At 40.2% G+C, this 144,179-nt stretch overlaps 3 protein-coding genes across 3 annotated transcripts in view; 2 read left to right on the top strand and 1 right to left on the bottom strand.

Moving 5' to 3' along the window:
- Positions 1 to 17,770: 17,770 nt before the first annotated feature.
- LOC133540248 (B-cell receptor CD22-like) lies at positions 17,771 to 60,758 on the bottom strand. The gene is made up of 11 exons (XM_061882840.1): positions 60,689 to 60,758; positions 49,074 to 49,128; positions 48,600 to 48,983; positions 41,374 to 41,646; positions 36,096 to 36,344; positions 32,294 to 32,548; positions 27,186 to 27,461; positions 22,330 to 22,590; positions 21,931 to 22,218; positions 18,083 to 18,355; positions 17,771 to 17,887 (listed from the first exon to the last, which is right to left on the bottom strand). Exons 2-11 carry the CDS (start codon positions 49,120 to 49,122, stop codon positions 17,802 to 17,804), a joined length of 2,394 nt encoding a protein of 797 aa, XP_061738824.1. The 5' UTR covers positions 49,123 to 49,128; positions 60,689 to 60,758; the 3' UTR covers positions 17,771 to 17,801.
- A 14,605-nt stretch (positions 60,759 to 75,363) lies between these two features.
- LOC133539749 (interferon-inducible GTPase 5-like) lies at positions 75,364 to 79,085 on the top strand. The gene is made up of 2 exons (XM_061881897.1): positions 75,364 to 75,398; positions 77,233 to 79,085. Exon 2 carries the CDS (start codon positions 77,233 to 77,235, stop codon positions 78,364 to 78,366), a length of 1,134 nt encoding a protein of 377 aa, XP_061737881.1. The 5' UTR covers positions 75,364 to 75,398; the 3' UTR covers positions 78,367 to 79,085.
- Positions 79,086 to 99,062: 19,977 nt separating this feature from the next.
- LOC133540249 (B-cell receptor CD22-like) overlaps positions 99,063 to 144,179 on the top strand; it is a 64,183-nt gene continuing 19,066 nt past the window's right edge. Inside the window, exons 1-10 of the mRNA XM_061882841.1 lie at positions 99,063 to 99,108; positions 105,341 to 105,613; positions 110,184 to 110,432; positions 113,446 to 113,700; positions 118,520 to 118,795; positions 123,385 to 123,645; positions 123,757 to 124,026; positions 132,536 to 132,808; positions 133,004 to 133,085; positions 137,531 to 137,665. Of these exons, the coding sequence (XP_061738825.1) occupies positions 99,063 to 99,108; positions 105,341 to 105,613; positions 110,184 to 110,432; positions 113,446 to 113,700; positions 118,520 to 118,795; positions 123,385 to 123,645; positions 123,757 to 124,026; positions 132,536 to 132,808; positions 133,004 to 133,085; positions 137,531 to 137,665 (2,120 nt within the window). The remainder of the gene's footprint in view (positions 99,109 to 105,340; positions 105,614 to 110,183; positions 110,433 to 113,445; positions 113,701 to 118,519; positions 118,796 to 123,384; positions 123,646 to 123,756; positions 124,027 to 132,535; positions 132,809 to 133,003; positions 133,086 to 137,530; positions 137,666 to 144,179) is intronic.

Raw genomic sequence — 144,179 nt, forward strand, 5'->3', positions numbered from 1 at the left:
CCCTATATGACTCGAAACATGACGATGGAACTGTCATTATGGTGTGTGATATAATACATATTGTAGATATATTGTAGACAGATACATGCATACTCTGTGTAGGCTGCAATTTGTGTCCAAAATATCTCGTTAGCATTTGTTTAAAAGGAATAATCAGTTCACAATGTTTACATGCGAGTGGAGGTGAAAATAAAGCATACAAAGAAGGTCACCTGTGAGTCTCCACCTGATCTGCTGCGGTCAGCAAAAAACGCTCTGGAAGAGGAAAAAGTTTGGCAGGTTCTGAGGAGAGGATTAAACCAGCACACAATGAAATTAATTTTGTGAAATGACCGAAAAAACCCACCTACTTGGGCCTCTTTGGTTTGAGTACCTCTGCATAGACCGCATCTTTTTCTCGTCTATTCAGAAATGGATAAAAATATAAGTTGACAAATGATTTATACGGCGATTTTCCAGACACACAAAGCACCTTACAGTAAGAACTGAGAAGCCATCATTCATTCAGTCCCCATCCACACGTTGATGGTGGTAAGATACATATAGAAAACCCACAACCTATGGACTTGTATATATCAATATGCATAATTAATAAATGCACAAATACAATGTGATATCCAAATGAATACATAATTTCTATAAATAAACTCATATTTATAACTATATTTTCGATATTTTAAAATATATACAAATAAAAGATATGAACATGTGACTTAGAAAAAAAATTGTATATTTGAGATTTGATTATAAATATGCTTGATTTTGTATTTGTATTGAATTTGCATATGTGGATCGCTTTTTCGCTTTTGTGTAGAGACATTCCTCCCACAAACCAGATGCACAAATAAATGTCACCTGAACAACCAGCAGAGGGCACCGCAGACAGAGTGGTCTGGGTCACGGAGCATTATATGTATTATATGCAAAATGCCCGGAGTTCTCTGCACAAAAACAAATACATGTCTTTACAGAGAGAACGCACAACGGGCCTGAGCTAGCTAACTTTAGTGTTGATGTTAACTATCCAGTTAATCTAAAAGGCCGTGCTAGCTGCTTATTGTATGTATCTACTATACTAAATGATATGGCTCCTGTGAGAACTGTCAGGATCAAAGCCCGCTCTGAACCATGGATCGGACAGAAAATACAATACAAAAGTGCAAACCCGAAGTAAATAAACAACCCAATAATAATAACCTCAAATCACTCCTTTCAACGCTCAAAAAGCAATGCAATAAATTAAGAAATAAGACCAACAACCTGACTAAATCCTTAAAAAAAAATTATATCAACGACAAAATAGAGGAAAACACAAATAAGCCACATGAGCTCTGGAAAATTCTCAACAACCAGTTTCCTGGATGCAGCCAGAAACTTAAAACCAGACTCACCAACATGGATTAACACCTGTTTCACCAGCATAGCCACAACTCTCGTTAACAAGCTGTCCCATCACTCCGGTCGCTTTGGTGTAGAACACATTAAAGGGGAACATTATCACAATTTCAAAAGGGTTAAAAACAATAAAAATCAGTTCTCAGTGGCTTGTTGTATTTTTTGAAGTTTTTTTCTAAATTTTACCGGTCCCGGAATATCCCTAAATAAAGCTTTAAAATGCCTTATTTTCGCTATCTTCGAAACCACTATCCATTTCCCTGTGATGTCATACAGGGCTGCCAATACAAACAACATGGCGGTTACCACGGCAAGATATAGCGACATTAGCTCGGATTCAGACTCGGATTTCAGCGGCTTAAGCGATTCAACAGATTACGCATGTATTGAAACAGATGGTCGGAGTATGGAGGCAGATAGCGAAAACGAAATTGAAGAAACTGAAGCTATTGAGCGAATAGCTATTGACGCTATTCGGCCATAGCATGGGTGTACCTAATGAAGTGGCCCATAGCATGGCTGCCTTATTAGCATCGCCGGTAAAATGTGCGGACCAAACGATCAGGACTTTCGCATCTTGTGACATTGGAGCAACTTAAATCCGTCGATTGGTAAGTGTTTGTTTCGCATTATATGTGGGTATCTAGTTTCAAATGTACATACAGCAAGCGTAAATAGCATGTTAGCATCGATTAGCGTAGCATGTTAGCATCGATTAGCTGGCAGTCATGCCGTGACCGAATATGTCTGATTGGCACATAAGTCAACAACATCAACAAAACTCACCTTTGTGATTTCGTTGACTTAATTGTTGCAAATGCATCTGCGGGTTATCCATACATCTCTGTGCCATGTCTGTCTTAGCATCGCAGGCAGACACTATGGCAAATTCATTGGGGGTCTGGCGGCAGATTTCTTGCCAGTGGTGCAACTTGAATCCCTCCCTGTTAGTGTTGTTACACCCTCCGACAACACACCGACGAGGCACGATGTCTCCAAGGTTCCAAAAAATAGTCGAAAAAACGGAAAATAACAGATCCGAGACCCGGTGTTTGTAATGTGAAAATTAAAATGGCGGGTGTGTTACCTCGGTGACGTCACGTTCTGACATCATCGCTAAAAAATCTATAAACAGAAAGGCGTTTAATTTGCCAAAATTCACCCATTTAGAGTTCGGAAATTGGTTAAAAAAAATACATGGTCTTTTTTCTGCAACATCAAGGTATTTATTGACGCTTGCATAGGTTTGGTGATAATGTTCCCCTTTAATAAACTGAGCGCGCTCCACCCAAACAATATCTCCTCCAGATTCCTCATGGACTTTGCGACCACTATTGCCCCAATAATCACACACATAATAAACCTCTCAATCAAACAAGGCCAGGTATCCAAGAATTTCAAGATAGCAAGAGTAACCCACCTTTATAAAAAAAAGGAAGCAAATTAGATCCTAGTAACTACCGACCTGTTTCTATTCTCAGTTCCATTTTGAAAGTAATGGAAAAAATAGTTTATGAATAGGTTGATAGATACCTTGCTACTAATAAACTAATGTACAAATTCCAATCCGGCTTCAGAACTAACCACTCCACTGACACATGCCTTCTCTATCTGACCGACCACATTGAACATGAGGTGGACGCCGGCAAATACTGCGGCATGGTCATGCTGGACCTTCAGAAGGCCTTTGACACCGTAAACCACGCTATACTGTTGGATAAGCTTAAAGCTATAGAGCGTTTTCCGTTCGGGCTCCAGTACTCTGGAATGCCCTCCCGGTAACAGTTTGAGATGCTACCTCAGTAGAAGCATTTAAGTCTCACCTTAAAACTCATCTGGATACTCTAGCCTTTAAATAGACCTCCTTTTTAGACCAGTTGATCTGCCGCTTCTTTTCTCTCTCCTATGTCCCCCCCTCCCTTGTGGAGGGGGTCCGGTCCGATGACCATGGTTGAAGTACTGGCTGTCCAGAGTCGAGACCCAGGATGGACCGCTCGTCGGGACCCAGGATGGACCGCTCGCCTGTATCGGTTGGGGACATCTCTACGCTGCTGATCCGCTTGAGATGGTTTCCTGTGGACGGGACTCTCGCTGCTGTCTTGGATCCGCTTGAACTGAACTCTCGCGGCTGTGTTGGAGCCACTATGGATTGAACTTTCACAGTATCATGTTAGACCCGCTCGACATCCATTGCTTTCGGTCCCCTAGAGGGGGGGGGGGGTTGCCCACATCTGAGGTCCTCTCCAAGGTTTCTCATAGTCAGCATTGTCACTGGCGTCCCACTGGATGTGAATTCTCCCTGCCCACTGGGTGTGAGTTTTCCTTGCCCTTTTGTGGGTTATTCCAAGGATGTTGTAGTCGTAATGATGTGTGCAGTCCTTTGAGACATTTGTGATTTGGGGCTATATAAATAAACATTGATTGATTGATTGAAAGCAATCGGATTCGATAAAAACCTCATCGAGCTGGATGCAATCTTACTTGGAGGGTAGGAAACAGGTGTCCCCTCCCCTCTCAGTAAGCTGTGGAGTCCCCCAAGGCAGTATACTAGGACCTTTACTGTTCCTAATATACGTAAACGACATGTCATCAGCATGCAACTATGAATTGTTCCTGTTTGCGGATGACTCGGCCCTGCTGGTATCCGGCAAGGGCGAGTCACAGGTGGAACAAATCCTCAGTGCTGAACTTCTTAATATTTGCACCTGGCTCGCTGACAACAAGCTATCCATACACTAAGGTAAAATGGAATCCATCCTATTTGGGTCCCATATCAACCTTAAGAAAGTCAGTGACTTCACTATAAAAGTGGGTGACATTGTTATCACCAGGAAGGATGAGACCACCTACCTTGGTTCCATTCTAGAGGCCAATCTTTCCTGTGACAGAATGGCAACCAAGGTAATTGAAAAGGTCAACCAAAGAACGAAATTCCTCGACAGTAGGGGTGCCAAACTCAAATACAGAGTGGGCCAATATTTAAAACGGAACAAAGCTGCGGGCCAAGGTTGAAGAAATTAACCTTTTAATAGGGATCCAAACAAGTTTTGCATTGAATATTGAACAAGTAAGGCTTATATAACTTTATAGTGACATGCAAAGTCGAGTTTCAAACTCTCCATCCATCCATTTTCTACCGCTTGTCACTTCTGGGGTCGCTGGAGCTTATCTCAGCTGCATTCAGGCGGAAGGCACTGTACACCATGGACAAGTCACCACCTCATCACAGGGCCAACACAGATAGGCAGACAACATTCACACTCACATTCTCACACTAGGGTCAATTGAGTGTTGCCAATCAACCTTCCATCCATCCATTTTCTACCGCTTATTCCCTTTCGGGGTCGCAGGGGGCGCTGGCGCCTATCTCAGCTACAATCAAGCGGAAGGCGGGGTACACCCTGGACAAGTCGCCATCTCATTGCAGGGCCAGCACAGATAGACAGACAACATTCACACTCAAATTCACACACTAGGGCCAATTTAGTGTTGCCAATCAACCTATCCCCAGGTGCATGTCTTTGGAAGTGGGAGGAAGCCGGAGTACCCGGAGGGAACCCACGCATTCACGGGGAGAACATGCAAACTCCACACAGAAAGATCCCGAGCCTGGTATTGAACCCAAGACTGCAGGACCTTCGTATTGTGAGGCAGACACACTAACCCCTCTGCCACCGTGAAGCCCGCCAATCAACCTATCAATAATAATTTAAAAATATCAATGGCATATCAAATAAAATGAAAATAAAAATTGGGGGGCGGGCCTGGTTTGGTGGTAGCATGGGTGTATATTGTAGCGTCCGGAAGAGTTAGAGCTGCGAGGGCTTCTGGGTATTACGTGTGTTACGGTGCAGATGTTCTCCCGAAACGTGTTTGTCATTCTTGTTTGGTGTGGCTTCAGAGTGTGGCGCATATTTGTAACAGTGTTAAAGTCGTTTATACGGCCACCCTCAGTGTGACCTGTATGGCTGTTGACCAAGTAAGCCTTGCATTCATTCGTCAGTCTTAAAGCCGCAGATATTATGTGACTGGGCCGGCGAGTTGTTTCTATGGCGGAAAAGCGGACGTGACAACAGGTTGTAGAGGACGCTAAAGGCAGTTCCTTCGAGGCACGCCCCCAATATTGTTGTCCGAGTGGAAATCGGGAGAAATTCGGAAGAATTGTTGCCCCGGGAGGCAAATGCGTTGATACAGCGGCACCGCCCCTGTATAATACCGGCGGGCCAGCTCTAATCTTAATTTGATATTACCTCAAGGGCCAAATGAAATTACACGGCGGGCCAAATTTGGCCCACGGGCCAGAGTTTGACACCCATGCTCTACAGAATCTCCTCTCTGGTCAACAAAAGCACCTTGAAGATTCTAGCGGGAACTCTCATTCAACCCTTTTTCGATTACGATTACACCTCCTGGTAACCCAGCATCTCCAAAACCCTCAAATCTAGACTTCAAACATCCCAGAACAAGCTAGTTCTGTTACTTTTAGACCTCCACCCCAGATCACACCTCACTCCAACCCACTTCTCCAAAGTGGGCTGGCTCAGGGTGGAGGACAGAGTAAAACAACTTGCACTGAGCCTAGTCTATAAAATCCCTTACACCCCCCTGATACCGAAGTACATGTCAAACTACTTCCTTAACGTAAATGACCGCCATAACCACAACACCAGGGGGAGCTCCATGCCACATCAATGTGGAATGTACTCCCAACAGGTATAAAAGTAAGTGCATCTCTATATTCCTTCAAAATTAGCTCTAAAACAAAACCTGGCAACTTCAACCCTTTACTAATACCCTCCTCCATTCACATCCCATCTCCCCGGATTGTAAATAACCTAATGTAAATGAACAAATGTATTTCTAATGTATATACTGTACTTGTTCTTATGCTATCTGAACTCACTATGTTCTCTGCTGGCTGTACATATCCTACTAAATAAGACCTACACTATTTCAATGTCCATTTCTCTGTTGATGACTGAAGTACTGATATCAACCAAAGCTCCTCATCCCACCCCCTGGATTGTAAATAATGTAAATAATTCAATGTATGTACTATGATGATTAACTTGTGTGATGACTGTATTATGCTGATAGTATATATTTGTACCATGAATTGATTAACGTGGACCCCGACTTAAACAAGTTGAAAAATTCGGGTGTTACTGTCAGAGTTATTAGTTGATGTCGAACCCCAAGATGCAGAGAAGGAGGCAGGCATTGAATGGGAAAAATAATTTAATTTAAATAATAGAACAAGAACAAACAAAAAGCGCACACATGGGCGGAATAACAAACTAAGAGTCTTTAGCATAGACGCTAGCAAGAAACAAAAAAAGGACCTAGCGTGGAAGCTAGCGGGTAGCAAACAGGAAAAACTGGAAATGGCTAATGCTAACAGAAACAGCTTACCGCTACGACGACCAGGACAAAATGTAGCACGACAGGTAGTAGCTGTAACAAAACGACACGACGGGTTGCACGATAAGAGTGACATGTGGCAACAACAATACAATGATCCAGCAACTGACACAAGACAAAGCAGGTACAAATAGGAGCGGGCTGATTGGCAACAGGTGTGGCCAGATGCCAATCAGCCGCAGCTGAGGAGGAACACAGCACTCGGGGAACAAGACATGAAGCTGACAAAATAAGAGCACTATACAGGAACTAAAGACAGGAGATAGTAAACAGAGGAAACCGACAAAACTAAAACATAGACAAACTGTCAGGGGACAGCCTGACAGTTACCATTTAGTGGTCAATTATACGGAGTATGTACTAAACTGTGCAATCCATTAATAAAAGTTTCAATCAATCAACCAAATCAATCAATGTTGTTTAATGACCTTAGGTGCCCTCTGCTGGTTGTTCAGGGGAGTGTGTAGGTCACATCTATTTGTGCATTTGATTGATTGATTGAAACTTTTATTAGTAGATTGCACAGTTCAGTACATATTCCGTACAATTGACCACTAAATGGTAACATTCGTTTTTCTACTTGTTTAAGTCGGGGTCCACGTTAATCAATTCATGGTTCATCTGATTTGTGGGAGGAATGTCTAATCGACACAAAAGCAAAAAAAACGATCCACTTATGCAAATCAAATACAAATACAAAATCAAGCATATTTATATTCAAATCTCATAAATACATTTACAAATACATGTTTATTTATACAAATTCTTAATTTATTTTCATGTCACATTTTTATATTTATACATTTTATTTGTATATATTTTCTCCAAAATATAGTTACAACGTGGACCCCGACTTAAAACAAGTTGAACAACGTATTGGGGTGTTGCCATTTAGTGGTCAATTGTACGGAATATGTACTGAACTGTGCAATCTACTAATAAAAGTTTAAATCAATCAAAATTTCAAAAAATATGCTTTTATTTATACAAATTATTTATATATCACATTTGTATTTGTATATTTATTAATATATGCATATGTATTACTATGATATTGATATATATAGGTTGATGTGAGGCAATTCTACTTCCATAAAAACCAGTGAAGTTGTCATGTTGTGTAATTCGTAAACAAAAACAGAATACAATGATTTACAAATCCTTTTTAACTTATATTCAATTTAATAGACCGTGAAGACAAAATATTTAATATTTAATGAGTATTTTTTATTTTTTTTTGTAAATAATAATTAACTTAGAATTTAATGGCAGCAACAAATTGCAAAAATACAAAAAAAAAATGGCACAAGGGCATTTTTGCCACTGTGTTACATGGCCTTTCCTTTCAACAACACTCAGTAAACGTTTGGGAACCGAGGATACCAATTTTTGAAGCTTTCCAGGTGGAATTCTTTCCCATTCTTGCTTGATGTACAGCTTAAGTTGTTCAACAGTCCGGGGTCTCTGTTGTGGTATTTTAGGCTTCATAATGCGCCACACATTTTCAATGGGAGACAGTTCTGGACTACAGGCAGCCCAGTCTAGTACCCGCGCTCTTTTAATATGAAGCCACGCTGTTGTAACACGTGCCTTGGTATTGTCTTGCTGAAATAAGCAGGGGCGTCCAAGATAACATTGCTTGGGTGGCAACATATGTTGCTCCAAAACCTGTATGTACCTTTCAGCATTAATGGTGCCCTCACAGATGTGTAAGTTACCCATGCCTTGGGCACTAATACACCCCCATACCATCACAAATGCTGGCTTTTCAACTTTGTGCCTAGAACAATCCGGATGGTTATTTCTGGTGGACACCACGTCCACAGTTTCCAAAAACAATTGGAAATGCGGACTCGTCAGACCACAGAACAATTTTACACTTTGCATCAGTCCATCTTAGATGAGCTCGGACCCAGTGAATCCGGCGGCGTTTCCGGGTGTTGTTGAAAAATGGCTTTCGCTTTGCATACTAAGAGTTTTAACTTGCACTTACAGATGTAGCGACAAACTGTATTAAGTGACAGTGGTTTTCTGAAGTGTTCCTGAGCCCATGTGGTGATATCCTTTTCACACTGATGTCGTTTTTTGATGCAGTACCGCCTGAGGGATCGGAGGTCCGTTATATCATCGCTTACGTGCAGTGATTTCTCCAGATTATCTGAACCTATTGATGATATTTATGGACCGCAGATGGTAAAATTCCTAAATTCCTTGCAATATCTCGTTGAGAAATGTTGTTCTCAAACTGTTGGACGATTTGTTCACACATCTGTTCACAAAGCGGTGATTCTCGCCCCATCCTTGTTTGTGAATGACTGAGCATTTCACGGAAGCGGCTTTTATACCCAATCACGGCACCCACCTGTCCCCAATTAGCCTGTTCACCTGTGGGATGTTCCAAATAAGTGTTTGATGAGCATTCCTCAACTTTCTCAGTCTTTTTTGCCACTCGTGCCAGCTTTTTGGAAACACGTTGCAGGCATCAAATTCCAAAAGAGCTAATATTTAAAGTGTTCCAATTCGAACGTTAATCTTCTTGTCTTTGCAGTCTATTCAATTGAATATAAGTTGGAAAGGATTTGCAAATCATTGTCTTGTGGTTTTTTTTTTTTTTACGATTTACACAACGTGCCAACTTCACTGGTTTTGGGTATTGTAATGATAACAGATAGTAATTGCGATGGGCGGACTGTCAGAAAAGTGGCTGCCAATTTCTGCCGACAACCTCTCCGGCCACAACCCATTCATTCATACATGTATTCATACGTTCCCATTCATTCGAAAATCATTCACTCATTCATTCAGTCATTCACATTCACACATATACACCAAGGACACAATGGCAACCGATGGCAGAAGCTCGATTTGTACCAGGAACCCCCAGGTTTCTGGATGACCGCTCTACCGCCTGAGCCATGCTGCCCCAATTATCATTATTACAAAAAATATACAATATATTCTTACTCGTGCCTAAACTGTAGATACGCATAGTGGAGAGAATCGTCCTGGCCGTCTCCACTCTGGAGGCTGCTGGCAGCTGGGGGAAGACCCTGAAGTGGCAAAAGGGGGACACGTGAGTGGCTAACTTCTTTTTGCACTTCAAGAGATTTGACATATTTCATGAACTGCCCTGGCGGGTTTTAAGACGGTGACAGTTTGACCCTGGAACAGATCAATTTACTTCCCTTTATTTCCCGCCGGAGAACTTTTGAAGTCAGACAGCATGACCGATTGTTTACTTGAAACTTGACTTTTTAGGAAGACAAAGCTTCAAGACTTAAGGGTGATGATAACCATAGAACAGTAAAACCTGACTCACCTGTCCAGCGGAGGGCAAGTTGAGCATTGAGTAGATTGTGTCTGTATCCCTGAGGGAGAGAGACAACAAGTCAAAAGACACAAGCACCAGATGCATTGTGGGATGTGTGTTTTGTGTTCCAAGTAGGGATGGGTACCCACGGTACTTTTGACACAGATCAAATCAGATTAATCCCACCGGGCTCTCATTCACATAAAATCCAATAGCGCCATGTTACAGTCCCTGGGTTGCACTTTGGCGATCACTCCAGCAGCACTGAGAGCGGACTCAGCCAAGCTACCTCTAGGTCAGGGGTCACCAACGCGGTGCCCGCGGGCACCAGGTAGCCCGTAAGGACCAGATGAGTCGCCCGCTGGCCTGTTCTAAAAAATAGCTCAAAAAGCACAACTTACCAGTAAGCTGCCTCTATTTTTTATTTTTATTTTTTATTTACTAGCAAGCCGGTCTCGCTTTGCTCGACATTTTTCATTTTAAGAGAGACGAAACTCAAATAGAATTTGAAAATCCAGGAAAATATTTTAAAGACTTGGTCTTCACTTGCTTAAATAAATTCATTTATTTTTTATTTTGCTTCTTATAATTTTCAGAAAGACCATTTTAGAGAAAAACTACAACCTTAAAAATGATTTTAGGATTTTTAAACACATATACCTTTTTACCTTTTAAATTCCTGCCTCTTCTTTCCTGACAATTTAAATCAATGTTCAAGTAAATTTATCTTTCTCATTGTAAAGAATAACAAATAATTTAAATCTTCATTTTAGCTTCTGTTTTTCGACGGAGAATATTTGTGAAATATTTCTTCAAACTTATTATGATTAAAATTCCCCAAAAATATTCTGGCAGATCTAGAAAGTCTTTACAATCAAATTTAAATCTATTTCAAAGTCTTTTGAATTTCTTTAAAAAAAAAAAAAATTCTGGAAAATCTAGAAGAAAAAATGATTTGTATTTGTTAGAAATATAGCTTGGTCCAATTTGTTATATAATCAGACAAAATACAGATTGGATTTTAACCTATTTAAAACATTCCATTAGTTTCTGTTTTTACGCTCCCTTGTTTGGTCACCTTGTCAACTTATTAGTTTCACCTGTCTCACGCACCTGTTTGTTATCACAGAGACTATTTAAGCCTGTCGTTTTCAGGTTGGTCGTCCTGGCGTCATCACTTTGTGTCATGATTACTTCACCTTGCTTGTTCCATGCAATTTCATAGTCCATGCTGCCCTGCTCACGTCACCGAAAGTAAGTTTTGTTTCTTAGTGCCACAGTTAGTGTCTTTTGTTGCGTGCCCATAGTTTACGTCAAAGTGCTAGTTTTGTTTCCAGCTTTAAGTTTTGTGCCTCCGCTGCGAGCTACTTTTGTTTGAACACTTTTTTATAGTAAAAAATTAAAAACCATGAACCGTATTTTTCGGACTATAAGTCACAGTTTTTTTCATAGTGCGACTTATACTCAGGAGCGACTTATGTATGAAATTATTAACACATTATCCTAAAATATCAAATAACATAATTTAGCTCATTCACGTAAGAGACTAGACGTATAAGATTTCATCGGATTTCATCGATTAGGAGTGACAGATTGTTTGGTAAAGGTATCAATCAATCAATCAATGTTTACTTATATAGCCCTAAATCACTAGTGTCTCAAAGGGCTGCACAAACCACTACGACATCCTCGGTAGGCCCACATAAGGGCAAGGAAAACTCTCACCCTGTGGGACGTCGGTGACAATGATGACTATGAGAACCTTGGAGAGGAGGAAAGCAATGGATGTCGAGCGGGTCTAACATGATACTGTGAAAGTTCAATCCATAATGGATCCAACACAGTCGCGAGAGTCCATTCCAAAGCGGATCCAAAACAGCAGCGAGAGTCCCGTTCACAGCGGAGCCAGCAGGAAACCATCCCAAGCGGAGGCGGATCAGCAGCGCAGAGATGTCCCCAGTATTGCATGTTCTATATGTTATAGTTATTTGAATGACTCTTGCCATAATATGTTACGTTAACATACCAGGCATGTTCTCAGTTGGTTATTTATGCCTCATATAACGTACACTTATTCAGCCTGTTGTTCACTATTCTTTATTTATTTTAAATTGCCTTTCAAATGTCTATTCTTGGTGTTGGGTTTTATAAAATAAATTTCCCCCCAAAAATGCGACTTATACTCCAGTGTGACTTTTATATGTTTTTTTTTCCTTCTTTATTATGCATTTTCGGCAGGTGCGACTTATACTCCGGAGCGGGTTATACTTCGAAAAATGCGGTATTTACCTTCACGCTATGTCCGGTCCAGTTCATTTGCATGACTTCCTAAAATAATATAGAACTTTCACCTGTTTTCTGCTCATTTTTCAATTATCAATTTTGCAATAGCTTTTTGCAGATGATCTGGTCCTGATGGCTTCATCTGACCGGGATCTTCAGCTCTCGCTGGATCGGTTCGCAGCCGAGTGTGAAGCGACCGGAATGAGAATCAGCACCTCCAAGTCCGAGTCCATGGTTCTCGCCCGGAAAAGGGTGGAATGCCATCTCCGGGTTGGGGAGGAGACCCTGCCCCAAGTGGAGGAGTTCAAGTACCTAGGAGTCTTGTTCACGAGTGAGGGAAGAGTGGATCGTGAGATCGACAGGCGGATCGGTGCGGCGTCTTCAGTAATGCGGACGTTGTACCGATCCGTTGTGGTGAAGAAGGAGCTGAGCCGGAAGGCAAAGCTCTCAATTTACCGGTCGATCTACGTTCCCATCCTCACCTATGGTCATGAGCTTTGGGTCATGACCGAAAGGATAAGATCACGGGTACAAGCGGCCGAAATGAGTTTCCTCCGCCGTGTGGCGGGGCTCTCCCTTAGAGATAGGGTGAGAAGCTCTGCCATCCCGGAGGGACTCAAAGTAAAGCCGCTGCTCCTCCACATCGAGAGGAGCCAGATGAGGTGGTTCGGGCATCTGGTCAGGATGCCACCCGAACGCCTCCCTAGGGAGGTGTTTAGGGCCCGTCCAACCGGTAGGAGGCCAAGGGGAAGACCCAGGACACGTTGGGAAGACTATGTCTCCCGGCTGGCCTGGGAACGCCTCGGGATCCCCCGGGAAGAGCTAGACGAAGTGGCTGGGGAGAGGGAAGTCTGGGTTTCCCTGCTTAGGCTGTTGCCCCCGCGACCCGACCTCGGATAAGCGGAAGATGATGGATGGATGGATGGATGGCAATAGCTATTTAATCATATTGGTCGGACAAACACGACCTGATCGTTCAGACTGCAGTTGCTTACATCCACACACAAAAGAGGCCTGGGTGGATTTGAATTAATGTGGAATTGTATTACTGAAAAACTCAGGTCACTAATCTGTCAAAACATCAGAATTGACCTGCAGTGAGAACAAGCCCCAAGATGTGTGTTCAGTCCATGCATGAATACTTTTCGGAGGAGGTTACGAGAGTGAACAACTCATTTAGCTCACCTGGAATTTGTCCTCAACGGACTGGACTGGACCTCAACATGACTCCCTGCAAACACTGGACTGTCAGTCCTCCTGTTGGCAAGGACACTCATCTGGAGCGGAGTGTTCGGTTCTGTGGCTTTCTGCCTCCTGTGTCTGAAGTGAAGTGAATTATATTTATATAGCGCTTTTCTCAAGTGACTCAAAGCGCTTTACATAGTGACACCCAATATCTAAGTTACATTTAAACCAGTGTGGGTGGGACTGGGAGCAGGTGGGTAAAGTGTCTTGCCCAAGGACACAACGGCAGTAACTAGGATGGCACAAGCGGGAATCGAACCTGCAACCCTCAAGTTGCTGGCACGGCCAATCTACCAACCGAGCTATGCCGCCCTGAAAAATCAAGTGTGTACTTATATCAGGAGTCGGCAACCTTCACCACTCAAAGACCCATTTTGACCCGTTTCACAAAAAAAAAGAAAACAATGGGGGCCACAAAACTCTTTTGAAATTTATAATGAAATAACACTGCATACATAGTTGTTTTTTTTTGCTTTGTGCTATGTATAAACCAGGGGTCTCAGACACGCGGCCCGCAATTTAATATGAAAATTTCATGTCAGTGCGGCCCGCGATTTTTGTATGAATGCACCTTGACAGCATCACACTTGCCAACCCTCCCAATCTTTCCGGGAGACTACCGAATTTCAGAGTGACTATTCTTTCAAACATCAGCTTATTTTCACCCAGACAATAATAATAAGGGAGTACTATAGTGGCACATATTAAGATACAGGTGATGGAATTCCTGCTGGGCATTGCTGCCTGACGCACCTCCTCCAGTGCCTTTTGACAGGTGTGCTGTGACACCCCACTGAATACCTCTGTGGGCATAAACGGGTCGAGTACCTAGGAGTCTTGTTCACGAGTGAGGGAAGAGTGGATCGTGAGTGGGTGCGGCGTCTTCAGTAATGCGGATGTTGTATCGATCCGTTGTGGTGAAGAAGGAGCTGAGCCGGAAGGCAAAGCTCTCAATTTACCGGTCGATCTACGTTACCATCCTCACCTATGGTCATGAGCTTTGGGTCATGACCGAAAGGATAAGATCACGGGTACAAGCGGCCGAAATGAGTTTCCTCCACAGTGTGGCGGGGCTCTCCCTTAGAGATAGGGTGAGAAGCTCTGCCATCCGGGGGGAACTCAAAGTAAAGCCGCTGCTTCTTCACATCGAGAGGAGCCAGATAAAGTGGTTCGGGCATCTGGTCAGGATGCCACCCGAACGCCTCCCTAGAGAGGTGTTTAGGGCACGTCCAACTGGTAGGAGGCCACGGGGAAGACCCAGGACACGTTGGGAAGACTATGTCTCCCGGCTGGCCTGGGAACGCCTCGGGATCCCCCGGGAAGAGCTAGACGAAGTGGCTGGGGAGAGGGAAGTCTGGGTTTCCCTGCTTAGGCTGTTGCCCCCGCGACCCGACCTCGGATAAGCGGAAGAAGCTGGATGGATGGATGGATGGATATAGTGGCACATATTAAGATAGAGGTGATGGAATTCCTGCTGGGCATTGCTGCCTGACGCACCTCCTCCAATTTCTTTTGACAGGTGTGCTGTGACACCCCGCTGAACACCTCTGTGGGCATAAACGGGTCATCAGCTGGGGACCACCATTCATCAACGTTTCGCTCCTTTAACCCCAGAACGTCTGATGGTGGCGGAGCGATGGCAGGGATGTCTCTCTGCCACCTCCTGCTGATGCCCCAAGTGTTTGCACCCCAACTCTTATTGTTCCTCCTTAGCCACAGCCAGAAGCTGCCTTTGTCCGCCTCCACCGCCAGCTCTTTCATGGCTTTCCGATGCCCCGCTCCTGTGCATCCAATGTCTCGGAGAAGGCGGGCAGTTAAGGAACCAACAAAGCCCCTACACCCCACTTCCACAGGGCAGATGATGGCTTTCCAGCCAGCCTCCCTGCACTCTGCTGCCAGGTCAGAGTACTTGGCTCGCTTCCGCTCATACGCAGCCTCCAATCCTCCCTCCCAAGGGACAGTGAGCTCGACCAGAAGAACCGTCTTGCAAGCCTCTGACCAGTAGACCAGGTCTGACCGTAGCGATGTTTCGACAATCTCCCTGGGGAACTGGAGCTGCTTCCCCAGATCGACCCTCATGCTCCACTAATTTCCTGGTGAGAGGAGTCTCGCTGTAGATCTCTCGTGGGGGGGTTTGGCACCCTCTCCAGCCCTTGCGAACTGGATCCGATGTTTGGCTGGAATGGAAGGTCTGGTACTCGCCTCCTTTCTGCATGTCTCTGACACCTCTGCCAGCTTCCTCAAGACTTGGTCGTGTCACTACCAATAGCGCCGTCTAAAACCTGTACAATTAGCTTGCCAGCCCAGTCACATGTTGTATGTGGCTTCTGCAAACACACGTACGAGACAGCAAGGCATATTTGTTCAACAGCCATACAGGTCACACTGAGGGTAGCCGTATAAACAAATTTAACACTCTTACTAATATGCGCAACATTGTGAACCCACACCAAACAAGAATGACAAACACACACATTTCGGGAGACCATCCTAACCGTAACACAACATAAACACAACAGAACAAATACCCAGAATCCCATGCATCCCGAACTATTCTGGGCTACATTATGAAGCAACTGGGATGGGAATCAGCACCTCCAAGTCCGAGTCTATGGTTCTCGCCCGGAAAAGGGTGGAGTGCCATTTCCGGGTTGGGGAGGAGATCTTGCCCCAAGTGGAGGAGTCTTGTTCACGAGTGAGGTAAGAGTGGATCGTGAGGTCGACAGGCGGATCGGTGCGGCGTCTTCAGTAATGCGGACGCTGTATCGATCCGTTGTGGTGAAGAAGGAGCTGAGCCGGAAGATAAAGCTCTCAATTTACCGGTCGATCTACGTTCTAATCCTCACCTATGGTCATGAGCTTTGGGTCATGACTGAAAGGACAAGATCACGGGTACAAGCAGCCGAAATGAGTTTCCTCCGCTGGGTGGCGGGGCTCTCCCTTAGAAATAGGGTGAGAAGCTCTGTCATCCGGGAGGAACTCAAAGTAAAGCCGCTGCTCCTCCACATTGAGAAGTCAGATGAGGTGGTTTTGGCATCTGGTCAGGATGCCACCCAAACACCTCCCTCGAGAGGTGTTTAGGCCACGGGGAAGACCCAGGACACGTTGGGAAGACTAAGTCTCTCGGCTGGACGAAATGGCTGGGGAGAGGGAATTCTGGGCTTCAATGTTTAGGCTGCTGCCCCCGCGACCCGACTTCGGATAAGCGGCAGAAGAGGGATGGATGGAAGTCTATTCAGCAACATCGTTTTATAATTTTTTAGCTGCTAGCGAACTGAAGGGGCTGATTAATACAAATTCAATTGATGCGTTTTGGTGTTTTTTAGTATTTTTTTTAATGACGTTTTTTTTTTTTAAATGGAATATATATTATTAAAATATTTCTAATGTGAAAAAAAAACATCTCTAGGGATGCATTTTTTGCGTCTTGAGAGGACTGAGTGCAGCTTTCTCTCCAATGAGCGCAACTTTAGCTGTGAAAAATAAAGTGCTTTCATTGTGGATGCACTGCACGACTGCTTTTAAAATGCCCATAAAAAGTGGTACATGTCGCTTGCTCACTACCTACTCAGTGGCCTAGTGGTTAGAGTGTCCGCCCAGGGATCGGTAGAGTGTGACCTCGGCCGAGTCATACCAAAGACTATAAAGACCTCCCTGCTTTACACTCAGCATCAAGGGGTTGGAATTGGGGTTTAAATCACCAAAAATTATTCCCGGGCACGGCACCGCTGCTGCCCACTGCTCCCCTCACTTCCCAGGGGTGACTAAGGGGATGGGTCAAAATGCAGAGGACATATTTCACCACACCTAGTGTGTGTGTGTGACAATCATTGGTACTTTAACTTTAAAAACATAGCAAAACACCACAGGTTGGAGCATAACGTGAATGTGCAGTAAATGAGTGTCTCCATGGTGATGCCCCATATATAGTGCACGCAAAATCCTCATTTAAAATTTACCGGCCCTGCATCACTTTGCAATTGCACACGCAGTCTTAGTAAATCACAGGCGACAAGCTCACTAATAGTACATGCTATTCTATTGATTGCACACACTGTTTCGGTATTTGGATCCTTGTAAGTCAGGCCCTAAATGTTGAGACAGAAACAAAAATTTGTATTTTTCAGAGTTAAAAGAGATGACTTTCTTACCTGAAGATAAAGAAGATGAAAACCAGAATCAAGACGATACAAAGAAGAGGGATAAGGAACATCAGGGCCCTCATCAAGCTCCCTGTGGTGAGAAGAAATATGTAGTTTATTTTATTTACTATATATTTTATTATCTTCAAACATTTTTTTATTATTTCAAGTTGTCCAGGAAACTTAAACATTCAGCTTGGCAAAGCATTTTGCTTCCAACTTAGTGGAACCATTTGAAAATGGAAGAGTTTGGTGTGGAGTAGCAGTAGCTTGTGACGTCACTCACTGTCAAGAAACACCCTCACATCTTCCGACTTCCTTTCATCAATGTCGTTTTGGGCCACGCAGTAGTAGATGCCCGGCTGGTCCGACAACACCGTGAAGTTCTGAGAGTCGGACACTTCTTTGTCGGCTCCGTCGCTGTCCTCCGTCTTCTTGTACCAGAAATATTGTCTGATTGGTGGGAAACTGTGACTGCTGCAGCTCAGTGTCACAGAACTCATCCCGTCTGAGAGCTGCTGTTCCGCCGCTTGGGTTATCCGTGTGTCCTTTGGAGCGTCTGGGGAACAAGGAGTGACAAATGATTGGCATTTTTGTTGCACCTTGACACCCCCTAGTCCAGGGGGTCACCAACGCGGTGCCCGCGGGCACCAGGTAGCCCGTACGGACCAGATGAGTCGCCCGCCGGCCTGTTCTAAAAATAGCTCAACTAGCAGCACTTACCAGTGAGCTGCCCCTATTCTTTAAATTGTATTTATTTACTAGCAAGGCGGTCTCGCTTTGCTTGACATTTTTAATTCTAAGAGAGACAAAACTCAAATAGAATTTGAAAATCCAAGAAAATATTTTAAATACTTGGTCTTCCATCCATCCATCCATTTTCTACCGCTTATTCCCTTTCGGGGTCGCGGGGGGCGCTGGCGCCTATCTCAGCTACAATCGGGCGGAAGGCAGGGTACACCCTGGACAAGTCGCCACCTCATCGCAGGGCCAACACAGATAAGACAGACAACATTCACACTAACATTCACACACTAGGGCCAATTTAGTGGTCTTCACTTGTTTAAATAAATTCATTTATTTTTTTACTTTGCTTCTAATAACTTTCAGAAAGACAATTTTAGAGAAAAAAATACAACCCTTAAAAATTATTTTAGGATTTTTGAACAACCTTTCAGATTCTTTCCTCTTCTTTCCTGACAATTTAAATCAACGCTCAAGTATTTGTTTTATTTTTTTATTATTGTAAATAATAATAAATACATTTTAATTTAATTCTTCATTTTAGCTTCTGTCTTTTCGACAAAGAATATTTCTGAAATATGTATTCACACTTATTATAATTAAAATTCAAAAAAATTATTCTGGCAAATCTAGAAAATCTGTAGAATCAAATTTAAATCTTATTTCAAAGTCTTTTGAATTTCTTTTAAACATTTTATTCTGGACAATATAGAAGAAATAATGATTTGTCTTTGTTGGAAATATATCTTGGTCCAATTTGTTATATATTATAACAAAGTGCAGATTGGATTTTAACCTATTTAAAACATCAAAATTCTAAAAATAATCTTAATCAGGAAAAATTACTAATGATGTTCCATAAATTCTTTTTTTTTCTATTTTTTCAAAAAGATTCAAATTAACTAGTTTTTCTCTTCATTTTTTTCGGTTGAATTTTGAATTTTAAAGAGTCCAAAATTAAGATAAACTATGTTTCAAAATTTAATTTTCATTTTCCCTTGTGTTTTATCCTCTTTTAAACCGTTCAATTAAGTGTTTTTTTCATCATTTATTCTCTACAAAAAACCTTCCGTAAAAGGGAAAAAAATGTACGACGGAATGACAGACAGAAATACACATTTTTTAATATATGTAGAATTATTTATTTAAAGGTAAATTGAGCAAATTGGCTATTTCTGGCAATTTATTTAAGTGTGTATCAAACTGGTAGCCCTCCGCATTAATCAGTACCCAAGAAGTAGCTCTTGGTTTCAAAAAGGTTGGTGAAAGCAACGCTCATAGGCTTCAATACTACAAACACACGTTGTTCAGACAAGTCATTGAAATGTCTGCTGGCTTGGAAAACAACAATCCTTATCTATGATTCGACTCCCTCAAATGGCCTTGACGCTGCTTACAACAGACGAAGGCTGTTTTGAAAACCTCCCCTGAAGGACTACACAGTGATAGCCGCTCCTACATCCCTCCTTCCTTCAACAACACCTCGGAGTTGAACTTTGCTCGTAATCCCTGCAGCGAGAGAGAGAGAGACCCCTGGAAAATGGGCATACCGTATTTCTTTGAATTGCCGCCAGGGCACTAATTAATTTAAAACCTCTTCTCACTCCGGCGTTTACCAATGGCATGCGGTAAATTTAGGCCTGCGCTTAAAAATTTGAGTGTGATGCAAGGATACCATCATGAAAAGCACATTTAATAAAAAAACAACGTTATTATGGTCTTACCTTTCAATCAATCAATCAATGTTTATAGCCCCAAATCACAAATGTCTCAAAGGACTGCACAAATCATTACAACTACAACATCCTCGGAAGAACCCTCAAAAGGGCAAGGAAAACTCACACCCAGTGGGCAGGGAGAATTCACATCCAGTGGGACGCCAGTGACAATGCTGACTATGAGAAACCTTGGAGAGTACCTCAGATGTGGGCAACCCCCCCCCCCTAGAGGACCGAAAGCAATGGATGTCGAGCGGGTCTAACATGATACTGCGAAAGTTCAATCCATAGTGGCTCCAACACAGCCGCGAGAGTCCCGTCCACAGGAGACCATCTCAAGCGGAGGCGGATCAGCAGTGTAGAGATGAATTTTACTTATAAATAAAGTCCATGCGCAGCTCCTTCTGATCAAAAGCATCGATAACTTGTTTATAGAAGTTTTCCTTATCTTTCTTCAGTTTTAAAAGTCTCTCTGTCTCGATGGAGATCTGCCTTTATTACCTCCTGCAGTCCAGTTTAGAAAACTGTTTTGTTTTAGATATTTAATCCCCCATGTTAAAAGTTCAAACTCACTCTTGCTGCTTGTTGTCACTTCTTCTGCAGCCGAGTAGTCGCAAGAAAGATCATTAGCGTCCTCTACCACCAGGAGGCGGGAGTCATTTAATGACTCATATTTGACACACGCAGCTACGGTATGTTAATTTAATAAAAGTATATATCATGGTATATACTTTTGGAGCGTCTGGGGAACAAGGAGTGACAAATATATATATTACAAAAGTATATATTATATATATAAAATTTAATAAAAGCATATATTATGGGGACGGCGTGGCGCAGTGGAAAAGTGGCCATGCGCAACCCGAGGTCAAAGGTCAAACCAAGGTCAGAACCCAACATTGATTAAAAGTCGTTGAAGAGCATGTTGTTTCAACGCTATGCTTGAGTTGCTCAACATCAGGACCTAATTCAATAATTTCTCAACGTTCTTTCAATGTCTTGTACCTGCTGGGTCACTACCTTCCAAATACATTTTTCAACATAATCCGAGCCCTGTAGACTTGAAATAACACCCTCTAGTCACCTTCGAATACAGTCATGCTGCCTGAGGCTGAGCCAAACAGTGGTTGCGATACAGAACAACACGCTCTGATTGGTTTGGTTTAATACTACTGTATTGTTGATAATAGTTTTTGGTTAATTAGCCATTTTCATGCTTAATTTAGGCCCCAAAATCCATCCATTTCCTACCGCGTGTCCCTTTCGGGATCGCGTGGGGTGCTGGAGCCTATCTGAGCTCCTTTAGGGTGGAAGGCGGGGTACATCCTGGACAAGTCGCCACCTCATCGCAGGGCCACCACAGATAGACAGACAACATTCACTCTCACATTCACACACTAGGATCAATTTAGTGTTGCCTATCAACCTATCCCCAGGTGCATGTCTTTGGAGGTGGGAGGAAACTCCACACAGAAAGATCCCGAGCCCAGGATCAAACCCAGGACCTTCAAATTGTAAGGCACACGCACTAACCCCTGTGCCACTCCGTGGAATATGCTTAAAAAATACCCCAGAAATTGGGATGTGGTGAGGCCGCAAAATGCGGTTTGGCCCACCTGTGTTTATATTAATACAAATATCAAGGACCTTGAAACGTCAACATTAGACTTACACTTGACCCTGACTTGAACTTGAGGCGAACTTCCCGTCCCAATGTCATTGGTGGCCGAGCAGTAGTACAGTCCGCTGTCAGAGGGCGTGACGGACTTTATGGTGACTGTCTCCGTCTTCGCCAAGGCTTCAACCTTCCCATCAATCACCCTCCACCAGGTCACAGAGGTGACGGCCGGGTGGGACGTGGTTCTGCACTGTAGATTCAATCTCAGGTTTTCATTGACCGTACGGTCCGGTAGAGGACCGTATGGTCCTGTCACATGGACTGTCACATCTTTGGGAGCATCTGTGGTTGGGCAAAGAAAGGACAAGACAGGAGTATCTCTGCTCATTCAATAAACTACATCGAAGTAATGGATGAAACAAGATGTGATTGTGTCGGATGGGAATGACTAACATGCAACTTCCAAAGCTCGCTGTGTGATCGAGGTTCCTTCGGAGTTTTTGGCCTCACAAGTGTAGTCACCGGCGTGGGATGACGTCACGTTGAATTGGACGAACAGCTTGTTGTCTCGAGTGCTGTGTACAGGCGACCAACGAGGCGTTCCGTACAGTTTTAAGTCGGATGACGGGAAGCTTTCCACGGAGCAATTGATTGAGAGCAGCTGTCCTTCACGGACTACAGCAACCATGGACAGCGTGGGTTTGCTTGGAGGGTCTGGATAAAATGAAGCCAGGTAATGAGAACAATCTTTGGAAACATCATTAGCTACACTTGACATCCAATAATACTAGAAAATACAATTCCGGTAGGAATTGTGTGTGAATGCCCAATGCTGGAGATGAGATGGGGCGGCATAGCTCGGTTGGTAGAGTGGCCGTGCCAGCAACTTGAAGGTTGCAGGTTCGATTCCCGCTTCCGCCATCCTAGTCACTGCCGTCGTGTCCTTGGGCAAGACACTTTACCCACCTGCTCCCGGTGCCACCCACACTGGTTTGTATGTAACTTAGATATTGGGTTTCACTATGTAAAGCGCTATAAAAAATATAATTCACTTCACTAATTCATGAACTGAAATGCAGAAAGAATGTCGTATTGTAAAAAATGTGTTTGAATGCACAGTAGGAATGGTTTGAATATTGAAGAATGCTTGTTTAAATGCGAGTGGAATGTACAAGGAAAGGTGGAAACCGTTTTGATTTGAAATGGTTTGAATGTACAAAACACAAAACCAGTGAAGTTGGCATGTTGTGTAAATTATAAATAAAAAACAAATACAATGTTTGCAAATCCTTTTCAACCTATGGACAAGACATTCAACGTTCAAACTGGAAAGCATTGTTATTTGTTTTGCAAATATTAGCTCGTTTGGAATTTGATGCCTGCAACATGTTTCAAAAAAGCATGCATGAGTGGGAAAAGAAGACTGAGAAAGTTGAGGATTGCTCATCAAACACAGGTGGGTGCCATAATTGGGTATAAAAGCAGCTTCCATGAAATGCTCAGTCATTCACAAACAAGGATGGGGCGAGGGTCACCAGTTTGTGAACAAATGCGTGAGCAAATTGTCGAACAGTTTAAGAACAACATTTCTCAACGAGCTATTGCAAGGATTTTAAGGATTTGACCATCTAAGGCAGGGGTGCCCACACTTTTTCTGCAGGCGAGCTACTTTTCAATTGACCAACTCGAGGGGATCTACCTCATTTATATATATCATTTATATTTATTTATTTATGAAAGAGACATTTTTGTAAACAAGTTAAATGTGTTTAATGATAATACAAGCATGTCTAACACATATAGATGTCTTTCTTTCACGAAGACAAGAATATAAGTTGGTGTTTTACCTGATTCTGATGACTAGCATTGATTGGAATCAGACAGTAATGATGATAACCACCACATTTTCAAATGGAGGAGAAAAAAAGTTGTCCTTTCTGTACAATACCACATGAAAGTGGTTGGTTTTTGGCATCTAATTCATCCAGCTTCCATACACTTTACAAGAAAAACATTGGCGGCAAATCCCGTAGCTTGCTTGATTGACATTCACGGCACCCGAGGGTCTTGTGAGATGACGCTGGCTGCTGCCAGTTCATTATTATGAAAAAATGACAGAGAGGAAGGCGAGAAACACTTTTTATTTCAACAGACTTTCGCGCCGTCCCTTCCGTCAAAACTCTAAAGGCCGACTGCACATTTCCTATCTTCACAATAAAAGCCCTGCTTCATGCTGCCTGCGCTAACAAAATAAGAGTCTCGGAAAACTGTCGTGCACAAGTGATGTGCACGCCAGCTTTCTGAGGGATCGCTTGTGCACGCCAGTTTTCCGAGACTCTGTATTTAGTTAGCGCAGGCAGCATGAAGCAGGGCTTTTATTGTGAAGATAGGAAATGTGCAGTCGGCCTTTAGAGTTTTGACGGAAGGTACGGCGCGAGAGTCTGTTGAAATAAAAAGTGTTTATCGTCTTCCTCTCGGTCATATTTTCATAATATTGATCTTGCAGCAGCCAGCGTCATCTCACAAGACCCTCCGGTACCGTGAATGTCATTTAAGTGACGTTTTGGTGAAGATTGATGATCACTAATTTTTAGGTCTATTTTTTTTAAAAGCCTTGCTGGAGATCGACTGACACACCCCCCGCGGTCGACTGGTAGCTCGCGATCGACGTAATGGGCACCCCTGATCTAAGGTCTTTAATCCCATCAACAGTTTCAGGGAATCTGGAGAAATCACTGCACGTAACATTGAATGCCCATGCATGACCTTGGATCCCTCAGGCGGTACTGCATCAAAAACCGACATCAGTGTGGATAGGAAAACACCACTTGGGCTCAGGAAAACTTCCATAAAACCAATGTCACTAACTACAGTTTGCCGTTACATCTGTAAATGCAAGTTAAAATTCTACTATACAAAGCAAAAGCCATTCATCAACAACACCCGGAAACACTGCTGACTTCGCTGGTCATCTAAGAAGGACTTATGCAGAGTAGAAAAGTGTTCTGTGGTCTGACGAGTCCACATTTCAAATTTTTGGGGGGAAACTGTGGACATCTTTTCCTCCAGAACAAATAGGAAAGAACCATCCAAATTGTTCTAGGCGCAAAGTTCAAACGCCATCATCTGTGATGGTATGGGGGTGTATTAGTGCCCAAGGCATGGGTAACTTACACATCTGTGAAGGCACCATTAACGCTGAAAGGTACATACAGGTTTTGGAGCAACATATGTTGCCATCCAAGCAAAGTTATCATGGGCATCCCTGCTTAGTTCAACAAGACAATGACAACAGCGTGGCTTTATAGTAAAAGATTGCGGGTACTAGACTGGCCTGCCTGTAGCCCGGGCATGTCTCCCATTGAAAATGTGTGGTGCATTGTGAAGCCTAAAATACGATAATTGAGATCCGTGACTGTTGAACAACTTAAGCTGTACATCAAGCAAGAATGGGAAATAATTCCACATAAAAATCTTCAAAAATTGGTTTCCTCAGTTCCCAAACGTTTACTGATGTCACGTCTATGGTTCATGTTTTGTTTTGGTCATGCTATGTTTAGTTTTTTGGACATTTTAGTTCTGTTTTGCTATTCCTTGTTTGTCTTACCATGCCAACTGATTTAGTTTTCTGTCATATCTGATCATGAGTTTTGTATGACCATATTACCCTGAGCATCCCCAATCTTATCTGTTCTCAAAGCTAAGCAGCGTCTGGCCTGGTTAGTACTTGGATGGGAGACTGCCTAGGAATACCAGGTGCTTTGGACTCTAAGTTCCTTTTTTTCCACTCCCTGTTTTGTTACCATGACAACCAATCAGTTCACCTGTCTTGTCTCACACCTGTTTTCACTTATCATGTTCCTTATTTAAGCCACAGTTACCAGTTAGTCAGTCTGGCAACATCACCTCATTCACGCCCTCGATTATCTGCTTCATGCCTTGCAATGCTGTCCATTTTGTCCACGTAAGTTTTTGTTATTCATGCCACTGCGCAAGTGTTTTTGTTTCATGTTTATAGTTTATAGCCTTTGTGCTAGTCTTTTGTTTCATAGCCCAAATTTTGTACCTCCATTGTGAGCGCTTTTTGTTTGTTCCTGTATTTTTAGTTTATTAGTGTTAAAATAAAGATGTCTTTACCTTCACGTTGTTTCCTTTCCATTCGCTTTGCACCTCGGGAAAACAAACCAAGACCAAGTCCCAGCCTGACAACTGAGTGTTGTTAAAAGGTAAGGCTTTGGGACATAGTGGTAAAAATGCCCCTGTGCCAACTTGATTGCAGTGCGTTTCTGCCATTAAATTCTAAGTTAATAATCATTTGCAAAAAAATTTCTGAGTCCAAACATATCTTGTCTTTGCAGTTTATTTCATTGAATATAAGTGGAAAAGGATTGGCAAATTATTGTATTCTCTTTTTACTTACGAATTACACAAAGTGCCAACTTCACTGGTTTTGGGTTTTTGTACTTTTGTCAATAAATGTTCTCATTCATCCAGGTCATTGTAATCTCAGGGCATTCAACTGATCGCAACTAGACTGTTTGGTTTCTCTTACAAGACGTTTCAGCTCTCATCCGAGTAGGCTTCATCAGTTCATGCTCATAAAATTAGATTATTTAAACCTGGTCTAGCGGCTGGTGCCAAAACCCAAAATATCTATACTCCAAAAACCAAGAGGATATGCCTGTGCAAAGATGGTTTCGCCCTATTGTAGTGAGAAAAACAGCTGTTTTGATGCAAACGAGCCAACGACCTTCTGTGACCAGAATGTTTCTAACTCCTGTTATTTGTTGGAGGCTAAATCACAGTATTTTACGAATGGTTGAAAGGACAGTGTTTTATGTGGGGGACAGATGGTGTTGCAGACCACCTCCTATGTTCAGGGACGTGTTTTCAACCTTGACACCAACACCAGAGCCGCTAGACTAGATCTGACTAGATATGAGCACGAACTGATGAAGCCTACTCGGATGAGAGGCGAAACGTCTTCTAAGATAAACCAAACAGTCCAGTTGCGATTGATTAAATGCCCTGAGATTACTACATATCATCACCTTCTGTCTATTCATCTTAAAAAACAACAACAACAACACCATAGATTCAACTATGGACAAAATCCAACAAATCAGATTTGACAATGACAATCCAAGGTAGGTTACAGATACAATTAGTTAAAAATGCTGCAGTGCAGTTTGTAGGCAATTTCATTACAACAATAAAGATATGATTAACAATGAATCTCAAGTTAGATGTAAGATGTAATTCTTCATTCAGCAGTGGGAGAATAAAATAGATATCGAGAAGTTACTCACATAGAACTTGGATGCACACAGGTTTGCTGTTCTCTCCGGTGCCGATGGTGTTGGTGGCTTTGCAGATGTAACAAGCCGCATCACGACGCTGCACACTTCTCAGCTTCAGGAGGTTTCCAGCGTGCATCAAAGGCACGTGTTGACTTTTCTTCTGCAGCGACCAGGAATACGTTGTCGCCGAAGGGTTCGCGTCTGTTTTGCATTCCAATGTCAGGTCCGTGCCGATTTTGACACTGGTAGAAGTAAAATTCAAAACAGTCGTCTTCCTCGGACGGTCTGAAAGAGGATAGCTCCGTTAATGCTTTTGTCCTATCTGTTTTGATACACAATACCATGGTTTTCCAGATTGTGGGAAATTGTATTTATTTTGTAGCAAGCAGACTGTCATAGTTTGTGACAAACCCCAAGATGCAGAGATGGAGGCAGGCATGGAGTGAGAAAACATGGTTTTAATATAAAAAAACTAGAACAAAACCAAACAAAGGGTACAAACAAAAGGCACGCATGTGGGCGGATAACAAGCTAAGAGAGCCAGCATGGGAGCTAGAAAACAAAAAGGAAAAGAGAAGTCATACTTGTGCTTAGAAAACAAAACTGAAAGCAGGGAACAAAAGGCAGTAAGCTATAAATAGTTAACAAAATATAGCTTACCGCTACGCTGTAAAGATACGACGAGAGCGACAAGAAGTGACATCGACAATCCACGAAACGACAGGTAGCAACGACACAAGAGCCTAAGCCTAAGCCAGACGGATGCAGATGCAGAGATGGAGGCAGGCATGGAGTGAGAAAACATGGTTTTAATTTAAAAAACTAGACCAAAACCAAACAAAGGGTACAAACAAAAGGCACGCACGTGGGCGGATAACAAACTAAGAGAACCAGCATGGGAACTAGAAAACAAAAGGGAACTTTAGCATGGACAACAGAAGTCATACTTGTACTTAGAAAACAAAACTGGAAGCAGGGAACAAAAGGCAGTAAGCTATAAATAGTTAACAAAATATAGCTTACCGCTACGCTGCAAAGATACGACAAGAGCGACAAGATGTGACATCGACAATCCACGAAACGACAGGTAGCAACGATACAAGAGCCTAAGCCTAAGCCAGACGGATGAAGATGCAGAGATGGAGGCAGGCATGGAGTGAGAAAACATGGTTTTAATATAAAAAACTAGAACAAAACCAAACAAAGGGTACAAACAAAAGGCACACACGTGGGCGGATAACAAACTAAGAGAGCCAGCATGGGAGCTACAAAACAAAAAGGAACTTTAGCATGGACAACAGAAGTCATACTTGTACTTAGAAAACAAAACTGGAAGCAGGGAACAAAAGGCAGTAAGCTATAAATAGTTAACAAAATATAGCTTACCGCTACGCTGCAAAGATACGACAAGTGCGACAAGAAGTGACATCGACAATCCACGAAACGACAGGTAGCAACGACACAAGAGCCTAAGCCTAAGCCAGACGGATGCAGATGCAGAGATGGAGGCAGGCATGGAGTGAGAAAACATTGTTTTAATAAAAAAACTAGAACAAAACCAAACAAAGGGTACAAACAAGAGGCACGCACGTGGGCGGATAACAAACTAAGAGAGCCAGCATGGGAGCTAGAAAACAAAAAGGAATTTTAGCATGGACAACAGAAGTCATACTTGTACTTAGAAAACAAAACTGGAAGCAGGGAACAAAAGGCAGTAAGCTATAAATAGTTAACAAAATATAGCTTACCGCTACGCTGCAAAGATGCGACAAGACGTGACATCGACAATCCACGAAACGACAGGTAGCAACGACACAAGAGCGACATGCAATACAATAATCCAGCACTGACTGGAGGAACAAAGCAGGTAAAATAGGAGCTGGCTGATTGACAGCAGGTGTGGCCAGATGCCAATCAGCCGCAGCTGAGGTTAAACAGCACACAGGGAGACGAACTGGAAGCTGAACTAAAATAAGAGTGCTGATAGGAACTAAGGACAGGAAATACTAAACACACACAGAGGAAAAACTAAAACACAAACAAACTGTCAGTGGCAAGCCTGACTCAGACAGCCAGTCCAGTAAACTGTGGTCCATAATTATGTGCAGGTCATAAAATATGTAGCTTATATTACACAAAATGAAGGCTAAGTAAATATATTTATATTAACTTTAACTTAATATTTACGATATGCAAAATGACAACCGGATGTGAATAGTGTGACAATTGGCTGCAATCTCCCATCCCTCCAGGACCTGTTCTCCTCCAGGACCAGGTGGTGTGTGGGTCGGATCACAGCTGACTCTTCTCACTTTGGACACTAACTATTCTCCCATCAGGAGATTACGGTCCATCCGGACCCACAACTCCCGCCACCAGAACAGTTTTTTCCCCTCAGCCATCAGGCACATTTACAATAACAAAATCTGATAGCTCTGTTACATCTTATTTTATTACCTATTCTGTGTTACGTGTTTTATGTTGCACGATTGCACCAAGAACAATTCTTAGTTTGTGAACCCGTTCTCAAACAATGCCAATAAAAACTATTCCTATTCTGATTCAGATGTCAACGTTTAGTTTTGGCCTAAGCCAGACGGTTTGGGAACGCTCACATACACAAACATGTCAACTTCTGTACCACAAACTAAACAACTTGAGATTACATCATTTCGGTTTGTAAGAGCTGGTTGTCTGAGCGAGAGAGAGGTTCAATTAGGCACAACCACACCACCCTTCTGCCCGGGAGAAGGTGGGAAAAGCAGCGTTACCAAGTGCGCCGCTAAGGATTTTGGGCCCCATGAAAAGAATCTTTACAACACATAATTTCATATAATTTCATCATTATTAGGGGCCTCTCTGGGCCCCCCTCCATCATGGGCCCCTAGAATCCGTCTCCTTTACCCCCCCTTTTCGGCGCCCCTGAGCGTTACACTACACTTTTCTTAAGATGAAATCATGTCATTTGTTTTCACAAAACAGTAACATTGAAACAAACCCTGTACATTGTAAGATTGAAAAGATTGATCTAAGAGAGTCCAAATTACGGCCCTTGGGCTAAGTGCGACCCATCGATATCTTCAAATTTGCCCTGAAGATTTACCCACTGGGAGATTGCATTCATTTTAAATAGTCTACCCATTTGGGTGGTGTTGTTATGGTGCTGAGTAATTCAGTTTGGTTATACTCCGGGGGCCTCATGCACAGCATTTACTTATATGACCGAACGCGGGAGTGTCAAACTCAAATAGAGAGTGGGCCAAAATTTAAAACTGAACAAAGCCGCGGGCCAAGGTTGAGCAAATTAACCTTTTAATAGGGACCCAAACAAGTTTTGCATTGAATATTGAACAAGCAAGGCTTATATAACTTTATAGTGACATGGAAAATTGAGTTTCAAATAATAATAATTAAAAAATATCAATGGCATATCAAATAAAATTTAAATACAAATGTAATGCCTATTTTCTATTTGCAGCCTTCTGAGGTAAATATCAAAATATATTGTAGCGTCTCGAAAGAAAAGGGTGGAGTGCCATCTCCGGGTTGGGGAGGAGACCCTGCCCCAAGTGGAGGAGTTCAAGTATCTAGGAGTCTTGTTCACGAGTGGGGGAAGAGTGGATCGTGAGATCGACAGGCGGATCGGTGCGGCGTCTTCAGTAATGCGGACGTTGTACCGATCCGTTGTGGTGAAGAAGGAGCTGAGCCGGAAGGCAAAGCTCTCAATTTACCGGTCGATCTACGTTCCCATCCTCACCTATGGTCATGAGCTTTGGGTCATGACCGAAAGGATAAGATCACGGGTACAAGCGGCCGAAATTAGTTTCCTCCGCCGTGTGGCGGGGCTCTCCCTTAGAGATAGGGTGAGAAGCTCTGTCATCCGGGAGGAACTCAACGTAAAGCCGCTGCTCCTCCACATCGAGAGGAGCCAGATGAGGTGGTTCGGGCATCTGGTCAGGATGCCACCCGAACGCCTCCCTAGGGAGGTGTTTAGGGCACGTCCAGCTGGTAGGAGGCCACGGAGAAGACCCAGGACACGTTGGGAAGACTATGTCTCCCGGCTGGCCTGGGAACGCCTCGGGATCCCCCGGGAAGAGCTAGACGAAGAGGCTGGAGATAGGGAAGTCTGGGCTTCCCTGCTTAGGCTGTTGCCCCCGCGACCCGACCTCGGATAAGCGGAACATGATGGATGGATGGATGGATGGTTTCGAAAGAGTTAGTGCTGCAAAGGGTTCTGGGTATTTATCCTGTTATGTTTATGATATGTTACAGTGCAGATGTTCTCCCGAAATGTGTTCGTCATTCTTGTTTGCTGTGAATTCACAGAGTGGCGCACATTTGTAACAGTGTTGAAGTTGTTTATAGGGCCACCCTCAGTGTGACCTGTATGGCTGTCGACCAAGTATGCCTTGCATTCACTTATGTGTGTAATAGCCGCATATATTATGCGAGTGGGCCCGCACGCTGTTTGTACGGAGGAAAATGCGGATGTGACGACAGGTTAAAGAGAATGCTAAAGGCAGTGCCTTTAAGGCATGCCCTCAATACTGTTGTCCGGGTGGAAATCGGCAGAATGCTTGCCCCGGGAGATTTTCGGTAGGGGCACTGAACTTCGGGAGGATTGGCAAATGTGAGAAATTGCGGTGTTACACCGGCACCGCTGCTGTGTAATAACGGCGGGCCAGCTGTAATGTTAATTTGATATTGCCTCAAGGGCCAGAGTTTGACACCCGTAACCTAACGCAAACAACCTTCCCTAGTCATGGTGCCAAAAAAAAAAAAAAGATCCAACCAACACAAAATATAAAAGCGCATGGTCCCACATTACACAAACTGTTCACTGAACTTTGCGGATATTATAAACAACATCCACGCTCCCTTTCCTTAAGATTACATCATGTCCGTCTTTGCGGCTGCTCAGGGGGCCATAACATTGTGAAGGTATACCTGATTACCCCAAAAGTGTAATCACTTGTTCTGTATCTAATTCCCCCTTACCCATTTGAGCTATATTGCAAACTAACTGACAGACAAACATATACCATCAAAAAATAACCCCCTGGCGGAGGTAATAATCTTTGTAAGGTATGATCAGAGTGACCGGCACGCTCACTTACATTCAACTTGAAATTGATGCGACACTGACGCTCCCGTCCCCGCGTTGTTTCGGGCCTTGCACACATACGACCCTGCATGCTCAGGTTGCACCGACTCCACCACGTACGTCGACCCCTGCCAAACCCGTTTACCGTCTTTGAACACACTGTAGCTTGTGGGGGACGGATTGCTTCTCTTCACAAAACATGTCAGCTCCATTTTTTCTCCCTGCCTGAATGTAGTCGGAGCCGGATGGATCTCAACGGTCGGGACATCTGCAAAACCCAAATTGGAGAATGTCTCATCATCAAAACACATTTACATGGTGAATTTAAGCAGTATCTTATGTTAACATCAAATACCGTATGTATTTGAACTGATTGATGGATGTTTATGTTATGTTTGTATGTGAATGGACGAACGGATGTTTACATGCATACTGTATGTATTTGCACTGATTAACACAGGGGTGTCAAAGTCAAATACAGAGTGGGCCAAAATTTTAAACTGAACAAAGCCGTGGGCCAAGGTTGAACAAATTAACCTTTTAATAGGGACCCAAACAAGTTTTGCGTTGAATATTAAACAAGCAAGGCTTATATAACTTTATAGTGACATGCAAAATCAAGTTTTAAATAATAATAATCATAAAAAATATCAATGGCATATCAAAAAATATCTATATAAAAATGTAATGCCTCTTTTCTATTTGCAAGCTTCTGAGGGAAACATCAAAATGAACCTTTTCCACCGGCTAATAATACATTTGAAAAATAAAATAACAATAATGAATGAATCAAACATTCAAACTTTGAAGTAGCAAGAGAAAGTGCATGCATAAAAACGTTAAAAATTGCTCAGTTTGCTACACTGATTCGCTTAAACACTGAATATGGAACATGCAACGCTTATATAACTTAATAGTGCAAAATCAACTTTGAAAATAACAAATGAAAAGACATCAATGGTATATTAAATAAAATTCAAATAAAAAAATGAATGCCTCTTTTCTATTTGCAACCCTTTGAGGTAAATATCAACAATAACTTTTTCCGCAGTCTAATGAATTTGAAAATAAAATAACAATGCGGTGGTAGCGTGTGGTGTATATTGTAGCGTTCCGGAAGAGTTAGTGCCGCAAGGGGTTCTGGGTATTTATTCTGTTGTGTTTAAGTTGTGTTACAGTGCGGATGTTCTCCCGAAATGTGTTTTTCCTTTTTGTTTGGGGTGGGTTCACAGTGTGGCGCATACTTGTAACAGTGTTAAAGTTGTTTAGACGGCCACCCTCAGTGTGACCTGTATGGCTGTTGACCAAGTATGCCTTGCATTCACTTGTGTGTGTGCGTGTGTGTGTGTGTGGAAGCCGCATATATTATGTGACTGGGCCGGCACGCTATTTGTATGGAGGAAAAGCGGATGTGAGGGCAGGCTAAAGGTGCCTTTAAGGCTGGCCCCCAATATTGTTATCCGGGCGGAAATCGGGAGAAAGTCGGGAGAACGGTTGCCCCGGGAGATTTTCGGGAGTGGCACTGAACTTCGGGAGTCTCACGGGAAAATCGGGAGGATTGGCAAGTATGAGTATTAGCGGTGAATGCTGTGTTACAGCGGCAACTCCGCTGTATAATACCGGCGGGCCAGCTCTAATGTTAATTTGAAATTGCCTCAAGGGCCAAATTAAATTACACGGTGGGCCAAATTTGGCCCGCGGGCCAGAGTTTGACACCCATGGATTAACAGATCTTTATGTTATCTTCATATATGAATGGACAGATAGATGTTTACATTTCATACTGGACGTATTTGAAATGATTAACAGATGTTGGTGTTATCTTTGTATGTGAATAGACTGACAGATGTTTATATTACATACTGCTTAGTGTGTGAATGTGAGTGTGAATGTTCTCTGTCTGTCTGTGTTGGCCCTGCGATGAGGTGGCGATTTGTCCAGGGTGTACCCCGCCTTGCGCCCGATTGTAGCTGAAAAGGGCTCCAGTGCCCCCCGCGACCCCGAAGGGAATAAGCAGTAGAAAATGGATGGATGTATTTGAACTGATTGACAGATGTTTGATGTGTTTGTATATGTATGGACAGACATATGTTTACATTACATACTGTATGTATTTGAAATGATTGATAGATGGTTGCTATGTTTGTATGTGAATGGACAGACAGATAGTTACATTACATACTGTATGTATTTGAATTGGTTGATAGATGGTTGCTATGTTTGTATGTGAATGGACAGACAGTTACATTACATACTGTATGTATTTGAAATGATTGATAGATGGTTGCTATGTTTGTATGTGAATGGACAGACAGATAGTTACATTACATACTGTATGTATTTGAATTGATTGATGGATGTTTGCTATGTTTGTACGTGAATGGACGTACAGATAATTATGTGTATCTATTAATAGACAGAGGTTGATTGGCAACACTAAATTGGCCCTAGAGTGTGAATGTTGTCTATCTGTTGTGGCCCTGCAATGAGGTGGTGACTTGTCCAGGCTGTACGCTGCCTTCCGCCCGATTGTAACTGAGATAGGCACCAGCGCCCCCCGCAACCTCGAAGGGTATAAGCGGTAGAAAATGGATGGATGGATGGATATTGATAGACAGGCAGATGTATGCATAATGTCCATCCATCCATCCATTTCCTACTGCTTGTCCCTTTCGGGATAGCGGGGTTTGCATAATATATGTAGTAAATGGACAGACATTATGTTCATACAGTACATGAATAGACAGTCAGATGTTTGCATGATGTGTGTATGTGAATGAACAAACATTATGTGTTTTGATGAATATGAAGGTAGATGTTTACATGCTGTGTGTATGTGAATTGACAGACTTTATCTGCACATATTAAATGACGGCCAGATGTTTACATGATGTGTGTATGTGAATGGACAGACATTATGTGCATATATTAATAGACGGCCAGATGTTTAGAAAATGTGTGTATGTGAATGGATAGACATTATGTGCATACAGTTCATGAATAAAAAGTCAGATGTTTGCATGATGTGTGTATGTGAATGAACAAACATGTGTTTTGATGAATATGAAGGTAGATGTTTACATGCTGTGTGTATGTGAATTGACAGACTTTATCTGCACATATTAATGGCCAGGCAGATGTTTACATGATGTGTGTATGTGAATGGACAGACATTATGTGCATATATTAATAGACAGGCAGATGTTTAAAACATTAGTGTATGTGAATGGACAGACATTATGTACATACAGTACATGAATAGACAGTCAGATGTTTGCATGATGTGTGTATGTGAATGAACAGACATTATGTGTTTGATGAATATTAAGGTAGATGTTTACATGCTGTGTGTATGTGAATTGACAGACTTTATCTGCACATATTAATGGACAGGCAGATGTTTACATGATGTGTGCATGTGAATGGACAGACATTATGTGCATATATCAATAGACAGGCAAATGTTTAAAATATTAGTGTATGTGAATGGACAGACATTATGTGCATACAGTTTATGAATAAAAAGTCAGATGTTTGCATGATGTGTGTATGAGAATTAACAAACATTATGTGTTTTGATGAATATGAAGGTAGATGTTTACATGGTGTGTGTATGTGAATTGACAGACTTTATCTGCACATATTAATGGACAGGCAGGTGTTTACATGATGTGTGTATGTGAATGGACAGACATTTTGTGCAAATATTTATAGACAAGCAAATGTTTAACAAGATGTGTGTGTGTGTGAATGGACAGACAGTTGTGCAAGGCACCACGAAGAAACGAGGCAACATATCAAAGATTTTTTCTCACATTGAACATCAATGGCGATGCTTGAAGAGTCATTTCCGTGCACGTTTCTCGCCAAGCACGTGTAGTTCCCGCTCTTTTCACCTGTGATGGAACCGAAGACCAAGGTGGGTTCCGTGGACAGAGCTTGTTGATTTCTAGACCAAGTAAAGGTGGGAGTGGGTTTTCCAAAGCTGGTGCAGCTGAGAGTGACCTGGTCTCCTTCTTTGACACGGGACTTGGACACCTTGGCTTTGGTGCTTCTCGGGGCATCTAAATAGCAAGCAAAAAAATATAAAGTTTGACTAATCGGATGACAGCCCTCATTTTCATATTTATATTCATTTTTCATGTCAATATCTGTTTTGTCCAAATTTGGAGGAGAACATATACAAGGTTTTTCATTTTTTGCGGTGATCAAACTCACCAAAAAGAAACATTGAAACATACCTTGTTCAATGTAAGATTGAGATGACTGATCCAAGGGAATCCAAATTATGGCCTTTGGGCTTAGTGCGACCCACCGACATCTTCACATTTGCCCTAGAGATTTACCCACCGGGAGATTGCATTCATTTTAAATAGTCTACCCATTTAGAAGGTGTTATTATGTCGCTGAGTAATTCAGTTTAGTTCTGCTCCCAGAGCCCACATGCGCACTATTTAGTTATATGACCCAATACAAACAACCTTCCCTAGTCATGCTGCCAAAAAAAAAAGATCCAACTAACACAAAATGTGAACACGAATGGTCACACATAACACAAACTGTTCACTGAACTTTGTGGATATTATAAACACTGTCTACGCGCCATGGAAAAATGTAAAATGACACACATTTGAATCCACTACAAACCTTGATGGTAAAAATGCTAAACTTTCTCCACACTTATCCATGTTTGGCGCATTTTAGTTTGATATTTCTGATGGATTATAAAACTTTAAGACGGTCGTCACAGAAGTAAACAAGGTAGGGGTCAAACTATCACATAATCTTGATATCCATGTATATTATTAATTATATATCCATTACTAATACATACATATACATATATATGCATGGTTTCCCACACATTCATTTATTTGAGGCGGCCCGCCACGAAAGAATTACGGCCGCCACAAATAAAAATAAAAAAATAAAAAATTTATATATATATAAATATTTTTTTTTCCCGGCTTTTGACTCACTCGACCGCTCATAAAAGCAATGGGACTCTGTCTGTGAATGGAGCTTGTAGTTACATATTATACAAATATGTAAATATTATATAAATATGTATGTGTGGGAAAAATCACAAGACTACTTCATCTCTACGGAACTGTTTCATGAGGGGTTCCCTCAATCATCAGGAGATGATTGAGGGAACCCCTCATGAAGAGGTCTCACTCTGCGCTAGATATGTTTGTTTGCTAACGACTTGAGTCCTTCAAACGGCTCTTTCAAGTGAACGGTAAGATTATGAAAGACAGGACATAAATAAAAAGCATTAAAATGCATTATGACTCCTACATAAACGTAAATAAAACTCTGTTTACAGCGGAGCCAATGGGAGGTCCTCTATTCCGCCCATAAAACCTGATAAATAACCATCCAAAAAGAACAAACAATACTTCATTTACAGTGTGTGACCTGGATTTTAATCAAATATGAGTTATATTGTTTTTATAAGCTCTAACACGGAAAAATGATTTAAGGCGGCGCCAACGTTGTCAAATGTGCGGGTATGTCCAACCCTAACCCTTGCTTGTCAAACGTTATTCTGGATCATAAACCATGCCGACCTGGATAGTAGAAGGATGAGAACGTATTCCGACATGTCGGCACACTTTAACAGCAGCGGCGGCGGCGATGACCAAGAAGAACGCAGAGTTGGAATATAATTACAACACTTTATGTATATATTTATATACATATGTCTTGATTGGATTATCCAAAGAATAGTGCTCGATACCATGGAGATAATTGAGGGAACCCCTCATGAAACAGTTCTGTAGAGATGAAGTAGTCTTGTGATTTTTCCCACACCTACATATTGCGCTTCATCTCTACAGAACTGTTTCATGAGGGGTTCCCTCAATCATCTCCTGATGATTGAGGGAACCCCTCATGAAACAGTTCTGTAGAGATGAAGTAGTCTTGTGATTTTTCCCACACATACATATTGCGCTCTACCACGGTATCGAGCACTATTAAAAATTTTAATCGAACTTAATTGCACTATTTCTCCGATTAATCGCGATTAACTGCATTGTATACGCAAAGCCCAATAATGAATTCAAAAGTAGTGTGTAATGCACCTTTATTGGAATATTCTCCCACATGTACAAAAGCGCCAAAACATTTGTTGTGCAAGCACAATTTAAATCAGTCCTTGTTAAACAGTAGCAGTTAAATAGCATATTTTATGAAAATCAACTCAAAAAATGTAAATACAAACATTTAAGATTATTGCCACTGCCAGGGTATTTAAGTTATCCTTTTTGTTATGGAAAATAAATATAATCTACATACAAATCTCTGAGCCACAATCATAACATCCGAACAGGCAATTTCTGAGGTAACAGCAGAACATTTTTTTGATCAGGGATCTTATGTTTAAAAAATCTATATTATAGGTAGTGGGCTGTTTTAGGGAATTTTTGATCAAATTATCCGTAGTAGCAATATTAATAATGTTGTGTTTATTCTGCGTAGTGCACTTAAAATAATTATGACCATATCTAGGAATTGATATGGGAATTTTCCGATTGTTTGCTTGGTGCTTTGATAAACTGAACGCATCATATACATGGTACTATATTGTGACGTTATGAGCCAGGGAATAAAAGAACTACCCTACCCAGCATGCAACAGGAGTGACGAGCATGCGCGGTAGCCCGGTATAGGTTGTGTCGCCATGACGGCATCTTGTATGTTGTGATATGCACGCTCTGAAAGCAAACGTTAAGAACTCAGCCAACAATCCTCGTCTGCATTATTCATAAATAGACAGACAACACATATACTCCGCTGCTTCACAAGCCGCTGGATGTAGCCGGCAAAGTATTCCCATGCTAGCTAGCCGTCTAGCAAGCACGCGTCATTCAGTCCAAAACGGCCCGATCTATCCACATTCAGAATTGTCTGGTGGTCGTAAGTGATCCCGGAGTGACCACGCTGTAAGCCAGCCATGAAATTTGCAGAATTGTCCGGTATTTTTGCCAAATGTTCCATCTTTACCAAGAGCCCCTCGACGCCGAAGTACATCCGGGAGATGCCATCTTGTTAAGAAAAGGCGTCAACAAAATAAAAGCATGTAAACAACATACGCAAATGTGCGATAAAATAATTGTCGGCGTTAATAGATTGATGAGTTAACGCGTAATTAACGCATTAATTTGCCCACCCTTTATATAAATATGTACATAAAGTGTTGTAATTATATTCCAACTCAGCGTTCTTCTTGGTCATCGCCGCCGCCGCTGCTGTTAAAGTGTGCCGACATGTCGGAATACGTTCTCATCCTTCTACTATCCAGGTCGGCATGGTTTATGATCGAGAATAAAGTTTGACAAGCAAGGGTTAGGGTTAGCTGATCATTGGACATACCCGCACATTTGACAACGTTGGCGCCGCCTTAAATAATTTTTTCTGTGTTAGAGCTTATAAAAACAATATAACTCATATTTGATTAAAATCCAGGTCACATACTGTAAATGAAGTATTGTTTGTTCTTTTTGGATGGTTATTTATCAGGTTTTATGGGCGGAATAGAGAACCTCTCATTGGTTCCGCTGTAAACAGAGTTTTATTTACGTTATTTAGGAGTCATATCGCTAAAATTCGCTCCATGTTGTCCACTAGCGCTGCCGAGATCATTATCCATGCGTTTGTTACGTCTCGTCACGATTACTGTGACATATTATTTATTAGCATTAAAAGATCACAGTTGGTACAAAATGCGGCTGCTAGGCTTTTGACAAGAACAAGAAAGTTTGATCATATTCCGCCTATACTGGCTCACCTGCACTGGCTTCCTGTGCACTTAAGATGTGACTTTAAGGTTTTACTACTTACGTATAAAATACTACACGGTCTGGCTCCAGCCTACCTTGCCGATTGTACTGTACCATATGTCCCGGCAAGAAATCTACGTTTAAAGGACTCCGTGTCACGTGGGGGTCGCATTTTAATGCGGGATCGTTCCTCCAACGCAAACATAGACACTCCGGACAACAACTAAAAGGTAAGAATGATTTAATAACAAAACACTGGTACAAAAACAGACGAAAAGAAACGCGTGGCAAAAGCACAGAAGCTAATGCTAACACTAGCACAGGATCAGGTAACAAGAAACCTAGTAATTACGAACGAAACAGTTGCATACCGCAAACAAGGGACCAAGACCGACTGACGGGACAAGGCAGGCTTAAATAAGGAAGTAATTAACAAAAACAGGTGTGCGTCTGGAACCCTCAGCAGGTGAAATTAATATGTTACCATGGTGACCAAACTGACTCACAAAAGGTACACAAACAACAAAGGGAGTCCAAACTAACAGAAAATAACTAAACTAAACATGATCCAGACTACGGATCATGACACTCCGGCTGATTAGTGATTCCCAGAGCCCCAAAAAAGTCTGCGGGCTATAGAGCGTTTTCCATTCGGGCTCCAGTACTCTGGAATGCCCTCCCGGTAACAGTTCGAGATGCTACCTCAGTAGAAGCATTTAAGGGGTTGCCCACATATGCGGTCCTCTCCAAGGTTTCTCATACTAATCTTTGTCACTGTCACCGACGTCCCACTGGGGAGTATTTTTCCTTGCCCTTATGTGGGCTCTACCGAGGATGTCGTTGTGGTTTGTGCAGCCCTTTGAGACACTTGTGATTTAGGGCTATATAAATAAACATTGATTGATTGATTCATTTTAATGCTTTTTATTTATGTCCTGTCTTTCATAATCTTACCGTTCACTTGAAAGAGCCTTTTGAAAGACTCAAGTCGTTAGGGAACACACATATCTAGCGCAGAGTGAGACCTCTTGTACCCATTTTGAAAGCCGGAGAAAAATAAATTAAAAACACAGACGTAATAATTTATCAAGTTAATTTTCAATCGTTGCTCAACGAATTGACTTATTGACTATTGGCCCGGTCCTACAATTATATGACTTTTTAATGCTTTTGGATATTGCATGTAGTGCTTTTTCTAAATCCCATTTATGGCTTAATGTCCACAGAAAAGCACTTGAATTACTTTGAATGATTTTTATTGACCCGGGTAAAGCCTGACTGAAGACGGTACGAATCAAAAACTTACATTCTACATCTAAAGTGATGTTTTTAATCAAGTAGTGGTCCGAGTTGTTCTTCGTTTGGCATGAAAACTTCCTGCTGTCATAGTTCCGGTCAACCTCAAAGCTGACCGTGGTTGTCTTCCCGTTTTGCTCCTGGGACGCGATTGGCCGAGGCCAATCAAAATCCCAAATTTCTGGTTGAGAGGAGCATGAGGTGGGAGTGGAGCATGTCAGTGTGACTCGGCTTGCTTCCGTCACAGGGAATGGGTTCTCAAAAGTGATCGGGCAGGGATTGTCTGCAAAGAAAACAGCGACAATAAAAACATAAAAAGTGCATTTTTACAACCCGGGAGTATTCTATAAGAACGCAGCAGACACAAGACATTGAAACAACGTTGGGAACTTCTTGAATTAGGTCCTGACGTTGAACAACTCAAACATAAGGTTGAAACAACATGCTTTTTGATGAGGTTTAATCAACGTTGTGTTGTTTTGGCCATTGAAGGTTGGTCAAATTATATAACACAAATATTACATTGAAACAACGTTTATTTAAAGTCAGGTTCTGACGTTGATTTGACCATTGACTTTTGGTCATTCTTTAACCAATATTCTTCAACACAAATACAACGTTGAGTCAACATGCTTTTTGACGACGTTTAATCAATGTTGGGTTCCGATGTTGATTTGACCATTGAATTTTGGTCATTTCTCTAACAATATTCTTCTACACCAGGGGTCACCAACGGGGCACCAGGTCGCCCGTAAGGACCAGATGAGTCGCCCGCTGGCCTGTTCTAAAAATAGCTCAAATAGCAGCACTTACCAGTGAGCTGCCTCTATTTTTAAAATTGGATTTATTTACTAGCAAGCTGGTTTCGCTTTGCTCGACATTTTTAAATTTTAAGAGAGACAAAAATATTTTAAAGACTTGGTCTTCACTTGTTTAAATAAATTAATTTGTTTTTTTTACTTTGCTTCTTATAACTTTCCGAAAGACAATTTTAAAGAAAAAATACAACCTTAAAAATTATTTTAGGATTTTTAAACACATATACCTTTTTACCTTTTAAATTCCTTCCTCTTCTTTCCTGACAATTTGAATCAATGTTCAAGTAAATTTATTGTTTTTATTGTAAAGAATAATAAACACATTTTAATTTAATTCTTCATTTTCGCTGCTGTTTTTTCGACGAAAAATATTTGTGAAATATTTCTTCAAACTTATGATTAAAATTCCAAAAAATTATTCCGGCAAATCTACAAAATCTTTAGAATCAAATTTAAATCTTCTTTCAAAGTCTTTTGAATTTCTTTTAATATTTTTGTTCTGGAAAATCTAGAAGAAATAATGATTTTTCTGTGTTAGAAATATAGCTTGGTCCGATTTGTTATATATTCTAACAAAGTGTAGATTGGAATTTAACCTATTTAAAACATGTCATCCAAATTCCAAAATTAATTTTAATCAGGAAAAATTACTAATGATCTTCCAAAAATGTTTTTTCCTTTTTCGAAAAGATTCGAATTAGGTAGTTTTTCTCTTTTTTTCGGTTGAATTTTGAATTTTAAAGAGTCGAAATTGAAGATAAACTATGTTTCAAAATTTTATTTTCATTTTTTTCCTGTTTTCTCCTCTTTTAAACCGTTCATTTAAGTGTTTTTTTCATCATCTATTCTCTACAAAAAACCTTCCGTAAAAGGAAAAAAAATGTACGACGGAATGACAGACAGAAATACCCATTTTTTTATACATATAATTTTTTTTATTAAAGGTAAATTGAACAAATTGGCTATTTCTGGCAATTTATTTAAGTGTGTATCAAACTGGTAGCCCTTCGCATTAATCAGTACCCAAAAAGTAGCTCTTGGTTTCAAAAAGGTTGGTGACCTCTGTTCAACACAAATACAACGTTGAGTCAACATGCTTTTTGACGACGTTTAATTAATGTTGGGTTCCGATGTTGATTTGAACATTGAATTTTGGTCATTTCCCTAACAATATTCTACAATAAAAATACAACGTTGAAACCACATGCTTTTTGAGAACATTAAAGGCCTACTGAAACCCACTACTACCGACCACGCAGTCTGATAGTTTATACATCAATGATGAAATATTAACATTGCAACACATGCCAATACGGCCTTTTTAGTTTACTAAATTACAATTTTAAATTTCCCGCTGAGTTTATTGTTGAAAACGTTGCGGAATGATGACGCGTATAATGACTTGTGTGCGTGACGTCTCGAGTTGGAGGGGACATATTAGCGCAGCATCACTTGTGGCTAAAAGTCGTCTCTTTTCATCGCGCAATTACACAGTATTCTGGACATCTGTGTTGGTGAATCTTTTGCAATTTGTTCAATTAATAATGGAGAAGTCAATGTAGAAAGATGGAAGTGGGAAGCTTTTAGCCTTTAGCCACACGAACACACAGTGTTTCCTTGTTTAAAATTCCTGGAGGTGAAGCTTTAATTTGGATCAGAGCGGTCAAGTGAACATGGTTACCGACGGTGAGAAAATTGTGGTAAAAAGTCGCCTCTTACCGGAGATCAGCGGAGCTTGCGCCGTCCATGCAGGTATAATAATAATAACAATGGATTAGATTTATATCGCGCTTTTCTATTGTTAGATACTCAAAGCGCTCACAGAGAAGTGGGAACCCATCATTCATTCACACCTGGTGGTGGTAAGCTACATCTGTAGCCACAGCTGCCCTGGGGTAGACTGACGGAAGCGTGTCTGCCAGTTTGCGCCTACGGCCCCTCTGACCACCACCAATCATTCACTCATCATTCATTCACCAGTGTGAGCGGCACCGGGGGCAAAGGGTGAAGTGCCCTGCCCAAGGACACAACAGCAGCGATTTGGATGTCAATAGGTGGGAAGCGAACCTGCAACCCTCAGGTTTCTGGCACAGCCGCTCTACCCACTACGCCATGCTGCCGTAATTCCCCTTAGAGACTAGCGTGAACACACCCATGGACACACCCCTCCGACTATCAGGTACTATTTAATTCATTAAAACACTAAACAATAGAAAGATAAGGGATTTCCCAGAATTATCCTAGTAAATGTGTCTAAAAACATCTGAATCGCTCCCAATGCAATCGCCTTTTTTTTAAAACTTTTTTTTAATTTTATTTTTTTCTAGTCCTTCACTATCAATATCCTCAGCCACGAATCTTTCATCCTCGCTCAAATTAATGGGGAAATTGTCGTTTTCTCGGTTCGAATAGCCCTTGCTGCTGGAGGCTCACATTACAAACAATGTGAGGATGTGAGGAGCCCTCACACCGGTGACGTCATCGTCTGCTACTTCCGGTAAAGGCAAGGCTTTTTTATTAGCGACCAAAAGTTGCGAACTTTATCGTGGATGTTCTCTACTAAATCCTTTCAGCAAAAATATGGCAATATCGCGAAATGATCAAGTATGACACGTAGAATGGACCTGCTATCCCCGTTTGAATAAGAAAATCTCATTTCAGTAGGCCTTTAATCAATGTTGGGCTCTGACGTTGATTTGATCATTGAATTTTGGTCATTTCCTAATCAATATTCTACAACACTACTACAACGTTGAAACATTGTGCTTTTGTCGACATTAAATCAATGTTTGATTCCGATGTTGATTTAACCATTGAATTTTGGTCATTTCTTTAACAATATTCTTCAACACAAAATACAACCATGAAACAAAATGCTTTTTGACTATATTTATTCAATGTCAGGTCGTGACATTGATTTTACTATTACATTTTGGTCATTTCCCAACCAAATATTCTACAACACAAATACAACGTTGAAGCAACGTGCTTTTTCACAACATTTATTCAATGTCAAGTTGTGATGTTGATTTAACCACTGAAATTTGGTCAGTTCCCTACCAACAACGTGATTCCAAAGTTGGACATCAATGTAGTCCCAATTTACAAAGACAACTATTTTGCAACGTTGTTTCAAAGTCAGTTTTCAAGGCCATGTCTGTATAATTAACGCTGTATCAATGTCTTGTGCCTGCTGGGAAAGGATATTAGAACAAAGTGTATTTGAACAGAACAGATGTTTGTTTGAAATGAATTGTGTACATCAGGCCTTTTTTCTTTTTTTTTTAAAGATTTTTATCAACCAAATAGGCTTGATAAAAAAACATTCAAACTGGCTCATGAATTATACACAGTACTGGTACTAGATGCAGGGGGCAACTGTGAGTCAAATGTGTCACAATGAAGCAGCAGTGCGGTGAGTAGAATAAGACTACTTAAAAAAAAGTCACAATCGACCTTAAAGAGATTCAAATAAATGGCGAATATCTGACTTTTAACGGTGATGGGACAACAAAATATGCTCGAGTGGTTGTTTCCTGTCGGACATTCTCAGCGGCGGACACAACAAAGTCTAAGCTTCATCACGATACTTGGTCACATCTTTGTAAGTAGATATTGTGCCTTATCTTTGTTTTCTAATGAAATTGTACCTTCATGATTCGGGGTTGTGTTAATTTATTTATTATTTGTTCCTCTCTGGCGAGCTAAACTCCTTTTAATACACTAGCTGGCCAGCAGAGGGCAGTACCGTAACATGATATTTTTGTTCAGCCACATTCCTGTTTTTTTTTATATGCGTAAACATTGCGTAAATGTATTAAAGGCCTACTGAAGCCCACTACTACCCACCACGCATTATGATAGTTTATATATCAATGATGAAATATTAACATTGCAACACATGCCAATACGGCCTTTTTAGTTTCCTAAATTGCAGTTTTAAATTTCCCGGAGTTTCTTCGTGAAAAACGTGGCGTAATGATGAAGTGTACACGTGACGTCACGGACTGTTAGGTAATATGAGCGCTGCACACACACACAGCTAAAAGTCGTCTGCTTTAACCGCATAATTACACAGTATTTTGGAGATCTGTGTTGCTGAATCTTTTGCAATTTGTTCAATTAATATTGGAGAAGTCAAAGTAGAGAGATGGAGTTGGGAAGCTTTAGCCTTTAGCCACACAAACACACGGTGATTCCTTGTTTGGAATTCCTGGAGGTGAAACTTTATTATGGATCACAGCGGTCAAGTGAACATGGATCACGACCGAATGTTAACCAGCAGGTTTCGGTGAGAAATTTGTGGTAAAAAGTCGCTTCTTACCGGAGATCAGCTGAGCAGTTTTTTAAAAGAACAAAACAAATCCCACTAAAACTCTTAGGGATCCAAAAGGGCCCCACTCATAAGAGTGTTAAAAAATAATATATACATAATTTTTTTTTTTTTTTTTTTTTACTTCCATGCCTTTAATATTTAGATCAATTTCAGATCTATCCGTCAATTATAAATTTTTATTATTTTGTTCATGTGTTTTTGTTTAGTTATTTATGCCCTTTTGACATAGAAAACAGTTTTTTATGGCAAACACAAAATATGCAATGGTTTCCCCTTAAAATATTTCAAGGTGGAATATTTGATGAGAAATGTTTGGAGCCTTCAATAGATCAATAATCCATAATGTGATTTTGACTCATTATTATTTTTTGATCAATGACAGTTCGTTTTGTTTTTGTTTTTTAAATCCGACAAAAAAATTTCAGGAGTCCAAAAGGGGCCCCGTCATAAACGTATTTAAAATAAATAATATATTATTTTCTATCTTATACTTCCAAGCCTTAAATCTTCGTATCAATTTCATATCCATCCGTCAGTTATAAGTTTTTATCATTGTTTTCATGTTTTTTTGTTTATGCCCATTTTTGACGTAGAAAACATTGTTTTTTTTATGACAAGCACAGAAAATATGCAATATTTCCCTTAAAATATTTCAAAGTGTAATATTTGATGTGAAGTAATTGGAGGCTTCAATAGGTCAATAAGAGTGATTTTATTCATTATTTTTGTTTCAGAAATGGCAGTTTTAAAGGCCTACTGAAACCCACTACTACCGACCACGCAGTCTAATAGTTTATATATCAATGATGAAATATTAACATTGCAACACATGCCAATACAGCCGGTTTAGTTTACTAAATTGCAATTTTAAATTTCCCGCGAAGTATCCTTATGAAAACGTCGCGTGCGCGTGACGTCACGGCTTGTAGCGGACATTTTCTTCCAGTACAGATCACGGCTATAAATCGTCTGCTTTGATCGCATAATTACACTGCATTCTGGACATCTGTGTTGCTGAATCTTTTGCAATTTGTTCAATTAATAATGGAGACTACAAAGAAGAAAGCAGTTGGTGGAAAGCGGTATATTGAGGCCGGCTGTAGCAACACAAACACAGCCGGTGTTTCTTTGTTTACATTCCCTAAAGATTACGGTGAAGCTTTAATATGGAACAGAGCGGTTAAGCGAACATGGTTCTCTACCACATGTCAACCGGCAGGTTTTGGTGAGAAAATGGTGGTAATAAGTCGGCTCTTACCGTAGACATGAGCGGAGCTTGTGTCGTTCCTCCTGCAGCCGTCAAAGAGGCAGCTGCGACTCTCTTGCCTCCTCCGTGGCTTCCCTCAGAGACACTGGCGGTCACCACACCCCTCCGACTTTCAGGTACACTATATAATCTCACTAAAACACTAGTAACACAATAAGAAGATAAGGGATTTGCCAGAATTATCCTAGTAAATGTGTCTAATAACATCTGAATTGCTCCCATTGCCCTCTTTTTTTTGTTTGTTTTATATCCTTTTCTCTTATTATCCTCATCCACAAATCTTTCATCCTCGCTCAAATTAATGGGGAAATCGTCGCTTTCTCGGTCCGAATCGCTCCCATTGCTGGTGGCCATGATTGTAAACAATGTGAGAATGTGAGGAGCTCCACAACCCGTGACGTCACACGCACATCGTCTGCTACTTCCGGTACAGGCAAGGCTTTTTCATCAGCGACCAAAAGTTGCAAACTTTATCGTCGATGTTCTCTACTAAATCCTTTCAGCAAAAATATGGAAATATCGCGAAATGATGAAGTATGACACTTACAATGGACCTGCTATCCCCGTTTAAATAAGAAAATCTCCTTTCAGTAGGCCTTAAAAGAAAACAAAACACCTTTTTATCATTAGTCAACATTACATTTACTCTTTTATTCCACGTTTTATGTTTTTGTAATATTGCTTTTAAAATGTGCTGCACTTTGGAAACTTCTGGCAATGGAGCGGGAAAAGTGTCGCTGTGTGTGAGAGAAAGGACGGACGAGTGTATGCACTTATTGTGAATGTGAAAAGGCAGACATGTTTTCAATACTTGCCGTCCACAACAACAACAACAGCAGGTGTTGCGATCCATTTAAAGTCTCCCAGGATGTATCGGAATGTGTAGTTTCCGCTGTCACTTTTTTTCAGGTCGCAGATCAATATATCATTTCGACTCCTACTTGAACGTTTGTCATCCGCGGGTTTCACTCGACTCGCAAAGTCTGGGTGGACGGGCCGCCGGTGTGAGTCGGCGCTGAAAATGACGGGGCCTTCAAAGTCCTTGTTTTTCCAGAGCGGGTCTTTTATCCAGAACCAATCACCATCTGTGAGAGAAATGATGCCGTTCACCCTTACGGTCAGCGTAATGCAGGACCCTTCTTTGGCAGACTGCGGACTGCTGCTCATTTCAAAGGAGATCTTTGGTGGTTCGGAAGAATCTGCGGTAGAACAGCACGGCACTTTCAGTAAAAGACAACAGAAAAATTGTTGTTGTTTTTTATTTTAGAGGAGGAAATGTTTTTTTTTACCTGCCACCAGAATCACTGATACCAAGCAAATGAATGTGCGAAGATCCATTCCGACCTGGAACAGAGTGAAACAGATTTACTTTATTGATACTAATGCTGATAATGACCAAGAAAAATGCATATTATTTTTCAAATTGCTGATTTTGGATGCATTACTTCAAATACCGTAGATCAGTGTTTTTCAACCATATCTAATTTCACATATTTGGGTTAAAAATATTTTTTTGCAAACCAGTGATTATAGTCTCCAAATTATGTGTTGTTGTTGAGTGTCGGTGCTGTCTAGAGCTCGGCAGAGTAACCGTGTAATACTCTTCCATATCAGTAGGTGGCAGCCGGTAACTACTTGCTTTGTAGATGTCAGAAACAGCGGTAGGCAGTGTAAAGGTAAAAAGGTATCTAATGCTTAAACCAAAAATTTAAAAAAAGGTGAGTCCCCCTAAGAAAAGGCATTGAAGCTTAGGGAAGGCTATATAGAACAAAACTAAAACTGAACTGGCTACAGAGTAAACAAAAACAGAATGCTGGTCAAAAGCAAAGACTTACTGTGGAGCAAAGATGGCGTCCACAAAGTACATCTGAACATAACATGACAATCAACAATGTCCCCACAAAGAAGGATAAAAACTGGAATAATCTTGATTGATAAAACAAAGTAGATGCGGGAAATATCCCTCAAAGGAAGATATAAACTGCTACAGGAAAATACCAAAAAAAGAGAAAAAGACACCAAAATAGGAGAACAAGACAAGAACAAAAACACAACACACAGGTAAATACCAAAAACCTCCTAAAAAGTCACGGCTTGATGTGACAGGTCGTGACAGTACACCTACTTTGAGACAAGAGCTACATTGATGCATTCTTGGTTATGGTTTAAAGTCAAATTCAACAATTGCGTCATCGACTTTTTACTGTCAACTGAGTTTCATTTTTTTGATCATATCTGCTGCTGGTGTGCCTCCGGATTTTTTTAATGCAAAAATGTATCTTGGCTCAAAATATTTTGAAAAACACTGCTGAAGATGTCCGTGTTTGTAGTTGTCTTTAGCGCCGTCCTAGTGGCTCCCGGGAACTTTACCAAAAATGTATGTAAATGGAGGGAAAAAAAAAAAGTTTTTGTTTTAATATGGTTTCTTTAGAAGGACAAACAGGACACAAACCTTCCGAACCGTTAAAAGACTACTGTTTATATTAAACATGCTTCACTGATGAGAGTATTTGGCAAGTGCCGTTTCGTCTGACTTATTTTGGCGGTCCTTAAACTCACTGTAGTTTGATTACATGTACAACTTTCGCCAACGCTGCCACAGAAAGATGTGTTTTATGCCACTCCTTTGTCTCATTTTTTCCACCAAATATTTTATGCTGTGCGTGAATGCTCAAAGGTTATCTTTTGTTGATGTTATTGACTTGTGTGGAGTGCTAATCAAGCATATTTGTTCAGTGCATGACTGCAAGCTCATCCATGCTAACATGCTATTTAGGCTAGCTGTATGTACATATTGCATCATTATGTGTAGTTTGTAGGTATATTTAATTTCATTAAATGTCCTTGACTTATGTCTTCTGTTTTTATTTTGTATTTGCATGTCTCATGACACATTATCTGTATGTAATATTGGCTGCATTTCTGATAGTTGTTGGTGTGACATGTTGTTCCAGACCACAGCAAACGTTACCCAGCTTGCAGAGATTGTAATAAATCCATTAGAAAAAGACGTCCTGACATTTTCTTTAACTTGGACACACACAAAGGTACACCTTTTGCCACTCTAAGCCAGTCATTTTCAGGAATTGTCTCCCCTTCTGAGAAGTTTTACTAATGTTTTCCGGTGTTGTAAACATTTCTTGAATAAATAATATATTTCAACACTTCTGTCAACAAGATTTGCGTCAGCCTGCGACAAAGTCATTTTGATCGTACACTAATACAGCTGATGTGTTGCCTTAATTATAAGATATGCAGGCATGTGATTTTTCCGTCTATAGTCAGAAATATGTCTCTGTGAAAATAGAAACCAATATTTTCCGTTTTTCTTTGTTTTTTCCGACCTACAATTTGTGTCAAAATATTGATCCGTCTCTTTGCCATGCCTGCCAACAACGGTTTTCCCGTAATGAGTATGTTTTTTGATAATCCATTCCGGTTTACACTTGCAGTGGTAACAATTAAGTTTTTCCAACAAAATGATTAACTGAAAAATGGATAACTAAACTACGTAGCTTAACTAAATTTCCCAGTAACTTGGCTGTAGCTTCACTAAGTTTTAAACAAGTAGCGATGTCTGTAGCTTAGCTATTTTTAGACCCATGTAGCGGTTAGCTAAGCTACATGGTACAAAGGAAGACAGAGGGAGAAGAGAAAGAGAGTACTGGACTATTGCAACTCCACGGGCAGGAGACAAAATATACGGGAAAAAACGATGATGATTGGTTGGTTTACGTATAAGAAAATCCATGATAGGTCTCCTCAGTTCCCAAATGTTTACTGAGTGTTGTTAAAAAGAAAGGTCATGTAACACGGTGGTAAAAATGTCCCTATGCCAAATTTTTTGTAACGTGTTGCTGCCATTAGAATCTAAGTTAATGATTATTTGCAAAAATAAATTAAGTTTCTCACTTCAAACATTAAGTATCTTGTCTTTGCAGTCTAATCAATTGAATATAAGTTGAAAAGGATTTGCAAATCATTATAATCTGTGTTTATTTACGATTTACACAATGTGCCAACTTCACTGGTTTTGGGTTTTGTACAATGGTTCCCCAATCATGCTTATTCTTACTGTCATTTATTAAGAATGTCAATTGCTGATGCTATATTGCTGAAAAGCTCATAAAAAATATTTTACACGAATGCACTTTTTATCCCATGTTTTCATCTCATTGTGCATGTTTTAAAGCAGGGGTGCCGATCGCGAGCTACCAGTCGACCGCGGGGGGTGTGTCAGTCGATCTCCAGCCAGGCTTTTAAAAAAAATAGACCTAAAAATTAGTGATGATCAATCTTCACCAAGACGTCACTTAAATGACATTCACGGTACCGGAGGGTCTTGTGAGATGACGCTGGCTGCTGCAAGATCATTATTATGAAAATATGACCGAGAGGAAGGCGAGAAACACTTTTTATTTCAACAGACTCTCGCGCCGTACCTTCCGTCAAAACTCTAAAGGCCGACTACACATTTCCTATCTTCACAATAAAAGCCCTGCTTCATGCTGCCTGCGCTAACTAAATACAGACTCTCGGAAAACTGGCGTGCACAAGCGATCCCTCAGAAAGCTGGCGTGCACATCACTTGTGCACGCCAGCTTTCCGAGACTCTTATTTTGTTAGCGCAGGCAGCATGAAGCAGGGCTTTTATTGTGAAGATAGGAAATGTGCAGTCGGCCTTTACAGTTTTGACGGAAGGGACGGCGCGAAAGTCTGTTGAAATAAAAAGTGTTTCCCCCCTTCCTCTCTGTCATTTTTTCATAATAATGAACTGGCAGCAGCCAGCGTCATCTCACAAGACCCTCGGGTGCCGTGAATGTCAATCAAGCAAGCTACGGAATTTGCCGCCAATGTTTTTCTTGTAAAGTGTATGGAAGCTGGATGAATTAGATGCCAAAAACAGACCACTTTCATGTGGTATTGTACAGAAAGGACAACTTTTTTTCTCCTCCATTTGAAAATGTGGGCGTTATCATCATTACTGTCTGATTCCAATCAATGCAAGTCATCAGAATCAGGTAATACACCAACTTATATTCTTGTCTTTGTGAAAGAAAGACATCTATATGTGTTACACATGCTTGTATTATCATTAAACACATTTAACTTGTTTACAAAAATGTCTCTTTCATAAATAAATAAATATAAATGATATATATAAATGAGGTAGATCCCCTCGAGTTGGTCAATTGAAAAGTAGCTCGCCTGCAGAAAAAGTGTGGGCACCCCTGTTTTAAAGGGAACAAAATGTGATGTCTGAAAGGGGTACACATTATTTCCAAAGTAGATTTGTGTTGTTTTTTGTTCACATTTGTGTTGAAAAAAGCTTTTTGTGTCGTTACGTTCTTTTGCTTATTTTCTGACAAGTGACCCACCCACCTCGTCAAAATCTCCCCAATTTTGTCACATTCTACAGTTGCATATACACAAATTTACTACATACGTACTGCAAAAATATTTGTGTCTAACGATTACACTTTTCATGTTCTTAACGGTGTATAAATTTTATAATAACGTGTTGTTATTCATAACCAGCCACCCCAGCTTGTAAAAATCTCCACAAGCATGTCACAAACAATACATATTACGAATATTGTAACATCAAATAGAAACCCCATAGAGCAGGTGTTAAATTACAAGTACTTGGGTTTTACTCTTGATCAGAAGCTTTCATTTAAAGCCCATATTTACAATTTGGTCTCTAAGCTTAGGGTAAAGCATTGCCGGCAGTAAGTCGGACACATTTCCAGTGAGGGTCGGACTCCGCCAAGGCTGTCCTTTGTCACCAATTCTGTTCATAACTTTTATGGACAGAATTTCTAGGCGCAGTCAAGGCGTTGAGGGGATCCGGTTTGGTGACCGCAGGATTAGGGTCTCTGCTTTTTGCAGATGATGTGGTCCTGATGGCTTCATCTGACCGGGATCTTCAGCTCTCGCTGGATCGGTTCGCAGCCGACCGGAATGAGAATCAGCACCTCCAAGTCCGAGTCCATGGTTCTCGCCCGGAAAAGGGTGGAATGCCATCTCCGGGTTGGGGAGGAGACCCTGCCCCAAGTGGAGGAGTTCAAATACCTAGGAGTCTTGTTCACGAGTGAGGGAAGAGTGGATCGTGAGATCGACAGGCGGATCGATGCGGCGTCTTCAGTAATGCGGACGTTGTACCGATCCGTTGTGGTGAAGAAGGAGCTGAGCCGGAAGGCAAAGCTCTCAATTTACCGGTCGATCTACGTTCCCATCCTCACCTATGGTCATGAGCTTTGGGTCATGACCGAAAGGATAAGATCACGGGTACAAGCGGCCAAAATGAGTTTCCTCCGCCGTGTGGCGGGGCTCTCCCTTAGAGATAGGGTGAGAAGCTCTGCCATCCGGGAGGGACTCAAAGTAAAGCCGCTGCTCCTCCACATCGAGAGGAGCCAGATGAGGTGGTTCGGGCATCTGGTCAGGATGCCACCCGAACGCCTCCCTAGGGAGGTGTTTAGGGCACGTCCAACCGGTAGGAGGCCACGGGTAAGACCCAGGACACGTTGGGAAGACTATGTCTCCCGGCTGGCCTGGGAACGCCTCGGGATCCCCCGGGAAGAGCTGGACGAAGTGGCTGGGGAGAGGGAAGTCTGGGCTTCCCTGCTTAGGCTGTTGCCCCCGCGACCCGACCTCGGATAAGCGGAAGATGATGGATGGATGGATGGCTTAGGGTAAAGTTTGTTTTATCAGAAATAACCGCTTCTCTCTTGAAGTCAGAAAGAAATTGGTGACAGCGACTATCTTGCCCGTAATTGATTATGGAGACGTGCTTTATTTTAGTGCTTCATTAAATGCCTCCAGTTCTTGGACACGGTTTTTTACTCAGGACTAAGATTTGTTACTGGCTGTCGTAGTCTCACCCACCATTGTCAACTCTATATGAAGTCAGACTTATCTTCATTGAGTGCACGCAGATACACACATTGGCTGACCATCATTTGTAAGGCTCTTTTAGGTTTAATGCTTCCATACTTGTGTACTTTGTTACAAAGAAAAAACAGCTCTTATGCATTACGGTCTAACAATTTGTATGTTTTAACCGTTCCCCATGTACGGACTTTCCGTTCTGTCCTGAGTGACAGACAGCGAGGGACGTTTGCACAGTGCCTGTGTTTTTAAACGGTGTAAATCTTTATTGTTTTACAGTTCTCTTTTATGTATTTTAAAATGTATGTCTTAAAGTAATACTTTTTTTGAAACTGGTCTATGACCTGTGCTGTTGACCTCTCTGCCGGGTCACCCTTGTGAAAGAGATCTTGATCTCAATGGGTTTCTTATCTTTATTTTTATTTTTATTTAGCCTTTATTTAACCAGGTAAAATCCCATTGAGATCAAAGATCTCGTTTCCAACCTGGCCAAGAGGGCAGCAGCAAGGTTACATTAAAAACAGTAAACAACACATAAAACATCATATTTACAACATTAAAGCTTGCTCACATAACACATGTGCATACAGACAAGGTAGATTGCCATCCTTTCACAGAAGCTTTAAACTCATTTAATGTAACGAGGGTTTGAAGTTGAAGATTAGACTGTAGGTTATTCCAAGCCTTCGCTGCTGAAAACCTAAATGCTTTCTTGTCCAGTTCAGTTCTTACATTGGGGACGACAAATTGCAGAACATTCTTTGAACGAAGATTGTGACTTCCTTGTTTCTTTGTTAAAAGACGTGATGGATAAGATGGAGTGATACAAAGAATGGTTTTGAAGATGAACATATACTCTACCAATGATTGAGGTGTCGAGCACATAAATATGTCCAGTTAAAGGGGAACATTATCACCAGACCTATGTAAGCGTCAATATATACCTTGATGTTGCAGAAAAAAGACCATATGTTTTTTTTAACCGATTTCCGAACTCTAAAAGGGTGAATTGGGCGATTTAAACGCTTTTCAATTGATAGCCTGTCGAGCGATGACCTTTCACCCGTGACGTCACAACATGAAGCAATCCGCCATTTTCTCAATCTTATTACACGCACCAAGTCAAATCAGCTCTGTTATTTTCCGGGGTTTTTTTGACTGTTTTCCCGTACCTTGGAGACATCATGCTTCGTCGGTGTGTTGTCGGAGGGTGTAACAAAACGAACAGAGACGGATTCAAGATGCACCAGAGGCCAAAAGATGCAAAAGTCCCTCGTTGTTTTTTTGCACACTTTACCCACAACAGCTATGCTACGACAGAGATGGCAAGAATGTGTGGATATCCTGCGACACTCAAAGCCGATGCATTTCCAACGATAAAGTCAACGAAATCTGCAATATTGGAAAATAGACCACCACTTAATCTGCCAGAGTGCGAGCTATTCAGGGACGACGGCAGTCTCTTCCCGCAGACGAGCGAGGTAAACCCCCTGGATGTCTTGGCTAAGACGTGATTAATGCCACTTCTTTTTCTGTCTCATTGTGTCCACCAAACTTATAACGTTGTGCATGAATGCACAAAGGTGAGTTTTGTTGGTGTTATTGACTTAATCAGACATATTTGGTCACGGCATGACTGACAGCTAATCGATGCTAACATGCTATTTAGGCTAGCTGTATGTACATATTGCATCATTATGCCTCATTTGTAGCTATATGTGCATCCAGCCTTTACCTCCACCCACATTTAATGCCAAACAAACACATACAAATTGTTGGCTAGAAGGTGATCACCGAATTCGTCCTCGCTTCCTCCCGTGCCGCTGTCTGTCATGATACGGCTAAATAGCTTCAGTTTCTTCTTCAATTTCGTTTTCGCTTCCTGCCTCCATACTCCAACCATCCGTTTCAATACATGCGTAATCCGTTGAATCGCTTACGGCGCTGAAATCCGAGTCTGAATCCGAGCTAATATCGCTATACCTTTCTGTGCTATCCGCCATGTGTGTTTCTGTGTGGCCACGCTGTGACGTCACAGGATAATGGACGGGTGGATATAACGACGGTTAAACTCAGGCACTTTGAAGCCGTTTTTCGGGATATTGCGTGATGGGTAAAATTTTGAGAAAAAGTTAGAAAAATAAAAATAAGCCACTGGGAACTGTTTTTTTTATCGGTTTTAACCCTTCAGAAATTGGGATAATGTTCTCCTTTAACCATTGAGTATTTCACACAATGGTGAGTAAGGGGAGCGCAGTTGGTGATGAATTTCAGTGCCCCGTGGTACACACTATCCAGCAGTAGCATTCATGTACAACACATCTCCATAGTCGATAACAGGTAAAAAGGTTGTTTCCACCAATTTCTATTTCACAGTAAAATAAAAAGCAAGACTTGTTTCTATAATAAAATCCCAGTAAAAGTTTTTTTTTTTTTTACAACATACTGAATGTGCTCCCTAAAACTCAGGTGGTCAGCAATTAAAAATCTTAGATGTTTAAAAGAAGATACTAACACAATTTGTTGCCCATTTCTTGTTAAAATGTTCTCAAACTGTGCTGATCTTACAGTTTTTGATGTGGTAAAGAAAACTTTGTTTTCTTTGCTTTTAAATCTGGTTAAATAAAGGTTCTACAAACGGTTAAAATATATTAGTCAGACCCAAAACAATTGCAGCAAAAACAAATGGTACAGTTTTGGGGAGGTTTTGACAAGGCGGGGGTTGGCTGGTTGTGATTCAAAACGCTAAGATAAAAACTATAATCTTTAGACCCGTGGTCCCCAATCTTTTTGTATCCGCGGACTGGTCAAGGCTTAATAATTTGTCCCGTGGCCCGGGTGGGAGGATGGGGGGGAATCATTTTATTTTATTATTATTTTTTTTTTCTTTGTCATGAAAAAGGGCCGTTTTTGTCATGAAAATGGGAGGTTTTTGTTGTTGGTGCACTAATTGTAAGTGTATATTGTGTTTTTATGTTGATTTATACAAATAAAAAATAAAAATTATAATTTATTTATTCATTTATTTTTTTTAAATGAATAAAAAAAAATTCTGCGGCCCGGTATCAATCAGGCCACGGCCCGGTATTGGTACCAATCGGGCCACGGCCCGGTGGTTGGGGACCACTGCTTTAGACAATATGTTTTGCAACACAAACAAATGCTACAAGTTTGGGGAGGTTTTGACCAGGCGGGGAAGAGTGCGGTTTCGAAATACTACGTTAAGTAAAAAAAACTATAAAAAGTTAATTACTTAAAGACTATAATAGTTAGACCAAAGGTTTTTGCAGCACAAACAACTGGAACAAGTTTAGGGGGATTTTGACAAGGTAGGGGTGCTGGTTGTGAATAATAACATAAAAACTATATTCCATCCATCCATTTTCTACCGCTTATTCCCTTTCGGGGTCGCGGGGGGCACTGGCGCCTATCTCAGCTACAATCGGGCGGAAGGCGGGGTACACCCTGGACAAGTCGCCACCTCATCGCAGGGCCAACACAGATAGACAGACAACATTCACACTCACATTCACACACTAGGGCCAATTTAGTGTTGCCAATCAAACTATATTAGTTAGGGAAAAATGTTTGCAGCACAAACGAGTGGTGGTGTTATTTTAATATTTGCAATGATAAGGGGGCCAACTTCACACAGGTGATTTAGAAAATGTTCCTGTATGACAGGGGCCAGGAAACTTTTTGGCTGGGAGAGCCATACAGGCCAAATATTTTTAAAAGTATTTCCATGAGAGCCATAAAATATATTTTTTTAAAGACTGAATACAACTAAATGCGTACATTTTCAAGAAAGACCAACATTTTTTGAGTATAATAAGTCTCTTATTCTTTTTAATAACATTGTTATTCTGAGGCTAACCAACAAAAAAAAAAAACTACTTCTTACCATTAATGCGACTTCTTGAACAGGTGCGGTGGAAACCGGATGGATGGATGAAAATGCATGAGAAAGTTCTATGTTTTGAACGTTATTTTTAACATCGTGATTACCAGCTGAATTATTTATTACTTATCGTGTTAAGCAATGTCAGCTAAGATTTATCTGAGAGCCAGGTGCAGTCATCAAAAGAGCCACATCTGGCTCTGGAGCCATAGGTTCCCTACCCCTGCTGTATGACGTTCCGACAATAAGATTGCATTTGTGACATAACTTTGGGGTCTTTTTTTAAAGCCATTTACTAATCGCCATGAATCAAAATGCTTTTTTCGTTTCTCAAACATGCATTAATGTTCTTTCCCCCAGGAGAAAGCGAGTAACACGTGGCACACTGATAAAGCGTAACCTATTATTACTATAACAATCTACAAGGTTAATTAGTTTGCTTTTCTTTCTTCCCCTTCATTTATCTGCTTTCTTGGGTAACTCAAGTTATCATTACATATATGTATTGTTGCAATTGAAACAATTGTATTGCTTATAATAGAGGTAATTATTGTTATTATTCATTATCAATAGTGCTTTTTGTATTGCTATTTGTATTGCACCGTTTGTAGTCTAATAATGTTCAATGTCATTTACTTCACTAACTGCTTCTTTGCTATCACCTTTACTATACTATTTGTACATGTTGTATTTGCTGATGCTGTTCTGTTGTTGTTGTTATTCTTTTTTGTTGACGTTGTTGTCTCTCTGTCTTATCCCCCTCTTGTCCCCGGAATTTCCACCTCTGTCCTCTATTTTTATTTTATTTATGTATCCCCTCCTGCTCCTGTTTGGCCGCGCTAAACAATAATAAGTCAAATACAGATAAGGCGACAATAGAAGTATTTAACACTTTTCTTTTGTAAAGTCGATATGTACAGCAGACATGATTGTCTACATCACGGGTGTCAAACTCTGGCCCGCGAGCCAAATTTGGCCCGCCGTGTATTTTCATTTGGCCCTTGAGGCAATATCAAATTAAGATTAGAACTGGCCCGCCGGTATTATACAGCGGCGGTGTCACTGTAACACCACATTCACGGCTAATACTCATACTCGCCCCCCCACCCCGATTTTCCAAGGAGACTCCCAAATTTCAGTGCCCCTCACGAAAATCACATGGGGCAACCATTCTCCCAAATTTCTCCCGATTCCCACCTGGACAACAATATTGGGGGCGCGCCTTAAAGGCACTGCCTCAAGCGTCCTCTAAAGCCTTTCGTCACGTCCGCTTTTCCTACGTAGATACAGCGTGCCGGCCTAGTCACATGATATATGTGGCTTTTACACACACTCACGCTAATGCAATGCAAGCTTGGTCAACAGCCATACAGGTCACACTGAGGGTGGCCGTATAAACAACTTTAAGACTGTTACAAATATGCGCCACACTGTGAACCAACACTAAACGAGAATGACAAGCAAATTTCGGGAGAACATCCGCACTGTAACACAACATAAACACAACAGAACAAATACCCAGAAACCTTGGAGTACTACCTCTTCCTGGACGCTACAATATAGAAATGTATTATTAGCCTGTGGGAAAAGTTTCTTTTGATATTTACCTGAGAAGGCTGCAAATAAAAAAGAGGCATTCAATTTCTATTTAAATTTGCTATTTTTAAATTATTAGTATTATTTGAAACTCGATTTTGCATGTCACTATAAAGTTATATAAGTCTCACTTGTTCAATATTCATTGCAAAACTTGTTTGGGTCCCTATAAAAAGGTTAATTTGTTCAACCTTGGCCCGCGGCTTTGTTCAGTTTAAAATTTTGGCCCACTCTGTATTTGAGTTTGACACCCCTGGTCTACATCAACAATATGATTTGTCTGAGTGACAAGAAAGACAAAGAAAAATCAAAATGCAAAAGTGTCAATAATGATTAAAAAATGTAAGGGAAAGGTGGTAGAAAATGGATGGATCGTTTGGTACCACTAATAAAGACATCATACAGCGTTTGTATTATCATAAATTATGACCGTGCGAGGGTATTTTCACAGACATGAACAAAGAAAGAGCAATGATGTTGAGCTAGTAAAAAGATTAGACATAAACATGTTCTTACCTTAATGGAACCACTTATTGAAACATACTTCTTGTTTCAAGAAAATATGCTGCAAAATTGGGGAAGTTGCTGATCATTTGCATATTTGACGATCGTGGAAAAGGTGACAGCAGAGTCTTTCACTTCTTCTTATTGGTGAAGCACATCTGCTGTAAAGTGTAGTGCCTTGTGCTCCACCCTATCCATGCTTTTTCTTGAACTTCTAGTTATTCTGTTGCAAAACTAATTTGAAGTCAGTCTTGGAGAAATTGTCGTATGGAAGCCCCTTTCAGCCACAAAAAAAATACCCCACTAATTATGAAATAAAAGGTTGAAACTATGCGATAAAAGGTCTAAATCATGGGTGTCAAACTCTGGCCCGCGGGCCAAATTTGGCCTTCTGTGTAATTTCATTTGGCCCTTGAGGCAATAATAAATTAACATTAGAGCTGGCTCGCCGGTATTATACAGTGGCGGTGTCGCTGTATTACTGTATTCAACGCTAATTTTCATACTTGCCAACCCTCCCGATTTTTCCAGGAGTATCCCGGATTTCAGTGCCCCCCCCCCCCGAAAATCTCCCGGGGCAAACATTCTCCTGAATTTTCACCCGGACAACAATATTGGGGGCGTGCCTTAAAGGTACTGCTTTTAGCATCCTCTACAACCTGTCATCACGTCCGCTTTTCCTCCATACAAACAGCGTGCCGGCACAGTCACGTAATATATGCGGCTTCTACACACACAACAAGTGAATGCAAGGCATGTTGGTCAACAGCCTTACAGGTCACACTGAGGGTGGCCGTATAAACAACTTTAACACTGTTACACCACACTGTGAACCCACACCAAAAAAGAATGACAAACACATTTCGGGAGAATATCCGCACCGTAACACAACAGAACAAATACCCAGAACCCCTTGCAGCACTAACTCTTCCGGAACGCTACAATATACACCCCCGCTACCACCAAAACTCGATTTTGCATGTCACTATAAAGTTATATAAGCTTTGCTTGTTCAATATTTAATGCAAAACTTGTTTCGGTCCGTATTAAAATGTTAAGTTGTTCAACTTTGGCCCGCAGCTTTGTTCAGTTTAGAATTTTGGCCCACTCTGTATTTGAGTTTGACACCCCTGCTCTAAATTATGAGATAAAATGTTTAAATTATGAGGAAAAAAGTTCAAATTATGAGATAAAGTCAAAATTGTGAGATTAAAAATCATACTTACCATGAATTGATTTACGTGGACCCCGACTTAAACAAGTTGAAAAACGTATTCGGGTGTTACCATTTAGTGGTCAATTGTACGGAATATGTACTGAACTGTGCAATCTACTAATAAAAGTATCAATCAATCAAAACTTATGAGATAAAAAAAACAACATTTTAGATAAATCATGATTATATGTGATATAGACGAAGTGGCTGGGGAGAGGGAAGTCTGGGTTTCCCTGCTTAGGCTGTTGCCCCCGCGACCCGACCTCGGATAAGCGGAAGATGATGGATGGATGGATGGATAAAAAATTAGATTAAAAAATATAAATTATGAGACAGTCATAAGTATGAGATAAAAAAATTTAAATTATGAGATTAGAAAATAGAAATGAGATAAAAAGTCAAATATATGGGGGGGAAATGTCGAATCTGTGAGATACCCCACTGAGATATTGATTAAAACGTTTATTAGTAGATTGCGAAGGATGACAATACATTATATGAAACAGTACAGTTTACACAGCACACTACATATTCCGGACAAATGATAACACTTAAACAAGTTTTTCAACTTGTTTAAATCGGGGTCCATGTTAATCAATTCATGGTACAAATATATACTATCAGCATAATATAGTCATCATGCAAGCTATACAAGTATATTCATTGGATTATTTACAATCCGGGGAGGGGGTTAGGTTAGGGTTGTAGCTGCCTAGAGGTGTTCTTTTAGTGCGGTTTTGAAGTAGAATAGAGATGCACTTTCTTTTACACCTGTTGGGAGTGCATTCCACATTGATGTGGCATAGAAGGAGAAGGAGTTAAGACCTTTATTCGATCAGAATCTGGGTTTGACGTGGTTTGTGACGCTCCCCCTGGTGTTGTAGTTATGGCGGTCATTTACTTTAAGGAAGTAGTTTGACATGTACTTTGGTATCAGTGAGCTGTATCGAATTTTATAGACAAGGCTCAGTGCAAGTTGTTTTACTCTGTCCTCCACCCTAGGCCAGCCCACTTTGGAAGAGTGGGTAGGAGTGAGGTGGGATCTGGCGTGGAGGTCTAGAAGTAACCTGACTAGCTTGTTCTGATAGATTTGGAGTCTTGACAGGGGAGACAGGGCCTTCTCTGTGGTTGGCCCTAAGCTCTGGAACACAGTGGAGTGTTTTAAGTCTCGTCTTAAGACCCACTTTTATTCTTTGGCTTTTAACACTACGTGAGTTGTGTGGTCCTCTGTCCTCTGTTGTCCTCTGTGTTTTTTATACACTTTGATTTCTATTTTACTGTTTAAATTGATTTTACCCCTTAAAATTGTTTTTAATCATATTTATTTTTATATTTTTTTTATATTGGTTTTATATTCATTTATTTTTTGTTTTTATTCAGTCATTGGTGGAGCATAATATTGTTTTTTTTAATATTGTTTTTAACATGGCTGTGCAGCACTTTGGAAACGTTCTTGTTGTTTAAATGTGCTATATAAATAAAGTGGATTGGATTGGATTGATTTGAGGGTTTTAGAGGTGCTGGGGTACCAGGAGGTGAAATAATTGGTGCAAAATAATTCATTATGGGATAAAAGGCCAAAATTATGTGATAAAATGTTATGGTTATAAAATAAAAAGTTGAAATTGAAAGGTAAAAACTCGAGAGAAAAAAAATTAATTATTAGATGGAAAGTCAAAATTATGAAAATAAAAAAAGTCATAATTATGATGTATACATTTTAAAAAAATGTCTTGCCCTGGTGTGGGATCAGAGCCAAGGATGTCGTTGTGGTCTGTGCAGCCCTTTGAGACATTTGTGATTAAATCAACTTTGATTGATTGATGATTGAGACAAAAACTTGCGTTTGTCTCATAATTTTCCACTGTCTTACCTCACATCTTTTGACTTTTTATCTCATAATTTCAACATTTTATTTTAATAAATGGCACACCATTGAATATAAGTGTTTTAAGTGGCAGAAACGGGCTTCGGTGCAGCTGTATTGGGCCGCCCACACACACTTGTGTTCGCCTGGGGGATTGAACAATGTTGTTGAAAGTGAAGGACAAAAAGCAATACAGAGTCAGATGTTTACCAAAGACTCCTTTATTAGTTCAGAAGAATTTCCAAGCCTCAATTCCATGTAAAATTCAAAATTAAATAGTGCAGTACATTACTGTCACGTTTGTAAATCTGATTTCATGTTTGATCATGTTTTGTTTTGTGTTCTGGACTCTTGTTCTGTTTTTTCACTTCCTGGTTTGTTTTTGTTACCATGACAACTCATTGCTTTTCACCTTGCCCTCCTAGTCACACCCATGCCCTCAGTCCCGCACCTGTTCCTAATTATTCACAGCCACTATTAAGTCAATTTGTTTCTGTCCATCAGTCTGGGAACATCAACTTTCATTACCCATGCCGTTCCAACTTTCATTGTTATCTACGACCTTGCTGCTCATTCTCCGTGCCCACGATCACCTGCCACGCACCTTGCTATTCTTGCCTCCTGTTTTTGTTGTCACAGTAAGTGTTCTGTTTTAGTTGTTTGTAGTCATGCCATCGTGCTGTTTCTGTTCTTAGTTCATTCATGCCAATCGAGCAAGTGTTTTTGTTTCCTGTTTATATTTTGTAGCCACGTTTTATACCTCCTTGTGAGCGCCCTTAGTTTGTTTATTTTTGTATTTAGAATTCCAAATAAAACATGTACCTTAATTCACGCCTGGCTCGTCCCATATTCCCTCTGCGTCGAAGGAGCACAAACAATCCATGTCCAAGCCTGACAATTACAATATAATTGCATGGCATATAAAGCTGTAGGGTGATAATAAAGTCTTTGTTGTGGTAATTTACCATTGTACTAAAATAAATTGTCTTCTATCATATTGGAGGTATCAAATGTGAAGTAGTCAAGAAAAAAAGAGGCGTTCCTTCTCACATGTGCAGATGACTTCAGCAGAGACCACTAACATACGAAAACCTGTTTTATATCGGCCGATATCGATAATTATTGATATTTTTTTAACGACCAATGGAAAATAGGGAGCAGTATAAAAATATACCAAAAGTAAAAAAGTTTATTTCAAATGTAACTTTTGTCTGATTATAGTCCCCTTGGCTATCTAAGCAGACAGCAAATTGAAAACCAACAATGTCAAGTAAATTGTAAAATCCTGTTGAAGACTCAATAAGACATCCTTAAAATGAAAGCGTAGAAAATAAGGAATACCGTATTTCCTTGAATTGCCGCCGGGGCGCTAATTAATTTAAAACCTTTTCTCACTCCTGCGCTTACCAAAGACATGCGGTTGTCAGGCTTGGGCTGTGGGTGTTTGTGCTTCCTCGATGCAAGGATGATGTGGGACGAGTCAGGCATGAATTCAGGTACATGATTTATCAAATAAACAAACACTGTAATCAAAAATAATCAAACTAAGGGCGCTCACAAGGAGGTATAAAACTTGGCTACAAAATATAAACAGGAAACAAAAACACTTGCTCGATTGGCATGAATGAACTATGAAGATACAAAACAAAAATAGCACTGTGGCATAAATACATAAACTTACTCGGCATGAAACTGTGGGCGAGGACGTGGAGGTTTGAACAGCATGGATAGGGTGCGTGCGAGTGTGAAAACTAAGGAGGTTGGCATGGAAACAAACAAAACCAGGAAGTGCAAAACGTGACTAATTGTCCAAAATCAAAAACATAACATGACAAAACATGATCCATACGTGTGACAGCGGTAAAAGTAAGCATGCGCTCATTATTTTAAAACCTCTTCTCACTCCGGCACTTACCAAAGGCATGCAGTAAAAATTTGAGTGTGATGTAAGCTTGGACCTTAAAGCATACTGAAGAGCTCTTAATCTTCTTCCCTTTATGTGATTTTAAATGACCGGTATTGAAATCAGCCTCCTCCATTTTGAAAATGATGACAGGGGAAGTGTCACTCGTGACGTCACGAGTTTGACCAGGCGGTAATACTAAGCATGCGCTAATTATTTTGCGGAGAGAGTTTGACCCGGCAGTAATTCAAGGCAGGCGCATACTATATGCCCTGCGGCAATTCAAGGAAATACGGTATGTTAGAAATGCTTAATAAAGTGTAACAAAAGTGTGAAAATGTAAACCGAGAGAAGCCTGAGAAGGACTTTTTTTCTTGAGGTTTAGCGGCAGAAAGCTACGACTGTGTAACATTTAATTTGGTCCGTTATTCTTAATCAAATATGGAAATGAATTTATGTTATGCATACATATATATTTCAATATTATTGGACCAAATGAACTATTATTTTAAAGTAGCACATTTTTATATTTTGTCATTTATTTCATTTATACAGTCCTGCACTTTAGTTCCTACCTGTTGTTTCTGTATACCCGAATAGGGAACGGACGAGGAATGAAAAGAGAAGATGAGCGTGGCTAAGGTCTACGGTCTGTTTGACAAATTTCTTTACTTTCTCTTCTTACGCCGTGCAAAGAACCAAGATGGTGCAACCAAACTTGACAGTTGACACTCTTACCTGATTGGCTGTTGTTGTGTCACTCCTAGTGCCTTTGTTCACGAAAGCAACTTCGCAACTTCCACTTATATCCGGCCAAATAATATTTGTATACATAGCGAACGTTTTATCGAACGCATTTCTATGGATATCAATTACCTGTCTGTCGGCCAAAAATTTGGACACACCTTCTCCTCATTCAATGCGTTTTTCTTTATTTTCATGACTATTTACATTGTCAGTAGATCCAGCAGAAAGTAGACATTATAATCATGCAACTCAGTATTCTTCTTCCTCCAAACACGACGAGTTGAGTTTATACCAAAATGGATACATGGATGATACAGCAGAGGATTGGGAGAATGTCATGTGATCAGATGAAACCAAAATAAACCTTTTTGGTATAAACTCAACTCGTCGTGTTTGGAGGAAGAAGAATACTGAGTTGGATCCCAAGAACACCACACCTACTGTAAAGCATGGGGGTGGAAACATCTTGCTTTGGGGCTGTTTTTCTGCTAAGGGGACAGGACGATTGATCCGTGTTAAGGAAAGAATGAATGGGGCCATGTATCATGAGATTTTGAGCCATCAGTGAGAGCTTTGAATGGTTGACCAAATACTTATTTTCCACCATAATTTACAAATAAATTCTTTAAAATTCCTACAATGTGAATTCCTGGATTTTTTTCACATTCTGTCCCTCACAGTTGAAGTGTACCTATGATGAAAATTACAGACCTCTGTCATCATTTTAAGTAGGAGAACTTGCACAATCGGTGGCTGACTAAATACTTTTTTGCCCCACTGTATATATATATATATATGAATGGAATGAATTATATTTATATAGCGCTTTTCTCTAGTGACTCAAAGCACTTTATATAGTGACACCAATATCTAAGTTACATTTAAACCAGTGTGGGTGGTACTGGGAGCAGGTGGGTAAAGTGTCTTGCCCAAGGACACAACAGCAGTGACTAGGATGGCAGAAGCGGGAATCGAACCTGCAACCCTCAGGTTGCTGGCACGGCCACTCTACCAACCGAGCTATACCGCCCCATATATATATATGTGTATATATGTATATGTATATATATATATATATATATATATATATATATATATATATATATATATATATATATATATGTTTGTGTATATATGTATTTATGTATATATATATATATATATATATATATATATATATATATATATATATATATATATATATATATATATATATATATGTTTGTATATTAATGAGTGTACAAAGCAAACGTCCTGACTTCAATTTGGCTCAGTGTGCCAAACACTGCATTAACAGGAAACAGATGCTTGAGCAACAACCAACTTAACAGGAGACCAAGGGAGGTTCCTAGACATGAGACACATAGCAACTGACGTCAGTCAGTAGACTGACCAATCAGATAACTACTGGCACAGGGTATATAGATGCTGTACAACAAACTCTCAGACAGATCGCTTTGGGTTTTCCTGGTACTACTGTTCAAGTGTACTAAACGATCGCCGCTCTCTGCAGACTGCGTTAAATAAAATACTTCTACTTGACTCAACTCCTGCCTCCTCGAATTGTTTTCCTGCTCCCGGCCCGGGTGAGACGGCACTAAAAATGCGTCCCAACAATATTGAACAAGCAAGGCTTATATAAGTTTACAGTGACATGCAAAACTGAGTTTCAAATAATAACAATAATAAAAAAATATCAATGGCATATCACATAAAATTTAAATAAAAATTGAATGCCTCTATTTGCAGCCTTCTGAGGTAAATATCAAAAGAAACTTTTTCCAAAGGCCAATAAAGTAAAAAATTGAAAGTAAAATAACGATAAGGAATGAATCAAACATTCAAGCCTTGAGGTAGCAAGAGAAAGTGAATGAATAAAACTTTAATTATTGCTCAGTTTGCTACACTGATTTGCTTTAACAACGCTTGTACAACCTAATAGTGCAAAATCAACTTTCAAAAAACAAACGAAAAAACATCACAGAAATAACATTTAAATAAAAAATGTAATGCCTCTTTTGTATTTGCAAACATTAACATTAACTTTTTCCACTAGCTAATACATTTGAAAATAAAATAACAATGAGGTGGTCGGGGTTGGGAGGTGGCGGGGTTCGGTGGTAGCGGGGGTGAATATATTGTAGCGTCCCGGAAGAGTTAGTGCTGCAAGGGGTTCTGGGTATTTGTTCTGTTGTGTTCATGTTGTGTTTCGGTGCGGTTGTTCTCCCGAATTGTGTTTGTCATTCTTGTCTGGTCAGGGTTCACAGTGTGGCGCATATTTGTAACAGTGTTGAAGTTTTTTATACAGCCACTCTCAGTGTGACCTGTATGGCTGTTGACCAAATGTGCATTGCATTCACTTTTGTGTCTGTGTGTACAAGCCGCATATACTATGTGACTTGGCCGGCATGCTGTATGTATAGAAGAAAAGCGGACGCTAAAGGCAGTGCCTTTAAGGCACGACCCCAATATTGTTGTCCGGGGAGAAATTCGGGAGAATGGTTGCCCTGGGAAATTTTCGGGAGGGGCACTGAACTTCGGAAGTCTCCCTGGAAAATCAGGAGGGTTGGCAAGTATGAGTATAAGCGGTGAATGTGGTGTTACAGCAGCACCGCCGCTGTATAATACCGGCGGGCCAGCTGTAATGTTAATTTGATATTGCCCTCAAGGGCCAAATTAAATTACACGGTGGGCCAGAGTTTGACACCCATGCCCTAAGCAGTGCAGAACCATTTATGGCTGAACCACATCTTACAGGAGCCAAACATATGTACTAAGGCTGTGAATCTTGGGGCACCACACGATTCAATTTGATTCTAGTGGGTAACCATTCCATTCAGAATCGATTCTTGATTCAAAATCAATATTTAGTAACATTTTAGTATGGGGAACATATTGTAAGTAACTACAACTTAATTAAGAGTTATTTGGACACTCTGGGAACATATTTTAAGCAACAAAGACCTCCTTTAGAGTATAAGGCATTAATAAGTACTTAATAATGACTAATTAAGACCCAATATTGTTATGATCCGTCGCCCGGATCATACATTGTTTTGGTTTTTGAGTCCTTTTGTGTTTCTTGTTTGTTTTTGGACTCTTCCGATCCCTGGTTTGGCACTTCCTTATTTATCTCGTCTCCATGGTTTCATATTTGTTCCACCTGCCACTTGTTTTTCGACGCGCACCTGTTTTCTGATTGCGGCCAGTATTTAAGCCTGCCTTCTCCCTTTGTTCAGCCTGGATCTTTTGTTTGCTATAAGCCAGTGGTTCTCAACCTTTTTTCAGTGATGTACCCCCTGTGTGTCACGCTTTGATAAAAGGATTGGACTCAGATGCAGAGTCGAGAAAAACCATTATCTATAATCACAAAAATAAACTACTCGGCGAAAAGGTTCCAGAAAAAGAAGGAACAACCGAAAATCACTCCGAACGGAGGAAAACACAAAAGTAAAGACGAACTATAAACAGTATTTAACAAAAAACGCTCCGACAGGAGGACCAAAACAACATCTGTGAAAATATCTACACTACCTAATCTAATAACAAAAATAGTCACTCAAAAAGTTGAGGAATGAATGAAAAACTTTTAACTGAAACTTACCACTGCGACTGAATAACTAAATAATCAAAATCATTCTGCTGAGGAGGAAGAAAGGAAAACTCAAAATACTCATAAAGGGGTTCAGGATCAAGGGACATAAGCACAAGACAAGGCAAGGCATGGACAAAGACATGGATGCTAGAGAGCACGAATAAACGAGACGATCTGGCACAGAACAAAGGAAGGAGTGAGCTTATAAACACATGAAGGTAATAGGGAACAGCTGGAAACAATCAGAGAACAGGGATGACGTCAGACTGATGACACAAAAGGAAGAGCAAGTGACCTGAAACGAGAGGAGAGTTACTTTTCAAATTAAAACCATAAGACAAAAAACCCAAAACAAGACATCCCTCAACGAGGTGTGACACTGTGAACATTTTTTTTTAATTCAAGTACCCCCTAATCAGAGCAAAGCATTTTTGGTTGAAAAAAAGAGATAAAGAAGTAAAATACAGCACTATGTCATCAGTTTCTGATTTATTAAATTGTATAGCAGTGCAAAATATTGCTCATTTGTAGTGGTCTTCTTTGAACTATTTGGAAAAAAAGATATACAAATAACTAAAAACTTGTTGAAAAATAAACAAGGGATTCAATTATAATTTAAAGCTGCAAGCAGCGTTGGTCGGGTCCGCCTTTGGCCGCTGCCAAGCCCTGGTCTAAGTCAGACCTACATAGAGGTCTTTGTTTCATGTCTCTACGACATTCCTAACAGAAGTTACAAGCAGTTTTGTCTGGGTTTTTTCCTAGGGGGCGCTGGAGCGCAATTTTTACTTTTGGGGTTTGGTTTTTTATTAGATGGCAATTTTCGCCAGTCCTGATGTGTGTGTAAAATTTGGTGAATTTTGAAGCATGTTAAGGGGGTCAAGTTACAGATCAGCGTTTCTGGATGTTGTTGATAAATGGCTTTCGCTTTGCATAGTAGAGCTTTAACTTGCACTATGAAGCATTTTAAGGGGGTCAAATTACAGTTTAAAGAGGCAAAAATGACATTTTTTAGGAAACTTTGCACAGGGGTTTTTTGAAGGTGCGTAAAATCAAAACCGGAGCAGTAATCAAAACTTTGTTGGGCCATTTTAATCAAAAGGGTTCAATCTCTCTCCTGTGCGAGTTTGAAGCCGAAACGAAAAACGCACTCGGAGTTTACGTTTGAAAAAGGTGACAGGTTTTTACAAAACTTTTATTTTGAAGGGGTAATTTTTAACTTCCTGTTGATTTTGGCAGAAGGATGTTGATTATTAAAATGTAGGTCTAAGTGAGACCTACATAGAAGTTTTTGTTTCATGTCTTTCCAGCATTCCTAATGGAAGTTACTAGCAATTTTGTTTGTGTTTTCTTCCTAGGAGCAGTTTTTTCTGTGTTTTATTAAAAAATTGCGCTAGAGCGCATTTTTTAATTTTTTTTTTTTTTTCCATTAGATCGCAATTTATGCCAGTCCTGATGTGTGTGCCAAGTTTGGTGAGTTTTGAAGCATTTTAAGGGGGTCAAATTACAGCTCAAAGAGGCAAAAATAGCATTTTTTGCGAAAATTTTGCTTTGAATGAGTTTTTGCAAAATTTTTGTTGATTTTTGCCCTAGAAGGTACAATTATAAAATCTAGGTCTAAGTCAGCCCTATATAGAGGTGTTTGTTTCATGTCTCTACGACATTCCTAACGGAAGTTATAAGCAGTCTTTTTTTTTTTTTTTCCTAGGAGGCGCTAGCGCGCAATTTTGATTTTTCTGGTTTGGCTGCCTAATAAGTTGGGAAGGCATGCCAGACCGATGTGTGTGTCAAATTTGGTGAGTTTTGAAGCATGTTAAGGGGGTCAAATTACAGCGCATAGGTGCGGAATAAAGAAAGAAAGAAAGAATAATAATAAAATACACCAGATTCAATAGGGTCCTTGCCCTTGGCAAAGAACTCCTGTGGAGTCCTTTGCCATAGGCAGGGCGGACCCTAATAAAGATTTCTACATATAGAAGTAATCATCAACTTAAAGTGCCCTCTTTGGGGACTGTAATAGAGATCCATCTCGATTCATGAACTTAATTCTAAACATTTCTTCACAAAAAAAGAAATCTTTAACATCAATATTTATGGAACATGTCCACAAAAAATCTAGCTGTCAACACTGAATTTTGCATGGTTGCATTTCTTTTCACAGTTCATGAACTTACTTTCATATTTATTTGAAGTATGAGCCAATAAATATATTTATAAAGAATTTTTAAATTGTTGCTATTTTTAGAATATTTTAAAAAAATCTCACGTACCCCTTGGCATACCTTCAAGTACCCCCATTTGAGAACCACTGCTATAAGCTCCACTCACGTTGGTATTTCCTCTACGTCTATACTTGTGTTGAGTTTCGCCTTAGCTTCTCGTGCGCTCGGCACGTCAATTTTGGACTCTTGACTCGCTGCTACGTTTAGCGTTAGCTTCCCTTGCATAGGCACGCACTTTCTTTTGCCGTTTTGTACCAGTGTTATTTTATTTTTGTACATTAAACCAAGCTCTTACCTACAATACTCGTCCGATTGGTCCATTTTGCATCTTGGGGTGACAAAACGCGCATCACTATCCGCGCACCGCGTGACAAATATGTTACTAATTTGCGTGTTAATAAGCAACGGATTAATGGTGAATAAGTTCCCCATACTAAAGTGTTACCCAATATTTGTTTAATAACATTGGGTGCCCGTTCTATGATTAATTACATTCCTCCATAAAATAAACGTCTTTCGTTTAATAAAATTCAACCCAAACATTTAATAAAGTCAAATACAAATAAGGCAACAAGAAAAGTATCCAACACTTGTCTTTTCTAAAGTAAATCTGTACAGCAGATATGATCATCTCCATCAACAAATAGGATTTTTTTGACAGCTGGACCGGACAGACAAAAAAAAAAAAAAAATCAAATTTTTTTTTCTCCCCCATTAAGAATTATTTAAAAAAGAAATCACATTTCATTCGAAAAAAATATATAATTATACAACTAATTTGTACCGGTGTCATCTTATCCCATACCGCTACCAAATGAGTGGTCCAGTCGGTACTGAAATATAAGAAAACAACACATTTGGTCCAAAAACACTAACTTTTTTTTATTGCGGAATCTTGTAAGATTCAATTTGGAACAGAATACCAATCAAAGAACTGTACTTTCATGTAGTAAGAACAATATAGAAACATGTAATTGTAATCAGTAAAAAAAAAAACACCATATTTGCACCGGTAGCTACTCAGTTATTGTGTTTATTATCGCTTATGTCAGTTCCGGTAAGACACTTGTTTAGATTTTTTTTAATCAAATTGTACATTACATCAAAGGAAAACGGCACTTTTTTTTATTTTGACAATCATTCCCAATTCTCAAGTAAGACAAGAACACATTTTTTTCTTTTTTTATGCATTCTAAGTCATAAATAAACTCTAGCAAAAGTCAGCTAACAAGATTTGCTCTATAAGGCCTATAAACCTTCATTAAGGTTTTATATATACATACTTTAAGTATACATATATATATATACATACATATACATACATATATATATATATATGCTTTAAGTATACATATGTGATGTAGTACTTATTTTGATCCTTTTAAGCATGTTATTTGTACATCCGCATCACAACGTTCACTTTTCCCTTCAACAACAACACCACCACTAATCATAGCAGACTTCATGAGAGACAACAAAGACTACTTTGGGGCAAATGATGATAAAGAAACTTATATTTTTGACCCTGGATACAAGGAGGATGATCTCCAAGATCCAAATGCATCTTTAGTGAACCATGTAGCAGTATTGCTAAGTACTAAACAAGATATACAAACTATCGACATAATAAAACAATCACTTTCTCTACAATGTCTGCTCTCATTTGGATGTTTATGTATGAATAATTTATCATAATCCTCACAAAGGTTGCAATAAAACACAAAAATAAAAGGTGGGCGCAAACGAGCCTCTTTTTGTGTCCTTCTCGCCATCGCCGGGTGTAAGTTGGATGTCGAAATTGGCCAACTTGTGGGTTTATGTTCACGACCTTCTACAATCCAGGTGAGAGGCATGATTATAATCTCAAATTAACTTTCACAAACTCAGAGGCGATGCAGCAGCTTGATATGTCAATGTAGCAGCCCAAGCTAGTTAGCACTCTACTAAAAGTAGTTCCTTGGTGTCAGCGCTTATAATAACAATATCGCTAATACTTGGCTAATTTTCAGGTCACAAACTGTAAATAGAGTACCGTTAGTAGTTTTTGGATGTTTTGTGAGCCCATGACTGCTTTTATTACAAATTAAAATACATTTAAAAAATGTTATCTGTTCTTTTCTTACATAGAAGTTGTGAATGATAGAAAAAAATCCCCCCAAAAGTGGAGTGTTAGAAAAATTGTGTAAATTGTTTGTAAATTATCAAAAAACTTTCAGCTCCCTTTGATTCCACTGAGTAGTTGAGAGCTGTCCTTCGAACAAGCAAGGTCTTGGATCATTCCGCTGTGTACATCGGAATGCGACGAGAGGGGTTTTCTTTTGTCCTCAAAGACCTGCCGAAGCTGAAACTAGGACGAGCCCAGGCCCGAAGCATCATTTTCTTTTGTCTTCGATGTGATCGAAAACAATGACTGTTTATATACTCCCCATTCCTGTTTTGCCGTAGCTCAGACCAGGACGAGCCCGGGCCCGAGGCATCGTCTTCTTTTGTCTTCAATGTGACCGAAAACAGTGACTGTGTGTATGCTCCCCATTTCTGTTTTGACATGTGTTGTTGCGTAAACATTGAATACCTAAATAAAAGAGGGGACGAAAACCTTTTTGTCGGAGCTTGGTGCAGGAAGTGTGCAAGGTGTACAGAGGCCATGTCTCTCCTCATGATCTGAGTCCAAATTTAACTCTGTCTCTGTTTGATTCTTTGCCTTTTTTTCTTGTTTAATCGATGTCAACAGTGTTTGAACCTGACATGTAGTTTGGACAACTTTTTTTTCCCCCAATTGTGGCTTACAACGCCAACCAGAATGAGGGCTGAGTCCAAAATTAATTTGACATTGTGTTTATTATTCGGGTTTAAATGGAACATACATCATTAAAATAAAATAGATGCACAATTGTTTTCTAGTACAGTGCAACTACAACACAAACCATACCTCATTATTATTTTTTTGATAATTTTATTTGGCTTCTGGTGATTATATGCATATGTATTATTTTAAACGGTGTTGACTAGTGTGAGAGTGGCAACCCTTCACATTGCCTTTGCATTATGTGCTTAAACAGATTAGGGATGACTGCTGGATTAGAACGTTCCACATGCGCGACAAAAACTTTAAATAGCCGTGGCTCATTGCCTTGGCCTGAGAGCGTCTTTGGAATTGGACTGCTGCGACCTAACGGTGAGAAAACCTTGTCTTAATAGGCCTTTTTCCACCAAAAGTTCAGAAAAGTTAAACCTTTAGTTCTAAGATCAAAACATTTGGTTCCTGGAACTAAACATCTTATTCCAGGAACTATATCTTTAGTTCACGGAACTAAACCTTTAGTTCTTCAAACTAAACATTTAGTTCTTCAAACTAAACCGTTAGTTCCAAGAACTCAACTTTTTGTTCCAGGAACTAAACTTTTTGTTCCAAGACCTAGACCAGCGGTCACCAACCTTTTTGAAACCAAGAGCTACTTCTTGGGTACTGATTAATGCGAAGGGCTACCAGTTTGATACACACTTAAATAAATTGCCAGAAATAGCCAATTTGCTCAATTTACCTTTAATAAATAAATCTATAAATTTAAAAAAAATAGTATTTCTGTGTGTCATTCCATCGTACATTTTTTTTTCCTTTTACAGAAGGTTTTTTGTAGAGAATAAATGATGAAAAAAACACTTAATTGAACGGTTTAAAAGAGGAGAAAACACGAAAAAAATGAAAGTAAAATTTTGAAACAGTTTATCTTCAATTTTGACTCTTCAAAATTCAAAATTCAACCGGAATTAATAGAAAAACTAGGTAATTTGAATCTTTTTGAAAAATATTTAAAAAATAATATATGCAACATCATTAGTAATTTTTCCTGATTAATATTAATTTTAGAATTTTGATGACATGTTTTAAATAGGTTAAAATCCAATCTGCACTTTGTTAGAATATATAACAAATTGGACCTAGCTATATTTCTAACAAAGACAAATCATTATTTCTTCTAGAAATTCAAAAGACTTTGAAATAAGATTTAAAATTTAATTCTACAGATTTTTTAGATTTGCCAGAATAATTTTTAGGAATTTTAATCATAATAAGTTTGAAGAAATATTTCACAAATATTCTTCGTCGAAAAAACAGAAGCTATAATGAAGAATTTAATTAAAATGTATTTATTATTCTTTACAATAAAAGAAAACAAAAATACTTGGACATTGATTTAAATTGTCAGGAAAGAAGAGGATGGAATTTAAAAGGTAAAAGGGTATATTTGTTTAAAAATCCTAAAATCATTTTTAAGGTTGTATTTTTTCTCTAAAATTGTCTGTCTGAAAGTTATAAGAAGCAAAGTAAAAAAATAAATTAATGTATTTAAACAAGTGAAGACCAAGTCTTCAAAATATTTTCTTGGATTTTCAAATTCTATTTGAGTTTTGTCTCTCTTAGAAGTAAAAATGTTGAGCAAAGCGAGACCAGCCTGCTAGTAAATAAATAAAATGAAAAAAATTGAGGCAGCTCACTGGTAAGTGCTGCTATTTGAGCTACTTTTAGAACAGGCCAGTGGGCTACTCATCACCACGTTGGTGACCCCTGATCTAGACTAAGCCTTTAGTTCCAAGAACAAAAGTTACTGCAAGACAAAATATAGTTTTGTTGTTCTTGCTCGTCGTTGATCCGCAAAAAATAAGAAATAAACATGTTGTCCCGCAGACTGTAATGGCGATTGTTTTGTTAGAAAACAAACGGTTTTAGGAACGGCCCTACTGTGTTTAACCAGTCAGCCATTCAAAATTCCTAGAACCTTTCAAAAGTCCTGCAGGAACTAAAGATAGTTCCTGTGGAAGTAAATCTATCCGGGTAGTTTTTGGTGGAATCGCAGAGGGAACTTTATCTAACCGGGTAAACAGAAAAGTTCCTGTGGTGGAAAAAGGCTGTGTAGTGTTCTCTGAAAAAATCTTTGTAGTTTTACAAACATTTCAATGGATATTTATGTGGTCCCAGAAATAACTGAAATATGTTGTTGCCCACGAAGATGGTGGATGTCTATAAAGGTCTGAACCTGCTGGAGAGTCTCAAAGACTCCATGGAGAGTAATAAGTTGTCTGAGGTCAAAGAAGCAGTGGAAGACCTCCTGATCAGCAGGATCAACTTGGCTATAGCAGGCGACCGTGGAGAGGAGAAGACCTCCTTCATAAACTCCCTGCACGGCCTGTGTCCCGGGGAGGAAGGAGCAGCTCCATCCTCATCAGCGGTGGATAGCGAGGACGTGACGTGCTACGTGAACCCCAAACACACTGACTACCGCTTGTGGGACCTCCCTCCTGTCCCTGATTCGGCTCCGTTCGACTGTGACAACTACATGGACAGGGTCAAGTTTCTCCGCTACAATGCGGTCTTCATGGCGTTCACGCAGACGACTCCCCCGCCCGGCGTTGTGGACCTGTTCCTCCGGACTCGCACGTTGCAGCAACAAACGCTCTACTTGACCCTTTTGGTCTCGGGGAACAATGAAGACAGGTATCTCGAAGCAAAAAGGAAAGCTAGTGTGGAGATGCTGGCGTCCAGAGGGGTGACCCAGCCTAAAGTCTACCTAGTGAGACCTTCCGCCTTGGAGACTTTGGACTTCCCTACCCTTCTGGAGGACATGATCAAAGACCTTCCTGAAATCAGATCGTACGCTCTTTTGATGGCGCTCCCAACGCTGACCGCCGCTCTGGTCTCCCAAAAAAAGGAGGCTTTCAAAGCGCTGGTGTGGGCAGCTGCCTCGCTTTCTGGCGGCATGTCAGCCATCCCCGTTCCCTTCGTGGCCTCCATGGTGGACACGAGTGTAGCCGTACGAATCCTGTCTAAAGCTCAATTATCCTTATGTCTGGACGATGCATCGGTGGAGCGACTGGCCCGGCAGCGAGGCGCGGAAGCGGCGACACTCAAAGCCTTGCGGACGTGCACGTTGTCCGTGGAGGTCACCAAGGGGGAGGTGAAGAGCCGGCTGGCGGCAGCGGAGAGGGACTCGTCCACGCTCTCTTCCAAATTGATGCAGATGGCTATACCCACACACGCACGTTCGGCTGGCCGTTCCTTTTCCGCCATGTTGCACGCCTTGAACAGCGCCATCGATGACATGGCGGCAGACGCAGAGAAGATTTTGGCCTCGGCTTTCAAATAGAGGAAGCTTCTTCTTTTATTTGTTGTTTTCCTTTACCTTCTTAAAGGCCTACTAAAACCCGCTACTACCGACCACGCAGTCTGATAGTTTATATATCAATGATGAAATATAAACATTGCAACACGTGCCAATACGGCCTTTTTAGTTTACTAAATTGCAATTTTAAATTTAGTAAACTAAACGTCACGGAATGATGACGCGTGCGCGTGACGTCATGGACTGTCAGGAAATATTAGCTCAGCACCAGTTACGGGTAAAAGTCATCTCTTTTCATCGCATAATTCCACAGTAACTTGGTCATCTGTGATGCTGAATCTTTTGCAATTTGTTCAATTAATAATGGAGACTATAAACAATAATGCTGTTGGTGGAAAGTGGTGTATTGCAGCTGTCTTTAGCACCGAGACACAGCCGGTGTTTCTTTGATTTTAACACAGAGCGGTCAAGGGAACATGTTTCTCCACGTCAACCAGCATGTTTTTGGATGGGGAAATTGTGATATATATCTTACCGGAGCCATCATTGGAATATCCGTCCTCCTGCAGTAGCTGTTTAAAAGTAGCTCAATTGTGAGCTTGGCTCCTCGGCTTCTCTCTGAGACACTGCGTGTTCACCGCAGCCATCCGACCTCGAGGTATGTCTTTACAATTGTCACACCTATGGATCTTGTTTTGTCATGTTATGTTTTTGATTTTGGACAATCAGTCACGTTTTGCACTTCCTGGTTTTGTTTGTTTCCATGCCCACCTCATTAGTTTTATCCTAGTCACGCCCCTGCCCTCAGTCCCGCACCTGTTCCTAATTATCACAGCCACTACTTAAATCATTTTCTTTCTGTCCATCAGTCTGGGATTTTTGCATTCTGCTTCATGCCACATTTCTATCACAAACCTCCACGCCTTGCCACGCTGCTAAACATTTGGACCACGCCACGTAAGATCCATGTATTCTTTCGCCTAAGTGCTTTTTTTCTGTCAAGCTTGAGCTGTGGGTGTTTGTGCTTCCTCGATGCAAGGATGATGTGGGACGAATCAGGCATGAATGTAAATACATTTTTATTTGTTACTTAAATACAAAAGGCAAAACAAAAAGCACGCTCGATGGCGGATAATAATATATTCTAAAACATTAACAAAAACAGCACAATGGCATGGCTATCTATTAATGAACAAAAGATGCTAACAATAAACCAAAAAAAAAAAGCACTTAGGCGAAAGAATACATGGATCTTACGTGGCGTGGTCCAAATGTTTAGCAGCGTGGCAAGGCGTGGAGGTTTGTGATAGAAATGTGGCATGAAGCAGAATGCAAAAATCCCAGACTGATGGACAGAAAGAAAATGATTTAAGTAGTGGCTGTGATAATTAGGAACAGGTGCGGGACTGAGGGCAGGGGCGTGACTAGGATAAAACTAATGAGGTGGGCATGGAAACAAACAAAACCAGGAAGTGCAAAACGTGACTGATTGTCCAAAATCAAAAACATAACATGACAAACCAAGATCCATAGGTGTGACAACAATCTCACTAAAACACTATTAAAACAATAAGCAGATAATGGATCTTCCAGAATTATCCTAGTAAATGTGTCTAATTACATCTGAAACGCTCACACTGCCGCCGCCCGGAGCCGTCGCTTTTTATTTTATTTCATTTTTTTTTTTTCTAGTCCTTCGCTATCAATATCATCATCCGCAAATCTTTCATTTTCGCTCAAATGAATGGGGAAATTGTCGTTTTGTCAGTCCGAATAGCTCTTGCCGCTGGATGCTCCCATTATAAACAATGTGAGGACGTGAGGAGCTCTCACCCTTGTGACGTCATCATCTGCGACTTCCGGTAAAGGCGAGGCTTTTTTATCAGCACCAAAAGTTGAGAACTTTATCGTGGATGTTCTCTACTAAATCCTTTCAACAAAAATATGGCAATATCGTGAAATGATCAAGTATGACACATAGAATGGACCTGCTATCCCCGTTTAAATAAGAAAATCTAATTTCAGTAAGCCTTTAACATTTTCATGCAGCACAGAATAGAGCTGGGCCAATAAAACAATATATACAACCACAATCAAAAGTTTACATACACATGTCTGGAGTTTCCAATAATTTCTACAACTCTTATTTTTTGTGATAGAGTGATTGGAGCACATACTCTTTGGCCACAATACCCAGCAATATATATATATATATACACATATACATATATATATACATATACATATATATATATACATATATATATATATATATATATATATACACATATACATATATATATACATATACATATATATATATACATATATATATATATATATATATATATATATATATATATATATATATATATATATATATATATATATATATATATATATATATATATATGTACATGTATATACATATATACACATATACATACACACACACATATATATATATATATATATATATACTAGGGCTGGGCAACGATTAAAATTTTTAATCGAAGTTAATCGCACTATTTCTCCGATTAATCGCGATTAACTGCATTGTATACGCAAAGCCCAATAATGAATTCAAAAGTAGTGTGTAATGCACCTTTATTGGAATATTCTCCCACATGAACAAAAGCACTAAAACATTTGTTGTGCAAACACAATTTAAATCAGTCCTTGTTAAACAGTAGCAGTTAAATAGCATATTTTATGAAAATCAAATCAAAAAATGTAAATACAAACATTTCAACTTATTGCCACTGCCAGGGTATTTAAGTTATCCTGTTTGTTATGGAAAATAAATATAATCTACATGCAAATCTCTGAGCCACAATCATAACATCCGAACATGCAATTTCTGAGGTAACAGCAGAAACATTTTTTTTTAGCAGGGTCTTATGTTTAAAAAACATATATTATAGGTAGTGGGCTGTTTTAGGGAATTTTTGATCAAATTATCCGTAGTAGCAATATTAATAATGTTGTTTTTATTCTGCGTAGTGCACTTAAAATAATTATGACCATATCTAGGAATTGATATGATGGGAATTTTCCGATTGTTTGCTTGGTGCTTTGATAAACTGAACGCATCATATACATGGTACTATATTGTGATGTTATGAGCCAGGGAAAGCAAACGTTAAGAACTCAGCCAACACTCCTCGTCTGCATTATTCATAAATAGACAGACAACACATATACTCCGCTGCTTCACAGGCCGCTGGATGTAGCTGGCAAAGTATTCCCATGCTAGCTAGCCGTTCTAGCAAGCACGGGTCATTCAGTCCAAAACGGCCCGATCTATCCACATTCAGAATTGTCTGGCGGTCGTAAGTGATCCCGGAGTGACCACGCTGTAAGCCAGCCGTGAAATTTGCAGAATTGTCCGGTATTTTTGCCAAATGTTCCATCTTTACCAAGAGCCCCTCGACGCCGAAGTACATCCGGGAGATGCCATATTGTTAAGAAAAGGCGTTAACAAAATAAAAGCATGTAAACAACATACGCAAATGTGCGATAAAATAATTGTCGGCGTTAATAGATTGATGAGTTAACGCGTAATTAACGCATTACTTTGCCCACTCCTAATATATACACATATATATATACATATATACACATATATATACACACACATATACATATATATATATATATATACACATATATATACACACACATATACATACATACATATACATATATATATATATATATATATATATATATATATATATATATATACAGTGGGGCAAAAAAGTATTTAGTCAGCCACCGATTGTGCAAGTTCTCCCACTTAAAATGATGACAGAGGTCTGTAATTTTCATCATAGGTACACTTCAACTGTGAGGGACAGAATGTGAAAAAAAAATCCAGGAATTCACATTGTAGGAATTTTAAAGAACTTATTTGTAAATTATGGTGGAAAATAAGTATTTGGTCAACCATTCAAAGCTCTCACTGATGGCTCAAAATCTCACGATACATGGCCCCATTCATTCTTTCCTTAACACGGATCAATCGTCCTGTCCCCTTAGCAGAAAAACAGCCCCAAAGCATGATGTTTCCATCCCCATGCTTTACAGTAGGTGTGGTGTTCTTGGGATCCAACTCAGTATTCTTCTTCCTCCAAACACGACGAGTTGAGTTTATACCAAAAAGGTTTATTTTGGTTTCATCTGACCACATGACATTCTCCCAATCCTCTGCTGTATCATCCATGTACCCATTTTGGTATAAACTCAACTCATCGTGTTTGGAGGAAGAAGAATACTGAGTTGCATGATTATGTCTACTTTCTGCTGGATCTACTGCCATTGTAAATAGTCATGATAAAAAGAAAAACGCATTGAATGAGGAGGTGTGTCCAAATTTTGGGCCGACAGACAGGTAATTGATATCCATAGAAATGCGTTCGATAAAACGTTCGCTATGTATACAAATATTATTTGGCCGGGTATAAGTGGAAGTTGCGGAGTTGCTTGCGTGAACAAAGGCACTAGGAGTGACACAACAACAGCCAATCAGGTAACAGTATCAACTGTCAAGTTTGGTTGCACCATCTTGGTTCTTTGCACGGCGTAAGAAGAGAAAGTAAAGAAATTTGTCAAACAGACCGTAGACCTTAGCCACGCTCATCTTCTCTTTTCATCCCTCGTCCGTTCCCTATTTGGGTATACAGAAACAACAGGTAGGAACTAAATTGCAGGACTGTATAAATGAAATAAATGACAAAATATAAAAATGTGCTACTTTAAAATAATAGTTCATTTGGTCCAATAATATTGAAATATATATGTATGCATAACATAAATTCATTTCCATATTTAATCAAGAATAACGGACCAAATTAAATGTTACACAGCCGTAGCTTTCTGCCGCTAAACCTCAAGAAAAAATGTCCTTCTCAGGCTTCTCTCGGTTTACATTTTCACACTTTTGTTACACTTTATTAAGCATTTCTAACATACCGTATTTCCTTGATTTGCCGCAGGGCATTTAGTATGCGCCTGCCTTGAATTACTGCCGGGTCAAACTCTCTCCGCAAAATAATTAGCGCATGCTTAGTATTACCGCCTGGTCAAACTCGTGACGTCACGAGTGACACTTCCCCTGTCATCATTTTTCAAAATGGAGGAGGCTGATTTCAATACCGGTAATTTGAAATCGCATAAAGGGAAGAAGATTAAGAGCTCTTCAGTAGGATTTAAGGTCCAAGCTTACATCACACTCAAATTTGTACCGCATGCCTTTGGTAAGTGCCGGAGTGAGAAGAGGTTTTAAAATAATGAGCGTATGCTTACTTTTACCGCTGTCACACATATGGATCATGTTTTGTCATGTTATGTTTTTGATTTTGGACAATTAGTCACGTTTTGCACTTCCTGGTTTTGTTTGTTTCCATGCCAACCTCATTAGTTTTCACACTCGCACGCACCCTATCCATGCTGTTCAAACCTCCACGTCCTCGCCCACAGTTTCATGCCGAGTAAGTTTATGTATTTATGCCACAGTGCTATTTTTGTTTCGTATGTTCATAGTTCATTCATGCCAATCGAGCAAGTGTTTTTGTTTCCTGTTTATATTTTGTAGCCAAGTTTTATACCTCCTTGTGAGCGCCCTTAGTTTGATTATTTTTGATTACAGTGTTTGTTTATTTGATAAATCATGTACCTGAATTCATGCCTGACTCGTCCCACATCATCCTTGCATCGAGGAAGCACAAACACCCACAGCCCAAGCCTGACAACCGCATGCCTTTGGTAAGCGCAGGAGTGAGAAGAGGTTTTAAATTAATTAGCGCCCTGGCGGCAATTCAAGGAAATACGGTATTCCTTATTTTCTACGCTTTAAGGATGTGTTATTCAGTCTTCAACAGGATTTTACAATTTACTTGACATTGTTGGTTTTCAATTTGCTGTCTGCTTAGATAGCCAAGGGGACTATAATCAGACAAAAGTTACATTTGAAATACAAATGTTTACTTTTGATATATTTTCATACTGCTCCCTATTTTCCATTGGTCGTTAAAAAAATATCAATAAGTACCGATATCGGCCGATATAAAACAGGTTTTAGTATGTTAGTGGTCTCTGCTGAAGTCATCTGCACATGTGAGAAGGAACGCCTCTTTTTTTCTTGACTACTTCACATTTGATACCTCCAATATGATAGAAGACAATTGATTTTAGTACAATGGTAAATTAACACAACAAAGACTTTATTATCACCCTACAGCTTTATATGCCATGCAATTATATTGTAATGTACTGCACTATTTAATTTTGAATTCTACATGGAATTAAGGCTTGGAAATTCTTCTGAACTAATAAAGGAGTCTTTGGTAAACATCTGACTCTGTATTGCTATTTGTTTTTCACTTTCAACAACATTGTTCAATCCCCCAGGCGAACACAAGTGTGTGTGGGCGGCCCAATACAGCTGCACGGAAGCCCGTTTCCGCCACTTAAAACAATTATATTCAATGGTGTGCCATTTATTCAAATAAAATGTTGAAATTATGAGATAAAAAGTCAAAAGATGTGAGGTAAGACAGTTGAAAATTATGAGACAAGTTTTTGTCTCAATCATCAATCAATCAAAGTTGATTTAATCACAAATGTCTCAAAGGGCTGCACAGACCACAACGACATCCTTGGCTCTGATCCCACATCAGGGCAAGACATTTTTTTAAAATGTATACATCATAATTATGACTTTTTTTATTTTCATAATTTTGACTTTCCATCTAATAATTAATTTTTTTTCTCTCGACTTTTTACCTTTCAATTTCAACTTTTTATTTTATAACCATAACTTTTTATCACATAATTTTGGCCTTCTATCCCATAATGAATTATTTTGCACCAATTATTTCACCTCCTGGTACCCCAGCACCTCTAAAACCCTCAAATCAATCCAATCCAATCCACTTTATTTTTATAGCACATTTAAACAACAAGAACGTTTCCAAAGTGCTGCACAGCCATGTTAAAAAAAATATTTAAAAAAACAATATTATGCTCCACCAATGACTGAATAAAAACAAAAAATAAATAAATATAAAACCAATGTAAAAAGCAATATAAAAATAAATATGATTAAAAACAATTTTAAAGGGTAAAATCAATTCAAACAGTAAAATAGAAATCAAAGTGTATAAAAAACACAGAGGACAACAGAGGACAGAGTACCACACAACTCACGTAGTGTTAAAAGCCAAAGAATAAAAGTGGGTCTTAAGACGAGACTTAAAACACTCCACTGTGTTCCAGAGCTTAGGGCCAACCACAGAGAAGGCCCTGTCTCCCCTGTCAAGACTCCAAATCTATCAGAACAAGCTAGTCAGGTTACTTCTAGACCTCCACGCCAGATCCCACCTCACTCCTACCCACTTCTCCATAGTGGGCTGGCCTAGGGTGGAGGACAGAGTAAAACAACTTGCACTGAGCCTTGTCTATAAAATTCGATACAGCTCACTGATACCAAAGTACATGTCAAACTACTTCCTTAAAGTAAATGACCGCCATAACCACAACACCAGGGGGAGCGTCACAAACCACGTTAAACGCAGATTTCGATCTAACAAAGGTCTTAACTCCTTCTCTTTCTATGCCACATCAATGTGGAATGCACTCCCAACAGGTGTAAAAGAAAGTGCATCTCTATTCTACTTCAAAACCGCACTAAAAGAACACCTCTAGGCAGCTACAACCCTAACCTAACCCCCTCCCCGGATTGTAAATAATCCAATGAATATACTTGTATAGCTTGGATGATGACTATATTATGTGATAGTATATATTTGTACCATGAATTGATTAACATGGACCCCGATTTAAACAAGTTGAAAAACTTGTTTAAGTTTATGTGTTATCATTTGTACGGAATATGTAGTGTGCTGTGTAAACTGTACTGTTTCATATAATGTATTGTCATCCTTCGCAATCTACTAATAAACGTTTTAATCAATATCTCAGGGGGGTATCTCACAGATTCGACATTTCCCCCCCCCATATATTTGACTTTTTATCTCATTTCTATTTTCTAATCTCATAATTTAAATTTTTTTTATCTCATACTTATGACTGTCTCATAATTTATATTTTTTAATCTAATTTTTATATCACATATAATCATGATTTATCTAAAATGTTTTTTGGTTTTTTTTATCTCATAAGTTTTGATTGATTGATTGATTGATTGATTGATACTTTTATTAGTAGATTGCACAGTTCAGTACATATTCCGTACAATTGACCACTAAATGGTAACACCCGAATACGTTTTTCAACTTGTTTAAGTCGGGGTCCACGTAAATAAATTCATGGTAAGTATGATTTTTAATCTCACAATTTTGACTTTATCTCATAATTTGAATTTTTTTCCTCATAATTTCAACATTTTATCTCATAATTTAGACCAGGGGTGTCAAACTCAAATACAGAGTGGGCCAAAATTCTAAACTGAACAAAGCTGCGGGCCAAAGTTGAACAACTTAACATTTTAATAGGGACCCAAACAAGTTTTGCATTAAATATTGAACAAGCAAAGCTTATATAACTTTATAGTGACATGCAAAATCAAGTTTTGGTGGTAGCAGGGGTGTATATTGTTGCGTTCCAGAAGAGTTAGTGCTGCAAGGGGTTCTGGGTATTTGTTCTGTTGTGTTTATGTTGTGTTACGGTGCGGATATTCTCCCGAAATGTGTTTGTCATTCTTTTTTGGTGTGGGTTCACAGTGTGGTGTAACAGTGTTAAAGTTGTTTATACGGCCACCCTCAGTGTGACCTGTATGGCTGTTGACCAACATGCCTTGCATTCACTTGTGTGTGTGTAGAAGCCTCATATATTACGTGACTGTGCCGGCACGTTGTTTGTATGGAGGAAAAGCGGACGTGATGACAGGTTGTAGAGGATGCTAAAAGCAGTACCTTTAAGGCACGCCTCCAATATTGTTGACCGGGTGAAAATTCAGGAGAATGTTTGCCCCGGGAGATTTTCGGAGGGGGGGCACTGAAATTCGGGATACTCCTGGAAAAATTGGGAGGGTTGGCAAGTATGAAAATTAGCGTTGAATACAGTAATACAGCGACACCGCCACTGTATAATACCGGCGGGCCAGCTCTAATGTTAATTTATTATTGCCTCAAGGGCCAAATGAAATTACACGGCGGGCCAAATCTGGCCCGCGGGCCAGAGTTTGACACCCATGATTTAGACCTTTTATCACATAGTTTCAACCTTTTATTTCATAATTAGTGGGGTATTTTTTTAGTGGCTGAAAGGGGCTTCCATACGACAATTTCTCCAAGACTGACTTCAAATGAGTTTTGCAACAGAATAACTAGAAGTTCAAGAAAAAGCATGGATAGGGTGGAGCACAAGGCACTACACTTCACAGCAGATGTGCTTCACCAATAAGAAGAAGTCAAAGACTGCTGTCACCTTTTCCCCATCGTCAAATATGCAAATGATCAGCAACTTCCCCAATTTTGCAGCATATTTTCTTGAAACAAGAAGTATGTTTCAATAAGTGGTTCCATTAAGGTAAGAACATTTTATGTCTAATGTTTTTACTTGCTCAACATCATTGCTCTTTCTTTGTTCATGTCTGTGAAAATACCCTCGCACGGTCATAATTTATGATAATACAAACGCTGTATGATGTGTTTATTAGTGGTACCAAACGATCCATCAATCCATCCATTTCCTACCGCCTTTCCCTTACATTTTTTAATCATTATTGACACTTTTGCATTTTGATTTTTTTTTGTCTTGTCACTCAGACAAATCATATTGTTGATGTAGACCAGGGGTGTCAAACTCAAATACAGAGTGGGCCAAAATTTTAAACTGAACAAAGCCGCGGGCCAAGGTTGAACAAATTAACCTTTTAATAGGGACCCAAACAAGTTTTGCAATGAATATTGAACAAGTGAGACTTATATAACTTTATAGTGACATGCAAAATCGAGTTTCAAATAATACTAATAATTTAAAAATAGCAAATTTAAATAGAAATTGAATGCCTCTTTTTTATTTGCAGCCTTCTCAGGTAAATATCAAAATAAACTTTTCCCACAGGCTAATAATACATTTCTATATTGTAGCGTCCAGGAAGAGGTAGTACTGCTAGGGGTTCTGGGTATTTGTTCTGTTGTGTTTATGTTGTGTTACAGTGCGGATGTTCTCCCGAAATTTGTCATTCTCGTTTAGTGTTGGTTCACAGTGTGGCGCATATTTGTAACAGTCTTAAAGTCGTTTATACGGCCACCCTCAGTGTGACCTGTATGGCTGTTGACCAAGCTTGCATTGCATTAGCGTGAGTGTGTGTAAAAGCCACATATATCATGTGACTAGGCCGGCACGCTGTATCTACGTAGGAAAAGCGGACGTGACGAAAGGTTTTAGAGGACGCTTGAGGCAGTGCCTTTAAGGCGCGCCCCCAATATTGTTGTCCAGGTGGGAATCGGGAGAAATTTGGGAGAATGGTTGCCCCCTGTGATTTTCGTGAGGGGCACTGAAATTTGGGAGTCTCCTTGGAAAATTGGGGTGTGTGGGGGTGGGGGGGGCGAGTATGAGTATTAGCGGTGAATGCGGTGTTACAGTGACACCGCCGCTGTATAATACCGGCGGACCAGCTCTAATGTTAATTTGATATTGCCTCAAGGGCCAAATGAAAATACACAGCGGACCGAATTTGACCCGCGGGCCAGAGTTTGACACCCGTGATGTAGACAATCATGTCTGCTGTACATATCGACTTTACAAAAGAAAAGTGTTAAATACTTCTATTGTCGCCTTATCTGTATTTGACTTATTATTGTTTAGCGCGGCCAAACAGGAGCAGGAGGGGATGAATAAAAAATAAAAAAATAGAGGACAGAGGTGGAAATTCCGGGGACAAGAGGGGGATAAGACAGAGAGACAACAACGTCAACAAAAAAGAATAACAACAACAACAGAACAGCATCAGCAAATACAATATGTACAAATAGTATAGTAAAGGTGATAGCAAAGAAGCAGTTAGTGAAGTAAATGACATTGAACATTATTAGACAACAAATGGTGCAATACAAATAGCAATAGAAAAAGCACTATTGATAATGAATAATAACAATAATTACCTCTATTATAAGCAATACAATTGTTTCAATTGCAACAATACATATATGTAATGATAACTTGAGTTACCCAAGAAAGCAGATAAATGAAGGGGAAGAAAGAGAAGCAAACTAATTAACCTTGTAGGTTGTTATAGTAATAATAGGTTACACTTTATCAGTGTGCCACGTGTTACTCGCTTTCTCCTGGGGGAAAGAACATTAATGCATGTTTGAGAAACGAAAAAAGCATTTTGATTCATGGCGATTAGTAAATGGCTTTAAAAAAAGACCCCAAAGTTATGTCACAAATGCAATCTTATTGTCGGAACGTCATACAGCAGGGGTAGGGAACCTATGGCTCCAGAGCCAGATGTGGCTCTTTTGATGACTGCACCTGGCTCTCAGATAAATCTTAGCTGACATTGCTTAACACGATAAGTAATAAATAATTTCGCTGGTAAACACGATGTTAAAAATAACGTTCAAAACATAAAACTTTCTCATGCATTTTCATCCATCCATCCGGTTTCTACCGCACCTGTTCAAGAAGTCGCATTAATGGTAAGAAGTAGTTTATTTTTTGTTGGTTAGCCTCAGAATAACAATGTTATTCAAAAGAATAAGGGACTTATTACACTCTAAAAATGCTGGTCTTTCTTGAAAATACACACATTTAGTTGTATTCAGTATTTAAAAAAATATATTTTATGGCTCTCATGAAAATACTTTTAAAAATATTTGGCTTGTATAGCTCTCTCAGCCAAAAAGGTTCCCGACCCCTGTCATACAGGAACATTTTCTAAATCACCTGTGTGAAGTTGGCCCCCTTATCATTGCAAATATTAAAATAACACCACCACTCATTTGTGCTGCAAACATTTTTTCCCTAACTAATATAGTTTTAATGTTTTTATTCATAACCAGCACCCCTACCTTGTCAAAATCCCCCCATACTTGTTCCAGTTGTTTGTGCTGCAAAAACCTTTGGTCTAACTATTATAGTCTTTAAGTAATTAACTTTTTATAGTTTTTTTTTACTTAACGTAGTATTTCTAAACCGCACCCTTCCCCGCCTGGTCAAAACCTCCCCAAACTTGTAGCATTTGTTTGTGTTGCAAAACATATTGTCTAAAGCAGTGGTCCCCAACCACCGGGCCGTGGCCCGATTGGTACCAATACCGGGCCGTGGCCCGATTGGTACCGGGCCGCAGAACAATTTTTTATTCATTTAAAAAAATATATATATATATATATATATATATATATATATATAATTTTTATTTTTATTAAATCAACATAAAAACACAATATACACTTACAATTAGTGCACCAACAACAAAAACCTCCCCTTTTCATGACAAAAACGTCCCTTTTTCATGACAAAGAAAAAAATAAATAAATAAAATAAAATGATTCCCCCCATCCTCCCACCTGGGCCGCGGGACAAATTATTAAGCCTTGACCAGTCCGCGGATACAAAAACGTTGGGGACCACTGGTCTAAAGATTATAGTTTTTATCTTAGCGTTTTTAATCACAACCAGCCAACCCCCGCCTTGTCAAAACCTCCCCAAAACTGTACCATTTGTTTTTGCTATGTTTGTGCTGCAATTGTTTTGGGTCTGACTAACATATTTTAAACAGTTGTAGAACCTTTATTTAACCAGATTCAAATGCAAAGAAAACAAAGTGTTCTTTACCACATCAAAAACTGTAAGATCAGCAAAGTGTGAGAACATTTTAACAAGAAATGGGCAACAAATTGTGTTAGTATCTTCTTTTAAATATCTAAGATTTTTAATTGCTGACCACCTGAGTTTTAGGGAGCACATTCAGTATGTTGTAAAAAAAAAAAAAAACTTTTACTGGGATTTTATTATAGAAACAAGTCTTGCTTTTTCTTTTACTGTGAAATAGAAATTGGTGGAAACAACCTTTTTACCTGTTATTGACTATGGAGATGTGTTGTACATGAATGCTACTGAAATCCATCACCAACTGCGCTCCCCTTACTCACCATTGTGTGTAATACTCAATGGTTAAAGGAAAACATTAGCCCAATTTCTGAAGGGTTAAAACCAATAAAAAACAGTTCCCAGTGGCGTATTTTTATTTTTCTAAGTTTTTCTCAAAATTTTACCCATCACGCAATATCCCGAAAAACGGCTTCAAAGTGCCTGAGTTTAACCGTCGTTATACCCACCAGTCCATTATCCTGTGACGTCACAGCGTGGCCACACAGAAACAAACTTGGCGGATAGCACGGAAAGGTATAGCGATATTAGCTCGGATTCAGACTCGGATTTCAGCGCCGTAAGCGGTTCAACAGATTACGCATGTATTGAAACGGATGGTTGGAGTATGGAGGCAGGAAGCGAAAACGAAATTGAAGAAGAAACTGAAGCTATTTAGCCGTATCATGACAGACAGCGGCACGGGAGGAAGCGAGGACGAATTTGGTGATCGCCTTCTAGCCAGCAATTGGTATCTGTTTGTTTGGCATTAAATGTGGGTGGAGGGAAAGGCTGGATGCAAATATAGCTACAAATGAGGCATAATGATGCTATATGTACATACAGCTAGCCTAAATAGCATGTTAGCATCGATTAGCTGTCAGTCATGCCGTGACCAAATATGTCTGATTAGCACACTCCACATAAGTCAATAACACCAACAAAACTCACCTTTGTGCATTCATGCACAACGTTATAAGTTTGGTAGACAAAATGAGACAGAAGTGGCATAAATCACGTCATAGCCAAGACATCCAGGGGGTTTACCTCGTTCGTCTGCGGGAAGAGACTGCCGTCATCCCTGAATAGCTCGCACTCTGGCAGATTAAGTGGTGGTCTATTTTCCAATATTGCAGATTTCGTTGACTTTATCGTTGGAAATGCATCTGCTTTGAGTGTCGCAGGATATCCACACATTCTTGCCTTCTCTGTCGTAGCATAGCTGTTGTGGGTAAAGTGTGCAAAAAAACAAAGAGGGACTTTCGCATCTTTTGGCCTCTGGTGCAACTTGAATCCATCTCTGTTCGTTTTGTTACACCCTCCGACAACACACCGACGAGGCATGATGTCTCCAAGGTACGGGAAAACAGTCGAAAAAACGGAAAATAACAGAGCTGATTTGACTTGGTGTGTGTAATAAGATTGAGAAAATGGCGGATTGCTTCATGTTGTGACGTCACGGGTCAAAGGTCATCGCTCGACAGGCTATCAATTGAAAAGCGTTTAAATCGCCCAATTCACCCTTTTAGAGTTCGGAAATCGGTTAAAAAAACATATGGTCTTTTTTCTGCAACATCAAGGTATATATTGACGGTTACATAGGTCTGGTGATAATGTTCCCCATTAACTGGACATCTTTATGTACAGTATATGTACATCTTCAAAACCATTCTTTGTATCACTCCATCTTATCTATCACGTCTTTTAACAAAGAAACAAGGAAGTCACAATCTTCGTTCAAAGAATGTTCTGCAATTTGTCGTCCCCAATGTAAGAACTGAACTGGACAAGAAAGCATTTAGGTTTTCAGCAGCGAAGGCTTGGAATAACCTACAATCTAATATTCAACTTCAAAGCCTCGTTATATTAAATGAGTTTAAAGCTTCTGTGAAAGGATGGCAATCTACCTTGTCTGTAAGCACATGTGTTATGTGAGCAAGCTTTAATGTTGTAAATATGATGTTTTATGTGTTGTTTACTGTTTTTAATGTAACCTTGCTGCTGTCCTCTTGGCCAGGTCTCCCTTGGAAACGAGATATTTGATCTCAATGGGAATTTACCTGGTTAAATAAAGGCTAAATAAAAATAAAAAATAAAGATAAGAAACCCATTGAGATCAAGATCTCTTTCACAAGGGTGACCTGGCCGAGAGGTCAACAGCACATGTCATAGACCAGTTTCAAAAAAGTATTACTTTAAGACATACATTTTGAAATACATAAAAGAGAACTGTAAAACAATAAAGATTTACACCGTTTAAAAACACAGGCACTGTGTAAACGTCCCTCGCTGTCTGTCACTCAGGACAGAACGGAAAGTTCGTACATGGGGAACGGTTAAAACATACAAATTGTTAGACCGTAATGCATAAGAGCTGTTTTTTCTTTGTAACAAAGTACACAAGTATGGAAGCATTAAACCTAAAAGAGCCTTACAAATGATGGTCAGCCAATGTGTGTATCTGCGTGCACTCAATGAAGATAAGTCTGACTTCATATAGAGTTGACAATGGTGGGTGAGACTACGACAGCCAGTAACAAATCTTAGTCCTGAGTAAAAAACAGTGTCCAAGAACTGGAGGCATTTAATGAAGCACTAAAATAAAGCACGTCTCCATAATCAATTACGGGCAAGATAGTCGCTGTCACCAATTTCTTTCTGACTTCAAGAGAGAAGCGGTTATTTCTGAAAAAAAACAAGCTTTACCCTAAGCTTAGAGACCAAATTGTAAATACGGGCTTTAAATGAAAGCTTCTGATCAAGAGTAAAACCCAAGTACTTGTAATTTAACACCTGCTCTATGGGGTTTCTATTTGATGTTACAATATTTGTAATATGTATTGTTTGTGACATGCTTGTGGAGATTTTTACAAGCTGGGGTGGCTGGTTATGAATAACAACACGTTAGTATAAAATCTATACACCGTTAAGAACATGAAAAGTGTAATCGTTAGACACAAATATTTTTGCAGTACGTATGTAGTAAATTTGTGTATATGCAACTGTAGAATGTGACAAAATTGGGGAGATTTTGACGAGGTGGGTGGGTCACTTGTCAGAAAATAAGCAAAAGAACGTCCATCCATCCATCCATTTTCTACCGCTTATTCCCTTTTAGGGGTCGCGGGGGGCGCTGGCGCCTATCTCAGCTACAATCGGGCGTAACGACATAAAAAGCTTTTTTCAACACAAATGTGAACAAAAAACAACACAAATCTACTTTGGAAATAATTTGTACCCCTTTCAGACATCACATTTTGTTCCCTTTAAAACAGGGGTGCCCACACTTTTTCTGCAGGCGAGCTACTTTTCAATTGACCAACTCGAGGGGATCTACCTCATTTATATATATCATTTATATTTATTTATTTATGAAAGAGACATTTTTGTAAACAAGTTAAATGTGTTTAATGATAATACAAGCATGTGTAACACATATAGATGTATTTCTTTCACAAAGACAAGACTATAAGTTGGTGTATTACCTGATTCTGATGACTTGCATTGATTGGAATCAGACAGTAATGATGATAACGCCCACATTTTCAAATGGAGGAGAAAAAAAGTTGTCCTTTCTGTACAATACCACATGAAAGTGGTTGGTTTTTGGCATCTAATTCATCCAGCTTCCATACACTTTACAAGAAAAACATTGGCGGCAAATTCCGTAGCTTGCTTGATTGACATTCACGGCACCCGAGGGTCTTGTGAGATGACGCTGGCTGCTACCAGTTCATTATTATGAAAAAATGACAGCGAGGAAGGGGGGGAAACACTTTTTATTTCAACAGACTTTCGCGCCGTCCCTTCCGTCAAAACTCTAAAGGCCGACTGCACATTTCCTATCTTCACAATAAAAGCCCTGCTTCATGCTGCCTGCGCTAACAAAATAAGAGTCTCGGAAATGTGTAGTCGGCCTTTAGAGTTTTGACGGAAGGTACGGCGCGGGAGTCTGTTGAAATAAAAAGTGTTTCTCGCCTTCCTCTCGGTCATATTTTCATAATAATGATCTTGCAGCAGCCAGCGTCATCTCACAAGACCCTCCGGTACCATGAATGTCATTTAAGTGACGTCTTGGTGAAAATTGATGATCACTAATTTTTAGGTCTATTTTTTTTTAAAGCCTGGCTGGAGATCGACTGACACACCCCCCGCGGTCGACTGGTAGCTCGCGATCGACGTAATGGGCCCCCCTGCTTTAAAACATGCACAATGAGATGAAAACATGGGATAAAAAGTGCATTCGTGTAAAATATTTTTTTAGGAGCTTTTCAGCAATATAGCATCAGCAATTGACATTCTTAATAAATGACAGTAAGAATAAGCATGATTGGGGAACCATTGTACAAAACCCAAAACCAGTGAAGTTGGCACATTGTGTAAATCGTAAATAAACACAGATTATAATGATTTGCAAATCCTTTTAAACTTATATTCAATTGATTAGACTGCAAAGACAAGATACTTAATGTTTGAAGTGAGAAACTTAATTTATTTTTGCAAATAATCATTAACTTAGATTCTAATGGCAGCAACACGTTACAAAAAATTTGGCATAGGGACATTTTTACCACCGTGTTACATGACCTTTCCTTTTAACAACACTCAGTAAACATTTGGGAACTGAGGAGACCTATCATGGATTTTCTTATATGTAAACCAACCAATCATCATCGTTTTTTCCCGTATATTTTGTCTCCTGCCCGTGGAGTTGCAATAGTCCAGTACTCTCTTTCTCTTCTCCCTCTGTCTTCCTTTGTACCATGTAGCTTAGCTAACCGCTACATGGGTCTAAAAATAGCTAAGCTACAGACATCGCTACTTGTTTAAAACTTAGTGAAGCTACAGCCAAGTTACTGGGAAATTTAGTTAAGCTACGTAGTTTAGTTACATGACTTAGATTTTTCAGTTAATCATTTTGTTGGAAAAACTTAATTGTTACCACTGCAAGTGTAAACCGGAATGGATTATCAAAAAACGTACTCAGTACGGGAAAACCGTTGTTGGCAGGCATGGCAAAGAGACGGATCAATATTTTGACACAAATTGTAGGTCGGAAAAAACAAAGAAAAAACAGAAAATATTTTTTTATATTTTTACAGAGACATATTTCTGACTATAGACGGAAAAATCACATGCCTGCATATCTTATAATGAAGGCAACACATTAGCTGTATTAGTGTACGATCAAAATGACTTTGTCGCAGGCTGACGCAAATCTTGTTGACAGAAGTGTTGAAATATATTATTTATTCAAGAAATGTTTACAACACCGGAAAACATTAGTAAAACTTCTCAGAGGGGGAGACAATTCCTGAAAATGACTGGCTTAGAGTGGCAAAAGGTGTACCTTTGTGTGTCCAAGTTAAAGAAAATGGCAGGACGTCTTTTTCTAATGGATTTATTACAATCTCTGCAAGTTGGGTAACGTTTGCCTCTGGAACAACATCACACCAATAACTATCAGAAATGCAGCCAATATTACATACAGATAATGTGTCATGAGACATGCAAATATAAAATAAATACAGAAGACATAAGTCAAGGGCATTTAATGAACTTAAATATACCTACAAACTACACATAATGATGCAATATGTACATACAGCTAGCCTAAATAGCATGTTAGCATGGATGAGCTTGCAGTCATGCACTGAACAAATATGCTTGATTCAAAATATTTTGAGCCAAGATACATTTTTGCATTAAAAAAATCCGGAGGCACACCAGCAGCAGATATGATCAAAAAAATGAAACTCAGTTGACAGGAAAAAGTCGATGACACAATTGTTGAATTTGACTTTAAACCATAACCAAGCATGCATCAATGTAGCTCTTGTCTCAAAGTAGGTGTATTGTCACGACCTGTCACATCAAGCCGTGAATTTTTAGGAGGTTTTTGGTATTTACCTGTGTGTTGTGTTTTTGTTCTTGTCTTGTTCTCCTATTTTGGTGTCTTTTTCTCTTTTTTTGGTATTTTCCTGTAGCAGTTTATATCTTCCTTTGAGCGATATTTCCCGCATCTACTTTGTTTTATCAATCAAGATTATTCCAGTTTTTATCCTTCTTTGTGGGGACATTGTTGATTGTCATGTTATGTCCAGATGTACTTTGTGGACGCCATCTTTGCTCCACAGTAAGTCTTTGCTGTTGACCAGCATTCTGTTTTTGTTTACTCTGTAGCCAGTTCAGTTTTAGTTTTGGTCTACATAGCCTTCCCTAAGCTTCAATGCCTTTTCTTAGGGGGACTCACCTTTTTTAAAATTTTTGGTTTAAGCATTAGATACCTTTTTACCTTCACACTGCCTACCGCTGTTTCTGACATCTACAAAGCAAGTAGTTACCGGCTGCCACCTACTGATATGGAAGAGTATTACACGGTTACTCTGCCGAGCTCTAGACAGCACCGACAGTCAACAACAACACATAATTTGGAGACTATAATCACTGGTTAGCAAAAAATATTTTTAACCCAAATATGTGAAATTAGATATGGTTGAAAAACACTGATCTACGGTATTTGAAGTAATGCATCCAAAATCAGCAATTTGAAAAATAATATGCATTTTTCTTGGTCATTATCAGCATTAGTATCAATAAAGTAAATCTGTTTCACTTTGTTCCAGGTCGGAATGGATCTTCGTACATTCATTTGCTTGGTATCAGTGATTCTGGTGGCAGGTAAAAAAAACATTTCCTCCTCTAAAATAAAAAACAACAACAATTTTTCTGTTGTCTTTTACTGAAAGTGCCGTGCTGTTCTACCGCAGATTCTTCCGAACCACCAAAGATCTCCTTTGAAATGAGCAGCAGTCCGCAGTCTGCCAAAGAAGGGTCCTGCATTACGCTGACCATAAGGGTGAAAGGCAGCATTTCTCTCACAGATGGTGATTGGTTCTGGATAAAAGACCCGCTCTGGAAAAACAAGGACTATGAAGGCCCCGTCATTTTCAGCGCCGACTCACACCGGCGGCCCGTCCACCCAGACTTTGCGAGTCGAGTGAAACCCGCGGATGACAAACGTTCAAGTAGGAGTCGAAATGATATATTGATCTGCGACCTGAAAAAAAGTGACAGCGGAAAATACACATTCCGATACATCCTGGGAGACTTTAAATGGATCGCAAGACCTGCTGTTGTTGTTGTTGTGGACGGCAAGTATTGAAAACATGTCTGCTTTTTCACATTCACAATAAGTGCATACACTCGTCCGTCCTTTCTCTCACACACACCGACACTTTTCCCGCTCCATTGCCAGAGGTGTCCAAAGTGCAGCCCATTTTAAAAGCAATATTACAAAAACATAAAAAGTGGAATAAAAGAGTAAATGTAATGTTGATTGACGATAAAAAGGTGTTTTGTTTTCTTTTAAGGCCTACTGAAATGAGATTTTCTTATTTAAACGGGGATAGCAGGTCCATTCTAAGTGTCATACTTAATCATTTCGCGATATTTCCATATTTTTGCTGAAAGGATTTAGTAGAGAACATCGACGATAAAGTTTGCAACTTTTGGTCGCTAATGAAAAAGCCTTGCCTGTACCAGAAGTAGCAGACGATGTGCGTGTGACGTCACGGGTTGTGGAGCTCCTCACATTCTCACATTGTTTACAATCATGGCCACCAGCAGTGGGAGCGATTCGGACCGAGAAAGCGACGATTTCCCCATTAATTTGAGCAAGGATGAAAGATTCGTGGATGAGGATAGTGAGAGTGAAGGACTAAAAAAAAAAAAAAAAGAGAGGGCAGTGGGAGCGATTCAGATGTTATTAGACACATTTACTAGGATAATTCTGGTAAATCCCTTATCTTCTTATTGTGTTACTAGTGTTTTAGTGAGATTATATAGTCGTACCTGAAAGTCGGAGGGGTGTGGCCATGGGTGTGGTGACCGCCTGTGTCACTGAGGGAAGCCACGGGGGAGGCAACAGAGTCTCAGCTAGCTCTTTGACAGCTGCAGGAGGAACGACACAAGCTCCGCTCATGTCTACGGTAAGAGCCGACTTATTACCACCATTTTCACCACCAAAACCTGCCGGTTGACATGTGGTAGAGAACCATGTTCACTTAACCGCTCTGTTCCATATTAAAGCTTCACCGTAATCTTTAGGGAATGTAAACAAAGAAACACCGGCTGTGTTTGTGTTGCTACAGCCGGCCTCAATATACCGCTTTCCACCAACTGCTTTCTTCTTTGTAGTCTCCATTATTAATTGAACAAATTGCAAAAGATTCAGCAACACAGATGTCCAGAATGCAGTGTAATTATGCGATCAAAGCAGACGATTTATAGCCGTGATCTGTACTGGAAGAAAATGTCCGCTACAACCTGTGACGTCACACGCACGCGTCATCATTCCGCGACGTTTTCAACAGGATACTTCGCGGGAAATTTAAATTTGCAATTTAGTAAACTAAACCGGCTGTATTGGCATGTGTTGCAATGTTAATATTTCATCATTGATGTATAAACTATCAGACTGCGTGGTGGGTAGTAGTGGGTTTCAGTAGGCCTTTAAAACTGCCATTTCTGAAACAAAAATAATGAATAAAATCACTCTTATTGACCTATTGAAGCCTCCAATACTTCACATCAAATATTACACTTTGAAATATTTTAAGGGAAATATTGCATATTTTCTGTGCTTGTCATAAAAAAAACTATGTATTCTACGTCAAAAAAGGGCATAAACAAAAAAACATGAAAACAATTATAAAAACGTATAACTGACGGATGGATATGAAATTGATACGAAGATTTAAGGCTTGGAAGTATAAGATAGAAAATAATATATTACTTATTTTAAACACGTTTATGAAGGGGCCCCTTTTGGACTCCTGAAATTTTTTGTCGGATTTAAAAAACAAAAACAAAACAAACTGTCATTGATCAAAAAATAATAATGAGTCAAAATCACATTATGAATTATTGACCTATTGAAGGCTCCAAACATTTCTCATCAAATATTCCACCTTGAAATATTTTAAGGGGAAACCATTGCATATTTTGTGTGTTTGCCATAAAAACTGTTTTCTATGTCAAAAGGGCATAAATAACTAACCAAAAACACATGAACAAAATAATAAAAATGTATAATTGACGGATACATCTGAAATTGATCTAAATATTAAAGGCATGGGAGTAAAAAAAAAAGAAAAAGAAAATTATGTATATATTATTTATTAACACTTTTATGAGTGGGGCCCTTTTGGATCCCTAAGAGTTTTAGTGGGATTTGTTTTGTTCTTTTAAAAACTGCTCAGCTGATCTCCGGTAAGAAGCGACTTTTTACCACAAATTTCTCACCGAAACCTGCTGGTTAACATTCGGTCGTGATCCATGTTCACTTGACCGCTGAGATCCATAGTAAAGTTTCACCTCCGGGAATTTCAAACAAGGAATCACCTTGTTTGTGTGGCTAAAGGCTAAAGCTTCCAAACTCCATCTCTCTACTTTGACTTCTCCAATATTAATTAACAAATTGCAAAAGATTCAGCAACACAGATCTCCAAAATACTGTGTAATTATGCGGTTAAAGCAGACGACTTTTAGCTGTGTGTGTGTGCAGCGCTCATATTACCTAACAGTCCGTGACGTCACGTGTACACTTCATCATTACGCCACGTTTTCACGAAGGAACTCCGGGAAATTTAAAACTGCAATTTAGTAAACTAAAAAGGCCGTATTGGCATGTGTTGCAATGTTAATATTTCATCATTGATATATAAACTATCATAATGCGTGGTGGGTAGTAGTGGGTTTCAGTAGGCCTTTAATACATTTACGCAATGTTTACGCATATAAAAAAACAAAACAAAAACAGGAATGTGGCTGAACAAAAAATATCATGTAACTGCACTGCCCTCTGCTGGTCAGCTAGTGTATTAAAAGGAGTTTAGCTCGCCAGAGAGGAACAAATAATAAATAAATTAACACAGCTCCGAATCATGAAGGTAACATTTCATTAGAAAACAAAGATAAGGCACAATATCTACTTACAAAGATGTGACCAAGTATCGTGATGAAGCTTAGACTTTGTTGTGTCCGCCGCTGAGAATGTCCGACAGAAAACAACCACTCAAGCATATTTTGTTGTCCCATCACCGTTAAAAGTCAGATCTTCACCATTTATATGAATCTCTTTAAGGTCGATTGTGACATTTTTTTTTTAAGTAGTCTTATTCTACTCACCGCACTGCTGCTTCATTGTGACACATTTGACGCACTGTTGCCCCCTGCATCTAGTACCAGTACTGTGTACAATTCATGAGCCAGTTTGAATGTTTTTTTATCAAGCCTATTTGGTTGATAAAAATCTTTAAAAAAAAAAGAAAAAAGGCCTGATGTACACAATTCATTTCAAACAAACATCTGTTCTGTTCAAATACACTTTGTTCTAATATCCTTTCCCAGCAGGCACAAGACATTGATACAGCGTTAATTATACAGACATGTCCTTGAAAACTGACTCTGAAACAACGTTGCAAAATAGTTGTCTTTGTAAATTGGGACTACATTGATGTCCAACTTTGGAATCACGTTGTTGGTTGGGAACTGACCAAATGTCAGTGGTTAAATCAACATCACAACTTGACATTGAATAAATGTTGTGAAAAAGTACGTTGTTTCAACGTTGTATTTGTGTTGTAGAATATTTGGTTGGGAAATGACCAAAATTTAATATTAAAATCAATGTCACGACCTGACATTGAATAAATATAGTCAAAAAGCATTTTGTTTCATGGTTGTATTTTGTGTTGAAGAATATTGTTAAAGAAATGACCAAAATTCAATGGTTAAATCAACATCGGAATCAAACATTGATTTAATGTCGACAACAGCCCAATGTTTCAACATTGTAGTAGTGTTGTAGAATATTGGTTAGGAAATGACCAAAATTCAATGATCAAATCAACGTCAGAGCCCAACATTGATTAAAGGCCTACTGAAATGAGATTTTCTTATTCAAACGGGGATAGCAGGTCCATTCTATGTGTCATACTTGATCATTTCGCGATATTGCCATATTTTTGCTGAAAGGATTTAGTAGAGAACATCCACGCTAAAGTTCGCAACTTTTGGTCGCTAATAAAAAAGCCTTGCCTTTACCGGAAGTAGCAGACGATGACGTCACCGGTGTGAGGGCTCATCACATCCTCACATTGTTTATAATGTGAGCCTCCAGCAGCAAGGGCTATTCGAACCGAGAAAACGACAATTTCCCCATTAATTTGAGCGAGGATGAAAGATTCGTGGCTGAGGATATTGATAGTGAAGGAGTAGAAAAAAATAAAATAAAAAAAAAGTTTAAAAAAAAAGGCGATTGCATTGGGAGCGATTCAGATGTTTTTAGACACATTTACTAGGATAATTCTGGGAAATCCCTTATCTTTCTATTGTTTAGTGTTTTAATGAATTAAATAGTACCTGATAGTCGAAGGCGTGTGTCCACGGGTGTGTTCACGCTAGTCTCTAAGGGGAATTACGGCAGCATGGCGTAGTGGGTAGAGCGGCCGTGCCAGAAACCTGAGGGTTGCAGGTTCGCTTCCCACCTATTGACATCCAAATCGCTACCGTTGTGTCCTTGGGCAGGGCACTTCACCCTTTGCCCCCGGTGCCGCTCACACTGGTGAATGAATGATGAGTGAATGATTGGTGGTGGTCGGAGGCCCGTAGGCGCAAACTGGCAGCCACGCTTCCGTCAGTCTACCCCAGGGCAGCTGTGGCTACAGATGTAGCTTACCACCACCAGGTGTGAATGAATAATGGGTTCCCACTTCTCTGTGAGCGCTTTGAGTATCTAACAATAGAAAAGCGTGATATAAATCTAATCCATTATTATTATTATTATAGCTGCATGGACGGCGCAAGCTCCGCTGATCTCCGGTAAGAGGCGACTTTTTACCACAACCATGTTCACTTGACCGCTCTGATCCAAATTAAAGCTTCACCTCCAGGAATTTTAAACAAGGAAACACCGTGTGTTTGTGTGGCTAAAGGCTAAAAGCTTCCCACCTCCATCTTTCTACTTTGACTTCTCCATTATTAATTGAACAAATTGCAAAAGATTCAGCAACACAGATGTCCAGAATACTGTGTAATTGCGCGATGAAAAGAGACGACTTTTAGCCACAAGTGATGCTGCGCTAATATGTCCCCTCCAACTCGAGACGTCACGCACACAAGTCATTATACGCGTCATCATTCCGCGACGTTTTCAACAAGAAACTCAGCGGGAAATTTAAAATTGTAATTTAGTAAACTAAAAAGGCCGTATTGGCATGTGTTGCAATGTTAATATTTCATCATTGATATATAAACTATCAGACTGCGTGGTCGGTAGTAGTGGGTTTCAGTAGGCCTTTAAACGTTCTCAAAAAGCATGTGGTTTCAACGTTGTATTTTTAGTGTGGAATATTGTTAGGGAAATGACCAAAATTCCATGGTCAAATCAACATCGAAACCCAACATTGATTAAACGTTGTCAAAAAGCATGTCGACTCAACGTTGTATTTGTGTAGAACAGGGGTCACCGACCTTTTTGAAACCAAGAGCTACTTTTTGGGTACTGATTAATGCGAAGGGCTACCAGTTTGATACACACTTAAATAAATTGCCAGAAATTGCCAATTTGCTCAATTTACCTTTATTAAATGAATCTATATGTATAAAAAAAAAAGGGTATTTCTGTCTGTCCTTCCGTCGTACATTTTTTTTCCTTTTATGGAAGGTTTTTTGTAGAGAATAGATGATGAAAAACCCACTTAAATGAACGGTTTAAAAGAGGAGAAAACAGGAAAAAAATGAAAATAAAATTTTGAAACATAGTTTATTTTCAATTTCGACTCTTTAAAATTCAAAATTCAACCGAAAAAAAGAGAAAAACTACCTCATTCGAATCTTTTTGAAAAAAGAAAAAAAAATTATGGAACATCATTAGTAATTTTTCCTGATTAAGATTAATTTTAGAATTTGGATGACATGTTTTGAATAGGTTAAATTCCAATCTGCACTTTGTTAGAATATATAACAAATTGGACCAAGCTATATTTCTAACAAAGAAAAATCATTATTTCTTCTAGTTTTTCCAGAACAAAAATATTAAAAGAAATTCAAAAGACTTTGAAAGAAGATTTAAATTTGATTCTAAAGATTTTGTAGATTTGCCGGAATAATTTTTGGGGAATTTTAATCATAAGTTTGAAGAAATATTTCACAAATATTTTTCGTCGAAAAAACAGCAGCTAAAATGAAGAATTAAATTAAAATGTGTTTATTATTCTTTACAATAAAAACAATAAATTTACTTGAACATTGATTTAAATTGTCAGGAAAGAAAAGGAAGGAATTTAAAAGGTAAAAAGGTATATGTGTTTAAAAATCCTAAAATCATTTTTAAGGTTGTATTTTTTTCTCTAAAATTGTCTTTCTGAAAGTTATAAGAAGCAAAGTAAAAAAAAACAAATTAATTTATTCAAACAAGTGAAGACCAAGTCTTTAAAATATTTCCACGGATTTTCAAATTCTATTTGAGTTTTGTCTCTCTTAGAATTAAAAATATCGAGCAAAGCGAGACCAGCTTGCTAATAAATAAATCCAATTTTAAAAATAGAGGCAGCTCACTGGTAAGTGCTGCTATTTGAGCTATTTTTAGAACAGGCCAGCGGGCGACTCATCTGGTCCTTACGGGCGACCAGGTGCCCCGTTGGAGACCCCTGGTGTAGAAGAATATTGTTAGAAAAATGACCAAAATTCAATGGTCAAATCAACATCGGAACCCAACATTGATTAAACGTCATCAAAAAGCATGTTGACTCAACGTTGTATTTGTGTTGAAGAATATTGGTTAAAGAATGACCAAAAGTCAATAGTCAAATCAACGTCAGAACCTGACTTTAATTAAACGTTGTTTCAATGTAATATTTGTGTTAGAGAAATTGACCAACCTTCAATGGCCAAAACAACACAACGTTGATTAAACCTCATCAAAAAGCATGTTGTTTCAACCTTATGTTTGAGTTGTTCAACGTCAGGACCTAATTCAAGAAGTTCTCAACGTTGTTTCAATGTCTTGTGTCTGCTGCGTTCTTATAGAATACTCCCGGGTTGTAAAAATGCACTCTTTATGTTTTTATTGTCGCTGTTTTCTTTGCAGACAATCCCTGCCCGATCACTTTTGAGAACCCATCCCCTGTGACGGAAGCAAGCCGAGTCACACTGACATGCTCCACTCCCACCTCATGCTCCTCTCAACCAGAAATTTGGGATTTTGATTGGCGTCGGCCAATCGCGTCCCAGGAGCAAAACAGGAAGACAACCACGGTCAGCTTTACCGTTTACCGGAACTATGACAGCAAGAAGTTTTCATGCCAAACGGAGAACAACTCGGACCACTACTTGATTAAAAACATCACTTTAGATGTAGAATGTAAGTTTTTGATTTGTACCGTCTTCAGTCAGGCTTTCCCTGGGTCAATAAAAATCATTCAAAGTAATTCAGGTGATTTTCTGTGGACATTAAGCCATAAATGGGATTTAAAAAAAGCATTACATGCAATATCCAAAAGCATTAAAAAGTCGTATAATTGTAGGACCGGGCCAATAGTCAATAAGTCAATTCGTTGAGCAACGATTGAAAATTAACTTGATAAATTATTACGTCTGTGTGTTTAATTTATTTTTCTCCGGCTTTCAAAATGGGTACAAGAGGTCTCACTCTGCGCTAGATATGTGTGTTCCCTAACGACTTGAGTCTTTCAAAAGGCTCTTTCAAGTGAACGGTAAGATTATGAAAGACAGGACATAAATAAAAAGCATTAAAATGCATTATCAATCAATCAATAAATGTTTATTTATATAGACCTAAATCACAAGTGTCTCAAAGGGCTGCACAAACCACGACGACATCCTCGGTAGAGCCCACATAAGGGCAAGGAGAAACTCACCCCAGTGGGACGTCGGTGACAGTGACAACGATGAGTATGAGAAACCTTGGAGAGGACCGCATATGTGGGCAACCCCTTAAATGCTTCTACTGAGGTAGCATCTCGAACTGTTACCGGGAGGGCATTCCAGAGTACTGGAGCCCGAACGGAAAACGCTCTATAGCCCGCAGACTTTTTTGGGGCTCTGGGAATCACTAATAAGCCGGAGTCCTTTAAACGTAGATTTCTTGCCGGGACATATGGTACAGTACAATCGGCAAGGTAGGCTGGAGCTAGACCGTGTAGTATTTTATACGTAAGTAGTAAAACCTTAAAGTCACATCTTAAGTGCACAGGAAGCCAGTGCAGGTGAGCCAGTACAGGCGGAATATGATCAAATTTTCCTGTTCTTGTCAAAAGTCTAGCAGCCGCATTTTGTACTAACTGTAATCTTTTAATGCTAATAAATAATATGTCACAGTAATCGAGACAAGACGTAACAAACGCATGGATAATGATCTCGGCAGCGCTAGTGGACAAAATGGAGCGAATTTTAGCGATATGACTCCTAAATAATGTAAATAAAACTCTGTTTACAGCGGAGCCAATGAGAGGTCCTCTATTCCGCCCATAAAACCTGATAAATAACCATCCAAAAAGAACAAACAATACTTAATTTACAGTTTGTGACCTGGATTTTAATCAAATATGAGTTATATTGTTTTTATAAGCTCTAACACAGAAAAAATTATTTAAGGCGGCGCCAACGTTGTCAAATGTGCTGCTATGTCCAATGATCAGCTAACCCTAACCCTAACCCTTGCTTGTCAAACTTTATTCTTGATCATAAACCTTGCCGACCTGGAGAGTAGAATGATGAGAACGTATTCCAACATGTCGGCACACTTTAACAGCAGCGGCGGCGGCGATGACCAAGAAGAACGCGGAGTTGGAATATAATTACAACACTTTATGTACATATTTATAGTAGGGGCGGGCAAATTAATGCGTTAATTACGCGTTAACTCATCAATCTATTAACGCCGACAATTATTTTATCGCACATTTGCGTATGTTGTTGACATGCTTTTATTTTGTTAACGCCTTTTCTTAACAAGATGGCATCTCCCGGATGTACTTCGGCGTCGAGGGGCTCTTGGTAAAGATGGAACATTTGGCAAAAATACCGGACAATTCTGCAAATTTCATGGCTGGCTTACAGCGTGGTCACTCCGGGATCACTTACGACCACCAGACAATTCTGAATGTGGATAGATCGGGCCGTTTTGGACTGAATGACGCGTGCTTGCTAGACCGGCTAGCTAGCATGGGAATACTTTGCCAGCTACATCCAGCAGCCTGTGAAGCAGCAGAGTATATGTGTTGTCTGTCTATTTATGAATAATGCAGACGAGGAGTGTTGGCTGAGTTCTTAACGTTTGCTTTCAGAGAGTCCATATCACAACATACGAGATGCCGTCATGGCGACACAACCTATACCGGGCTACCGCGAATGCTCGTCACTCCTGTTGCATGCTGGGTAGGGTAGTTCTTTTATTCCCTGGCTCATAACATCACAATATAGTACCATGTATATGATGCTTTCAGTTTATCAAAGCACCAAGCAAACAATCGGAAAATTCCCATCATATCAATTCCTAGATATGGTCATAATTATTTTAAGTGCACTACGCAGAATAAACACAACATTATTAATATTGCTACTACGGATAATTTGATCAAAAATTCCCTAAAACAGCCCACTACCTATAATATAGGTTTTTTAAACATAAGATCCCTGATAAAAAAAAGTTTCTGCTGTTACCTCAGAAATTGCCTGTTCAGATGTTATGATTGTGACTCAGAGATTTGTATGTAGATTATATTTATTTTCCATAACAAACAGGATAACTTAAATACCCTGGCAGTGGCAATAAGCTTAAATGTTTATATTTACATTTTTTGAGTTGATTTTCATAAAATATGCTATTTAACTGCTACTGTCTAACAAGTACTGATTTAAATTGTGTTTGCACAACAAATGTTTTGGCGCTTTTGTTCATGTGGGAGAATATTCCAATAAAGGTACACTACACACTACTTTTGAATTCATTATTGGGCTTTGCGTATACAATGCAGTTAATCGCGATTAATCGGAGAAATAGTGCAATTAAGTTCGATTAAAATTTTTAATCGTTGCCCAGCCCTAGTTTATATACATATGTCTTGATTGGATTATCCAGAGAATAGTGCTCGATACCGTGGTAGAGCGCAATATGTATGTGTGGGAAAAATCACAAGACTACTTCATCTCTACAGAACTGTTTCATGAGGGGTTCCCTCAATCATCTCCATGGTATCGAGCACTATTCTTTGGATAATCCAATCAAGACATATGTATATAAATATGTACATAAAGTGTTGTAATTATATTCCAACTCTGCGTTCTTCTTGATCATCGCCGCCGCCGCTGCTGTTAAAGTGTGCCGACATGTCGGAATACGTTCTCATCCTTCTACTATCCAGGTCGGCATGGTTTATGATCGAGAATAAAGTTTGACAAGCAAGGGTTAGGGTTAGGGTTGGACATACCCGCACATTTGACAACGTTGGCGCCGCCTTAAATAATTTTTCTGTGTTAGAGCTTATAAAAACAATATAACTCATATTTGATTAAAATCCAGGTCACACACTGTAAATGAAGTATTGTTTGTTCTTTTTGGATGGTTATTTATCAGGTTTTATGGGCGGAATAGAGGACCTCCCATTGGTTCCGCTGTAAACAGAGTTTTATTTACGTTTATGTAGGAGTCATAATGCATTTTAATGCTTTTTATTTATGTCCTGTCTTTCATAATCTTACCGTTCACTTGAAAGAGCCGTTTGAAGGACTCAAGTCGTTAGCAAACAAACATATCTAGCGCAGAGTGAGACCTCTTCATGAAGGGTTCCCTCAATCATCTCCTGATGATTGTGGGGAACCCCTCATGAAACAGTTCTGTAGAGATGAAGTAGTCTTGTGATTTGTCCCACACATACATATTTATATACATATTTATATAATATTTACATATTTGTATAATATGTAACTACAAGCTCCATTCACAGACAGAGTCCCATTGCTTTTATGAGCAGTCGAGCGAGTCAAAAGCCGGGGGAAAAAAAAAAAAATATATATATATATATATATATACATTTATTTATTTTTATTTTTTTTTTATTTGTGGCGGCCTTAATTCTTTCGTGGCGGGCCACCTCAAATAAATGAATGTGTGGGAAACCATGCATATATATATATATATATGTATGTATTAGTACTGGATATATAATTAATAATATACATGGATATCAAGAGTATGTGATAGTTTGACCCCTACCTTTTTTACTTCTGTGACGACCGTCTTAAAGTTTTATACTCAATCAGAAATATCAAACTAAAATGCGCCAAACATGGATAAGTGTGGAGAAAGTTTAGCATTTTTACCATCAAGGTTTGTAGTGGATTCAAATGGGTGTCATTTTACATTTTTTCATGGCGCGTAGACAGTGTTTATAATATCCACAAAGTTCAGTGAACAGTTTGTGTTATGTGTGACCATTCGTGTTCACATTTTGTGTTAGTTGGATCTTTTTTTTTGGCAGCATGACTAGGGAAGGTTGTTTGTATTGGGTCATATAACTGAATAGTGCGCATGCGGGCTCTGGGAGCAGAACTAAACTGAATTACTCAGCGACATAACAACACCTCCTAAATGGGTAGACTATTTAAAATGAATGCAATCTCCCGGCGGGTAAATCTCTAGGGCAAATGTGAAGATGTCGGTGGGTCGCACTTAGCCCAAAGGCCATAATTTGGACTCCTTTAGATCAGTCATCTCAATCTTACATTGAACAAGGTATGTTTCAATGTTTCTTTTTGGTGAGTTTGATCACCACAAAAAATGAATAACCTTGTATATGTTCTCCTCCAAATTTGGACAAAACAGATATTGACATGAAAAATGGATATAAATATGAAAATGAGGGCTGTCATCCGATTAGTCAAACTTAATTTTTTTTTTGCTTGCTATTTAGATGCCCCGAGAAGCACCAAAGCCAAGGTGTCAGAGTCCCATGTCAAAGAAGGAGACCAGGTCACTCTCAGCTGCACCAGCGTCGGAAAACCCACTCCCACCTTTATTTGGTCTAGAAATCAACAAGCTCTGTCCACGGAACCCACCTTGGTCTTCAGTTCCATCACAGGCGAAAAGAGTGGGACCTACACGTGCTGGGCGAGAAACGTGCACGGAACTGACTCTTCAAGCATCGCCATTGATGTTCAATGTGAGAAAAGATCTTTGATATATTGCCTTGTTTCTTCGTGGTGCCTTGCACAACTGTCTGTCCATTCACACACACACATCTTGTTGAACATTTGCTTGTCTATTAATATTTGCACAAAATGTCTGTCCATTCACATACACACATCATGTAAACACCTGCCTGTCCATTAATATGTGCAGATAAAGTCTGTCAATTCACATACACACACCATGTAAACATCTACCTTCATATTCATCAAAACACATAATGTCTGTTCATTCACATACACACATCATGCAAACATCTGACTGTCTATTCATGTACTGTATGTACATAACGTCTGTCCATTCACATACACTAATGTTTTAAACATCTGCCTGTCTATTAATATATGCACATAATGTCTGTCCATTCACATACACACATCATGTAAACATCTGCCTGTCCATTAATATGTGCAGATAAAGTATGTCAATTCACATACACACAGCATGTAAACATCTACCTTCATATTCATCAAAACACATAATGTTTGTTCATTCACATACACACATCATGCAAACATCTGACTTTTTATTCATGAACTGTATGCACATAATGTCTGTCCATTCACATACACACATTTTCTAAACATCTGGCCGTCTATTAATATATGCACATAATGTCTGTCAATTCACATACACACATCATGCAAACATCTGACTGTCTATTCATGTACTGTATGAACATAATGTCTGTCCATTTACTACATATATTATGCAAACCCCGCTATCCCGAAAGGGACAAGTAGTAGACAATGGATGGATGGATGGATGGACATTATGCATACATCTGCCTGTCTATCAATATCCATCCATCCATTTTCTACCGCTTATTCCCTTTGGGGTCGCGGGGGGCGCTGGTGCCTATCTCAGCTACAATCGGGCGGAAGGCAGTGTACACCCTGGACAAGTCACCACCTCATTGCAGGGCCACAACAGATAGACAGACAACATTCAGACTCTAGGGCCAATTTAATGTTGCCAATCAACCTCTGTCTATTAATAGATACACATAATTATCTGTCCATCCATTCACGTACAAACAAAGCAAACATCTATCAATCAATTTAAATACATACAGTATGTAATGTAACTATCTGTTTGTCCATTCACATACAAACATAGCAACCATCTATCAATCATTTCAAATACATACAGTATGTAATGTAAACATATGTCTGTCCATACATATACAAACACATCAAACATCTGTCAATCAGTTCAAATACATCCATCCATTTTCTACCGCTTATTCCCTTCGGGGTCGCGGGGGGCACTGGAACCATTCTCGGCTACAATCCGGCGCAAAGCGGGGTACACCCTGGACAAATCGCCACCTCATCGCAAGGCCAACACAGACAGACAGAGAACATTCACACTCACAATCACACACTAAGCAGTATATAATATAAACATCTGTCAGTCTATTCACATACAAAGATAACACCAACATCTGTTAATCATTTCAAATACGTCCAGTATGAAACGTAAACATCTATCTGTCCATTCATATATGAAGATAACATAAAGATCTGTTAATCCATGGGTGTCAAACTCTGGCCCGCGGGCCAAATTTGGCCCACCGTGTAATTTAATTTGGCCCTTGAGGCAATTTCAAATTAACATTAGAGCTGGCCCGCCGGTATTATACAGCGGAGTTGCCGCTGTAACACAGCATTCACCGCTAATACTCATACTTGCCAATCCTCCCGATTTTCCCGGGAGACTCCCGAAGTTCAGTGCCACTCCCGAAAATCTCCCGGGGCAACCGTTCTCCCGACTTTCTCCCGATTTCCGCCCGGATAACAATATTGGGGGCCAGCCTTAAAGGCACCTTTAGCCTGCCCTCACATCCGCTTTTCCTCCATACAAACAGCGTGCCGGCCCAGTCACATAATATATGCGGCTTACACACACACACACACACACACACACACAAGTGAATGCAAGGCATACTTGGTCAACAGCCATACAGGTCACACTGAGGGTGGCCGTATAAACAACTTTAACACTGTTACAAGTATGCGCCACACTGTGAACCCACCCCAAACAAAAAGGAAAAACACATTTCGGGAGAACATCCGCACTGTAACACAACTTAAACACAACAGAATAAATACCCAGAACCCCTTGCGACACTAACTCTTCCGGAACGCTACAATATACACCACCCGCTACCACCGCATTATTTTATTTTCAAATTTATTAGCCTGCGGAAAAAGTTAATGTTGATATTTACCTCAGAGGGCTGCAAACAGAAAAGAGGCATTCATTTTTTTATTTGAATTTTATTTAATATACCATTGATGTTTTTTCATTTGTTTTTTTCAAAGTTGATTTTGCACTATTCAGTTATATAAGCGTTGCATGTTCCATATTCAGTGTTAAAGCGAATCAGTGTAGCAAACTGAGCAATAATTAACGTTTTTATGCATGCACTTTCTCTTGCTACTTCAAAGTTTGAATGTTTGATTCATTCATTATTGTTATTTTATTTTTCAAATGTATTATTAGCCGGTGGAAAAGGTTCATTTTGATGTTTCCCTCAGAAGCTTGCAAATAGAAAAGAGGCATTCAATTTTTATTTAGATTTTTTGGGATATTCCATTGATATTTTTTATGATTATTATTATTTAAAACTTGATTTTGCATGTCACTATAAAGTTATATAAGCCTTGCTTGTTTAATATTCAACACAAAACTTGTTTGGGTCCCTATTAAAAGGTTAATTGGTTCAACCTTGGCCCGCGGCTTTGTTCAGTTTAAAATTTTGGCCCACTCTCTATTTGACTTTGACACCCCTGTGTTAATCAGTGCAAATACATGCAGTATGCATGTAAACATCCGTTCGTCCATTCACATACAAACATAACATGAACGTCCGTCAATCAGTTCAAATACATACGGTATTTGATGTTAACATAAGATACTGCTTAAATTCACCATGTAAATGTGTTTTGATGATGAGACATTCTCCAATTTGGGTTTTGCAGATGTCCCGACCGTTGAGATCCGTCCGGCTCCGACTACATTCAGGCAGGGAGATAAAATGGAGCTGACATGTTTTGCGAAGAAAAGCAATCCGTCCCCCACAAGCTACAGTTGGTTCAAAGACGGTAAACGGGTTTGGCAGGGGTCGACGTACGTGGGGGAGTCGGTGCAACCTGAGCATGCAGGGTCGTATGTGTGCGAGGCCCGAAACAACGTGGGGACGGGAGCGTCAGTGTCGCATCAATTTCAAGTTGAATGTAAGTGAGCGTGCCGGTCACTCTGATCATACCTTACAAAGATTATTACCTCCGCCAGGGGGTTATTTTTTGATGGTATATGTTTGTCTGTCAGTTAGTTTGCAATATAGCTCAAATGGGTAAGGGGGAATTAGATACAGAACAAGTGATTACACTTTTGGGGTAATCAGGTATACCTTCACAATGTTATGGCCCCCTGAGCAGCCGCAAAGACGGACATGATGTAATCTTAAGGAAAGTGTAGTGGAACGCTGATTTAATTTTTTCACGGAGCGTGGATGTTGTTTATAATATCCACAAAGTTCAGTGAACAGTTTGTGTAATGTGGGACCATGCGCGTTTATATTTTGTGTTGGTTGGATCTTTTTTTTTTTTTGGCACCATGACTAGGGAAGGTTGTTTGCGTTAGGTTACGGGTGTCAAACTCTGGCCCTTGAGGCAATATCAAATTAACATTACAGCTGGCCCGCCGTTATTACACAGCAGCGGTGCCGGTGTAACACCGCAATTTCTCACATTTGCCAATCCTCCCGAAGTTCAGTGCCCCTACCGAAAATCTCCCGGGGCAAGCATTCTGCCGATTTCCACCCGGACAACAGTATTGAGGGCATGCCTTAAAGGCACTGCCTTTAGCATTCTCTTTAACCTGTCGTCACATCCGCATTTTCCTCCGTACAAACAGCGTGCGGGCCCACTCGCATAATATATGCGGCTATTACACACATAAGTGAATGCAAGGCATACTTGGTCGACAGCCATACAGGTCACACTGAGGGTGGCCCTATAAACAACTTCAACACTGTTACAAATGTGCGCCACTCTGTGAATTCACACCAAACAAGAATGACGAACACATTTCGGGAGAACATCTGCACTGTAACATATCATAAACATAACAGGATAAATACCCAGAACCCTTTGCAGCACTAACTCTTTCGAAACCATCCATCCATCCATCCATCATCTTCCGCTTATCCGAGGTCGGGTCGCGGGGGCAACAGCCTAAGCAGGGAAGCCCAGACTTCCCTATCTCCAGCCTCTTCGTCTAGCTCTTCCCGGGGGATCCCGAGGCGTTCCCAGGCCAGCCGGGAGACATAGTCTTCCCAACGTGTCCTGGGTCTTCTCCGTGGCCTCCTACCAGCTGGACGTGCCCTAAACACCTCCCTAGGGAGGCGTTCGGGTGGCATCCTGACCAGATGCCCGAACCACCTCATCTGGCTCCTCTCGATGTGGAGGAGCAGCGGCTTTACGTTGAGTTCCTCCCGGATGACAGAGCTTCTCACCCTATCTCTAAGGGAGAGCCCCGCCACCCGGCGGAGGAAACTAATTTCGGCCGCTTGTACCCGTGATCTTATCCTTTCGGTCATGACCCAAAGCTCATGACCATAGGTGAGGATGGGAACGTAGATCGACCGGCTCCTTCTTCACCACAACGGATCGGTACAACGTCCGCATTACTGAAGACGCCGCACCGATCCGCCTGTCGATCTCACGATCCACTCTTCCCCCACTCGTGAACAAGACTCCTAGATACTTGAACTCCTCCACTTGGGGCAGGGTCTCCTCCCCAACCCGGAGATGGCACTCCGCCCTTTTCTTTCGAGACGCTACAATATATTTTGATATTTACCTCAGAAGGCTTCAAATAGAAAATAGGCATTACATTTGTATTTAACTTTTATTTGATATGCCATTGATATTTTTTAATTATTATTATTATTATTTGAAACTCAATTTTCCATGTCACTATAAAGTTATATAAGCCTTGCTTGTTCAATATTCAATGCGAAACTTGTTTGGGTCCCTATTAAAAGATTAATTTGCTCAACCTTGGCCCGCGGCTTTGTTCAGTTTTAAATTTTGGCCCACTCTGTATTTGAGTTTGACACCCCTGCGTTAGGTCATTTAAGTAAATGCTGTGCATGAGGCCCCCGGAGTATAACCAAACTGAATTACTCAGCGCCATAACAACACCACCCAAATTGTAGACTATTTAAAATGAATGCAATCTCCCAGTGGGTAAATCTTTAGGGCAAATTTGAAGATGTCGATGGGTCGCACTTAGCCCAAGGGCCGTAATTTGGACTCTCTTAGATCAATCATTTCAATGTACAGGGTTTGTTTCAATGTTACTTTTTTGTGACAACAAAATGACATGATTTCATCTTACGAAAAGTGTAGTGTAACGCTCAGCGGCGCTGAAAAGGGGGGGTAAAGGAGACGGATTCTAGGGGCCCATGATGGAGGGGGGCCCAGAGAGGTCCCTAATAATGATGAAATTATATGAAATTATGTGTTGCAAAGATTCTTTTCATGGGGCCCAAAATCCGTAGCGGCGCACTTGGTAACGCTGCTTTTCCCACCTTCTCCCGGGCAGAAGGGTGGTGTGGTTGTGCCTAATTGAACCTCTCTCTCGCTCAGACAACCAGCTCTTACAAACCGAAATGATGTAATCTCAAGTTGTTTAGTTTGTGGTACAGAAGTTGACATGTTTGTGTATGTGAGCGTTCCCAAACTGTCTGGCTTAGGCCAAAACTAAACGTTGACATCTGAATCGGAATCGGAATAGTTTTTATTAGCATTGTTTGAGAACGGGTTCACAAACTAAGAATTGTTCTTGGTGCAATCGTGCAACATAAAACACGTAACACAGAATAGGTAATAAAATAAGCTGTATCAGATTTTGTTATTGTAAATGTGCCTGATGGTTGAGGGGAAAAAACTGTTCTGGTGGCGGGAGTTGTGGGTCTGGATGGACCGTAATCTCCTGATGGGAGAATAGTTAGTGTCCAAGGTGAGAAGAGTCAGCTGTGATCCGACCCACACACCACCTGGTCCTGGAGGAGAACAGGTCCTGGAGGGATGGGAGATTGCAGCCAATTGTCACACTATTCACATCCGGTTGTCATTTTGCATATCGGAAATATTAAGTTAAAGTTAATATAAATATATTTACTTAGCCTTCATTTTGTGTAATATAAGCTACATACTTTATGACCTGCACATAATTATGGACCACAGTTTACTGGACTGGCTGTCTGTGTCAGGCTTGCCACTGACAGTTTGTTTGTGTTTTAGTTTTTCCTCTGTGTGTGTTTAGTATTTCCTGTCCTTAGTTCCTATCAGCACTCTTATTTTAGTTCAGCTTCCAGTTTGTCTCCCTGTGTGCTGTTTACCCTCAGCTGCGGCTGATTGGCATCTGGCCACACCTGCTGTCAATCAGCCAGCTCCTATTTTACCTGCTTTGTTCCTCCAGTCAGTGCTGGATTATTGTATTGCATGTCGCTCTTGTGTCGTTGCTACCTGTCGTTTCGTGGATTGTCGATGTCACGTCTTGTCGCATCTTTGCAGCGTAGCGGTAAGCTATATTTTGTTAACTATTTATAGCTTACTGCCTTTTGTTCCCTGCTTCCAGTTTTGTTTTCTAAGTACAAGTATGACTTCTGTTGTCCATGCTAAAATTCCTTTTTGTTTTCTAGCTCCCATGCTGGCTCTCTTAGTTTGTTATCCGCCCACGTGCGTGCCTCTTGTTTGTACCCTTTGTTTGGTTTTGTTCTAGTTTTTTTATTAAAACAATGTTTTCTCACTCCATGCCTGCCTCCATCTCTGCATCTGCATCCGTCTGGCTTAGGCTTAGGCTCTTGTGTCGTCGCTACCTGTCGTTTCGTGGATTGTCGATGTCACTTCTTGTCGCACTTGTCGTATCTTTGCAGCGTAGCGGTAAGCTATATTTTGTTAACTATTTATAGCTTACTGCCTTTTGTTCCCTGCTTCCAGTTTTGTTTTCTAAGTACAAGTATGACTTCTGTTGTCCATGCTAAAGTTCCTTTTTGTTTTGTAGCTCCCATGCTGGCTCTCTTAGTTTGTTATCCGCCCACGTGTGTGCCTTTTGTTTGTACCCTTTGTTTGGTTTTGTTCTAGTTTTTTATATTAAAACCATGTTTTCTCACTCCATGCCTGCCTCCATCTCTGCATCTTCATCCGTCTGGCTTAGGCTTAGGCTCTTGTATCGTTGCTACCTGTCGTTTCGTGGATTGTCGATGTCACTTCTTGTCGCTCTTGTCGTATCTTTGCAGCGTAGCGGTAAGCTATATTTTGTTAACTATTTATAGCTTACTGCCTTTTGTTCCCTGCTTCCAGTTTTGTTTTCTAAGTACAAGTATGACTTCTATTGTCCATGCTAAAGTTCCCTTTTGTTTTCTAGTTCCCATGCTGGTTCTCTTAGTTTGTTATCCGCCCACGTGCGTGCCTTTTGTTTGTACCCTTTGTTTGGTTTTGGTCTAGTTTTTTAAATTAAAACCATGTTTTCTCACTCCATGCCTGCCTCCATCTCTGCATCTGCATCCATCTGGCTTAGGCTTAGGCTCTTGTGTCGTTGCTACCTGTCGTTTCGTGGATTGTCGGTGTCACTTCTTGTCGCTCTCGTCGTATCTTTGCAGCGTAGCGGTAAGATATATTTTGTTAACTATTTATAGCTTACTGCCTTTTGTTCCCTGCTTTCAGTTTTGTTTTCTAAGTACAAGTATGATTTCTGTTTTCCTTTTTGTTTTCTAGCTCTCATGCTAGCTCTCTTAGTTTGCTATCCGCCCACATGCGTGCCTTTTGTTTGTACCCTTTGTTTGGTTTTGTTCTAGTTTTTTTATATTGAAACCATGTTTTCTCACTCCATGCCTGCCTCCATCTCTGCATCTTGGGGTTCGTCACAAACTATGACAGTCTGCTTGCTACAAAATAAATACAATTTCCCACAATCTGGAAAACCATGGTATTGTGTATCAAAACAGATAGGACAAAAGCATTAACGGAGCTATCCTTTCAGACCGTCCGAGGAAGACGACTGTTTTGAATTCTGCTTCTACCCGTGTCAAAATCGGCACGGACCTGACATTGGAATGCAAAACAGACGCGAACCCTGCGGCGACAACGTACTCCTGGTCGCTGCAGAAGAAAAGTCCACACGTGCCTTTGATGCCCGCTGGAAACCTCCTGAAGCTGAGAAGTGTGCAGCGTCGTGATGCGGCTTGTTACATCTGCAAAGCCACCAACACCGTCGGCACCGGAGAGAACAGCGAACCTGTGTGCATCCAAGTTCTATGTGAGTAACTTCTCGATATCTATTTTATTCTCTCACTGCTGAATGAAGAATTACATCTTACATCTAACTTGAGATTCATTATTAATCATATCTTTAGTGTTGTGATGAAATTGCCTACAAACTGCACTGCAGCATTTTTAACTAATTGTATCTGTAACCTACCTCGGATTGTCATTGTCAAATATGATTTTTTGGATTTTGTCCATAGTTGAATCTATGGTGTTGTTTTTTAAGAGGAATAGACAGAAAGTGATTATATGTAGTAATCCCAGGGCATTTAATCAATCGCAACTGGACTGTTTGGTTTATCTTAGAAGACGTTTCGCCTCTCATCCGAGTAGGCTTCATCAGTTCGTGCTCATAGACTTAGGTCAGATCTAGTCTAGCGGCTGTGGTGTTGGTGTCAAGGTTGAAAACACATCCCTGGACATAGGAGGTGGTCTGCAACGCCATCTGTCCCACACATAAAACACTGTCAATTCAACCATTCCTAAAATACTGTGATTTAGCCTCCAACAAATAACAGGAGTTAGAAACATTCTGGTCACAGAAGGTCGTTGGCTCGTTTGCATCAAAACAGCTGTTTTTCCTCACTACAATAGGGCGAAACCATCTTTGCCCAGGCACATCCTCCTGGTTTTTGGAGTATAGATATTTTGGGTTTTGGCACCAGCCGCTAAACCAGCTCTAAATGATCTAAATCTATGAGCATGAACTGATGAAGCCTACTCGGATGAGAGCTGAAACGTCTTGTAAGAGAAACCAAACAGTCCAGTTGCGATCAGTTGAATGCCCTGAGATTACAATGACCTGGATGAATGAGAACATTTATTGACAAAAGTACAAAAACCCAAAACCAGTGAAGTTGGCACTTTGTGTAATTCGTAAGTAAAAAGAGAATACAATAATTTGCCAATCCTTTTCCACTTATATTCAATGAAATAAACTGCAAAGACAAGATATGTTTGGACTCAGAAATTTTTTTGCAAATGATTATTAACTTAGAATTTAATGGCAGAAACGCACTGCAATCAAGTTGGCACAAGGGCATTTTTACCACTATGTCCCAAAGCCTTACCTTTTAACAACACTCAGTTGTCAGGCTGGGACTTGGTCTTGGTTTGTTTTCCCGAGGTGCAAAGCGAATGGAAAGGAAACAACGTGAAGGTAAAGACATCTTTATTTTAACACTAATAAACTAAAAATACAGGAACAAACAAAAAGCGCTCACAATGGAGGTACAAAATTTGGGCTATGAAACAAAAGACTAGCACAAAGGCTATAAACTATAAACATGAAACAAAAACACTTGCGCAGTGGCATGAATAACAAAAACTTACGTGGACAAAATGGACAGCATTGCAAGGCATGAAGCAGATAATCGAGGGCGTGAATGAGGTGATGTTGCCAGACTGACTAACTGGTAACTGTGGCTTAAATAATGAACATGATAAGTGAAAACAGGTGTGAGACAAGACAGGTGAACTGATTGGTTGTCATGGTAACAAAACGGGGAGTGGAAAAAAAGGAACTTAGAGTCCAAAGCACCTGGTATTCCTAGGCAGTCTCCCATCCAAGTACTAACCAGGCCAGACGCTGCTTAGCTTTGAGAACAGATAAGATTGGGGATGCTCAGGGTAATATGGTCATACAAAACTCATGATCAGATATGACAGAAAACTAAATCAGTTGGCATGGTAAGACAAACAAGGAATAGCAAAACAGAACTAAAATGTCCAAAAAACTAAACATAGCATGACCAAAACAAAACATGAACCATAGACGTGACATCAGTAAACGTTTGGGAACTGAGGAGACCAATTTTTGAAGATTTTTATGTGGAATTATTTCCCATTCTTGCTTGATGTACAGCTTAAGTTGTTCAACAGTCACGGATCTCAATTATCGTATTTTAGGCTTCACAATGCACCACACATTTTCAATGGGAGACATGCCCGGGCTACAGGCAGGCCAGTCTAGTACCCGCAATCTTTTACTATAAAGCCACGCTGTTGTCATTGTCTTGTTGAACTAAGCAGGGATGCCCATGATAACTTTGCTTGGATGGCAACATATGTTGCTCCAAAACCTGTATGTACCTTTCAGCATTAATGGTGCCTTCACAGATGTGTAAGTTACCCATGCCTTGGGCACTAATACACCCCCATACCATCACAGATGATGGCGTTTGAACTTTGCGCCTAGAACAATTTGGATGGTTCTTTCCTATTTGTTCTGGAGGAAAAGATGTCCACAGTTTCCCCCCAAAAATTTGAAATGTGGACTCGTCAGACCACAGAACACTTTTCTACTCTGCATAAGTCCTTCTTAGATGACCAGCGAAGTCAGCAGTGTTTCCGGGTGTTGTTGATGAATGGCTTTTGCTTTGTATAGTAGAATTTTAACTTGCACTTACAGATGTAACGGCAAACTGTAGTTAGTGACATTGGTTTTATGGAAGTTTTCCTGAGCCCAAGTGGTGTTTTCCTATCCACACTGATGTCGGTTTTTGATGCAGTACCGCCTGAGGGATCCAAGGTCATGCATGGGCATTCAATGTTACGTGCAGTGATTTCTCCAGATTCCCTGAAACTGTTGATGAGATAAAAGACCTTAGATCAGGGGTGCCCATTACGTCCATCGCGAGCTACAATTCGACCGCGGGGGGTGTGTCAGTCGATCTCCAGCGAGGCTTTTAAAAGAAATAGACCTAAAAATTAGTGATCATCAATCTTCACCAAGACGTCACTTAAATGACATTCACGGTACCGGAGGGTCTTGTGAGATGACGCTGGCTGCTGCAAGATCATTATTATGAAAATATGACCGAGAGGAAGGCGAGAAACACTTTTTATTTCAACAGACTCTCGCGTCGTACCTTCCGTCAAAACTCTAAAGGCCGACTGCACATTTCCTATCTTCACAATAAAAGCCCTGCTTCATGCTGCCTGCGCTAACTAAATACAGAGTCTCGCAAAACTGGCGTGTACAAGCGATCCCTCAGAAAGCTGGCGTGCACATCATTTGTGCACGCCAGTTTTCCGAGACTCTTATTTTGTTAGCACAGGCAGCATGAAGCAGGGCTTTTATTGTGAAGATAGGAAATGTGCAGTCGGCCTTTAGAGTTTTGACGGAAGGGACGGCGCGAAAGTCTGTTGAAATAAAAAGTGTTTCTCGCCTTCCTCTCTGTCATTTTTTCATAATAATGAACTGGCAGCAGCCAGCGTCATCTCACAAGACCCTCGGGTGCCGTGAATGTCAATCAAGCAAGCTACGGAATTTGCTGCCAATGTTTTTCTTGTAAAGTGTAACGAAGCTGGATGAATTAGATGCCAAAAACCAACCACTTTCATGTGGTATTGTACAGAAAGGACCACTTTTTTTCTCCTCCATTTGAAAATGTGGGCGTTATCATCATTACTGTCTGATTCCAATCAATGCAAGTCATCAGAATCAGGTAATACACCAACTTATATTCTTGTCTTCGTGAAAGAAAGACATCTATATGTGTTACACATGCTTGTATTATCATTAAACACATTTAACTTGTTTACAAAAATGTCTCTTTCATAAATAAATAAATATAAATGATATATATAAATGAGGTAGATCCCCTCGAGTTGGTCAATTGAAAAGTAGCTCGCCTGCAGAAAAAGTGTGGGCACCCCTGCCTTAGATGGTGAAATCCTTAAAATCCTTGCAATAACTCGTTGAGAAATGTTGTTCTTAAACTGTTCGACAATTTGCTCACGCATTTGTTCACAAACTGGTGACCCTCGCCCCATCCTTGTTTGTGAATGACTGAGCATTTCATGGAAGCTGCTTTTATACCCAATTATGGCACCGATCTGTGTTTGATGAGCAATCCTCAACTTTCTCAGTCTCCTTTTCCCACTCATGCATACTTTTTTGAAACATGTTGCAGGCATCAAATTCCAAACGAGCTAATATTTGCAAAAAAATAACAATGCTTTCCAGTTTGAACGTTGACTGTCTTGTCCATAGGTTGAAAAGGATTTGCAAACATTGTATTTGTTTTTTATTTATAATTTACACAACATGCCAACTTCACTGGTTTTGTGTTTTGTACATTCAAACGATTTCATATCAAAACTGTTTCCACCTTTCCTTGTACATTCCACTCGCATTTAAACGAGCATTCTTCAATATTCAAACCATTCCTACTGTGCATTCAAACACATTTTTTACAATACGACATTCTTTCTGCATTTCAGTTCATGAATTAGTGAAGTGAATTATATTTTTTATAGCGCTTTACATAGTGAAACCCAATATCTAAGTTACATATAAACCAGTGTGGGTGGCACCGGGAGCAGGTGGGTAAAGTGTCTTGCCCAAGGACACGACGGCAGTGACTAGGATGGCGGAAGCGGGAATCGAACCTGCAACCTTCAACTTGCTGGCACGGCCACTCTACCAACCGAGCTATGCCGCCCCATCTCATCTCCAGCATTGGGCATTCACACAGAATTCCTACCGGAATTGTATTTTCTAGTAGTATTGGATGTCAAATGTAGCTAATGATGTTTCCAAAGATTGTTTTCATTACCTGGGTTCATTTTATCCAGACCCTCCAAGCAAACCCACGCTGTCCATGGATGCTGTAGTCCGTGAAGGACAACTGCTCTCAATCAATTGCTCCGTGGAAAGCTTCCCGTCATCCGACTTGAAACTGTACAGAAGGCCTCATCGGTCGCCTGTACACAGCACTCGAGAAAACAAGCTGTTCGTCCAATTCAACGTGACGTCATCCGACGCCGGTGACTACACGTGTGAGGCCAGAAACTCCGAAGGAACCTCGAGCACACGGCGACCTTTGGATGTCGGATGTTAGTCATTCCCATCCGACACAATCCCATTTTGTTTCATCCATTACTTCGATGTAGTTTATTGAATGAGCAGAGATACTCCTGTCTTGTCCTTTCTTTGCCCAACCACAGATGCTCCCAAAGATGTGACAGTGAAAGCTCTACCGGACCGTACGGTCAATGAAAACCTGACATTGAATCTACAGTGCAAAACCACGTCCCACCCGGCCGTCACCTCTGTGACCTGGTGGAGGGTGATTGATGGGAAGGTTGAAGCCTTGGCGAAGACGGAGACATTCACCATAAAGTCCGTCACGCCCTCTGACAGCGGACTGTACTACTGCTCGGCCACCAATGACATCGGGACGGGAAGTTCGCCTCAAGTTCAAATCATGGTCAAGTGTAAGTCTAATGTTGACATTTAAAGGTCCTTGATATTTGTATTAATATAAACACAGGTGGGCCAAACCGCATTTTGCGGCCTCACCACATCCCAATTTCTGGGGTATTTTTTAAGCATATTCCACTGAGTGGCACAGGGGTTAGTGCGTGTGCCTCACAATTTGAAGGTCCTGGGTTTGATCCTGGGCTCGGGATCTTTCTGTGTGGAGTTTGCATGTTCTCCCCGTGACTGCGTGGGTTCCCTCCGGGTACTCCGGTTTCCTCCCACCTCCAAAGACATGCACCTGGGGATAGGTTGATAGGCAACACTAAATTGATCCTAGTGTGTGAATGTGAGAGTGAATGTTGTTTTTCTATCTGTGGTGGCCCTGCGATTAGGTGGCGACTTGTCCAGGATGTACCCCGCCTTCCACCCTAAAGGAGCTCAGATAGGCTCCAGCACCCCACGCGATCCCGAAAGGGACACGCGGTAGGAAATGGATGGATTTTTGGGCCTAAATTAAGCATAACAATGGCTAATTAACCAAAAACTATTATCAACAATACAGTAGTATTAAACCAAACCAATCAGAGCGTGTTGTTCTGTATCACAACCACTGTTTGGGTCAGCCTCAGACAGCATGACTGTATTCGAAGGTGACTAGAGGGTGTTATTTCAAGTCTACAGGGCTCTGATTATGTTGAAAAATGTATTTGGAAGGTGGTGACCCAGCAGGTACAAGACATTGAAAGAACGTTGAGAACTTAATGAATTAGATCCTGATGTTGAGCAACTCAAGCATAGCGTTGAAACAACATGCTTTTCAACGACTTTTAATCAATGTTGGGTTCTGACCTTGGTTTGACCTTTGAAATCTGGCCATTTCCCGACCAATTTTCAACAACACAAACACAACGTTGAAACAAAATGCTTTTTGACAACGTTTATTCAATGTCAAGTTGTGACGTTGATTTGATCATTCAATTTGAATCATTTTATCAACCTATATTTTACAACACAAACACATTGTGAAACAACATGCTTTTTGACGACATTTATTCAATGTCGGGTTGTGACATTGATTTGACCATTGAAATTTGGTCATTTTCCCAGCCAATATTCTACAACACAAATACAACGTTAAAACAGCATGCTTTTTGATGATGTTTATTCAATGTCAGGTTGTGACATTGACTTGACCATTGAAATTTGGTCATTTCCCAACCGACAACATGGATCCATCGTTGGGCATCAACATTGTCTCAATGTACAAATTTAACTATTTTGCAACGTTGTTTAAAACTCAGTGTTCAACGACATGCATGTATAATCAATCAATCAATCAATGTTTATTTATATAGCCCCAAATCACAAATGTCTCAAAGGACTGCACAAATCATTACGACTACGAAATCCTCGGAAGAACCCACAAAAAGGGCAAGGAAAACTCACACCCAGTGGGCAGGGAGAATTCACATCCAGTGGGACGCCAGTGACAATGCTCACTATGACAAACCTTGGAGAGGACCTCAGATGTGGGCGAACCCCCCACCCCCCTCTAGGGGACCGAAAGCAATGGATGTCGAGGGGGTCTAACATGATACTGTGAAAGTTCAATCCATAGTGGCTCCAACACAGCCGCGAGAGTTCAGTTCAAAGCGGATCCAAGACAGCAACGAGAGTCCCGTCCACAGGAAACCATCCCAAGCGGATGCGGATCAGCAGCGTAGAGATGTCCCTAACCGATACACAGGCGAGTGGTCCATCCTGGGTCTCGACTCTGAAAAGCCAGTACTTCATCCATGGTCATCGGACCGGACCCCCTCCACAAGGGAGGGGGGGACATAGGAGAAAAAAGAAAAGTAGCGGCAGATCAACTGGTCTAAAAAGGAGGTCTATTTAAAGGCTAGAGTATACAGATGAGTTTTAAACTGAGACTTAAATGCTTCTACTGTGGTAGCATCTTGAACTGTTACCGGGAGGGCATTCCAGAGTACTGGAGCCCGAACGGAAAAAGCTCTATAGCCCGCAGACTTTTCTGGGGCTTTAGGAATCACTAATAAGCCGGACTCTTTTGAACGCAGATTTCTTGCCGGGACATATGGTACAATACAATCGGCAAGATAGGATGGAGCTAGACTGTGTAGTATTTTATACGTAAGTAGTAAAGTACAGGCATAATATGATCAAACTTTCTTGTTCTCTCTTTCTTGTATCAATGGGAATAGTTTTTTTTTCCGATGTTCTTGTGATGGAAATATTAGATTTGTGATTAATGACCCAGAAATTTATTTATGACGGTCATTTCCAGAACCATAGGTTGATTGGCAACACTAATTGAACCCTGGTGTGTGAAAGTGAGTGTGACTGTTGTCTGTCTATATGTGTTGGCCCTGCGAGGGTGTACCCCGCTTTCTGCCTGAATGCAGCTGAGCTAGCCTCCAGCGACCCCTTGCGACCCCGAAAGGGATAAGCAGTAGAAAATGGATGGATGGATGGATTGATTTCCAGAACCTATCAAAAGTATATAATATACAATAAATACATTAATATATATTAGAAGTGTAAAAATTAATTGCGATTCTTTTTTGTAACGATTCTTAATCGATTAAAAATAATCCGAAGTCTTTTTTTTTTTTTCACCCCAATCTGTCTTGTCCAGACACTCAGACAAATCATATTGTTGATGTAGATTATCTATATCTGCTGTACAGTTACCTCAGAAATTAGAAGTGTTGGATACTTCTCCTGTTGCCTTATTTGTATTGGACTTTATTAAATGTTTGGGTAGGGTTTTATTAAACAAAACCATTTTTTTCTTTTAAGTAGTATAGGAATGTATCAAATCTGTTAATTTAATGAAGGAATGTAGTTCATCATAGAATTGGCCTCTGATTGTATTAAAAAGGTGTTGATTTTGAATTGAGAATTGTTTTGAATGGAGAATGGATTCTGAATGTAATTTTTACTCCCAATAATTTAATTTAATCAAATCATGTGATGTCCAAAGATTCACAGAGGGGCGTCGCCAGACATATTTCAGTTGGGCACGTGCCCCACTGTTGATCTGCAGTGCCCCAGTAAAAATTTCACCAATAAAAACAAAGAAGTCTACATAACATAGACAACAGCGCACATACTACTTAGTATGGTAATTGATTGCTACTGTATTCACTCCACTAACAATGAGCACATGGCTAATTAATATGGTAATTTATTCACGTGTGGATCGAGACTTCGGTTGAGAGAGAGAGAGAGAGAGAGAGAGAGAGAGAGAGAGAGAGAGAGAGAGGGGGGGGGGGGCTGCGAATCACTGCTTGAGGCAGGTAACGTTAGCCAACAACAATTAGAAAATTACATTATTTTGATTTTGATTTGACTCAAACTGTAACTCCTAGATGGATATCAGAAAGTTATTCGCCCGCAGCTGGGAAGAAGAAGCGAGGAATGAGAGATGTAAGTGAAGTCCTAGCTAGCTAGGCAACATCATTGTCTTAAGTTGATGCTAAGTTAGCTAACGTTATTCCTTGTATCAAGACAAATATATTCATTTGCTGTACGAGCTGTCGGGGGAATTTCCAAAGAACAATAAACATAATGTTGGTTATTGTCTGTTGGTTCTGCATCAATGATGATTTGGAGTAAGCATGTGTGAGTTGAGTGCTTCTCAAATGGTTTATCTTCAGGAAGAAAAACATTTTTCCATATCATCAAGTCGTGAGCCAATTTTTAAATCATTCAAGTTTATTTCACAGAAAAATAGCACAGTAGACTTGTCTTGTTAATCGGTGTGACTTTGACTAAAATAATCTTGTTTTGTCACCAACAAAATGGCTACAGCTAAAGCATCTGGTTTTGTTTCCAGAAAAAATAGTAACATTTCTGTATTTGTTTTCAGAAAGATGGCTGAAAATATCGGGTTTTATTGCCTCATTTAGATTTTTTAAAAATATATTTTCATGTCGGTCCTGAGTCCTCTTCCAACTTGTTAGTCGGTTTCCCTTTTGCTAAAATACTCACTAATAGTCACTAGAAAAAAGGCTAAAATAATCTGGTTTTGTTGCCACAATTTGATTTTTTTCTCCCTAAACTTATTTTTTTTCATGCACACATCTGACTGTGACTCACTGAAAATGACACACAATCCACTTTTATGTCACGACCCAGCAGTTGGGAACCACTGGTCAACTGTATAACAGTTACTGTAATATTTCCATGTTTGTCCAGAGTGATTGACCACTTTGCAAAAATGAAAACGAGACGTTACAGTTTACTTCTCAGAAAATGATTCCCTGAACAGACACACAACAGTTGTTCATTTATTCTACAACTGTGGCTTTATTGTTTTGTGTATATTTTACAGTTTTGTGTATCTGAAATAGGATTAGCCACATTGCCATAAATGGAAATTAAATAATATAAAAGAACCCAGAGATGTAGGGGTGCTTTATTTTTTGTTTTACTTTTGTAGATGTTACATTTGCAGATGATTACTGCAATATATATTTCGAAAAGAATGATTGCTCTTCCTTTTTGCTTTTACCAGTAGCAGTTCAGAAGTCTGGAGTAAAAAAGTGCACAAGTAGGTCAAATGCATGAGTTAATTTCAGGTGGTTAATCAAAGATCCATACAACATAATCTGATATAATTTCATAGTTTAATCCATACAACATAATCTGATATGATTTCATAGTTTAAAGCACTATTTATGTATTTTTTATGATAAATAAGTGCTAAAAATGTTTTTGCTTGCGCGCTTTGCATGCTCACATGAATTATTTGTGCCCCAGGTGTGCCCTAGTACAGTATTAGGTCTAGTGACGCCTCTGGATTCACATCCCTAATATATAAAAATATTACAATATAATAATGTCACACATTATGCAATAGAAAATGGACGAATGGATGGAGTATCGTGGTACTACACTAATATTGGTTTTCCGTACAACCCTATTCCGTAATGTAGGGAAAATGTAACTGTGTTCAGTTAGTGTTGAGCTGCAAGGAGGCAAGAATTAGAAAGTATAAATGGACAAGGAAAAGTGTGCATTATGGAAAGTCCAGGTCCAAAGCCATGGCAAGTCGTTCGGTCGACAACACAAGGCTCGTTTCATCCATGATCGCCGTGAGACATCATCAGTGCAGCAAATGCCTTCAGAGAGGTGGAGCTTCACGTCCGTGTCTAGATCCGAGTTTAGTTTGACTTGATAAAATAAAATGTAGTATTTTTTCCGTAAGAGGGGCTACAAGCTCTGCGGAAAGGAAAGACATCGGGCAGGACGTCTGAGTCACTTTTTTATCGGCTACTTCCACGTCATCAATGGAATGGAATGATCTTTATTGTCATTGCACAAGGACAACAACAAAACGCTGATGCGTCGCCATTTACGGCGTCCTTCAAAGAAAAAAGGTAGACGCTGGGGGATGATGAGTAAAAAAAGTCAATTTCAGACTGGGCTCCTATTGGGGGAGGGCCCAGTTTGGAATGAGAAAAAAAATTGATAGCAAAGCACGTATACTGTACATGTTACGACATACAACTTGAGACTTGCAATGAAAGCATAAGGGGGCGGGCACCCGGCTCGAAGAAACCAGTTTTAATTTTCCAACATACCATGTGGGATGAAGTGGTGGCAAGGCCGTGGGGGTGGGGGTAGGGGTGTGTGTGTGCATACCGTATTTCCTTGAATCGCCGCCAGGTATATAGTAGGCACCTTTCTAGAATGACTGCCAAGTCAAACTCATTTCGCGAAATAATTAGCGCATGCTTAGCATTACCGCCGGCTCAGGATTAATGCCGGGTCAAACTCGTTTCGCAAAATATTATTTTGATTAGCCCATGTGTAGAATTTCCGCCGGGTCAAACTCGTTTCGCAAAATAATTAGCATATGCCTAGAATTTCCGCCGGGTCAAACTCGTCACGTCACGAGTGACACTTCACCTGTCATCATTTTGAAAATGGAGGAGGCTGATGTCAATAATTTGATATCGCATAAAGGGAAGAAGATTAAGAGCTATTCAGTAGGATTTAAGATCCAATCGATTGAATATGCTAAAAAAAACAATAAGCAGCTATGTTTTATTAATATACCGTAGCTGCGTGTGTCAAATATGAGTCATGAAATGACTCCCGCCTCCTGGTGGTAGAGGGCGCTAGTGATCTTTCTTGCGACTACTCGGCTGCAGAAGAAGTGACAACAAGCAGCAAGAGTGAGCAGCGATCGTTTATTTTTTTCCTCTCGCTTGCACTTTTAACATGGAGGATTACATATCTAAAATAAAACAGTTTTCTAAACTGGACTGCAGGAGGTAATAAAGGAAGATCTCCATCGAGACAGAGAGACTTTTAAAACTGAAGAAAGATAAGGAAAACTTCTATAAACAATTTATCGATGCTTTTGATCAGAAGGAAGGGCGCATGGACTTCATATATAAGTAAAGGTAAGACCATAATAACGCTTTTTTTTAATGAAATGTGCCTTTCATGATGGTATCCTTACATCACACTCAAGTTTTTAAGCGCAGGCCTAAATTTACCGCACGCCTTTGGTAAGCGCCAGAATGAGAAGAGGTTTTAAATTAATTAATGCCCCGGCGGCAATTCAAGGAAATACGGTATGCCCATTGTCCAGGGGTCTCTCTCTGTCTCTCTGCAGGCATTACGAGCAAAGTTCAACTCCAAGGTGTTGTTGAAGGAAGGAGGGATGTCAGAGCGGCTATCACTGTGTAGTCCTTCGGGGGAGGTTTTCAAAACAGCCTTCGCGTGTTGTAACCAGCGTCAAGGCCATTTGAGGGAGTCGAATCTTACAAACCCCGTTTCCATATGAGTTGGGAAATTTTGTTAGATGTAAATATAAACGGAAAACAAAGATATGCAAATCATTTTCAACCCATATTCAGTTGAATATGCTACAAAGACAACATATTTGATGTTCAAACTGATAAACACTTTTTTTATTTGCAAATAATCATAATAATTATAGAATTTGATGCCAGCAACACGTGACAAAAAAGTCGGGAAAGGTGGCAATACATTCTGATAACGTTGAAGAATTCTCATCAAACACTTATTTGAACATCCCACAGATGTGCATGCTAATTGGGAACAGGTGGGTGCCATGATTGGGTATAAAAGCAGCTTCCGTGAAATGCTCAGTCATTCACAAACAATGATTCGGAAATGGACACCGCTTTGTGAACAAATGCGTGAGCTAATTTTCAGAACAGCTTAAGAACTACATTTCTCAACGGGCTATTGCAAGGAATTTCTCCATCTACGGTCCGTAATACCATCAAAAGGCTCAGAGAATCTGGAAAAATCACTGCACGTAAGCGATAATATAACGGACCTTCGTTCCCTCAGGCGGTACTCCATCAAAAAGCGACATCAGTGTGTAAAGGATATCACCACATGGGCTCAGGAACGCTTCAGAAAACCACTGTCAGTAACTAGAGTTTGTCGCAACATCTGTAAGTGCAAGTTAAAACTACTATGCAAAGCCAAAGCCATTTATCAACGACACCCAGAAACGCCACCGGCTTCGCTGGGCCTGAGCTCGGCTAAGATGGACTGCTGCAAAGTGGAAAAGTGTTCTGTGGTCTGACGAGTCCACATTTCAAATTGTTTTTTGGAAACGGTGAACGTTATGTGCTCCGGACCAAAGAGGAAAAGAACCATCAGGATTGTTCTAGGTGCAAAGTTGAAAAGCCAGCATCTGTGAGGGTATGGGGGTGTATTAGTGCCCAAGGCATGGGTAACTTACACACCTGTGAAGGCACCATTAATGCTGAAAGGTACATACAGGTTTTGGAGCAACATATGTTGTCATCCAAGCAACGTTATCATGGACGCCCCTGCTTATTTCAGCAAGACAATGCCAAGTCACTTGTTACAACAGCGTGGCTTCATAGTAAAAGTAGTGCGGGTACTAGACTGGGTTGCCTGTAGTCCAGACCTGTCCCCCATTGAAAATGTGTGCCGCATTATGAAGCCTACCACAATGAAGACGCCGGACTGTTGAACAACTTAAGCTGTACATAAAACAAGAATAGGAAAGAATTCCACCTGAAAAGCTTCAGAAATGTGTCTCCTTAGTTCCCAAAAGTGTATTGAGTGTTGTTAAAATAAAAGGTGATGTAACACAGTGGTGAACATGCCCTTTCCCAACTACTTTGGCACGTGTTGCAGCCATGAAATTTTAAGTTAATTATTATTTGCAAAATAAATAAAGTTTGAGTTTCAGCATCAAATATCTTGTCTTTGTAGTGCATTCAATTGAATATGGGTTGAAAAGGATTTGCAAGTCATTGTATTCCGTTTATATTTACCTCCAACACAATTTCCCAACTCATATGGAAACGGGGTTTGTAGATAAGGATTGTTGGTTTCCAAGCCAGCAGACATTTAAATGATTTGTCTGAACAACGTATGTCTGTAGTATTGAAGCCTATGAGCGTTGCTTGCTTAGACTAGGGGGTGTCAAGGTGTAACAAAAATGCCAATCATTTGTCACTCCTTGTTCCCCAGACGCTCCAAAGGACACACGGATAACCCAAGCGGCGGAACAGCAGCTCTCAGACGGGATGAGTTCTGTGACACTGAGCTGCAGCAGTCACAGTTTCCCACCAATCAAACAATATTTCTGGTACAAAAAGACGGAGGGCAGCGACGGAGCCGACAAAGAAGTGTCCGACTCCCAGAACTTCACGGTCCTGTCGGACCAGCCGGGCATCTACTACTGCGTGGCCCAAAACGACATTGATGAAAGGAAGTCGGAAGATGTGAGGGTGTTTCTTGACAGTAAGTGACGTCACAAGCTACTGCTACTCCACACCAAACTCTTCCATTTTCAAATGGTTCCACAAAGTTGGAAGCAAAATGCTTTGCCAAGCTGAATGTTTAAGTTTCCTGGACAACTTGAAATAATAAAAAAATGTTTGAAGATAATAAAATATATAGTAAATAAAATAAACTACATATTTCTTCTCACCACAGGGACCTTGATGAGGGCCCTGATTTTCCTTATCCGTCTTCTTTGTTTCGTCTTGATTCTGGTTTTCATCTTCTTCATCTTCAGGTAAGAAAGTCATCTTTTTTAACTCAGAAAAATACAAATTGTTGTTTCTGTCTCAACATTTAGGGCCTGACTTACAACGATCCAAATACCACGCGCGAAACAGTGTGTGCAATCAATAGAATAGCATGTACTATTAGTGAGCTTGTCGCCTGCGATTTACTAAGACTGCGTGTGCAATTGAAAAGTGATGCAGGGCCGGTAAATTTTAAATGAGGATTTTGCGTGCACCATATATGGGGCATCACCATGGAGACACTCATTTACTGCACATTCACGTTATGTTCCAACCTGTGGTGTTTTGCTATGTTTTCAAACAAGCAAGTTAAAAGTTAAAGTATCAATGATTGTCACACACACACTAGGTGTGGTGAAATGTGTCCTCTGCATTTGACCCATCCCCTTGGTCACCCCTGGGAAGTGAGGGGAGCAGTGGGCAGCAGCTGTGCCGTGCCCGGGAATCCTTTTTGGTGATTTAAACCCCAATTCCAACTTTTGATGCTGAGTGCCAAGCAGGGAGGTAATGGGTCCCATTTTTATAGTCTTTGGTATGACTCGGCCGAGGTCACAACATACCGATCTCTGGGCAGACACTCTAACCCAGGGGTGGGTATTACGTCGATAGCGATCGACTGGTCGAGCTCGGAGGGTGTGTCAGTCGATCTCAAGCCAGGCATTAAAAAATAGACATAAAAATGAGCAATCATCAATCATACTAAGACTTCACTTTTGTCAGTTGTTTGACATTCTCGGCACCCGAGGATCTTGTGAGATGACGCTGGCTGCTGCGAGCTCATATTTAAGAAAAAAATCACTAACAGGGCGGACGCAGAGAAACACATTTTATTTCTAGAGACTCCGTACCTACTGTCAAAACTCTAAAGACCGACTGCACAGTTCCTGTCTTCACCATAAAAGACCTGTTTCATCCTGCCTGTGCTAACAAAATAAGAGTCTCAGAAAGCTAGCGTGCACAAGCTAGCAAGCTACGGAGTTTGATGCCAATGTGTTTCTCCCCCGCCCTCAGCGACCGCTTTCTCACTTGCTTGCCCACCCGCACTCTCACTGACGTCACTCACCTGCTGCCAGACATTAAAGGGCCACACACACATGCTACTCTCATAACAAAGTGTTTAAAAACGAGTATGCAAGTTGGACAAATGAGATGCCAAATCCAACCACTTTCATGTGGTATTGGACAGAAAGGAGGACTTTTTTTTTCCTCCATTTGAAAATGCGGACGTTATCAGCACCACTGTCTAATTCCAATCAATGCAAGTCATCAGAATCAAATACACCAACTTATATTCTTGTCTTCATGAAAGAAAGGAATCTATGTGTGTTAAACATGCTCGTATTATCATTAAACACAATTAACTTGTTAACAAAAATGTCTCTTTCATAAATAAATAAATATAAATTATAAATAGGAATGAGGTAGATCTCCTCGACTTGGTCAATTGAAAAGTAGCTCGCCTGCAGAAAAAGTGTGAGCGTCCCTGCTCTAACCACTAGGCCACTGAGTAGGTAGTGAGCAAGCGACATGTACCACTTTTTATGGACATTTAGATAGTAAGCAGTCGTGCAGTGCATCCACAATGAAAGCACTTTATTTTTCACAGCTGAAGTTGCGCTTATTGGAAAGAAAGCTGCACTCAGTCCTCTCAAGACGCAATACATGCATCCCTAAAGACGTTTTTTTTCACATTAGAAATATTTTAATAATATATATTCCATTTACAAAAAAAAAGTAATTAAATAAAATACTAAAAAACACCAAAACGCATTAATTGAATTTGTATTAATCAGTCCCCTTCAGTTCGCTAGCAGCTAAAAATGTTTTAAAACAATGTCGCTGAATAGACATCCATCCATCTTCTTCCGCTTATCCGAGGGGCAGCAGGCTAAACAGGGAAGCCCAGACTTCCCTCTCCATTTCGTCCAGCCGGGAGAAATAGTCTTCCCAACGTGTCCTGGGTCTTCCCCGTAGCCTCCCACCAGTTAGACATGCCCGAAACACCTCTCGAGGGAGGTGTTTGGGTGGGATCTTGACCAGATGCCAAAACCACCCTCATCTGACTCCTCTCGATGTGGAGGAACAGCGGCTTTACTTTGAGGTCCTCCCGGATGGCAGAGCTTCTCACCCTATCTCTAAAGGGAGAGCCCCGCCACCCGGCGGAGGAAACTCATTTCGGCCGCTTGTACCCGTGATCTTGTCCTTATGGTCATAACCCAAGGCTCATGACTATAGGTGAGGATGGGAACGTAGATCGACTGGTAAATTGAGAGCTTTATCTTCCGGCTCAGCTCCTTCTTCACCACAACGGATCGATACAGCGTCCGCATTACTGAAGACGCCGCACCGTTTCGCCTGTCGACCTCACAATCCACTATTCCCTCACTCATGAACAAGACTCCTCCACTTGGGGAAAGATCTTCTCCCCAACCCGGAGATGGCACTCCACCCTTTTCCGGGCGAGAACCATAGACTCGGACTTAGAGGTGCTGATTCCCATCCCAGTCGCTTTACACTCGGCTGCGAACCAATCCAATATTGGTATCGTACAGGAAGTGAAAAAGTATTATCGGGACACCCTTGTCCTACTCCTATTTTACCCTTGTTGATCGATAAATCAATCAATTAATCAATCAATCAATCAATCAAAGTTGACTTATATAGCCCTAAATCACTAGTGTCTCAAAGGGCTGCACAAGCCACAACAACATCCTCGGCTCAGATCCCACATCAGGGCAAAAAAAACCTCAACCCAATGGGATGACAACAAGAAACTTTGATCCATGTCCCTAAACAAACCGCAATCCAACTGAGCTCTATAACCTGAAAGGGTTAGAGTACTGAACCCTCATACCCAACGCTCACCTTTGCCCATAGTTATTAATCTAGCTCTATTCTACAACCAGACGCTAATCATACCCTAACCCTTAGACCCTAAAACAGAATTCTGTCTCTAATTGCGACTCCGCCTTAACCCAAATACACCCACCAAACCCCTAACTATTTACCACAAGCTACCCGCAACTCACCTCAATTTTATATATATATATATATATATATATATATATATATATATATATATATATATATATATATATATACCAGGGGTCGGCCACCCACGGCTCTTTGATCACTCTGATGTGGCTCAGCTGCATACTTGCCGACTCCCCCGAATTTTCCGAGAGGCTTCCAGATTTCAATGCCTTTCCCAGGATAAGCTATTTCCGATTTTCACCCTGACAACAATATAGAAGGCGTGCCGTGATAGCAACGCCTTTAACGTCCTCTGAACCATGTCGTCCTCTGAAACATTTCATCGCCCCCGCTTTTACATCATGCTATTAGTGTGCCGACCTCTCAACCATGTAATCACACCCGCTTTTACCCAGGGCTATCTGCGTGCCGGCCGGTCACAGGTAGTATGTGGTCTTAGTTAATACACGTCAGTGACTGCATGGCATACTTACTCAACAGCCATACAGGTCACACTGAGGGTTGTGATATAAACAACATTAACACTTTTACTAATATGCGCCACACTGTGAACCCACACCAAACAAGATTGACAAACACGTTTTGGGAGAACATTCGCACTCTAACACAACATAAACACAAAAGAACAAATACCCAGAATCCCATGCATCCCTAACTATTCCGGGCTAAATTATACACTCCCGCTACCAAAGCCCGCCCACCTCAACCGACGAATGGAGAGGGCGGTGGGGGTGTCAGCGGGGTGCATAATGTAGCCCAGAATTCTGGGTATTTGTTCTGTTGTGTTTATGTTGTGTTACGGTTAGGATGTTCTCCCGAAATGTGTGTGTTTGTCATTCTTGTTTGGTGTGGGTTCACAATGTGGCGCATATTAGCAAGAGTGTTAAATTTGTTCTTACGGCCACCCTCAGTGTGACCTGTATGGCTGTTGAACAAATATGCCTTGCAGTCTCGTACGTGTGTCTGCAGAAGCCACATACAACATGTGACTGGGCTGGCAAGCTAATTGTACTGGTTTTAGACGGCGCTATCGGTAGTGACACTACAGCATGCCCTTATTATTATTATCTGGGTGAAAATAAGCTGATGTTTGAAAGAATAGTCACTCTGAAATTCTGTAGTCTCCCGGAAAGATTGGGAGGGTTGGCAAGTGTGATGCTGTCAAGGTGCATTCATACAAAAGTCGCGGGCCGCACTGACATGAAATTTTCATATTAAATTGCGGGCCGCGTGTCTGAGACCCCTGGTTTATACATAGCACAAAGCAAAAAAAAAACTCTGTATGCAGTGTTATTTCATTATAAATTTCAAAAGAGTTTTGTGGCCCCCATTGTTTTCTTTTTTTTGTGAAACGGGTCAAAATGGCTCTTTGAGTGGTAAAGGTTGCCGATCCCTGATATATGTATACGTATGTACACGTACACACTTGATTTTTCAGACACAGGAGGCAGAAAGCCATAGAACAGAACACTCCGCTCCAGATGAGTGTCCTTGCCAACAGGAGGACTGACAGTCCAGTGTTTGCAGGGAGTCATGTTGAGGTCCAGTCCTGTGCGTTGAGGACAAATTCCAGGTGAGCTAAATGAGTTGTTCACTCTCGTAACCTCCTCCGAAAAGTAGTCATGCATGGACTGAACACACATCTTGGGCTTGTTCTCACTGCAGGTCAATTCTGATGTTTTGACAGATTAGTGACCTGAGTTTTTCAGTAATACAATTCCACATTTATTCAAATCCACCCAGGCCTCTTTCGTGTGTGGATATAAGCAACTGCAGTCTGAACGATCAGGTCGTGTTTGTCCGACCAATATGATTAAAAAGCGCCATAATTCCGCAGCAAAATAGCTATTGCAAAATTAATAATTGAAAAATGAGCAGAAAACAGGTGAAAGTTCTATGTTATTTTAGGAAGTCATGCCAATGTTCCGCCTATCATAACTTGAACTATGGTGCAGCTTTCTGCGTGGATTGTTATCCCGAGATGCAAATGAACTGGACCGGACATGGCGTGAAGGTAAATACCGTATTTTTCGAAATATAAGCCGCTCCGGAGTGTAAGTCGCACCTGCCGAAAATGCATAATACAGAAGGAAAAAAAAAACATATAAGTCGCACTGGAGTATAAGTCGCATTTTTTGGAGATATTTATTTTATAAAACCCAACACCAAGAATAGACATTTGAAAGGCAATTTAAAATAATAAAGAATGCTGAACAACAGGCTGAATAAGTGTTCCTTATATGAGGCATAAATAACCAACTGAGAAGGTGCCTGGTATGTTAACATAACATATTATGGTAAGAGTCATTCAAATAACTATAACATATAGAACATGCTATACGTTTACCAAACAATCTGTCACTCCTAATCGCTAAATCCGATGAAATCTTATACGTCTAGTCTCTTACGTGAATGAGCTAAATTATATTATTTAATATTTTACGATAATTTGTTAATAATTTCACACATAAGTCGCTCCTGAGTGTAAGTCGCACCCCCGTCCAAACTATGAAAAAAAAACTGTCTCATACTCCGAAAAATACAGTACATGGTTTTTAATTTTTACTATAAAAAAGTGTTCAAACAAAAGTGGCACGCAGCAGAGGCACAAAACTTAAAAGCTGGAAACAAAACTAGCACTTTGACGTAAACTACGGGCATGCAACTAATGCACTAACTGTGGCATTAAAAAACAAAACTTACTTTCGGTGACGTGAGCGGGGCAGCATGGACTATGAAATTGCATGGAACAAGCGAGGTGAACTAATCATGACACAAAGTGATTTCGCCAGGACGACCAACTGAAAACGACAGGCTTAAATAGTCTCTGTGATTACAAACAGATGCGAAGGTCCAACACGTGAGACAGGTGAAACTAATAAGTTGACAAGGTGACTAAACAAGGGAGCGTAAAAACAGGAACTAATGGAGTCTTGAAGTAACAGACCATAACTAAACAAAACATGATCACAAGACATGACACCGCCACTGCTCGCCCACACGCTCTTGGTAGTAGACATCGAAACAAATGTCCCACAAACTGCGAAAGCCAAAATGTTTTAGCCCTCTTCCTTCTAAATCTTCGACACGCAATAATTACAACTTGACTCTGATTGCATAAAATGCTTGAAACTGCCACAAATGCGCCAGGACAAAGACCTACTCAAATTGTAGCCATATTTACTTCCGTAAACAGTGCAGTGTGATGTCATGACATCATGTCTGTATTCAGGTCAAATTGTGTTCACATTAGACATCGCATTTGTTTTGTAATGTGAACGATTCCATGAAACGCTCGGGTTTGACAAAAAAATTAAATCTGAATCCCCTGCAGTATGAACATTCCCATAGATAGATAGTACTTTATTTATTCCGTCAGGAGAGTTCCTTCAGGAAAATTAAAATTTTCAGCACAATCCCATTCAAGTTTAGACAAACATTACAGGGAGACAGAACAGGATCGCTGACGGGTCTGCCGGCTTCCAGCGCCCCTTACAAAAAAACCTTGAAGGTAGAAAAGCGCTATACAAGTACAACCCATTTATGAGATACAGGTAAACGGGGGGGGGGGGGGGGGGGGGGAATAGAAGATTAAAATAAAATAAAATAAAAATCGGTCTTAGTCTGGGCCCTGGAGAGGGGGTGCAGACTGAGGCCAAGGGAAAAAAACAACAACTCATAGCCATGGTACACAGCCCTCTTCCATGTGTGTAAGAGGGAAACATCAAACATCAAAGAACACAGAGGACATTAAAGCAGCAGATACAAGCAGACACTTCTACATACAGCTTTTGAATAAAAACTAAAAGAAACATATCCACTGTGGTGGCCTCTGTGGTGTTCCACGCCATCGTCCGCTGGGGTGGAGGGAGCATGGCCAGAGACAGGAGCAGACCCAACAAAGCAACCAAAACAGCAGACTCCACTCTCGGCCAGTGTCCAGTCCGCATGGATGAGCGAGGATACGTCCAAGGTGACTGAGGTGTCCGACACCTGCTCACCCAGCCAAGACACCACGAAGCCTCTCCGTCCCAGCGCTCAGTGCTAGCTCCGCAGCCCTGTCCCCTCATCCGCAGTCCCTCCAAACTCTGCAGTCCTGTCCCCTCATCCGCATCTCCGCCAGTCCCTCCAAACCGACTCCGGTGTGGCAGACACCCAGCAGCTGGTCTCTATGGCTAAAGGCTCCAGGAGGCAGATCCAGAAGTCCACAAAAAAAGCACCACAGAGGTCACGAAAGTGGCAGCCCTTGTCACACAGTCCCAAAGGGTCCCAGACCAAAAGGCAAAAAAATATAAAAAGACATGAAAACAAGAGGGAAACACAAAAGGATGACACAAGAGCACATAGCTCCTGCCAACAGCAGCCACTACAGCAGCGCCATACGCAGAACGAGGGATGTGTACTGTTCACATTAAACCAATACAGTATCAATTTTCTGTACCTGGGAATCAAAACCGGTACGCAACGGTACCAATTTTTGGTACTCTTGTGTGTGTTAGTAAATCACAATTGTTTTTGATGATAAAATCTCATTTTGTAGTTCAACATTGCAACGTTGTATCTTGTTTTATCATCGCATCTCTCAATTACAGTTGCACCTCTAAGACGTTAAAGGGCAGTGATGTATAGTTTATAGTGTGACTAGTCAGTTCAGTCTTTGCTGTCTAGTCTTTTGTTGCTCCCTAAAAAGTGCAGATTTTAGTTGTAGGTTTAATGAACAAATTTGAAAGGTCACAAAATCTCCAAGTAAAATTGCTAATGCTAATCCGGAGTATGTCAAAATTGTTATGTATTGCTAGTTTTGTCACCCTCTTCCGGATCTGAGGATGACGTGGTGGTGTGACTACATCAAATATACGCCGGCGAGGAATCGTTGAACAAAATATTTTTTTGGTCAAGCAAGCCTCGAATTAGGAACTGCAGTTTCCAGAAGAAGATTATGGGGCTACTGGTACTCTTACTTACTCTCTGCCAGGACAACCTTGTCAGGGAGTGGTGGTGACGAACCCCAAGATGCCGAAATGGCAGGCTTGGTACAGGAAAACATTATTTTAATGTCCAAAAATAGCAGGTAAAACGTGAACCAGGAGACAAGAAACAGGATACAGCAAACCGGAACAGGAATCAGGAACCAGGGAACAGCTAACAGCATACAGGAAAACAGCTAACAAGAGACGAGGAACCAGAGAGAACTGGAGACAGCAAGCAGTCCACAGCATAAAAAGGAATACTCCAGCACTGACTGGAGGGCGAGGCAGGTGTAAGTAGCCTGATTGGCAATTGCTACCAGGTGTGCCAGACTACCAATCAGGTAATAAAACACAAAGGAAAAACCAAAACATAACCAAACTGCCAGTGACAAGCCTGACAAACCTCTCCCTAAATACCTTTTACGTGAAGACTCATACTTTGTTCTTCTGGACTTAGTGCCAACCAATCTGGACAAACCTTAAGTTTATATGTACCAATTCTAAAAATATTTGTGCTTTGTCACTTTGATCCCTTGAGTCGGGTGACCTGTGACCCCTGATCTCTACACTTATCCAATTCTAAAAACATCTGTGCTTTGTCACTTTGATACCTTGAGTTGGGTGTCCTGTGACCCCTGATCCCTACACCTTTACAATTCTAACATCTGTGCTTTGTCACTTTGATCCCTTGAGTCGGGTGTCCTGTGACCCTGATCCCTACTCCTATCCAATTCTAAAAACATCTGTGCTTTGTCACTTTGATCCCTTGAGCCGGGTGACCTGTGACCCCTGATCCCTACTCCTATCCAATTCTAAAAACATCTGTGCTTTGTCGCTTTGATCCCTTGAGTCGGGTGACCTGTGATCCCCTGATCCCTACGCCTATCCAATTCCAAAAACATCTGTGCTTTGTTGCTTTGATCACTTGAGTCGGGTGACCTGTGACCCCTGATCCCTACACTTATCCAATTCTAAAAACATCTGTGCTTTGTCGCTTTGATCCCTTGAGTCGGGTGACCTGTGACCCCTGAGCCCTACACTTATCCAATTCTAAAAACATCTGTGCTTTGTCACTTTGATCCCTTGAGTCTAGTAGTGTCCTGTGACCCCTGATCCCCTACACCTATCCAATTCTAAAAACATCTTTGCTTTGTCAATTTGATCCCTTGAGTCGGGAGACCTGTGACCCCTGATCCCTAGTCCTATTCAATTCTAAAAACATCTGTGCTTTGTCACTTTGATCCTTCGAGTCGGGTGTCCTTTGACCCCTGATCCCCTACACCTATCCAATTCGAAAAACATCTGTGCTTTGTCACTTTGATCCCTTGTTTCTGGTGACCTGTGACCTCTGATCCCTACACTTATCCAATTCTAAAAACATCTGTGCTTGATCCCTTGAGTCGGGTGACCTGTGAATCCTGATCCCTACTCCTATCCAATTCTAAAAACATCAGTGCTTTGTCACTTTGATCCCTTGACTCAGGTGACCTGTAACCCCTGTTACCTACTCCTACCCAATTCTAAAAACATCTGTGCTTAAATAAATGATAAAAGGGTTGTACTTGTATAGCGCTTTTCTACCTTTCAAGGTACTCAAAGCGCTTTGACACTACTTCCACATTTACCCATTCACACACACATTCACACACTGATGGAGGGAGCTGCCATGCAAGGCGCCAACCAGCACCCATCAGATGTTTTTAGCGAAGTGTCTTGCTCAGGACACAACGGACGTGACGAGGTTGGTACTAGGTGGGATTTGAACCAGGGACCCTCAGGTTGCGCACGGCCACTCTGCCACTGCGCCACGCTGTCCCTTTGCTTAAGTCACTTTGATCCCTTGTTTCGGGTGACCTGTGACCCCTGATCCCTACACCTATCCAATTCTAAAAATATCTGTGATTTGTCACTTTGATTCCTTAATTTGGGTGTTCTGTGTCCCCTGATCCCTACTCCTATCTGTGAGGGCTCCTATCATCCTAAAATCCAAGTCCCGCATTCCTCTAAAGTCCCCAGTGCCCTTGGGCACTAGCAGGTCATCTCTTGATGTGCTGTGAATGACGTCCGGACCTGGAGCTACTCTGGGCTTCTTTCCTTAATGGAAGAATCTTTTAAAGAATTCTGTGACCTGGCTTCAATGCATGCTGGTCCACAATGTTATATGACATTTCGAAAGATACAATTTACAGATGCCACAATAGCAAAGCTTGCGTTTAAGAGCATCAAGCTTGGTCATTTTTGGAAAAGTAAAGCCTCACATGGAACATTTTTTTCTGAGTCAATTGCTTCGATGGCATTGAACAACAAAACCTCCAGCAGGGGTCACCAAACTTTTTGAAACCAAGAGCTACTTCTTGGGCACTGATTAATGCGAAGGGCTACCAGTATGATACACACTTAAAAAATTGCCAGAAATAGCCAATTTGCACAATTTACCTTTAATAAATAAATCTATATACCGGTGACAGCCAGAAATTTGTATTTCTGGCTGTCATTCTGTCATACATTTTTTTTTCCTTTTAAGGAAGGTTTATTGTAAATAATAAAAGATGAAAAAACACTTAATTGAAAGGTTTAAAATAGGACAAAACAGGAAAAAAAAAGAAAATTTAATTTTGAAACATAGTTCATCTTCAATTTCGACTCTTCAAAATTCAAAACTCAACCAAAAAAAAGAAGAGAAAAACTAGCTAATTCGAATCTCTAAAAAAATAATAATAATAATGTATGGAATATCATTAGTAAATTTTCCTGATTAAGATTAATTTTACAATTTTGATGACATGTTTTAAATAGGTTAAAATCTAATCTGCATTTTGTCTGAATATATAACAAATTGGACCAATTTATATATTTCTAACAAAGACAAATTATTATTTCTTCTAGATTTTCCAGAACAAAAATTTGATTCTAAAGATTTTCTAGATTTTCCAGAATTTTTGGGGGGGAATTTTAATCATAATAATTTTTCAAGAAATATTTCACAAATCTTCTCCGTCGAAAAAACAGAAACTAAAATGAAGATTTAAATTATTTATTATTCTTTACAATAAAAAATATAAATTTACTTGAACATTGATTTAAATTGTCAGGAAAGAAAAGGCAGGAATTTAAAAG

Source organism: Nerophis ophidion, linkage group LG21 (assembly GCF_033978795.1).
Source record: "Nerophis ophidion isolate RoL-2023_Sa linkage group LG21, RoL_Noph_v1.0, whole genome shotgun sequence".
NCBI lineage: Eukaryota > Metazoa > Chordata > Actinopteri > Syngnathiformes > Syngnathidae > Nerophis > Nerophis ophidion.

Excerpts from the sequence above, each read along its gene's own strand:
- LOC133539749 (XM_061881897.1), top strand. The coding sequence starts at position 77,233 with ATGGTGGATGTCTATAAAGGTCTGAACCTGCTGGAGAGTCTCAAAGAC.
- LOC133540248 (XM_061882840.1), bottom strand. The coding sequence starts at position 49,122 with ATGGATCTTCGCACATTCATTTGCTTGGTATCAGTGATTCTGGTGGCA. Across the intron at positions 48,984-49,073 it reads ATCAGTGATTCTGGTGGCAG|ATTCTTCCGAACCACCAAAG; the intron begins GTAAAAAAAAAC and ends GTTCTACCGCAG. Across the intron at positions 27,462-32,293 it reads GCATCAATTTCAAGTTGAAT|ACCGTCCGAGGAAGACGACT; the intron begins GTAAGTGAGCGT and ends ATCCTCTTTCAG.